The sequence below is a fragment of the Leptodactylus fuscus genome, chromosome 2 (genome assembly GCF_031893055.1).
Source record: "Leptodactylus fuscus isolate aLepFus1 chromosome 2, aLepFus1.hap2, whole genome shotgun sequence".
In the NCBI taxonomy this organism is placed as follows: domain Eukaryota; kingdom Metazoa; phylum Chordata; class Amphibia; order Anura; family Leptodactylidae; genus Leptodactylus; species Leptodactylus fuscus.
In genome coordinates this window covers 88,662,287-88,773,263 of record NC_134266.1, presented here as the reverse complement: position 1 = coordinate 88,773,263, position 110,977 = coordinate 88,662,287, and the positions used below count along the sequence as shown (strand labels likewise).

Genomic DNA, 110,977 nt, shown 5'->3' with positions numbered 1-110,977 from the left:
AAATAGGGGGTGAATGATACAACTCCTGGTCTGGAAAACCTGTAGAAATACTCGCTATCATTTCAACAAAGTTTGTGTATGTCAATAGTACAAGCAAATGTAATAAACTTTTTAATGCAAGACAGTGGCGTAACTAGGAATGGTGGGGGCCCCATGCTGAACTTTTGACATGCCCCCTCAACCAACGCCGAAGACCCCGACCAATCCCGCCCACATTCCTGCATGCACTATTATGACCCATAGTGGCCCCTGCACACAGTATTATGCCCCATAGTGGCCCCTCCACACAGTATTATGCCCCATAGTGGACCCTGCACACAGTATTATGCCCCATAGTGGCCCCTGCACACATTATTATGCCCCATAGTGGCCCCTGCACAGAATATTATATCCCCTAGTGGCCTCTGCAGACAGTATTATGTTCCATAGTAGCCCCTGCACACAGTATTATTCCCCATAGTCTATTATACCCCATAGTGGCCCCTGCACACAGTATTATACCCCATAGTGGCCCCTTCACCCAGTATTATGCTCCATTGTGGACACCCATGAACAATTATTATACTCTGGGATCAGAGTATAATAGTATTTTCACACCCCAGACCACGGTCGGGCTGTATTATTAACATCACTTCACACAGAGAACTAAATGATCCTGCAGTGTGTCTGTGTTTCTTTCTTTTTAGTTGCTATGATTCCTAGGATTTCTCTATCTGCCATGAGCTTGTATGTGTTTTTCTCTCTTGTTATATACTACTGTACCATCTATGAAACTGTATCACTGAACTTTCCCCATTGTGGGACTATTAAAGGATTATCTTATCTTAATGATCAGAGACCCAAGGGGCGGATACAAACATAAAAAAACACTGTTACTTACCTATCCCTGGCTCCGCAGCACTCCCCCTGGTGGTGGCCATCTTCAATGACTTCCAGGACGTTATGTAACCCGGGGGCCTGCGTCGCTACGTATGAGGATGCAGGCCCTGGTCATGTGATGTCAGGGACGTCACTTAAGTAGGCCTGAAGCCTTCCAGAGCCAGGAGAAGTGAGTAACACTGTTTTTTTTATGTTCCCTTACTTCTCCTGGGCCTCCGATCATTATACCCCTGAGTATAATAATAGTGCTTGTGGGGCCCGTGGCGTCACTTACCGATCCCAGCCCCTCCTTAAGTTCTGCATTAGTATAAGGCCATACTTCTCCATATATGTCTGGTAGGATCCTTTGGCTGTTACAGATTGCAGTGTGCAGATTCTTCAAAACTTACAGTGGGCAGAGTATCGCTACTAATCTCCACCAACCTGCTCAGGGAAAGTGTAAACCATAAAACTTCATGAACTGCTTTCCTCTGTGCATGACTCGTGCGGAAAACACACAGACCCCATTAAGTCTATGGGGTCCGTGTGCTTTCATTGCTTATTGCTTAGCAGTGCATTCGGTATTCTGTACGGGGGGTCCCCATGTAGACTCCCCAAACGGAATAACAAACGCAGATGTGAACCAGGCCTAAATGCAAACTATAAGTCATATAATGACCAACAATAGAGCCTATAACTTCTTTTAAATAGAAAATAGGCTGCTCTAAATTTGTAGTGATGCAGCAGGTGCCATGAGGGAATAGAATAACTTCAAATAGCTGCTCATAGCTGGCATAGATTACAGGCATCATTCCTGCCAGTTTTCTGGCATAAAAGACAATAACTCTGACAGGGAGTATGGCCCCACGCTCTATTTGGAAAGCATTGTGGGTGGTGTAAAAACGCCAGTTGTAACAATTTTGTTGCAAGTGATATTTAGAAAGTTACACGCCCATTATTTGTGACTTTTTTTAAGGCAGAAAACAATTATGTGTTGAAACAATTCTAATTCCATTCCCCCTCCCTGCAATGATTACAGGTCTGCAGGACAGACACTCCCTGGCAATGCGCAGAGCATTGCTCGAGAGAAGCTTAGAGCCTGTTTACTACTTATAGGTTAATAATGTATATTTAAAAATGGTCATGACAGCAAGAAAAAAAAGCGAAGTGGCACAAAAAAGTATAAAAATAAATGTTTGGCTGTTGTGTCAAGATTAAAAAAAAAAATCTTGACAAGCTACTTCACATCTAGCTAGCTTTTAGCAACCCCTTGTAAAAAATACTTATGAAAATAAAACACGTTATTCAAGACTTTCTAGATTTTTATAAAGAAGAATGTCCACGTAAACAAAGTTTGCATTGCAGTAATGAAATGTTGTATTGTATACTCAATTTAAACACCTTTTTGCAATTTTTTTGGGCACTAAATGCATCAAATAAACAAAACACAGTTTATAGTTCCATTGTTGATTGTGGTTTCTTGCTTGCATTTATTTTATTTTTTTTATGTAGATTGTGAGCCCCATATAGGTATCACAATGTACTTTTTTTTTCCTATTAGAAAGTCTTTGTAGAATGGGAGGAAATCGATGCAAACACAGGGGGAACATACAAACTCCTTGCGGGATTCAAACCCAGGACTCCAGCACTGCAAGGCTGTAATGATAACCACTGAGCCACTGTTGCCTCACTTGCTTGGATTTATATCTTTACCCCCCTCATAACTGTGCACTTATCCTGTCACTTTGCCCTGGGAGTCTCTCACCAGGTTGAAGCCTACTAAACTAGCAACACAGTTAGTCCTCATTCACACATTCGTACCCGACTCTTCTCATTGTCTGTGAAACACAAATGACAGACGTTAGTCATCCTTTTATTTTTTTCAACAGATCCATATACTTTTATTGATGTGATACATCCATGAAAAAAACATGCTTCTGGTCCCTAAAATACACATGAACATCTGAATAAAAACATTGAAATAAATGGGTGTGTGGCATCTGCGAAAATGTGGACAGCACACATACATGAAATGCAGACATGTGAATGTAGCCTCAGATAGATCAAGCTCGCCTAAATGTAATGCCCTCTCCCTCATGAAAATTCTCACCTCCATTACCGAGATATTAAATTATTTCACAATGTCCAAATAAGCAGTCTGAAGTATCATGGGTAGTTGTAATGGTCCAAAATGCTTATGCCCCACACTGCCCTCAAGTGCTGGCGCAAATGCAAGAACATATGGTCAGGTGAGATTTCAGCTTACCTACCTGGCCCTGTCACGCTAAGAAGGGAGGAGAAGAGGAGAGTGTATTAAAGTAGTGTGCGGTTTATCAATTTGGAGTAACAGAGTCGCACCACACAGCTCATTTGCATATATTGAAATAAATTGATCTCTCAAATGACAGGGGCACAAATTTTCATGGGAAAAAGGAAGTTCATTCAGGTGAGCCTGACCTATCTGTGTTACTGGTGACACATTCTTAAGAGGAAGCAGTAAGGAGAACATGGTACAGCAGTACTGAGGAATCTAACTAAATCATGAACTTGGGTGAGATAGAAAACTTATTAGAGCCTTCAGCAAGTCTCCTTGTGCCTCTGCCCCTTTGAACAATGTAATGTTCCTCAAACCCAAGATTATTTCTGTTTCAGTCCTCATCAGGCCTGGACTTCTTCCGGGATGCTTCTCCAAAGTAGGGCTCACACATTTCACAGTCAACCTGGATGAGTGCAAGATGGATAGAACTTATTCTGCCAATCGGTTACATAGTATCATGCTTCAGGTCGATCTTCAGTCAGGGCTAGTTTCCATTCAAATCCTCTTTGTTGATAACGCGTTCAACTTCCATGGCTGCAGTGCGAGTGAGAGCATTAAGTGCTGTATTCCACAAGTGAGCTGCACCAGGAGCTTTGCTTGCTGCTTTTGCCTCAATATTTTCATAAGCTCTGTTATGTAAAACCAATCAGCAGTTTAGGAGGGATAGTTAATGTCTGTACTCAATGCCCCATTTCCCTGCTATTAGTTAATTAGTTAGGCTCTTGAGTTCTGTGCAGACCTGTTTGTATTGCTGTTATACTGAACTTGGCTTGTTTTCTGGATACATTGATCTTGGCCTGGATACATTTAGTCTTTTGATTCTGCTCTTCTGGGTTGATCTGCTGAGTGAGTATTTCTGTGTGTTCTGGTTTGATTTCAGATTGCAAACCATTTATTTCTTGCAATAAATTTCTGGACCTCTGGTCAAGACGTTTGGGTAACCTTAATCCTATCTCCCAGCACTGTGCAAGATGTAGGTGCCTTGGTATCTGCATTTTGGGAGGATTGCTCCTAACAGAATAGCAGACCTATAATGGAACAAATGGAAAAATTCATAGACCAGATAAAAGATTTAACTCAGCTGGTTCAGGAGCTGGCTGTGAGGGTTCAACTTCAGGAGAGATCACAAGATCAGGTTGCACTTGTATCTGCTGTCCCCTAGTATCATCATTTCTCTCTTACAAGTAGAGCCTCATGCTTGGACTTTTCCATTATAACCTCATACTCCAGAACTTTTTTCTTTAGACAGATTATTTGTAGCTTTTGGATTGCTATATGATGAACCTGGCCTTATAACCGTGCCTGAAGTCAATCTGCTTTCCCTTCGCCAAGGTTGCTGTCCTGTTTAGGATTACTGTTCTGAATTTAGAAGGCGTTCAGTTCTATCTCTGTGAAACGATCCAGCCCTCTGTTGTCAGTTCTTCTTCTCTCATACATTATCCTCTGCTGAGAAGAATTATATATTTAATTGTATAGAGGGGGCATTAAGCTGTGGGGGCAGATGAAGAAGGACATTAAACTGGAGGAAACTGGAGGAGGACATTAAACTGGGGCAGTTGGAGGGGGACATTAAACTGTGTTTGCACCAGGAGAGAGACTTTATACTGTGGAGTCAATTTAAGGAGAACATTATAATGAGGGGGCATATAATATTAGGAGCATTATACAGTATGGGGAGCACAAAGAGAAATGGATGGGAATTGGTGGAGTCAATTTAGAAGTGGGTGGAGCTAAATTTGCCTTGGCGTGCCTGTCCCTCTTTCTGTCCTCTGAAAGTCGGGAGGTATGCGTGTGTGTCTGCATAAATGGATGCATATGTGTCTGTGTGAAAAGGTGCACATGTGTCTGCGTAAAAGGATGCATATGCAGTGGCGGATCCAGGCTTAGCGGGGCCCTGGGCAATTGACTGTGGCGGGGCCCTAATTACAGAAATCCGACATGTAGGTTTTTTCTGTCTGCTTGAAAAGTCGGACATCTTTAGGACAGGCACAGAGTGTAAAACAATGCACCCAATGTCCATTTAAAGGGGCTCTATCAGCAAAATTATGCTAATAGAGACCCATATATGCGTGAATAGCCTTTAAAAAAGCTATTCAGGCACCGTAAATGTTATATTAACCCTCGGTCCCGTTTTTAAATAAAAGCATAAAAACATATATGCAAATCTTGCCGAACGTGCATCGGGGGCGGTGATGCACGATGCCACGTCATCTTCGGGCACGCCTACCCCGGCCCTGGATCTGCCCCTGTGCATATGTGTCTGTGTGAAAGGGTGTATGTGGATATAGAATAATTGTGTACTTCTGACTTTACTCAGATTTTTTAGTTCCTGTGAAATTCATGGTAAAACCTTCATAAAAACAACATTTCAGCAGCAAAATGTATATAAACCCATATCATAATAGCAGGTGCAATATGCGATGTATTGGCTTATTGTCTAGTCATGGTACAGTGGTAGCTATGGATTGTAAATGGGTCTCATTCAGCTCTTTATGTGGCAGTATTATATAATTCAGGCATGGTGACCTTTTTCTTCTCATGATGATTTTTCTCTATCTAAGTGTGTACTGGTGATGAAATTGCTTTGTGGTCTGGTCTGGTTATATCAAGTTCAGCTCCTATGGCAAGTTGGCTTGTTTAAATGTGCATGCTCTGAAAGGGATCTTCTTCATTTCTTTAATCAGCCGCCCATAATCCATTCAGGGGGTACCATGACAACTGACAGTTTTTCTTGTTACGTCTTTGGCCCCAATTACCTTTAGTAATTTAAAATAGTGTAAAATTTTATGTGGCAGAAGGTCCTTTAGACCCCCCTCAAGGTCCAGAAGGGTTTCCCTCGGTTTATCCACAGATAAGCAGGTCCCTTGTTTTCGAATTCCTGGGGCTCAAACAAAATGTTTTTGTGTTCTTAAATATTTGTACAGCATGTATATAAATAACTATAGATAACTGGCCAAACAAGCCAAAAAGAACTATAATTGGGTTTTCTGTGCTCCTGAACAAATATCCACCTGACGTAACCCATACACATCAGCTGCCCCTGACCCATACAGTTAGGGCCAGAAATATTTGGACAGTGACACAATTTTCGCGAGTTGGGCTCTGCATGCCACCACATTGGTTTTGAAATGAAACCTCTACAACAGAATTCAAGTGCAGATTGTAACGTTTAATTTGAAGGGTTGAACAAAAATATCTGATAGAAAATGTAGGAATTGTACACATTTCTTTACAAACACTCCACATTTTAGGAGCTCAAAAGTAATTGGACAAATAAACATAACCCAAACAAAATATTTTTTTTTTCAATATTTTGTTGCGAATCCTTTGGAGGCAATCACTGCCTTAAGTCTGGAACCCATGGACATCACCAAACGCTGGGTTTCCTCCTTCTTAATACTTTGCCAGGCCTTTACAGCCGCAGCCTTCAGGTCTTGCTTGTTTGTGGGTCTTTCCGCCTTAAGTCTGGATTTGAGCAAGTGAAATGCATGCTCAATTGGGTTAAGATCTGGTGATTGACTTGGCCATTGCAGAATGTTCCACTTTTTTGCACTCATGAACTCCTGGGTAGCTTTGGCTGTATGCTTGGGGTCATTGTCCATCTGTACTATGAAGCGCCGTCCGATCAACTTGGCAGCATTTGGCTGAATCTGGGCTGAAAGTATATCCCGGTACAAAAATATGAAACAGCGTTTAATGATAATAACCTGATCACATCAGAATATAATGAAATTTTATAGCTCAAAACCATCCGGACCCAAGCGTTTTATACCAATAAACAAGCAGCCCAAAAATTATAGTTATCCCCAACCTAAAACCCCCAGATCACTTGTAACACTCCCTCATTATCCATTCAGACCACCATTTTTATATATCATGTCATCTCACAAGATCAATCAATCGGTCCATGGAGAAACCGGAGGTGATCACTTGACCAAAAATGGCGTAATATCGGTATACGATCAGATCACGCCTTATTATCCAAACCAAACCCTAGCCCTATTCACAGCATACAGTAATTCTAGAAGAGAAATTTCCTCTTAAATAAATGCCGCGAAGGAGATGGTCTCATTGAGACCATCCGGTTTCAAACTCCTTAGTCTATAGGTCCATTTGGCCTCTTGTTGTAACAACCTCCTATCCAGATCACCCCTTCGTATGGAGTGTCTAACCACTTCAATGCCCTGAAATGTAAGCATTTTGAGGTCACCGTTGTGTTCTTCCCACAGATGTCTACTAAGGGGTTGATCTTCTTTCCTATTCACATAGCCAATATGCTCCAGTATTCTTCGTCTAAGCTCTCTTATGGTCTTCCCTACATAGTTCTTACCACACTGACATGTCACCAGATATACCACTCCACAGGTTTTGCAATTAATGTAATCTCTTATTTCATATGAGATCCCAGTTTTTGCACTCTTAAATGAATTACCCTTTTTCACATATTGGCATGCCTTACAACCACCACATTTAAACATTCCTGTGGGGGTAGACTGTTCCAACCAAGTGTTCCTTTTGTTACTGGGCTCTAAGTGGCTATGTACCAAGTGGTCCTTCAAATTTCTACCTCTCCTAAAGGCTATAGAGGGTTTGGAGGTGATATTATTGCCAATGTCCACATCCAGCTGCAAAATTCTCCAATAGTTGTTAACAATATTCCTGACTTTTCCATGTTTATTGTCAAATGTCCCAATTAATCTGATGATTCTCCCTTCCTCTTTTTTAGCCTTAGGCACTAGGAGATCACTCCGATCACACTCAGCCGCATGTTGATAAGCAGTTTTTATGGTTTCCTCAGGATATCCCCTATGCCTGAAACGTTCACAAAGGTCCAAAGCTTTTTCATTAAAGTCAACCATATCTGAACAGTTTCTTCGCATTCTTAAAAACTGTCCTTTAGGGATCCCTTTCCTTAGCGGCAATGGGTGGAAGCTCTCCCACCTCAGAAGACTATTAGTCGAGGTGGGCGTACGATACACCGTTGAGCTTACTGTGCCTACATCATTAATTTTAATCTTGAGATCCAAAAAGTTGATCTCAGAAGGATGTATCTCCGCTGTGAACCTCAAGTTCACCTCATTGGAATTCAGCGTCTCCACAAAGGAATCAAATTGTTCTGATGTTCCACTCCAAAAAATTAAAATATCATCAATGTAACGGAGCCACATTAAAATGTACCCCGTCCATTGATCCATCTGATCTGAAAAAACAAGACGCTCCTCCCACCAGCCCAAAAACAAGTTGGCATATGTGGGTGCAGCCGGACTCCCCATAGCTGTCCCTTTGAGCTGGTGGAAGAAGCGCCCGTTAAACGTAAAATAATTCCTTTCTAGAATGAACTCCAATAAACGGAGAATAAATTCATTATGGGAAGATAGTTGGTTTCTCCTTTGTTCCAAAAAATAGCGTACTGCTCCACAACCTAAGTTGTGTATAATTGAGCCATATAGACACTCAACATCTAGACTAGCCACCATAGTACAAGGGGGTAGAACCAGACTTTCCACCTGTCGGAGGACGTCCATCGAGTCCCGGACATAGGAAGGCAACGCAGTAACAAAGGATCTTAAAACAGTATCCACATATGTACTGATATTCTGCGTCACACTCCCTATGCCCGGACGTCCCCTCAGTGGCTCCACCCCCTTGTGCACCTTCGGGAGTGCATAAAACGTGGCTATTTGTGGTTTAGTAGGGAGCATAAATTGATATTCCTGCTTGGAAATCAATTGAAGTTCTAAAGCTTCTGTTAGAATTGTTTTCAATTCTTTCACAAACAAGTCTGTGGGGTCATTTGTCAGGGTTCTATATGAATCCTCAGAAAGCAGGATATCCTCACACATCTTGATATATGCGGGTCTATCCATCAGGACCACATTCCCCCCTTTGTCAGACGATTTGATGACCAAATTTTCGGCTGACTCCAGGGTTCTAAGTGCTGTTAATTCTGCCCTAGTTAGATTGAGTCTCTCTGTTTCCCTCGGGGGCAGATTTTTAATATCCTCAATGACCAGGGCTTCAAATGCGTCAATGTGTCCAGTGTCAAAAATTGGTGGTGACTTAGTACTTTTAGGTCTCAATTCAGTACTTGGCTTGGGGTCCAATAGACCCTGACCCTCCTTAAACAGTTCTTCAAGGGTCTCAAGACCTGGTAAATCCTCCAATTCTATCCCCCAGTCATCACATTTTCTCTGCTTAACCTGGCTCATATATTTTGCCCACCTTAATTTCCTACAGAAAAGACTAACATCTTTAACCCATTCAAACTCACTAAACTTGTTTGTAGGAACAAAAGATAAGCCTCTAGACAACAACATATGTTCTTCATTGGTCAGGGTTCTTTTGGACAAATTAATGATTTGGGTAGAGTCCAAGGGGTCTTTCAAAACATGTGTTTTTTGATTACTGGATATTCCCTTATTATATGACCCTAGTCTGTACCCCTGTTTTGGGTATCTCCTCTTCCCCTCAACAGATATTGGGAGATGGGACCTTTGCCTAAAAAACCAGATCCCTCTCCTCTCGTTTGGGTTTCAGAACTTTTTGCTTTTTCTTTGTCCCCTCTTGTAACGGAGCTACCACCTCTTCCCCTGCCCCTTGTTTTAGCATTTCTATTAGGAGGTCTTCTAGGTCTCTCGCTATCGGATGTTTCATATTCAGACGACGAGATATCCTTTCTATCTTTCTCTTTATTTAGATGTTCATATGCTTTATTTTCCCTGAATTCACTCAGGTCACGCTGAAACTGAAAATGTTTCCTAGATTTAATAAGTGATACAAATTGTTCTATATTGTTTTCTAATGCTTTTTCTTTCTTATCAAACTCAGGATCCTGGGCAAATCTCTTCATCCCTTCTATCATATCTTTCAGTTCCAACGTTGATTTATCTAAATTTTTCTGCTCCTCCTCTATAAGGAACCCAATCAACCGAATAGAACTATCAGTCAATTCTTTCTCCCATTTTTTCATTAACTCAGCATTCCTAAGTCTTTTATTGGGCAGGACAGTACTCCTTAATCCCCTAGGGACAATATCATGTTCCACATATTTTTTAAGCCCCTGAACCTCCCACCATGATCTGACATGATTACGATACAGCTTAGTAAGATCTTTAAAGGCTGTTTTTATTGATGAAGTCTGAAGATTCGGTGTAAACTCATTTTCTGAAAACACTGAGTCAACATCTTCCCGCCATGTTTCTATATTTGATACTTTTGATAGAAAGCCTGCCATGGCTCAAAGATGGTTCACTACACCTTAATTAATCAAAATCCAATTGAACCAAGAATAACCTATAATCCAAAGGCAAAAAAACTAAAACTTAACTTTTATTTTCTTTTTATAAAAGAACAATCCCGAGTATAAAATATCAAAAATAGGTTCCCTAACACCCAACCAAAAGGCAAAGGAATATTAGCGTATTTCTACTTCCATTCCTATTCATTGACTAGGACCTGCATTTATTCCAAAATTACTGAAATGATCTCGCTTGGTCCTCGAAATAGTTGGTATAGGTGTATAACTTTCTCAATCCAAGTTAAAAATTGTTTCACCTCAGATCAGTAATAAATGAGTGACTGCATTGATGAGACTCCATTAACTTATCCCATTTCACTCCTAAACTCCTGTAGCGATTGTCAATGCTTTTTTATATAAATAGCAGGAAACCTAATGGTGTCTTCTAGGTCCCTGTTCACATATAAAAATATTTCCATTCATTAATTTTGGACTCTATCTCATTAAACTGCTGTAGCAATATTATCAGCACTTTAAGTGAAGCGGAAGGTATTCTGACGCCCTCTAAGTCCCTGTTCACATGTGAGCACTCAAACCCAATTGCAGATTTTAATTCTGTCTCACTCTGTCTTGTCTCTCTTGTCTTAACGCGTTTCCCTCTCTAAAAAAGAGTTCATCAGGAGACCCAATACTCAATCTGAATGTTATAGTCTGCCCCTTTAAATCAATGCTATGGCAGCGCAGCCCTTCCAAGCCTAGTTTCATCTATCATTGGCCTGTGAGCTTGTCTCAATAGATCAAAGTGTGCTTCCTCAATAGTAACGATGGGCAGTAAAAACCGCCGTTCCCCGTGCCTTGATGGTAGGCACGGGTAGAGAGATGAAAGCTGAAGGCATGACGATACTACACGTCCCTTTATACCCGGGACTACAGGTGCGACTTACCCGATCTCCCGCGCGTCCCGCTCCGGAGTGAGGGCGTGTCCCGGGAACGCCCCCTGGACACGCCCCCACCCTTCCATTGGACAGCGCGCGCGAGAGTCGGTTACCATGATGACGGTGACGCAGAGCGCACCGTACATAGCGGGGAGACATAAAAATGATCTGGAAAGCCATGGTCATATCAGACTCCTTAAGATATACCATATTTTCTACCAGTTCAGTTATCTCCAACTAGCAGAAAGTAAGCTGCTTATGACACATACAAAAATAGGGAACGCAGGATGTAAGTAAGAGTCAGCGTTCTCTAAAATGAAAAAACGCAAGATGTGAATTTGTGTCAAAGTTTTCTAAATGAAAAACGCAAAATGCAGATATGAGTCAATGTTTCTTAATGGTAACCCGATCCACCAGAAATGGATAACCGCATCATATGAATAAGGTCAGTGTTTCTTTAACGCAGAATGTAAAAAGATATCAGCGTTTTTTAGAATAAAAAACGCAAGATGTAAATATGAAACAGCGTTTAATGATAATAACCTGATCACATCAGAATATAATGAAATTTTATAGCTCAAAACCATCCGGACCCAAGCGTTTTATACCAATAAACAAGCAGCCCAAAAATTATAGTTATCCCCAACCTAAAACCCCCAGATCACTTGTAACACTCCCTCATTATCCATTCAGACCACCATTTTTATATATCATGTCATCTCACAAGATCAATCAATCGGTCCATGGAGAAACCGGAGGTGATCACTTGACCAAAAATGGCGTAATATCGGTATACGATCAGATCACGCCTTATTATCCAAACCAAACCCTAGCCCTATTCACAGCATACAGTAATTCTAGAAGAGAAATTTCCTCTTAAATAAATGCCGCGAAGGAGATGGTCTCATTGAGACCATCCGGTTTCAAACTCCTTAGTCTATAGGTCCATTTGGCCTCTTGTTGTAACAACCACCTATCCAGATCACCCCTTCGTATGGAGTGTCTAACCACTTCAATGCCCTGAAATGTAGTGGAGTGGAACATCAGAACAATTTGATTCCTTTGTGGAGACGCTGAATTCCAATGAGGTGAAGCAGCTTACTTTCTGCTAGTTGGAGATAACTGAACTGGTAGAAAATATGGTATATCTTAAGGATTCTGATATGACCATGGCTTTCCAGATCATTTTTATGTCTCCCCGCTATGTACGGTGCGCTCTGCGTCACCGTCATCATGGTAACCGACTCTCGCGCGCGCTGTCCAATGGAAGGGTGGGGGCGTGTCCAGGGGGCGTTCCCGGGACACGCCCTCACTCCGGAGCGGGACGCGCGGGAGATCGGGTAAGTCGCACCTGTAGTCCCGGGTATAAAGGGACGTGTAGTATCGTCATGCCTTCAGCTTTCATCTCTCTACCCGTGCCTACCATCAAGGCACGGGGAACGGCGGTTTTTACTGCCCATCGTTACTATTGAGGAAGATAAGATAAGATAATCCTTTAATAGTCCCACCTTGGGGAAATTTCAGAAGCACACTTGATCTATTGAGACAAGCTCACAGGCCAATGATAGATGAAACTAGGCTTGGAAGGGCTGCGCTGCCATAGCATTGATTTAAAGGGGCAGACTATAACATTCAGATTGAGTATTGGGTCTCCTGATGAACTCTTTTTTAGAGAGGGAAACGCGTTGAGACAAGAGAGACAAGACAGAGTGAGACAGAATTAAAATCTGCAATTGGGTTTGAGTGCTCACATGTGAACAGGGACTTAGAGGGCGTCAGAATACCTTCCGCTTCACTTAAAGTGCTGATAATATTGCTACAGCAGTTTAATGAGATAGAGTCCAAAATTAATGAATGGAAATATTTTTATATGTGAACAGGGACCTAGAAGACACCATTAGGTTTCCTGCTATTTATATAAAAATGCATTGACAATCGCTACAGGAGTTTAGGAGTGAAATGGGATAAGTTAATGGAGTCTCATCAATGCAGTCACTCATTTATTACTGATCTGAGGTGAAACAATTTTTAACTTGGATTGAGAAAGTTATACACCTATACCAACTATTTCGAGGACCAAGCGAGATCATTTCAGTAATTTTGGAATAAATGCAGGTCCTAGTCAATGAATAGGAATGGAAGTAGAAATACGCTAATATTCCTTTGCCTTTTGGTTGGGTGTTAGGGAACCTATTTTTGATATTTTATACTCGGGATTGTTCTTTTATAAAAAGAAAATAAAAGTTAAGTTTTAGGTTTTTTGCCTTTGGATTATAGGTTATTCTTGGTTCAATTGGATTTTGATTATATCCCGGTACACTTCAGAATTCATCCGGCTACTCTTGTCTGCTGTTATGTCATCAATAAACACAAGTGACCCAGTGCCATTGAAAGCCATGCATGCCCATGCCATCACGTTGCCTCCACCATGTTTTACAGAGGATGTGGTGTGCCTTGGATCATATGCCGTTCCCTTTTTTCTCCAAACTTTTTTCTTCCCATCATTCTGGTACAGGTTAATCTTTGTCTCATCTGTCCATAGAATACTTTTCCAGAACTGAGCTGGCTTCTTGAGGTGTTTTTCAGCAAATTTAACTCTAGCCTGTCTATTTTTGGAATTGATGAATGGTTTGCATCTAGATGTGAACCCTTTGTATTTACTTTCATGCAGTCTTCTCTTTACTGTTGACTTAGAGACAGATACACCTACTTCACTGAGAGTGTTCTGGACTTCAGTTGATGTGGTGAACGGGTTCTTCTTGACCAAAGAAAGTATGCGGCGATCATCCACCACTGTTGTCATCCGTGGACGCCCAGGCCTTTTTGAGTTCCCAAGCTCACCAGTCAATTCCTTTTTTCTTAGAATGTACCCGACTGTTGATTTTGCTATTCCAAGCATGTCTGCTATCTCTCTGATGGATGTTTTCTTTTTTTTTCAGCCTCAGGATGTTCTGCTTCACCTCAATTGAGAGTTCCTTTGAGCGCATGTTGTCTGGTCACAGCAACAGCTTCCAAATGCAAAACCACACACCTGGAATCAACCCCAGACCTTTTAACTACTTCATTGATTACAGGTTTACGAGGGAGACGCCTTCAGAGTTAATTGCAGCCCTTAGAGTCCATTGTCCAATTACTTTTGGTCCCTTGAAAAAGAGGAGGCTATGCATTACAGAGCTATGATTCCTAAACCCTTTCTCCGATTTGGATGTGGAAACTCTCATATTGCAGCTGGGAGTGTGCACTTTCAGCCCATATTATATATATAATTGTATTTCTGAACATGTTTTAGTAAACAGCTAAAATAACAAAACTTGTGTCACTGTCCAAATATTTCTGGCCCTAACTGTATATACCACTACCCCAATGGCTATAATCAACCCCACCATAATCCCCTGCCAATATAGACACAAGGCTTTTTTTGTTTTAACTGGTCACACCAGCCTCATTAACAAAAACCAAATCAGTAACAGAACTTTACCAACTGCTGTCACCATTAGCTTGGTGGCACCATGAAAACATAGTTGAACTATCTTATAACATGCCACCCTATAAGCGTTCCACCATGCGCCAGGCCAGCCAACCATTAACTGTATAATACCCTTGATACCTTACTCCCTTAAGTGAGAGACAACCACGAGCTTTATTCATATTATTAACCAAATGAGCCAAGGTTTTCCTTGTTATTGTCTCAGACCAGACAGTAACTGTGCCTAGGATTGGGCCTACACTGGAGCGTGTCTCAAGGCACAGACGTTGTGGCTGATTCAGCCACGGAGTCCGTGGCAAGATAGGGTGTGTAGCTTCTTTTTTCCGCTACTAGCTAGTACCAGTACCAATGAAGTCAAAGAAAGCCACTTTTAGCAGCGGATTTTGAGGCGGATTCTGCGTGAATTAGCCCTAAGAGTGCCTGCTTATCAATATTAGCTGTGGGTCGTTATCTGCAAGAGAAAAACAACAGATGACAACCTGATAAAACATAATGGTGAGGTTTCTAAACCCCTGATGTTGCGCCCAGAGTCACCCCCTTGTGCATTTGCAGTGGTTGCTCTTCCCTTTCCCCTCTGCAAGCAATGTGCTGACCCATGGGAGGTACCCTCACAGAAAAGGCAGGCATGCTTGAATTTATAGCTAAACCCAAATTTACACTGACCCTCATTGAATTGCTAACAGAAACCACATTGTTGTGAGGTTTGCTGACTGGCCTGACAGGATGGCCCTCCTATTTCAATTTAGCTGGTCCCTCCGACCCCCCCCCCCCCCTTCTCCTAGAAAAGGCTGTTTGTAGCATGCAATTGCCCTAACCCACCGTGAAAGCCCAATATCATACAGGGCTCACCTGATACATGGCCGTCCGTCTTCTGTTTCCGTTTTCCTTTTCTTCCACAACACTTGCCAATATGGCTTGAAGCCAATTATTAAATATCTGGGAATAAGCCTCCAGCTGCGCTGCTCCTCACCCCCTTTATGCTGTCATCTTTTTTATTCTTATCTAAATTAAATTTCGACAGCAGAAAATCTCTACATACTCATGTCACCATTTTCAAGTAGGTTCCTTTGTGGCTCTCCAAACAAACATAGACCTTAACCCTGACCCAGTCTCCCAACCTAATCTTATCTTGATTTTCCATCGGCCTATAGTCACCACTGCTTCCCTAACTATGTCAATGGACACCACTGACTAAGAACCGCTAGTTGGCAACTGCCCAACAAACCTACCTGAGATGTGCTAAACCCTTGCTCATTACAGGAGCTTGCGTACACCACCCAAAAGGGCCACCAGTAGCACTAGGACATTTATTCTTCCCACTGTCTGAACCCTGAGACATAATGATATGGGGAAACTACCAAGACAAAGACATATACTCACTAGCCAGAATTTCTGAGTTCAGACATCCAGGATGTCTTTACATCAGACTGCTACCATCGTGCTGTTGTATCTTCCCTGTGGCAGCAGCAGTAGGAATGGCTAACCTGACTACACTGTCCTGTACCCACGTGTCCAGGAGAAGGCCCAGGAATAGCCATAAGAGGAGGATGATGAGAGGGGCCAGCCACATGCTCTTGTGTACCACTTGACCAGGGATAACACTGGTCTCAAACCAAGATGCAGATCACCAGGGAGGTCCTGATACCCCCCCACCAGAATATCACATGAGGGAAATGCTGATTAATAGGCCGTGAAGCTGGAGGATGTAGACCCTGCTCCACTTCTGGTTTGGGACTTTCTATCTTCCGCTGAGCTCGACAGCTGGGAAGGATTCCTCCCAGACTGGTAACTGTGACCCAAAGTGTTGAACCGAGATACCCAGCCTGGAGTGGCCCTGGTAGGACTGTTAGGGTGCTGAACCATGGCCACAGTACCCAAGGTGCCCATGAAATGCTCTTCTAACCACTCACTTCCATGAGAGCCAGAAGCAGAACAAAGCTGCCCTAAGAAATCATAAATAAAGTCATAAATCTAAATCTCTACATCCTATAAATGCTGACTCGACAGGTTAGGATCTAGCTAGTGTCCCAGCTCTAGAAACTAGATACTGAGTTGTGGGTGCTAAAGTACTTCCACACAAGGTGACCAGGGCATACGTGCCGACCTCTGAGCAGCAAGATGCTCCTCTCTTGACAGCTGCATGAGCTCTACGTCTTTACACAGCTTAATAAAATCCAAAAGATAATCCTGAAGATTTCATAGTGTCTCAGATACAGTTGGTGTTATTACTCTAAGATGGCCAGGACTCGCCAAGACTTGTTTCATCTTTGGCACCAGGCTCTAATATTTCAGTGATGCAAGTGAAAGGCAGGAGGGGGTCCGAGTTGGATGTTTATTATGACCCCTTTACCTGTGTCTTCACCTCAACTAAAATATTAGAGTTATATAAAACAGACACATAAACTTCCCAAGACCAGTAAACTGCAGAGTATTGCACATAGCTGCCAGCATGGGGAGCTCTGTCGTATCTACTGCCAGACTCATTCTGGATTGTGTACTCTTTTACGTAGTTATTCACAGCTTGCTTTCCTCCTCCTTCAGACAGCCCTCTCATTGCACTCTGACAGGGAAGGGTGACACTGGGTGGCAAGTGCCGGCCCACTCCCCCTTCCAGTGGGTATTTCCCACCTGAGGAGGGGGCCCAGGTCTCACAGCGAGCAGGGAATGGGTGAACAGCAGTGTCACAGCCTGTCGCCGCACTCTCACAGTGACAGCCCCAGGGTGCGATCTCTCAGCATTTCTGTGGATGAAGAGAATGTCATTCCAGGAGCCCTGAGTCTCATCCGGGAGCTCAGACCTGATTGGGACCTCCGTCATGTGCAAACTAAGGTAATACACTAATAAAGCCAACACCAAATGGAGGTCATGTGTTACAATGATGTGACTGGACTACTAATCTCAGCAGGCCTATAGCATACAGTAAGAAGCGCACACGCCGGCTGCTTCCCTGTAAGAAGCCTGTAGGAAGGCTCCCATTCACAGCTCTAGAGTAACATAGTAAGTGCACTGAAGTGTCACAAGTGTCACTGCACGCATGGCCCCCTCACCCCTCCCATCTGTCAGAGCCCTGACAGGCTTCCTCAAGTACCACCCACTCATGTTTTTCCTAACTCCTGCTCGCTGCCTTTCCTTGGCAGCTGTAATGTGCTTATATGTATAGATACATATATGTAAGTCTGTAAACTATACCTGAAGAAGTTGTCTGGAACGTTATTAAAAGTATGTTGTAGTGGCAGACCAGGACAGGTGGTCTGTCACACAGGGGATGAGGTCACATGTTGTAGGTGAATGGGGGAATAACAGAAGCCAACAAGCAGATGCAGGGTATCTCAGCATTCCCAAAGATGGATGGGATGCCTTGTTTATTTATACTCTTTCTGACAAGGGTGTAACAAGATGTAACCACAAATACAATTGGTTAACATATATTTTCAAATGCTTTTAAATGAGTTATGCAATATTGTGTTTTTCACAGTGTGTCTAATAACAAGGATTACTCATACAATTGTTAGTACGTAAATGGTTTATCTTATCTGAACATAAGGCTACTGAGCCAGCGTAGATCCACAAGTTAGCTAGTTTAGCAAACAACAAGAGGCCCTTATGTATAGCAGAAATTAGAAACATATAGTCTTATTAATCCAGGGTCTTGTAAAGAGTCTTATAAAGTAGGGAGAAACTGGGGGCTCCTTCATCATATGTGAACCTGAGCTGTCCAAAATCTTACCATCAATAGTAAAACTCATGCAATGTATTCTTATGAATTCATCATCTCACCGTAACCTGATGACTAGAATGTTATATTATGTCTATGGTGTAGATGAAACATCACATCGACCTACAGCCTTTAGACAACATGCTTTGGTACACATCTGCACCATGAATCTTGTTTCACTCTTACGTAATAGGAATTCAGTACTGTGATGGCTCCATCACATGACAGACCAAACAACAGCGCTTACTGAACCCCATGCTGTGCTATTTTTTTTCCTGCAAATGAATCTGCAATGAAAGCTTCTAAGAGAACCTCCAACGCAGAAGGGAACACAGCCGTAGGCTATGCTCACATCACACCTGGCAATATGTCCATGCAGTACACATTAAAGAAACATAAGCTGAATGTATCTGTTACCGGACCCATAGATGGCCTGATGGATGTCACTTTTGGCATTTGACTTTGTTCTTATATTATTTTTGCTATCCTGGATAGTGCAGAATGATGTGGTTTTTGCATGTGAAAAAAACGGATACTTTATAATGGATGACAATCGATTTTGTTCATATGTCAGTCCTATTTGTCAAGAGTACGCCATAAATGGAATACATTCAATATTTGTTTTTGGCATATGTTTGACAGAATGGTGAATATAGCATTATGTGACATTACATTACTATGGATTCAATGTGGCAGCGGCTACAACTCCAGTTATAACAGATCAAATTTTTTAAAATCTTTTTATTTAATATTTTTGTTAAAGGACTTGTTTCATGAAGACAACGCCTCTGAAAACAGAAGTTGTCTATTTTGATTCAGAGTAGTTATCATCAGCGGAACCACCATTGGGCCCACCCTTAAGGTGTGCAGGGCGCTCTTCCAGAAGGACCGCCTTTCTCCTTCCCCGTCTCCACTGCTCCCTATATTGGGTAACCCTGCCTTCCCGGCTGGGCTTGCCTCTGGTCCGTTCAAATCCTGGAGAGAGTCGGGCATGTGGAGAGCCCTGCACTTCCGTTCCGGGGGTGCTTGGCTTTCTCACGGGGACCTCCTTGCTGCCCTGAATCTTCCCCCCTTAGGCTCCTGGCGAGTCTTGCAGCTTTCCCATTTTCTGGCCTCACTGCCTAGCTCTGGTGTTTTTGATAGGCCTCTCATGGGCTTCGAGAAGGCCTGTGTAGGCTCAGGTCTTCTCCAGCACTCTTTGTCTGAATTTTACATGTTGCTGGTCTCCCCCCTCCAGGCCATAGACCCTCCTTCTTGAGTAAGTGGGAGGTGGATCTTGACCTGTCCCTGTCAGACACGGACTGTGCTAAGGTCTTGGAGCTTGCCCATAAGAGCTCGGTGGCGTGCAAGTTCCAAGAGGCGGGGTACAAGATCCTCACTAGATGGTACCATGTTCCATCCCAGCTGCACAAGTTTTTTCCAGCCTCTTCTCCACTCTGTTGGCGCTGTGGTTCGGAGGAGAGGACACTCCTTCATGTGTTCTGGAGCTGCCCGGTTTTGGGGAATTCTGGTCCGGAGTTCACCGTCTGATCTTCCAAATCTTTCAAACTACCATACCTAACACCCTGGCCTTCTTTCTGCTGCATCTCTCGGAGACCTCCCTTCGGGCGTACCGTAAATCGGCTATAAGACACTTGGTTAACACGGCTAGAGCCTGCATCCCTGCCCTTTGGAGGTCCCCCTCTCCCCCCTCGCTTTGTCACTGGATTTGTAAAGTGGAGGATATCCAGTCGATGGAAGACCTCACGGCGTCTCTTCGAAACACCCACGAGGCTTTCCTCAGGGCCTGGACCCCCTGGATCCTCTTCCAGGGCTCCCGTCCCTACAGGGACATTATGGGTTAGGAGCGTCTCATTGACTGGTAGCTTGTTCGTGGTCTGGGCCCGGGGGTCCCCCTACTCTTCGCTTTTTTCTTTTTTCTCTTTCTCTCCTCTTTCTGCCTTTTTGCTTGTTTTTCTTTCCTTTCTCTCCTTTATGACATTGGCCCTTTGCTTAACTGCCGGGCCTTACTGGGTTTTGCTTTTTATTTTCTTTTGTGTTTCTGCTGAGTGTTCTTACACTTTGTTTGCTTTTTCCCTGTTTATTCGAAGTTTATAAATAAAGAATTTATAAAAAAAAAAAAAAAAAAAAAAAAAAAAAAGAAAGCCAGAATAGGTTTCTCTGGGGATCTTCAGCGTTCTTACATTAAAGGGGCTCTATCAGCAAAATCATGCTGATAGAGCCCCACATATGCGTGAATAGCCTTTAAAAAGGCTATTCAGGCACCGGTAAAGTTATTTTAAACTACCCCCCTCTTTTAAAATAATAACCTAAAAAAGAATGTGATCAACTTACCGAACGTGCACGCTGGGCGGACATTCAGGGTGTGTCTTCATCTTCATTCACGCCTCTTCTTCCTCTAATGTCCTCTGGTCCTGTCCTCCTCCGGCGCTCGCGAACGGACTTTGATAAAAAAAATGACCTGGCCACATGCGCAGTAGCATGCGGCTTCTACTCCAGCTACTGCGCATGCGCCCAGGTCATTTTGCTGATAGAGCCCCTTTAATCACCTTTCTGGTGCAAAGACACAAGTTTTTATACATGCCGTGTTTTGTGCCAAAAATTGTGCCATTTTCTAGTTTTCCAACTGCACTTTAAAAAGTGAGCAAACTGTGGGAAAATTGATGTAAATTATATTTAACATCTACACTAGCACCTAATTATTGTACATTTCGATTGGGTCTTACTCATCTCAAGATGGACCAACGTTATGATTAGGAAGACTTCTCAATATATAATAAGTATCCCAATGTGACCAAATAGCCCGAAAGGCTTCAACCGCGTTGTTAAAGGTGGAAGCCAAAAATTCTTTATGTGAGCCACCAACGCAACACCTGTAGGGGAAACACATTCTTCCAGTGCAGGGCAATGAGTGCTTTAGCGGCAGAGTAGAGGTATAGAAATATCTTGGACCTTTTTTGCCCAGGTGTTTAGGGGCAAATTGAGTAAGTAGATAAGGGGGTCTAAGAGGACATGCTGAATAAAAAAAAGGCATCAGTTAGGGCTTTGACCCATCCAAAAGCTGCAAATTAAGGGGCATTCCCAAAAAATATGAAACAATATATCCAGCATAGTTAGACACCAGCAAGTAAGGGAAATACTGCGGTTAAGGGTATGGAGCAGGGCCAGAGTGTTATATCAATGCATGAGGATTTTACACTGGGTTTCACAAAATGTTATACACCTAGAGAACTTACCTAGCCTTAACCAAATAATCTGCCACTGACTGGGTGAGATCTGCTTGCCCATTTAACTATGTACCTGTGAGCAAGGGGAGACTAACCCTCCTGAGATGACAGAAACCTATAAATAACAGGGCAACACAGTGGCTCAGTGGTTAGCACGGCAGCACTGGAGTCCTGGGTTCGAATACCACCAGGAACGACATCTGCAACGAGTTTGTATGTTCTCCCCGTGTTTGCATCGATTTCCTCCCATTCTACAAAGACATACTAATAGGAAATTTAAAAATAAAAGTATGCTGTAATCCCTATATGGGGCTCACAATCTACATAAAAAAACAACCTATAAATAGCAGAGATCAGGTCCTTAGTGAAAGTGCCAGAGCGACATAGTCTTTCAAAAGTGGTAGGGACAGAGTCTTGGATTATATGGGGAGTGGAAGAAGTCTGTTGATTTCACAGAGTTTTAGCTAGGAGGGTGTGGGCCTTATTGCCTCTCTCATAGTAGCATTGTCGGCTATAGAGGAGTAGGAATTGGATGGCTTGAGTGGCCATGTTGCGCAAGTCTGCCCGAGCCACTACCAGATGGTGAAGTAGGAGAGGGACCCGTTGCCAAACAGGCAGTAAGAGTCTGTATTTTAGGAAGTAGGGCAACCTCTCTAGCCTTCTTATCCCTTTTGAGGGTCATACAATGGTCATGAATAACTTCCTCATGGGCTTCTCAGAGAACAGAGCAAGAGGAGACGGAGGTTTGGTTAGTACGAAAGTAGTCAGGTAAATATGTGGAGCATATCATGGGTGTCCTGGAGTATAGCAGGGATTTGATAAAGGTGACAACATCTGATGGAGACTGATGTGGACGTCAGGGAGACAGTAACTGGGGCATGATTAGACCAGATGGTAGGCCAAATGTCTACATAATTCAGAAGCATTTGTATTATAGGGATGAGAAAAAAAGATATAGTACAATAGTAGTTTGTGGATGAGGAACCACAAAAATTTTGTGTTTAACCAAACCTCTAATTTTTTGGAAAATTATTTGCAAAGGGGCTAATGTCTAGGATATTATACTGTATGTAGGGGCCACTATAGAATATTATATATATGGCGGGACTGCTATGGGTTAATATCCTACTTAGAGAGCCACTATTAGACATTATACTGTACAGGGGTCACTAACGATCATTATACTGTGTGAAGCGGCTGCTATGGGACATTATTTTGTGTGGGGGCACCATGGGCATTTTTATATTACACAACAGCGGCATGAACAGAATGATGAAAACGTAAGGAACCTAAGACAGTGTATTGTGGCTGCAAGAATGGAAAAGATGAATAAAACATCTATAATTCAAGGAAGTGTCACTGGATGTAATAGACGTGGATTTTTTTTCTGTGATCCCTTTGATTGCATATTATTATGCTTTCATAGGGATCTTTTCCATGAAAGGGGTGGTTGGGGGGGGGGGGCAATGGTACCCTTAATCTCCCCCTGCTTGTTGTACAGGTTTGATCAGTGGCAGAAGGAGGAAAATTACAATGTTTGCTATCTTTACCTGCACTATGGATTTGTGAAAAAAAAGTTTAGTTACACTTTAAGTTCAACTGTGACTGTTGTCTGACTGTACGTGTAACCATTGGTATTGCAAAATGTTTGCAGTTGTGTTTCCTTGGCAGGTGAAACATGTGGCGGCAGAACCTTGGTTGCCCCTGGGTTTTGTACCATGGGTGGAGTTATTGGGTACATGCCATAGTTTAAGCCCATGCTAGCTGTGGTTTGAAGTTTGACTTATGTTGGGGCAACATATGATCTGCAAACAAGTATGAGCAGCTCCAACCGCTTCCTTGTCCACCATCCAGACACAGCTGGCTTCGGCTTGGACCATTTCCAGGCGCTTAGAAGGAAATTTGGTGTCAATGTGCTCATTATGTGTCCTGCCATTGACAGCCAATTCAATCCTACTTTTACTTGTGTGTATAATTAGCCAGTGTGTTTTAATTGATATGTTATATATCTTAACTATAGGCATTTGAGAGTCTGGCATATTAGCGTGTGCAGGTTTCATGTACAAGCATTGTGTGTGCTCCATTATTAGTTTTCAGGCATTGTACAGACTGGAATTTCAGTAGTACAATAAAGTTACATTTTACCTCATTGTCTTATCTCTCTGTTATAGTACAAGGTCATTGTCAAAATTTGCTTAGTTTGCTTTGCAGGATTAATCAGGTGTGTAAACTGGGTATTAAGAGAAAGCTAGACATTCTTATATTGCCCATAAGAAAAGTTTTTGTTTAACCCCTTAAGAATACAGGGTAGTTTGGATGTTATTACTTAGTCCTTCCTTCCCCGCCTTCCAAAATTCATAACATTTATATTTTCTCTGTTGACATAGTTAAGTGGGGTTTATTCTTTAAGGAGTGAGCCGTACTTTCATTTGGAACCATTTTGGGATACTTAGAAAGCTTTGATTAGTTTTTTATTAATATTAAGCCCCCACAATTTTACCATTATTGTTTGCATTTTGTTCCTACGGTGTTCACTCTACATTAAAAATGACATGGCATGGCACCATATTTGTATTTTTATTTATTTTTTACATTTTATTGCACTTTTACTAACAAAACCTCATTTTTTGACAATGAATGATTTTCCTGGAGTCACTGTATTCTGTTGCCTAACTTTTTTTTACTGTTTAGTTGACAGAGTTATGTTAGGGCTTGGAATATTGGTTTGCCAAACTTTTTTAGGCTAGATACTTATTCAGCACGCTTTACCAACATATGGTTGAGCAGCTTGAAGGGCTTTCACTCCCCACTGGGCTCATACTTGGAAATCACCTGAGGACTGCCCCTCCATTTTGTTGAGATATGAAACGCGTTGAATGAAGGAAATAAGGGAAACAGGTCTAATTTGATAGGGAGATACAGAGAGAGCTCTGGGGACTGTCCTTGTTAGGACAGGAGTCATTGTGGGACATAGGTGTATATAGATAGGGTATACTTACACATCAGCCCTTCATCTGCAATTCCCGTTGAGTCCCCAACATCTCTCAGTAGGTCCAGGTAAGACCGTTCCTCTTTTATCTAGAGCACGGTTTGTTATATGCAATTAAATTACTGATGTTCTTTGACCGTCTTAAATATTTATTCTGAGAATTTATATTAAAAGTTAAGTCTTATAGTTCTTTGGGTCCTCTGCTTGTGACACAGAACAAACCTAATAGCCATTCCCAGAATGCAGTCTACTTCCTGAGCTGCCTTTATTTTACTTATCTTTTACTTTTAATTTTATGTTCTCTGTGTTTAATGGTTGTTATCGACTATATTGTTCTTGTCAGAAATACTGATATATTTGAGATGCCTAATTTAGATATTATAGAGAATCTCTGTTAGCTTACCTATAAGACTATGTCATGTGTTAAGCAGGGGTGCCTATCCTTTTGGTGATTCTGGGCCACATCAAAAGAAGAAAATTTGTCTTGAGCCTGAAGTTAAATAGAAAAACACTAAAATAAGCTGAGGAGCTAAAAATAAAGGTCTGTGTATAGTTTTTGTGATATTTGTCGCCACATATCCTCACAAAATAATCCTATTTATGATGTGGCCCATTTGGAGACTCTTTTAAAATCATCAAGCAGGCCCCATATAAGAGAAAACAGGCTGATAAAAAACTAGTTGGGATATTTGACATTGTCTTTGAGAAACGAATGCATCAATATCTGGTTGGTGCATGGAAGTAGTTGCAGTTGTCACCACAAGCACATTTAACATTGGTGATGTTACTTCTACTTTCTGCGACTAGAAGGTAAGACACCAGAAGCCGCGCACCACAGTGTCATAGTGACACATAATCACATAAAAGACTCATAGTGTTTTAAGTAACTTTACGATTTTATGTTGGGCCGCATTTATAGCCTGCCTGGGCCGCATGCGAGCTGAGGGTTGGACATCCCTGTACTAAAACTTTTAGTAGGTCTCAATAGGAGCATCTAACCAAACAATGTAGATAATGTAGATACATTGTGCAATATGAGATGGCATTTTCATTGTAACATTTAATTCATACATCCATAGAGAAAAACCAAAGTGTGAGACACCAGAAGCAGAGTTCTAGGCAATTCTAGGATTATATTTAGTATTGATGTACAGTCCCCTTGGGAGATCTCAATATCAATAACTTTCATCTATACAGTTTTAACAGCATTGTGCCATTGACATATATGGCAAAAGTCTAAACATAATGTAAAGGTAATGAAAGACCTTGGTCTGACATGTATTTTACTATTAATAACAATCTGTTGTTTGTTCAGTGTGCTCTGTACATTAATGTCCTCCAGTAAACTCCAGCTAAACTGCACTGTAGGGTTTTACAATGGATATGTAGATCGAGAACATTGACTTATGAATATTAACTGACTTTTACTGAAAACCACTGTATAAAAACAAGTGCAGAGTCCAGATTTCTACAGCCAAACCCCAGGTCATTGCCATTACAGTATTACAGTTAGGGATTTCCTTGTTGTTTGCAGCAGTGCCTATGTGTATGAGGTGATCAGTTATAACATTAAAGGTAAAAACCCAATATCTGTATCCAGGCAAAAACAAAACCCTCCCTATTTGCAGTGGCCAATGCCTGCATAAAATTAAAACAAATCATAGAAATTGTGCAGCCTCTGGCCATCATGAGTGGGAATTTGGCCACCTGCTGCAACTGTGCCGTATGTTCTTACCCTGAAGACTCTGGCAGGTGTGAATAACATTCATTACCTTGTGACAGTGGGCCTGTGACGTGGTAAGATACATTAGGGACCAGTGAAGTCAGTTCTTGGGATTGATGTATTGGAAGCAGGAAACTAGACATGTATGAAGATCTGAGCAACTATGACAAGTGTCAAATTGTGGTGGCTAGAAGACTGGGTCACAGAATCTTCAGAATGGCAAGTGGTTTGAATTTACCAAAAGTGATTTAGCAAGTAATTCATGCTTCCATGGCTCCTATTCATTGTATGCACAGGAGGTACAGGCGGGACACGGATGAAATTCGGTTAGCACATGGTCGTGTGCAACCGGCCTAATGCTAGTCTATCTGATCTGATCCCATAAAATAGCTATGATAAAACTGTGATAGAAAGAAATAGAACACAAAGTGTTTGCAAAGTATAGAGCCATAAAGCTGCAGACCAGTCGTATCACCCATCCTGACTCTACTGTCTACCTCGTGCATATAAGCATGGAGCAATGGAAGAAAGTGGCCTTGTCTAATAAATACTGTGTGATCTGAAGATCTGTAGAAGACCAGGTTAGTATCATTGCTTACCTGGGGAAGAGATGGTACTGAGATGCACTACAGGAAAAATGCAAGCTGGCAGAGGCAGTATGATGCTCTGGGCAATATTCTACTGAGAAGCCTTAGGTTATGGCTCCCATGTGGATGTTACCTTTACACATGTCAACATCTTACGCTAGCGGTTACACAGAGTCCATTGTTTCAAAAAGGAGTCCAAGTAGGACATTTTTCCTTTGCCGATTTTCAGGCAGACAGTGCAACAGAGTCTCCAGCAGAGACTCTAGCGCAGATGTGAACATAACTTTAAATTTTGTTGCAGACCAAGCGCACCCCTTCATGGCAACAATTTCCCCTTTTGGTAGGATAATATTCCCTGCCAGACTGTAAAAATTGTTCAGCAATGGTTTTAGGAATATAATAAAGAATTCAAGGTCTTAATTCCCTCTCTGTGGGATGTGCTAAAACAACACATACAATCCAATAGCGGCTGTACCTCACTATTAACTGGACTTGAAGGATCTGATACTAAAATTTTAGTGTGTAATGGCACACTTCGAACTCTAACAGAGTCCATGCCTTCACCTGTGTAAGCAGTTTTGACAGCATGAGCAGTACTTTTAATACTATAGCTGATCATTGTATTGCATGTCATAGGAGTTGTTGCATTTTTTATATGTATCTATAAAACAGTTTTTACTTTAGCTCACTATAATGCTGTCTTCCTTGTTGTTTCTATTCTTTTTCTTTTTACAATAAATGTTTATTAGTTTTCAAATGTATCACTGTACATTAGAGTGACCACTACTGTCCACAATAAACTTGAGAAAAGCTGTTTCGTACACTTCGATTGTTTTTGTATGCTTACCATTGTATATATGGCTCAACTTTGTTGACTGATCCTTCAGCTATTTTTCATAGCATCATATTTGACACCAGTAATAAGTTTGTAATTACCTAATGTAGTGGTGCCCTTACCTACATCCTCTCTGCCCACCAAATTCACCATGAGTGCTCTACTCCAATCTTTATGTGTATGTGCTGGTCTGTAATCTTACTGTCTTTTTCCAGCCAATCTCCTGCACCTATGTGTGATTTAAAGTTCCTTCTAAAATTAAGCCCCAAGTTGCAGAAACGCAGCGTTTTTACTGCTGCAGAAACGCAGTAGAAAAAAACACTGCAATTTATAGTACCAACAAAGTGAACAAGATTCTGGATAATCCCATCCTCACATGGCAGAACAAAAAACACTGCGGAAAAGCTAGATTTTCAAAAATGCATGAGTTTTTATAAAATGCTGCATGACAATTTTTCCAGCAGAAATGCTTGCATTTTCCCTAGCGATTTAATACAAGGGAAGAAACACCGCAGAGAAAAACGCAGCAAAAACACTATGAAAACTGTTGCGGAAAAAAAAGTGATACATTCCAACCAGGGCCCCACATGGCATTTTACAGTCACAGCAAAGTGGATGGGATTTTAGAAAATCCCATCCATACTTTGCGGGAAAATGCACAGTATGGTATTGCAGCGATTTCCAAAACTGAGACGGTTTTTGAAATTGCAGCATGTCAGTTATATCTACGGAGATGCTGGTGGTTTCCATGTAGATATAATTGAAGCAGAAAGTCTACAAGACAAAACTTCTGCGAACTCTCTGTGCAAAGCACTTTTCCTGCACAATTTTTTTGCTGCGGGATGCCACGTGGGGGCCTGAGCCTTCTGCAATTTTTCTGTAGCATTTTTTAGTTGTGTTCCGCAATGTGGGGCCTTAGCATAACAAAGTTTTCACTAAAAGTTTCCTGTGTAAAGATTCTGCTAGTTTCTTTGTTGTATTCCTCTGTTACTGAGATTTCTGATGGACTGCGTTTGACCCCCTGCTTGTAATTTGACTCTAATCCTACTCTTACATCCTCTGTCTGCTTCCTGACCACATCTCTGTCTGATCCTAAGACACCTTGTGTCTTGCCCAAGCATCTTCATTTAGGATGCTTTTCTGGAGACAGGTTCCATTTATAGCATACCCTCCAGATATGCTGTAAATATGTGTTGGTGTTCTTATTTGTATAGGTCTCTCCCACCCTCTAAACACCCTATCCACACAACAATGGTGATAAGTGTAAATATATATTTGTCAATGTATTACAGATGAATTTAACTCCTAAAATAAATCAGGCCAACCATATAAAAAAAACACTAAATATGTGTTAAAAATAAAACTTGATCAAAATATTTTACTTTTCTGAAGATACATCCCCTTGAAAGCTTTGTTTATACGACCCATATACTGAACTATCCAAACTAGCAACAATAGCCGAATATATTCAGAGAGGACATATATGACCAGTTCTGTGCCCCGCAACAATAATTTACTTAATGTAAAAACAATTTTCCTTAGGAAATCGTAATTATAATATGAGCAAGCACAAAGATCACAGATTTAGAGAAAAGGCATTCTTTACTTGACCAGAGTTTGGTGAATGACTTTATAAGTTCCTGTTTATTATTAACTGCTGTATACACATCTAGTTGGTGTAAAACTCCAAGAAATGCGATTTCCAACTCTAGTGCCCTCACTTCCCAGTAAGTTTAATGTGTCAAAGTGCAGAATTGTGAATTGGCAATGACGGGCAAAGGTAATCATGAACGTCTGGGTAATGTACAATGTGAGGGCAATTGAGAGGAAGCCACACGGAGTGCTGGAGGATCACTTGTCCACTGGCTAGTGTAATGAAAGCCTCCTGTGGTATAAAGTGAACTATACTGCTGTGATGTGTATATATAAACCATATGTATCATTTTCTGCCAAGCTGCCTTTCACTGAAGGAGTAAAAAGAACCACATGGATGCAATTTCTGGGTCCTTCATACTATCTCTATGATGACATCTCCATAGCATAGTGCCAGGCACTCGATGCACTACTACAATGACTACCACTAGCACCAATGTCAGTAGCTTACCCAGTTCTCAATACCTAGGCACGGTTCACATCTGCATTTGGGTTTCCATTTGGGAAGTCCACTTGGGGACCCCCCCGAATGGAAATCTATACTCATAGAAAAGCGCAGACCCATTAGACTATAATGACCACACGGACCCCATTATAGTCTATTGTGTCCGCGTGTTTTCCCAGTCCCAAGTGGATTTGCCAAACGGAAACCTGAACGCAGATGTGAATCAGACCTTACACCTACTACTTAGCCTCACTAGCATGTAAAATGAATGTGTTTTGCCAGATCTAGGCACCTAGCATGCTCCCAGAGAACCTAAGTATCCAGCCCACACTTACAAAACCATCTTAATCGATAACTTCATTGACCCCCAACAGGAGCCCTACATCACTGTTGAAGAAACAGAATTATTTTATATGGGAGGGTTCCTTTAGAAAGAATTAATACAATGCAGAAACCCACAACACGTTATCCCCTTATGAGTATGTAGTCCCTCGTCACGCTCCATGTCAGAGTTAGGGGGCGTTCACACTAGCGCAGCTGTCTGCTCTTTGTGAGTCTGTCAAAAAGCCAGGCAAAACTGCCCGGGGACTACTTCACTTCAATGGGTTTTTAAAGTAAACCGCCAGTGTCCATATGCAGCCTCTCTGCCGTGAAACAGTTTTTTTTAGCATGGACACAAAGTAGCACATGTAGGACTTTGTGTCTGTGCAAAATAAGCGGTTTCATGGCAGAGAGGCTGCATACAGACAATGGTGATTTGCTTTAAAAACCCATTGAAATGAATGGGTTTTTAAACTGACTGCTGGCAAGCTATCCCTGAGCAGTTTTGCCTAGATTTTCGACAGACTCAAAAAGGGCAGACAGCGTTGCTTGTGTGAATGTCCTTAATATTACATTTTTTGGAGTAACTATATTGTCTGTTGGCTGTTTTCTCATTCAGTAATTGGCCTCTAGTTGCAGTGACTGCATAGAATATAGAAGTCTATTACACATGTAATACACTATAGAATAAAGTGCATAGATAGGCAACCTTCAACTGTCATGAAACTAAGTGTTCCAGCATGTCTACTTGTTCTGCTGTTCTTGCAGCTCCCATAGAAGTGAATGGAGTATGCTTGGAGACAGTTGTAGTTTCACAGCAGAAGGAGTGCTGAAGGTTCCTGATCCGTGGAATACACCTTCTGCTGACATAGTGTTTACTGTTACAGTGAAGTAAGTGCAAAGGTTTACCTAAATGAAGAAGTTATTTGGCCTTTCTCCAGAATTCTTGTACTCAGTGTCCCCAATCATAGGACACATATACAGTTCAAAGGCCACCGTGCCTGAGCTGACCTGTCTGGATCATCCTGGCTACAGTAATGAGAAGGGTGGAAATGCCAGAACCAATGAGATGATACTACTGTGGGGAGTTCTAGTATCCACCTATCATAGACGTGGATGAAAGTATCACTCAGATAGGAGAACCGATGCTACAATGTACATAATGTCATGGCTATTCAGTATACAAAGGTTGCACTTACTGTCAATATGCATATGTTTTACCACATCAGCGTATCTATATTTTACAAAATATAGCAAATTAAAATTAGCATATGCTCCTGTGGTAGTTAGGTGGGTCACAGCTGATATTAGGATATTTACAGACATGTAACAAGGGAGAACTTTTTATCTACACGGAAAAAAAAACATTAAATACACAGAAAAAGATATAAGATATCTGACTAGGGCTAGGTTCACACTAGCACTCAGTCTCAGTTTGGGAATTCCATCCCCCATTCCACTTGAAAAATGCAGAAAGAAAACTTCTGTAAGCAGAACTTTTCTCCCTGCAGAGGGCCCTTTATAGTCTATGGAGACTGCAGGTTTCCAAGAGTAACCGCTTTTTAAGTGGATTGGTTTATTGTTTTTCAGGTCCCCAAGCGGACCCTAGGACCGGAAACCCAAAATGCTAGCGTTATTTATTGACATTGTAGTTTCTTGGACTGCTTTTTATAGATGGATCTATGTCCAAGAATGATCACTAAGTTTTTTTTTCTGTTTTTTATATATCCACAGTTATTCACGGATGGCATCACAAACAAGCTGCTTGCCTGTTATGTGGATAGCGGTATGAAAGATGCAGTACTTGTGCGTATCTATGGCAAAAGGACAGAGCTGTTTCTGGATCGTGACGATGAGGTGACAAGTTTCCAGCTCTTGCAAGTTCATGGTTGTGCCCCAGAGCTGTACTGTACTTTTCAGAATGGACTCTGCTATGAGTTCATGCCTGGCTTGGCACTGGGGCGAGAGCACGTCCGCCAACCTCAAATATTACGGTAATGTTTTGCAATTAAACAAGGATTGATTAACTTGATTACATTGATTTTAATTATTTCTGATACACATAAACTCCATTATGTTCCTTAGTGAACTGAAAGCAAAACTCCACTTTTGCACAAACTATAACCTTGTTCCATAAAGTTCTGTAAACATCATGTCTGAACCTTGTGTCAAACATATACATCAGGAGTATTCCCTGACTTATACTTCAAAGGAAAGCTCCAACATATGTCACTGTATAGCCATATAGTTCTCTGTACAGTATATCGCCATGCAGTGCTTTATGTCATCTACAGCCACCAAGTGATTCAAGTGATATATGTGTTTTGTATAGAAAGTGCAGTCTGCTGCATGATACAGATCAAACAACACCAGCGTGACTGAGAATGGTATTCTGAAACCGTGCTTAATGCCAGGGCCCCACTTAGCGCAAACACCACCATTTTGCTGCAGCATTTTACGTTACCTGCAGTGAATGGGATTCTGGTTTATCCCAGAATCCCAGCATGTCCACAGCAGACATGCATTTCAAAATGCAAGCTTTTTTGTAAGTCGCAGATTGTCAATTATATCTACGGAAATGCCGGCGGTTTATACACAGGTATAATTGATGCAGAAAGTCTTCAGAGGAAAACTTTGCGGCTACATTTTTGCTGCAGTTTTTCCTGTAGTGCTTTTAAGTTGCTGCTCACTATGTGGGATTTAGAGTTCTGCTTTAATTTAAAAAGAAAAAAAAAAAACCCTTACACTTAGGATAAAGCCACATTTTGCATAAATGCAGCTTAAAAAATGCTGCAGAAAATAATGTTTTTTACTGCAGTTTTAATTTTTACCTTCACTGTCCTATATAAGTCTATGGGAAAAACATTTATGCACATAAAATTAGCATGCTGTATTTTTTTTTACGCTCACACGCACTTCCACAGCATTTTTGGATGAAACTACTCAAAATTAGAGATGAGCGAGTACTGTTCGGATCAGCCGATCCGAACAGCACGCTCGCATAGAAATGAATGGACGTAGCCGGCACGCGGGGGGTTAAGCGGCCGGCCGACGTCAAAGCGGAAGTACCAGGTGCATCCATTCATTTCTATGGAGCGTGCTGTTCGGATTGGCTGATCCAAACAGTACTCGCTCATCTCTACTCAAAATCTCAATCATTTTACTTGTACTGTAAAACCCAGTGGCGTAACAAAAGTCTTGTGGGCCCGGGTGCAAATTTTTGTTTGGGGCCCCCTACCCCCTCCCTCCAGCAAATTTTTGACAGTGACGGTTAAGGGTGCTGCAGCGATATCTCAGATACTTGAAAGGCGTACAGCTGTAGTACTCACAACTGCAGTTATCAAGAATATGAGTGAGCAGCACAGCTCCTGGCATATAAAAATAATACTGGGAGCTGTATGCTTTGGGAAACAACTGATCTGCAGTATCCTAACAGTCTAAGATATTTAAAGATCAGTGAGAGTCCAACACCTGGAGCCCCTTCTGATTATTTCTTTGAAGTTACTGTGGTGCATTTGTGAGCACTGTGACTCCTTCCCTATTCACATTGCACAGCATCAGTTTTATAATCACCAAACAATGTTATTACAGCCTGTAATAATAGTGCACGGATGCTATAAAACAGATGTCGTGTGATGTGAATAGTGAAGGACCCCACACAGTATTATATGCTCCAGAATGGCCCCCATACAATATTATATGCTCCACAGTGGCCCCACACAATATTAAATGCTCCACAATAGCCCCCACACAGTATTATATGCTCCACAGTGGCCCCCACATAGTATTATACTCTTTATAGTGGCCCCCACATAGTATTATATACTGCACAATGGCTCCCACACAGTATTATATGCCCGGCAAAGTCACCCACACAGTATTACATGCTCAGCAGCAGCCCCCACACAGTACTATATATGCTCCACAGTGGGCCCCACACAGTATTATGCGCTCCACAGTGGCCCCCATACAGCATTATATGCTCCACATTCGGCCGCTCACACACAGTATTATATGCCCAGCAAGGAACCCCACACAGTATTATGTGCCTAGCGGAGACCCCAACACAGTATTATAAGCCCAGCGGTGCCACCCCCCTCCACACAGTATTATATGCCCAGCGGTGTCCCCTACACAGTATTATATGCCCAGAGGTGGCCCCCACACAGTATTATATGCTCAGTAGTGTCGTCCCCCCCACAGTATTATATGCACAACAGTGTGTCCCCCCCCCAGACAGTATTATATGCCCAGCAGTGACCCGCACACAGCAGTCGCTCAGATCTTCAATTACCTGTTTTTACCTTTCACTATATGAACAAATTGGGGTCAGGGGATACTCGTACACATTAGGGAGAGCGTGTGCCTACATAGGCAGTACGGAGACTTACAAGTCATTCCTGCTCCGCTAGGGATTATGGGTAAAAAATATGCAAATCTATTCTCCTGGATGGAATTAGGAGAACAGAGTGCACTCTGTACACCACCCTATAGAGGGCAGCATCCTTAACATCATGAACAAATGGCATATTTCTCTTTTATTGATCTGCAGTTCAGGCTCATTGAGCTTTACGAGTGTAAATGGTCAATGGCCTGTTGTGTTTTGTGGTCTAGTCCCTGGCCATGGCTCATAACAAGCAAACTGACTCACCAATTACCTTATGTGTAATCCAGAAGCCTGTTTTCACATCTATTCCTATAAAACTGGCTTTGAGTGTGTAATACAGTAATACAACAGTAATGACACTATAATTACTAATTATAGGTATAATTAGTAATGATAGTGCCATAACTTTAGTATTGCAATACTGTTTAACTGCACAGACTCTATGGGACATACCAACCCTTCTGATTTAACTTTTCTGATTTACTTTTACTTTTCAGTGGGGGGGGGGGGAGGCTGTTTTTGGGCTAGTTCACACTGAGTCAAATGGGCCGGATTTTGATGCTGAATTCGAAATCTATGGGAGCCGGTCATTTGCTTTTTCCGCGAGCAGTGTGTTCCCACTCGCGGAAAAAAGAAGCGAGCTGCCCTTTCTTCTGGCGGATTCCGCGGCTGATTCAGCTGCAGACGTCTGCCTCGCGACACCACCCTCCGGACTAGGCCCATTCACGCTATGGGAGCGTGCTATTCAAAACAGCTGTTTCAAATAGTGTTTGCTCTATTATTTATGTCTGTGTCATTTTTTTATGAATTCTTTAAATAAACATAATATTTTATTGAATGGTAGTTCTGTCTTTGAAATAGACCCAAAGGCATTACAGTAATGTTATTCACTGTTGTGTGAATAAGGCTACATTTTTGTGAGCCAAAAGTAGCTTCAAAAGACATGATCAATGTAAAGGGAACACATATACTTCTCAATTCTGTTACATTCACTCCAGGCTTTAGCTTTAAAAATCCACAGCAAAATCTGCAGTAAAAAATACAACTGCCATGTATGGCCTCAGCTTTATATAGCGTATCTCTTCCAGATGCATTACTTCTAGAGAGGAATATGTCAATAATACAGAACTGTACTGAGCACCATTGGGCTTTGTAGTTGGAAATTCTGGGGAATGTTACAGACTTCTTTGCACAAGGGTCTCTCTGTTCTATGCTCTTCGATCTTCATAATGTTCATGTGATGGCATGCATGTTACATATAGATATGTTCAAACATATACCAGCAATGTATAACAAAATATGTTACTATTATTTGAATCTGGTACCTTTCTTTTATCTAAGATTGACTTCTCTTGCTTTTGACAGCTTGATAGCACATGAGATGGCCAGATATCATTGTATTCCAGCCCATAATGGATGCCTTCCAAAACCAGTTCTGTGGCAAAAATTGAGCAAATGCCTATCTATCCTGCATAGTGAAGAAGGAATCCAGGACAGGTATGACTGCATATGGTACAGCGCTGCGGAATATGTTGGCGCTATATAAATAAAATGTATTATTATTATTATTATTATTATTATTACAAGTGAATATCAGGAGTACTTAGCAAAATGAGTTCTGGATAGAATTCTGATAGGTCCCAATGATTCTATATCAGGTCAAGGCCCCATATTGTGGAAAAGCTGCTTCTAGTTGCATATTGTGCTGCATTCCCTTTCCTGTTGAAGCCTTTCATAGCTTTGGCTCGAAAAAAGCCACAAAATCTGCAACAAAAAAGCAGCTTTTCCACAACTTGGGTCCTTAGCCTTAGTGTTATATCAGTATTTAATATTGAGCACTCCTGATATGGACTTCCCTATAAATAATCACATTTAGATAGAATGAACATATTATTATGTATGGACCCATTCAGCTGTCATGACCAAAAACCAGCATGGGCTGGAAAACTAGGCTAAAGTTTAAAGGTCTGTGAAGAGTCTACAAAGCATTGTATGAAAAAAACAAAACATCCAGTCGCCCTAGCTCTGTGACCAAAGGTTCTATGTCAATGAGAGGTCAGAATATAGTCAGACAAGTTAAAGTTGACAGGCAGTTGACCCCACTTCTCTGAATGAAGAGGTTGCTTTGCAGAGATGTACAGCACCGATATAGCACCTGGTCCAGTGAGCTGACACCCCCACATCATTATATTGATTACAATATCCTAACTAGGTACCATAACATTAAGACTAAGGCCTTATTCACACAATTGTGCCAATTTTTAACAGATCAATCCTCCATGAAGAGTGGCTGTACTCATATATTTTTGGTGGTCATGTGAATTCGTTCCATTCCTTTTTCCCATTTTTGACCCCCATGTGTGCTCTGTTTTCCATCCATTGTTAATGAGCCGGATCAATTTTGTTGGTTTTTCTTTTTTGACAAAACCAGTTGATCCGTTTTTAATAGACATAACTCAGTCAACAATCCCCTTTAAATCTGTTAGAGATGGTTCCATTGATTTCTATTTGATTTTTTTGTCTGTGAAAACAGTTTTTTTTTTAATCTAATTAGTTTATCAGTCAAAAAAATCTGTAATGTGGACCCTCCGTACCTTTTGCCATTTAGAATACAGGTATATTTTATGTGGCAGAGGGGACCTTGGTGCGTACTGGACCTGGTAGCGCCTGCCACTGCTGCACCCCTTATAATGTTGCCCCCGGCTGCACACTGTTCCTATCTTGTTCATGAGACCAAAGCTTCAAATCTCAAAAATTTTGTGAAGAATCGTTCCGTTTTATGCCTGACAGGTTTTTATGTATAAGGGCCATTACTGGTGATCATGATTTGTGTTTCATTAGATATGGCCAGTGTCATGTAACATGGATATATGAAAGCGCTCTGAATCCATTTCTCATTTATAGTCCCTAAAGGAAAGGTCAGTAAGATTATTCTCCTAGCTTATTGGTTACCTGAGAAACTGCATTGTCTTTATCCAGATTATCCTAATGACTGTTAGAGATTGCTATGAACATGTTAGATAATTCAACAGTTAGCTAAGCTGTGCTATGAAGCATATGCAGCAAACCACAAGCATTATCCATTTACCTGGACAAACCTAAAAAAGTAAGACTATAGGCTATAGCGTCTATGGTCTGTTGGGTATTGTACAATATATAGTGAATGAATGACTTTACGTTATACAGGTATAGTAAATGTAACTGCTAGGATTGAGCCGATCTTGAAATTTCAGGATCGTTCTTAAAATCCGATCTTCGATAATTTTCCAGCCGATCCTGATCATGAAATTTTCTCAATCGTAGATCGGGATCCGATCTTTCCCGATCGCTCAACCCTAGTAACTGCCATTCCCCCCCCCCCCCCTACATAATGTTAGTGTGTATTAAGTCTGTGCTCTGTTTGTCAGATTCTGTGTCATCTTTACCTACAAATGTGAATATAAACATACTTGAGGAATTTTCTCATAATTGCACAAGGAAACTGGAGTTGGAAAGCAATCTTGTTCCACTTTTTTAATGTACAGTACAATGACCCTTTAATTTCTGTGGCCCATGCACACAACTATGATTTTTATAGGTCAGTGTGAGAATGTGAACGGGAACCACAAAACTCTGGGCAGGTCCTATTCCTGTCCATTTTGCAGTTCAGACTCATTCATTCAAGTGTATACGTCTATGGAAAGCCCGGACCTGTGTGCCATCTGTTCTGTTTTACACTGATCCATACATGACCTGTGTGCATATAGTCTTACTTACCACTTACACTAGTCTTGCTCAGTTTTGCTATCCTCTATACTAGCTGGGCTTATGTAATTTTCCTCCCACAACCAGTAGATGGCAGTAGACCATACCAGAGAAAAACATATCCCTTCTCCAGTGAAGCAATACCTTGTAATGGAGCTGTCAGAGAATTGAGGCCATTTCTTTCAACTTCTACTTACTATTATGAAGTAGTATTATGTTTGGTTGTTAAAGGGATATTTACATCTAACAATATTGTCATATCACTAGTATATACTATTAGTTATTATATTTGTGGGGATCCATCCTCCGGGTCTCCTACTAATTCTGAGAACAAAGAAGCCTAGGTCTATGGTCCATTACTTTATGAGTAGAATCAAGTGCTCTATATGTGCATATAATCATAATTATAATTCATGTATTATATCATCTGCAGGTTTCTAGTAGGGATTCCCAGTCTGAAGGTGTTGGATGAGGAATTTATCTGGCTGCAAAAGTATCTACCCTCCCTCAATTCACCTATTGTTCTTTGCCATAATGACTTACTATGTAAGAATGTCATTTACAATGAGGATGAAGGTAAGAACATTGAAGGAATCAGTGGTGTAACGATTGAACAGGGGGTGCGACCATGCTCGGAGAGGTATGGGGCAGCTGCCAGCTGGAGATGACCAGGTCCTCAGATCACCAAGACAGAGGTCACCGGGCCTCTTTCCAATAGATGCTAGCCCAGTGGAGGTGACTAAAAATAAGATATACTTATACCTGTCTTGGGCTTCAGATGATTCCAAACATCCTCTCAGAGGCTCTTCCAGCCTGTGACTGAGGTCATGCTCCCCATATGTCAATGTTAGGGCCTGTGATTGGTCCCCATTGGTCACATGGGGTGCGCTGGAGTAATGATGTCATTGCGCTAGCACGTCACCTCAGTTGCTGGCAGAAGAGTACTGAAGAAGATGCTAGAGAGTGCCAGAAGGAGTCAGGATGGTGAGGTGAGGCAAGGAGAGTATATGTGTTTGCTATTTTTAATCACTTATTATATTCTGGAGACTAAGGAGACCCTAGAGTATAATAATTGCAACATGTGGTTCACCTGAAGCGGCTCTTGGGAGGATTTCATACTGTGTGGGGACACTGTAGAACATATTATACTGTGTGGGACCACTGTGGAGTATATTATAATGTGTGGGGCCCACTATGGAACATATTATACTGTGAGGGGACCACTGTGAAGCATATAATACTGTTTGAGGGCCACTGTGGAGCATATTTTACTGTGTAGGTGCCACTGTGGAGCATATTATACTATGTGGATACCACTGTAGAGCATATAATATTGTGTAAGGGCCACTGTGGTACATATAATACTGTGTAGGGCCACTCTGGAGCATATAATACTGTGTCAGGCCAATGTGGAACATACTATAGTGTGTGTGGGCCATTGTGAAGCATATAATACTGTGTGGGACCACCGTGGGAGCATATTATACTGTGTGGTGGGGGGGCATTGTGGAGCATATTATACTGTGTGGTGGGGGGGCATTGTGGAGCATATTATACTGTGTGGGCACCTCTGTGGAGCATATAATACTGTTCGAGGGCCACTTTGGCGCATATATTGTGTGTGAGCCACTGTGGAGTATATTATACTCTGTGGGACCTCTGTGGGAGCATATTATATTGTGGGGGGGGCATTGTGGAGCATATTATACTGTGTGGGCATCTCTGTGGAGTATATAATACTGTTTGAGGGCCACTTTGGCACATATAATATTGTGTGTGAGCCACTGTGGAGTATTTTATACTGTGTGGGATCACTGTGGAGCATAATATACTTTTGTGGGAGCCACTGTGGGGCATATTATATTGTCAGTTTTATAGCGGCTGTGCACTATTATTTTAGGCTATAATAACATTGCATGCTGATTATAAAATAGATCCTGTGCAGTATAAATAGCGAAGGAGTCATGGCACTCACAAAAGCACTGCAATACCTTCAAACAATTGATCTCTTACATCTCTTAGACTGTTGGGACCCTGCAATACACGCAGCTCCCAGTATCGTTTACATGCCGGGTGCTGCGCTGCTCACTTACTTATTCTTCTGCAGCTGTGGGTACTAAAGCTGTATCACTTTCAGAAGAAGAATTCGCTATAGGGAGGAGGTAGGGGTTCCTGGACAAAAGATTGCATCGGGGCCCACAAAACTTTAGTTATACTACTGCAAGCGATACAAAAGTTTCCAAAAAATAAGATTACAAATCTTCACTATGCTTCTTTCTTATTTCCTGACAGGTCATGTACGATTTATTGATTATGAATATGCTGGATACAATTACCAGGCCTACGACATCTCTAACCATTTTAACGAATTTGCAGGTGATGTAAATATTTTGTTCATGCAAATTATGCTTTGTTATTGCATTTATTACTACAACTAAGGATGGCCATACACATTACAGAACTGTCAGCAAAGCAAATAAATCTCTCCTGACATCATAATACACATGCATGCTCAGCTAAGCATGCATATGTTGAGAATGGAGAGAGGGGAGTAAGCCACTGCCAGATATCTCTGGTGGTAGCTTAACTCCATTGACAGCAAAATAATTGGGCAGTTGACATTCAACCTTTTATTCATTGTTGGTGAGATCTTACAGGTTAACACCATCCAAAGTATTATTATTATTATTATTATTATTATTATTATTATTTCCATGGTGTCAGAGTCTGGGGTTGCTAGGTGGGGTGGCATAGACACACAAGTCCAGATTCTTTAGTCCAAAAAAAAAGTAAAGTTTTATTTTCACTCAAAAAAAGGTAGTGCAGCAACAAAAGGAGACAATACAACAATACATCCCTGCCCGTCTAGGCTCTAACTAAACATAAAATAGGTTACCTCACCTAGAATAACAGAAATCCAAAAGCCAGTAGAATCATTCAGGACACAGCTCCAAAAATATTACCTCTCTGTTTGCTCTCCAGCCAAGCTCTGCCTAAGTGTTGCTGCTGGAGCTGGCTTCTTAAGCCTCCTTGACAAGGAGACTCTCTGCAGCTGAGTCGCTGCTGGAACATCCCCAAAGTGTGGACTGGAGGGGGGTGGAATGACAGGTCTCACTACCAATCCTACCTGTCATTCCTAAAAATCCAGCCCAGTACTGAGAATTTACCAAAACAGTGGCGGATCCAGGGTTTGCGGGGCCCTGGGCAATTGACTTTGGCGGGGCCCTACTTACTGGGGGTCTCGCACTTCTAACCTGTACTTCCCAACTGTTGAAGACTAGAAAGAGGGAACAAAATGTGCCCCGCCCACTTTTATGTTGACTCCACCCATTCTCATTCAATTTTCATGTGATTCCACACAGTATAATCCTCCTACAGTCACCCGTAAATTATATCTCCCCCCCATTTTCATATACACCCTTCATCTACTCCTAGTTTCATGTCCCCCCCTCTATCTCTGTCCCCAGTTTCATGCCATTCTCCCCCTTTATCTGCCCACAGTTTCATTTCCCCCCCGTCTCTGCCCCAGTGTCATGCCGTTCTCCCCCCTTCATCTGCCCCAGTGTCATGCCGTTCTCCCCCCTTCATCTGCCCCAATGTCATGCCATTCCCCCCCCCCCCCCCCCCTCATCTGCTTCAGTGTCATGCCGTTCTTGTTAGGAGTATTTAGGTTCATTGCTTTCTATTTTTCTTACCTGGGGAGTTTTTGGCTGCGCGGTGTCTGGGGTGGCATCCTGGCGCTGCAGGGTTGTCCTGTCGTGGGTATTGGTGCACACCTTCTGACTTGCATGCGCGCACTGTTGGTAGGCAGCTTTATTTCCTGGTTGATTAGTCTGTCCTCCCATTTGCACCTGGGAGGAGTTTACTCTGTATTTAAACCCATGCCTCCCATGGTTCTGTGCTGAGTGTCTCTTTTACAGTGCTAGGCCTTAGCAGGAGGAGTAGGTGGTGATCTGGGATAGAGGAAGTTCCGTGGTTGGTTTTTGGGAGGTTTGGGTGAACTAGTTGGTGTGTGAGTTTTCCCTTCTGTGTTCACCAATCCTACCTCTGTGTGTTATTGACTGTGTGAGTGAATTGCCTTATCCTTTGATTTCTACTCAGTTTCCCTGTGTTTGTTTCCTAGTGTAAGGTACCTTCCCATATTGGTTTGGGGGAATCCTTTCCCACATTTTTCCTGTGCGCTGCTTGTGTTGTTAGTCAGCGCACACCCTTGTCAGTCCCTGTCAGTAGTAGCTTCACTTGTTCGTTAGGGGTGACCCCCTTTTAGTCTCCAGTCCCTAGAGATCTTATAGGGCATTCCTTCTCCCATTTCCCTCTAGGCCTACGGTATCAGTGAGAGAGGAGCCGTCGGGGTCAGGTTTAGCCTGAGTACAGCCGACCCACACCCGTGAGGCAGGGACCGGGATAGCTAGTGGGAGTAGTGCAGGGCGAGATTTCCTACTGCTATTCCTTAGCCCCGTTGCAGCTACCTGGACTGACATAACAGTTCTCCCCCCTCCATCTGCCCCAGTGTCATGCTGTTCTCCCCCCCCTCCATCTGCCCCAGCGTCATGCTGTTCTCCCCCCTCCATCTGCCCCATTGTCATGCTGTTCTCCCCCCTCCATCTGCCCCAGCGTCATGCTGTTCTCCCTCCTCCATCTGCCCCAGTGTCATGCTGTTCTCCCCCCTCCATCTGCCCCAGTGTCATGCTGTTCTCCCCCCTCCATCTGCCCCAGTGTCATGCCGTTCTCCCCCCTCTATCTGCCCCAGTGTCATGCTGTTCTCCCCCCTCCATCTGCCCCAGTGTCATGCCATTCTCCCCCCTTCATCTGCCCCAGTGTCATGCCGTTCTCCCCCCTCTATCTGCCCCAGTGTCATGCTGTTCTCTCCCCCTCCATCTGCCCCAGTGTCATGCCATTCTCCCCCCTCTATCTGCCCCAGTGTCATGCTGTTCTCTCCCCCTCCATCTGCCCCAGTGTCATGCCGTTCTCCCCCCTCCATCTGCCCCAGTGTCATGCCGTTCTCCCCCCTCTATCTGCCCCAGCGTCATACTGTTCTCTCCCCCTCCATCTGCCCCAGTGTCATGCCGTTCTCACACTCACACACACACTCACCATTCCTCGTTCCCCCGCAGCTCTCTCCCTCATACACATATTGTAGCCGCGATGTGATGACGTCATCACATCGCGGCTACAAATGCCGGAGCTCAGCGTTAAAGCAGGAGCTGAGCTGTGACAGCTCCTGCTTTAAACGCCTATGTTGTCAGCTCCTCAGCGTCCTACCGCCGATGAGCTGAATACATAGGCGTTTAAAGCAGGAGCTGTCAGCTCCTGCTTTAACGCTGAGCTCAGTTGGAATCGGGACATGCCGACCGGGACCATTTTGTTAGGTCCCGGCCGCGCTGCGGGGCCCCAGGCGATTGCCCGGCTCGCCCGGCCCTGGATCCGCCCCTGTACCAAAATGCTCAGCAGACGAAAGTTGTCTGCTGAGAACAAACATTCCTGGAGTTTTCTCATCTCACCCACCTCAGTAGTCTGGGTGAGATGTACACCCCCTCCATTACCTGATCAGCCTTCGGCTTACAATATATATACTAACATACAATACTAACGGTATCTAACTGGAACCGTCAGTCCTCTGTCAGGAGGAAGGGGATAGAGATAATAGGCAGAAGCTGTTCAGATGGTGATTGTGTAATGGCAGTCAGTAGTGTTATTGAAGATTGTAGGCCTTCCTGAAAAAGTGAGTCTTCAAGGTCTTTTTGAAGTTTGTGATTTTGGGGGACAGTCTAAGGGTGCATGCACACTACGTAACGCCGGGCGTGTATGAGAGCCGTACACGCCGGCGTTACAGCAGACTGCCGAACACTTCCCATTCACTTCAATGGGAGCGCTCGTAACAGCGGCGTTTACGAGCGCTCCCATTGAAGTGAATGGGAAGTGCTCGGCAGCCCTGCTGTAACGCCGGCGTGTACGGCTCTCATACACGCCCGGCGTTACGTAGTGTGAACTTACCCTTATGTGTCGTCATAGTGAGTTCCAATGTATGGGGATGCATGGGAGAAGCCTTCGATGTGGTTGTGTGCAGAGCGGCATAGGAAGTTTGGAGAGGATCAGAGGTTATGTGGGTAGGTGATGGGAGATTTGGTCAGAGATGCATGGAAGGGACAGTTTGTGGATGAGGTTGTATGTCAGCGTTAACATTTTAAATTCTATTCGCTGGGCAATGAGTAGCCAGTAAAGGAACTGGCAGAGAGTTTAGATACAAACAGAGTTGAAAGCAAACAGTCCATGCATGATGTGCAAATATAAAAGGCTTCACTTACATTTATTGATGACTCTCACGGTATAGCCTGAAGACATGTTCATATTCCCGGTAACAGGTGCACGGTAAGTTTTCCCTGGTAGAAAACAAAGTAACTGAAGAAGGATAAAATTTCCAGCACTCTAAAGATCCCGGTTGTAGTTAAAACATAGCTTTTCTTTTCTTAGTCCATAGTGTGCAGGGAGAGATTACAATAAAGCCTACACGTTTCGGGGTTCTATCCCCTTAGCCATGACTAAGATCCCGGTTTTAACTACAACTGGGATCTTCAGAGTGCAGGAACTTTTATCCTTCGTCATTGGCAGAGAGTGGTTGATAAAAAATGGGGATAGAGGTGGCGTAAGTGAGCAGCAGAGTTTAGGGTAGACTGGAGGGGGGGCAAGAGCATTTGCTGAGAGGCTATAAAGAGAAATGTTAAAATAGTCTAAGTGGGAAGTTATGATTATTTCAGGGGTGAGGAAAAAGCAGATTTAATGAATGTTCTTCAGATGGAGATAGCAGAAGTAGTTGAGAGCTTGGATGTGACGCTTGAAGGATAGGGAAGAGTTAAAGGCTACCCCCAGGAAAAGGACGTGTGGGACTGGGGAAAGTGTGGCACTATTAGCTTTGATTGTTGGGTCAGGTAGGAGTGCTGTGCAAGTTAGCAAAAGATGATAAACTATGTTTTCTCCATTTTGAGTTTGAGAAAGTGGGAGGAAAGGAAGGAGGCTATGGCTGCTAGACATTCTGGATAGTAGAAAGAGAGAGATATCTGAGTGTTGTTGGCATCACAGTGGTATTGAAAAACATGGAATTATGGCATTTAGGTTAAGGCTGAGGTTGTAGATAAAGAACAGATGGGATTCCAGGTGCTAAGTCGGAGATGCCAAGGAATGAGAGAGTTTGTAACAAAAAGTGTTGGTTGATTGTGTCGAAGGCAGAGGAAAGATCAAGGCTGAACAAAATGAAAAAAAATGTATCCAACACAAGAAAAATATGAAAAGTATAAAACATAATGTTTAATTTACATAGAATTTTTTTAAAAAAATTGGAAAAAATAAAATTGTATGTAACTTTGCTTACGAGTTTCAAGGCATAAGCCCCTTAGTCATACAGTCCTGTGAAAAAGTTTGGGCACCCCTATTAATCTTAATCATTTTTAGTTCTAAATATTTTGGTATTTGCAACAGCCATTTCAGTTTGATATATCTAATAACTGATGGACACAGTAATATTTCAGGATTGAAATGAGGTTTATTGTACTAACAGAAAATGCGCAATATGCATTAAACCAAAATTTGACCGGTGCAAAAGTATGGGCACCTCAACAGAAAAGTGACATTAATATTTAGTAGATCCTCCTTTTGCAAAGATAACAGCCTCTAGTCGCTTCCTGTAGCTTTTAATCAGTTCCTGGATCCTGGATGAAGGTATTTTGGACCATTTCTTTCTACAAAACAATTCAAGTTCAGTTAAGTTTGATGGTCGCCGAGCATGGACAGCCCGCTCTCAAATGATCTGAAAACAAAGATTGTTCAACATAGTTGTTCAGGGGAAGGATACAAAACGTTGTCTCAGAGATTTAACCTGTCAGTTTCCACTGTGAGGAACATAGTAAGGAAATGGAAGACCACAGGGACAGTTCTTGTTAAGCCCAGAAGTGGCAGGCCAAGAAAAATATCAGAAAGGCAGAGAAGAAGAATGGTGAGAACAGTCAAGGACAATCCACAGACCACCTCCAAAGAGCTGCAGCATCATCTTGCTGCAGATGGTGTCACTGTGCATCAGTCAGCAATACAGCGCACTTTGCACAAGGAGAAGCTGTATGGGAGAGTGATGAGAAAGAAGCCGTTTCTGCACGTACGCCACAAATAGAGTTGCCTGAGGTATGCAAAAGCACATTTGGAGAAGCCAACTTCATTTTGGAAACAAAGATTGAGTTGTTTGGTTATAAAAAAAAGGCATTATGCATGGCGTCCAAAAAGAAACAGCATTCCAAGAAAAACACTTGCTACCCACTGTAAAATTTGGTGGAGGTTCCATCATGCTTTGGGGCTGTGTGGCCAATTCCGGCACCGGGAATCTTGTTAAAGTTGAGGGTCGCATGGATTCCACTCAGTATCAGCAGATTCTTGAGAATAATGTTCAAGAATCAGTGACAAAGTTGAAGTTACGCCGGGGATGGAGATTTCAGCAAGACAATGATCCAAAACACTGCTCCAAATCAACTCAGGCATTCATGCAGAGGAACAATTACAATGTTCTGGAATGGCCATCCCAGTCCCCAGACCTGAATATCATTGAACATCTGTGGGATGATTTGAAGCGGGCTGTCCATGCTCGGCCACCATCTAACTTAACTGAACTTGAATTGTTTGTCCAAAATACCTTTATCCAGGATCCAGGAACTGATTAAAAGCTACAGGAAGCGACTAGAGGCTGTTATCTTTGCAAAAAGAGGATCTACTAAATATTAATGTCACTTTTCTGTTGAGGTGCCCATACTTTTGCACCGGTCAAATTTTGGTTTAATGCATATTGCACATTTTCTGTTAGTACAATAAACCTCATTTCAATCCTGAAATATTACTGTGTCCATCAGTTATTAGATATATCAAACTGAAATGGCTGTTGCAAATACCAAAATATTTAGAACTAAAAATGATTAAGATTAATAGGGGTGCCCAAACTTTTTCATAGGACTGTAGTATGACTTTCATGGTACTTCCTTTTTCACTCTAAATTTGTACTCAAACATTGTATAAAATTATAGACAATTGTGTTTAATCCTTAATGTTATTCCTTTTAAAGATCATTTCATCTTCAACTTTCTTGACTGTTCACAATAACAGTCATTTTCACCAGGGGTGTCGAAACTTTTGCATGCCACTGCCAGTTTTGCATGCTATGTGATAAAGCTACTAATAACCTATAAAAATAAAAAATGCACATAATGTAAATCCAACATAATAAATTCAAAGATTGCATCCTAATCGATCAACAGCCACACTACTGGAAATAACATGGGCCAATGTAAATATGTGTAAATCAAGAGACATATCTGTCTTGTGAACAATAAAATTCGAGGATTGCCCTTAGAACCCCCACAGTTAATACTGCCATAATATCCATACTGGAAGTCAGTTAACCCCACAAACATGGTGGCAACCCACTGCATGGACAGAGATGTGTGAGGAAAACTGGGTGTTTGTGCAGTCACTTGACCAAAGTCGTGTGATCCCTGCAAAATACGAATTCGCGTGAATGGAGATGTATAGAAAGTAGTTGGTGCAATGACCTGACAGAGGTCATGTGACTGAAGAGAACCCATTAAATTCAAATGTAGAACCCACTAGAATAATAATAATAATAATAATAATAATAATAATAATAATATAAATTACAGGATGTACAAGAAATCCTATAAACTACATATTTGGAATTGCAGTTGTAATTTTTTATGCTATACGATTTTGACCCATCATTATTCATAAAATTCGTTGAATTCTTGGCAAATTTACATGCTAGACACCTAAAGGCTCCACATTTGTAGAACCCGTGTGTGTCAAACCATGTGGTATTACCAACAGGGAGCCTTTCTACGAACAAACTAGGATAAATAATTGAGCCTAGGGTTCTGCCACGTCTTGCCACAAACCGACAACCTTCTTGTAAGATAATTATATCATATATAATCATCTGGATAAAGTAGTGGTGAATTTTTGTGAACAATGTTAATAACTAGAGATGAGCGAACAGTAAAATGTTTGAGGTTCAATATACGTTTCGAGTAGCCCCTCAATATTCGACTACTCGAATCGAATATTGAACCCTATTATAGTCTATGGGGGGAAAATGCTCGTTTCAGGGGTAGGCAACATTCAATCAAATTACACTTACCAAGTGCACGAGTGAGGGTCGGGCTGGATCCTCCGAGAAGTCTTCTCCTTGCAGCGTCCCCGCGGCATCTTCCGGCTCTGAATTCACTCTGCCAGGCATCGGGCCTGGGCAGAACCGACTGCGCATGCCCGCACTACAAGCGGACATGCGCAGTCGGCTCTGCCCAGGCCCGATGCCTGGCAAAGTGAATGAAGAGCCGGAAGACGCCGCGGGGAAGCTGCATGCAGAAGACTTCTAAAGGTAGGAGAAGAACCAGCGTTGATTGGCCGACTGTATAGCATTCGGCCAATCAATGCTGGTTCTGCATCGAACTTTTACATTCGAATAGCGAGTGGTACTCGATCGAGTACGAGTATTTCGAATACCGTAGTATTCGATCGAATACCTACTCAATCGAGTACTACTCGCTCATCTCTATTAATAACTTCAAAGTAATCTTTACTATAGGGATGGCAACTGGTGGCATGAATGATGGTATTGTCTGTCTACTTTTTATGGTATAAAGCTGTACATACCATCCCATCCATTGCATCCTCTGTTAAACTCACATCCCAAAAAATTACACTTTTCTCTATACTGAGGGGATATTTAAGGTTAAGCTTAAATTTAGGTATTGTTGCAATATCTGCTGACCTACATTGAGTAGGTCAATGATGTAATGACCATACCATTGGATGTCCTCCAAGAACAGATTCTTGGCTGAATAAATAAGCTCTCCTCCCTCCATGCAATTCTCAGATTTGTAAGAGAAGGGGAAAAGTGCGCCCCCATGAGGGCACTACATACCTGTAAATAGAAAACATTTTTAAACATACAAAATTGTGCTTCAACAGATAGTAACATCAAAGATAAATTCATATAGTATACCTGTACAAGTGATGTGGTAAAGCTACTAATGCAATTTCATGGGTATACTTCAATATAGGGCACATATGTCGCAGGTAACTCAGGTAAAATTAGAAGGCCACTGAAAAGTGTCAAAACTCTCAGAGTTTTTGACGCATTTGCTAGAGACTATAGGGTGTAAAGGGGATTGAAAAATGTTTTTATGTATTTTGGGTAACCCATGAAATATAGGTGTGACAGGGTCGTGTTCTAGAACGCTATAGGTAGACTCGTAACTAAGAATTTTCAGAGCATCATTATAATCCATTTTGTTCAAAATTACCACTTTTCCCCCTTTATCTTCCATTGTGATGATAATACTCTGGTCGACATGTAAGTGTCTACAGGCTCTTCTCTCTCTAAGTGTGAGATTGTCTTCACATCTACCCTGATATGAGATGTCAAATAATATAATTAAATCCCTCTCAACCGTGTGTTGAAGCTGATCCAAGGCAGGACCCTGGAGGCTACTGCGTAGCACACATACTAATCTTTTTTTTTTTTTTTTTTTTTTTATGTAGATTGTGAGCCCCACATAGCTCACAATGTACATTTTTCCCTATCAGTATGTCTTTGGAATATGGGATGGAAATCCATGCAAACACGGGGAGAACATACAAACTCCTTGCAGATGTTTTTTTGCCCTTGGCGGGATTTGAACACCAGGGCTCCAGCTCTGCAAGGCTGCAGTGCTAACCACTCAGCCACCGTGTGGCCCTACTAATCTTCACCTGTCACCTTGGACATATGAGTGGGCTGCATGTACACATTTTTTTTTATAGTTTAAATAAAAGTAGTTCCAGTTTCTGTAGATTGATGGGATCGGAAGACTGACTGTAGTCTATCAAAGAGATAGGAGGATAGTTCAAGGTGAACGTGTTTGTCAAGGACTTTTGAGATATACAGAAGCAGTGAAATAGGGCAACAGTTGACTGGAGAGGTGGGGTCGAGGAAAGGTTTCTTAAAGATGGGTGTGACAGTAACCTGTTTAAAAGCAGAAGGGCAGGTACCCCTGGATAGCGATAGGTTGAAGAGCTGGGAGGACAATATCAAAAAAACGAGAAATAGTAGAGCGCTACTGGTAAAATGTACTCCAGTAATGAATACTAGCAAGAGAGAATGGGATAAAATAGTTCAATCTATTGGTTCAAAAGGACATAAAAGGCTACACGTTTCGACACCGGGTGGGCGTCTTCATCAGGACACTATATAAATATACAAATACACAAGCAAACAACAAAATTACAGTCAGTAATAGAAAACAAAAAAACAAAAAGTGATAATGATAACATAAACGTGTCAGCAGTGTATTACGCTACTACTGGCTAGTAAACTTATAGTAAGTTTATACTTAGAAACTTAGTAATAAAAAAACTACAGTGCCCAGGAAGATGCATAATAGGTCAGTGCTATATAAGCATCTATGTAACCATCCTAACAGATGGAGCGCACACACTGCATAATTCATTTCTGTTAAGCAGACAGTCATAGGCTGCTCATTATAGGACTGCAGACTATGGCCACTGTAGGCTGAAAATATAATGGAGGTATGAGGGGGGTGCAGGTCTTAAAAGAGAGGTCACATAAGAGGTGGCTGAAGTTGCAGTTTCAGTGCAGATACTGTATTGGTATGGTTACTGAAGTTTAACACAAAATAATAGCATTTTGGAGAAGCATGTTAAGCCATAAACTAGTCTGAGATGTTAAGGAGTTACACTGCAATGTATAGTTGTAAAGGCAGTATTGTATTCGATGTAAAATAGATAATAGTTATACTTCTGCCTGCATTTCTAGGAGTGAGAGAGCCAGATTACCGATTGCTTCCTGACAGAGAGACTCAACTGGAATGGTTAAGGCATTACTTGGGTGCCTGCAGAAGGCTGAAGGGAGAAGAGGGAGATCCGCATGACAAAGAAGTGGAGGATCTTTACATTCAAGTTGACCAATTTGCACTGGTGAGTAAGTTCTAGCCTAGCCATGAACGTGACTGTTTGATGAGAAGAGACAAACCAGTTACGGGCCAAAAACACAGACCTAAATCATACAGCGCAGCTGCAATACTAAAGATAATACTTCACAGTACAAGCCCAATGCCAGGAATTGTATCAGCAAAAAGCAAATATTAGTGTTGTGCCATAATGTGGCAAAATGTAATAAAACAGGGGCAACATGGTGGCTCAGTGGTTAGCACTGGAGCCTTGCAGTGCTGGAGTCCTGGGTTCAAATCCTGCCAGGAACAACATCTGTAAGGAGTTTGTATGTTCTCCCTGTGTTTGCATGGATTTCCTCCCATCCTACAAAGACATGAGAGGAAATCTTTCTTTGAAAGTGTTGCGGGAAAAACCATAATGTGTTGCTGCTCTGGTTTTTCCTGCATCGCTCCTTTGCTGTGGCCCTCTACATGGATCCTTGGCCTAAAGATGAAAATAACTGGTGATCTCTACTATGCCACTATTTTCTGACATATTTAAATGGTTCTCCAGGGACAAACAAAGTTTATTTTGTATAACTATGAAAACTCCAATGTTCTCAGGATATCAGAGTGCAGGTCTACCCTACCAGTAGCCAGTAGCCAGTAGCAAAGCTTTATGGTTTTTCATGCTGCAGTTTTCACAGAAAGTTTGCAGAGGTTTCAAATGTGGACTATCTGGTTCAATTATACCTAAAGGGAAACCGCCAGCGTTTCCGTAGGTATAATTGACATGCTACGATTTTCAAAACATGGGGACCCAACCTCAAAGACCGAGAATAAAGCTAGCTTAGTTTATGAACTGAAACAGATAGACAGCTACACTCTTCATGTACATTAGTGAGCACTTACTGACACACAGAGGGGAAGCAGTTTTGGTGCGGCTTTTCTATTTACATTTATCAAATTAGGGGCCGTTCACACTACCGTCATGGTCCGACAGGGAGTGTCCGCTGCTAATGTCCGTTCAAAATCTTGCACGGACATTAGGTGCGGACACTAACTGTGTCCGTGACATTTTTCACATGTTGGGTTTTGCTGTCCACTTGAAAAGTCGGACATCTTTAGGAACGGACAGTTAAGGACAGAGACGGACTGTAAAAGAAGGCACCCGATCGCCATTTAAATGAATGAAAAATGTCACGGACACAGCTAGTGTCCGCTGCTAATGTCCATGCGAGATTTTGAACAGACATTAGCAGTGGACACTACGTGTCTGACAATGACGGTAGTCTGAACACTCCCTTAATCATATTTACAAAATATTCTTTTTGGTCCATGGACAACTTCTTTACAGTTTGTGAACACAATGTATCACCATTTGTAATCAATCCATTTTTTTTCCAGGCATCACACTACTTCTGGGGTCTATGGGCTCTCATTCAGCACAGATTTTCAGACATTGACTTTAACTTTGCACAGTAAGTGTCAATGCACTAAAAAATGCATTACAAAAAAACTTAAGATACATAGAGTTTGCACAACATAAACTTTGACTGTAATATGATGCTCAAATGTATTGTTATTCTCAATAAACAGTACTCTAAGGGTAAGTGCACACAGGGTTTTTTGGATCGGAACCTGAGGCGGAGGTCGCTGCGGTTCCGGGTAGCTGCGGCTGAAAGCCGGTGCACTGCATCGGCATCCAGCCGCGCACTCTGCTCCGGATTAGGCCCAATGAATGGGCCTAGTCTGGAGGAGGGAGTGTCTTCAGGCAGAATCGTGAGACGACTCGGCCTGAAGAATGAACATCTTGCTTCTTTTTTCCGGGAGCCGGAAGAAATGGCTCCCGGAAAAAAGACCTGAGCGGCTCCCATTGATTTCAATGGAACCCGTCTTTTTAGTCAGGGTTTTGAGATGGATAAGGCCTCAAAACCCTGACCAAAAAACTCTGTGAACTTACTCTATATTATTGCTTGGTATGTTAATGTTAACAAATGCAACTTGTCAAATATATATAGATTTAGTAAAATATTACCTATACATCCAACAATCTAAACAAGTAGGCTAAATTCCATTTTCTAAAGTGCTTGAACTGTACACAGTGTAGTAAGAAAAATTAATGGTCTCTTCACAATTGCATTACTAATTTTGGGGGGCTTTTGATATTTTTGAAAGCAAGAATATTTTATTCTGCAGTGCCATTCTTACTGACAAAAATACGGAAACTTTAATGGAAACACAACAGGCCTTATTAAAGGCATTGGGATCTGTCAGAATTTGCAAATAGCCATCTGAAAATGGATTTGCCACAGTCCTGATGCCATTCAACCAATATGTGCTTTCCTGAGAATGCTTTTTTTGGGAGCAAGTAGACATAGTCCTCAGTAATGCTACGGGGGATACCTATTCATAATAAACCATATATTTGACCTTTATCCCAATCATCTAAGGGCCCTTTCACACGGCGTAAGTGCTCGGCTCATTCCGAGCCGTACACGTGAGCGCTTCTAAACACTTCCCATTCACTTCAATGGGAGCAGAGCCGGCTTTACGCGCGCTCCCATTGAAGTGAATGGGAAGTGTTTAGAAGCGCCCGTGTGTACGGCTCGGAATGAGCCGAGCACTTTCGCCGTGTGAAGGGGCCCTAAGACTGGCACAGTTTCTTATAGAATTGACTGGCTGTAGTCTCCAATTCCAGAATATGTTCTCTACCTATACATTGTAGCAAGCGACTGCAGTTCATGACCATTATTACATTGTTGCTGTCTTATATTTTGTTCGACTTCCTTCTTTTTACTATTCTAGAGGTTTTATTAGTAGTTGAGTCATTTTCTTTTCTTTTTTATCAGGTATGCTATGTTACGGTTCCAACAATACTTTCGTGTAAAGCCACAGTGGAATGGGAAGTAAAGACCGATCACTGGAAACTAAAGCAAAAACTGGATGTCCTGGAAAGTCTACAATGCGCTCCCCACGTAAACACTAACAGTGGATCAATGACACTATATTGGCTAATAATTGGAGGGTCCACCATAGAAATGCTGCTCAGTTTTGCAAACGTAACATAAGTATAATACGATTCTTAGAACAATTACATTCACGATAGAACTGTATACATTCTATTGTAGGTTACAAGTGAAATGTAGCTTTTTTTTTTTTTTTTTTTTAGAAAGGAGTGTTCACTGAAAAGCTGGCCATGCCAAAGGCAACTTGGTCCCAATGTGATATTTCTGCTATTGTGACACTCATTCTTAGGAGAACCTACACAAAAGCATATTTCACAAAAAAATTTACAAATTTTCCATGGAATACCATTCACATGATTGGAAATGTGGTATCTTATTGCTATCCAACTTGGATTTTTCTTGAACATTAGTGAACTTGGCCTTTTAAAAGGATCTGTCTGTAACTGCGCTACCGGGCTTAAGGAAAGCATAATATAGGGACAATGAACCCAAACAGAACAGAAAAAAAATATTGTTCCATTTGGATAATAGGAACTGTCAAAGAGTATGACTGAGATGAATCCGGTGTATTCATTATGAAAGCTCTTCCACATCTTGTGACCACTGAAGGCACTTGTGAGAGTTAGGGCTAGTTCACACGGGGCAAGAAGGCGCGGATCTTGACACGGAATCCGCCTCAAAATCCGCCCCCTCACAATAGAGGTCTATGTAGACCACTAACGTTCTTTCTTCCGCTAGCGGTTTGTTCCCACTATCGGAAAAAAGAGGCGGGCTGACATTTCTTCAGGTGGATTCCGCGGCTGATTCAGCTGCGGTGTCCATCTCACAACAGCACCCTATGGACTAGGCCCATTCATTTGGGCCTAATCCGGAGTGGAAAGCCACGATGGAATGTGTTCATGCGGAACCCCGTGAGAACTAGCCCTTAGGGCAGGAGAACGCTCCTCTTATGAATACAACAAGTTTTACATTTTTTTTGTGTTGTTTGGAATAACGGGAGAATAGACTTTCACATATGGTGCTACATAGTATAGTGACAGTCCTTCTTTAAAGAATACACATAAAGATAAAATCTATTATTATTAAGCAATGATTATGTATAGAAGCCATTTACACTTAGGGCTTATTCCCGCATCCGTGATTCATGGTCACATATGTGTTCTCTATGGACAGCACAATCCTAGTATTTTTATGGATGTATTTTGTCCACGTTTGAGCCGCTTTTTTGCAAAACAGACTGAAAAAGTCTTCAGAGGAGCAAACATCCACTTAAAATCAATAGACCCGCGTGCTGTCCAAAGAAAGCACGGACAGCAGACATTTGTAAACGGCGGATGTGTGAATAGCTGTAATTTTTTAAACTATAAGCCACAACACCAAACAACCAAGTATAAAAGTAAAGAATATATTACCCTCCTTCCAATATATCCTGGAATACCAGCTCACTGTCTGCTTATTGTTCCATTGGACAATATATTGCCACCTCCTAACAAAACCTACACCATTATGCTGAAACTAACTCCTAATTTTACTCTAGACCACGATGTTACATCCCCCTAATATACTCTCTATCACATGGTATATGAATACATCTTCCTCTCTAAGGCTGGATGAACAACAGTGGCGCAGGAAAGCCTTGAAAAACATCCTTTTTTCTTGTACCTGAGGCGCACCCGTTTTCATGGATCCCCCTTACATCTCAGTGTATGGAGGGATCCGTGAAAACGGCTGAAAATAGGACATGGCCTTTATTTTGACAGGCCACAGACTGTCATGAGAATAGCTCCCATTCACTACCCATTCACTCCCATTCAAAAAAAACACATTGCAATCTAAGTTCACATGTTGCAGAAAAGCCATATTTTTCTGTTGCAGATTTTGCAGATATTTTTACCCTAAACCAAAAGCAGAACACAGAAATATAAGTGCTCCCTTTATATTTTCCATGACGAACTTAGCTCTAAAAATGCAGTTTTTCCACAGTGTCTAGCCTCAGCTGAAACCAGCAAAAAGGATCTAGTCCCCTAGACCCCCCTAAGTAGGGCTATTAACCCCTCCACTACAATACATGAAAATGGAGGCTCTGTTTACATTCAGTGAGCCTCAAATAATATTAAATGGACAAAGCTAAGTGGGCCCATTACAAGGCTCTATCTGCATTGTGATTTCTTACAATGTAGAAGTCCATTCATATACTCATCAAGCTTATATAGCTCAATGTGGAGGGTGCAGGACTGTCACAGTATATCTGTAGAATTATACTATAATACTTGAGGACATGCTTGTCAGTAATCCGAAGAGGCCTTTTCCATTTTCAAGACCTTACCTGCCTAATATATGTGTTGACTGCTGAGCAGTATTACTTGCTATCCTTGATAACTGTTAGTAAGTAGAGATGAGCGAATACTGTTCGGATCAGCCGATCCGAAGAGCACGCACCCATAGAAATGAATGGAAGCACCTGTGACGCCGGCTGGCCGCCAGCAAAGTCAGCGTCACAGGTGCTTCCATTCATTTCTATGGGAGCGTGCTGTTCGGATCGGCTGATCCGAACAGTGTTCGCTCATCTCTATTAGTAAGTAGTCACCAAATGTCTGAAGCTGGTCCTGGGACTCTGAGTGGTCTGTGCTTGAAATGATCTTTTCAGTATTAGGCTAAGGCCCCACGTTTTTTTCTGCAGCGCTTTTCACCGAACGTTCGCAGAGTTTTCCTTTCTTTCTCTATTACACCTATACGGAAAATGCCGGTGTTTTTGAAATTGCAGCATTTCCTCTGTGGATATTTTTTTTGCAATGTGTTGATAGGATTAGCCAGAATCCCATCCACTTTGCAGGTACTGTAAAATGCCACACTTTTTGTGCTGCGATCTGCTATGGCCAAACCTTGGCATTTACACTACATGGGGCCCCTGCCTTATACAGCTTCTTGTAGCAAGTTCCTTTTAGGAATGCATGTATATTAAAGATCCAAAATAATTCAGTGTTTTAATTGAAAAAAAAAAAAAAAAGTTTCCAATACATTTCAATGGTTTTGTTTGTTTTTTACTTGTTTTTTTATGTGCATGCTTATACTTTTTTTGCATGGATATAATTTTTAACCCATAGAAGCATGTTCCATTTTATATGATCTATATTTCTGCAACATTTCAAAACCAGCAATACAGATATAGATACAATACGAAAACAAAGTCTGATTAAATTGTAAAAAAGAACTATCCATATCAGGCAGCCATTTGTGAACTGTATTGTCAAATAACTCTATAATTTACTGCAATCTGTAGTGTCGTAGATTCATATCCACTGAGACAGCGCCATGCAAAATATCCTTACATGGTCAATTGTTAACTCCCTTTTAATAATAATATGAAGATTTTTTTCCCAATTTCTATAGCCTGCTTTTATATAACCAGAACCTAAAGTGTTGCCAGTTGTAAAACACAAGTGCTAAAAATGAGATCTCTAAGGGTGCACTCACACAGAGTTTTTTGGCGCTGATTTTGACTTTAATGGGTTCCTTTTTTCATTGAAGTCAATGGGAGGCTTTTTATCTATGTGGATTCTGACGCAGATTCAGCATCAAAATCAGCACCGAAAACTATGCATGAATGGACCCTAAGGCCGGGACCCCAAGGAAAAATCGCGGCGTTGTACAGTGCTGGCAAAGTGGATGGGATTCATGCGAATCCCATCCCTACTTTGCGGAAAAGATTGCAGCGCGAACACGTTGCGTTGCGGCTTTGCAAATCGCAGCATGTCAATTATATTTACGGAAACGCCGGCGGCTTTCCCGTAGATATAATGTAAAAGACAGTCTGCGGAGGAAAACTCTGTGAACTTTCTCTTCAAAGCGCTGCAGAAAGAACCGCAATGCGATCACGCAGCGGTTCTTCCCGCAGCGCTTTATCACTGTGTTTACGGCCTGTGGGGTCTTAGCCTAAGGTTGTAGCTGTACACAAGTGTAGAAGAATGAATATGTGTGTAGAACTGTAGATAACCTGCCACTAGTATTGTTCTGCACGCTCAGCTTGGGGACCACAGTTTTAGTGCTTGGATTTTGCAAACTGAGCAATTTTGGTAACAGTAGAAAACAGAAGGCCCCATGTTGCAGAAAAGCAGCTGTTTTTGCTGCAGATTTTGCTGCTTTTTTTTTTAGCCAAAATCAGGAGTGGATTGAGCAGAAGGGAGAAGTATAAGGGCTAGTTCACGCAGTGGAATACTTTTCCGCAGTATGATTTCTCCATGCGGCTAGCTGCATCAGGATACCGATGCAGTGCATCGGCATCCCGCTCCTGATTAGGCCCAACTGAATGGGCCTAATCGGGAGTGAGTCTCGCATTGCTGAGTCAGCTGCAGAATCCACAGGAAGATAGGGCATGTTGCTTCTTTTTCCTGCTAATTGAGAAAAATCACTAGTGGGAAAAAAAGCTAGTGACTCCCATTGAAATGAATGGAAGCCTTTTTTGCAGGCAGATTTTGAGGTGCTTTCCGTGTCAAAATCCACCTGCAAAAAACTCTGTGTGAACATACCCTAAGTGTTTGCTATATATTTCCCATTTCCCAGCAAAATCTGTAGCAAAAAAAGCTGCTTTTCTCCAACATGGGGCCTTCTGTTTTCTACTGTTAACAAATATGCTCATGCATTCAAGTCTATCACTTTGTAAAATTCAAGCGCAAAAATTGTGGCCCCCAAGTTGCGGGTGCAGTACAATACTAGGGGCATGTTGTTTACAATTCTTTGGTTTTTCCTGCACCTTTTCACAGAAAGTCCACAAAGTTTTCCTCTGCAGACCTTCTGCTTCTATTATACCTATACGGAAAGCGTTTTTGAAATCGCAGCATTTTTCTCTGCACTTTACAGATACTGTAACATGCTGCACATGTACACAATGTGGGTCTCTAGCCTTAGGCTGAAGCCCCACACTGCGGAAACGCAGCTTTTTTTGTTGCAGATTTTGTAGCGTTTTTTTGAGCCAAAGTCAGGAGTGGATTGGGCAGAAGAGATAAGTATAAGTAACTTCCTTATATCTCCCATTCCTCTTGTAGCCGCTCCTGGCTTTGGCTCAAAAAACCGCAGCAAAATCTGCAACAAAAAAAGCTGCGTTTCCGCATAGTCGAGCCTCAGCCTTAAGGAGTTTTCCAGGAAAAGGGAAAAAACGTAAAGGGCAGCCAGTTGATTAAAATGAAAACTGGAGTGATGCGCACCTCTTCTTTCCCCCTCCAGCAACAGGTCTCCAGTGGTCTGTTCTGGTCTCCTTTTACAGCACTTCTGAGATGATGTAAATGGCCCCTCACGTGACTGTTACATCCAGTCACTGGCCTCAGAGGTTACATGTGGCAGTCGATTATGTGAACGCTGCAAAGGTTTGGGCGCAGTAGAGATGATATGACCGACTACTGCTAGTCACCACAGAGGACAGTGATTCTCTGCAGTGGCCATACGAGGGCCCATTCACATCATCTCTTAAACTCCGGAATGGGAGACTGGAAAAGAATACCAGAGGCCCACTGCTGGAACAAATGGGAAAGAAGTGGTGAGTATCTCTTCATTAGTTTTGTACAGAAAACAGTATGTGCCTAAATGGAAGCTTATTTTGTATGATTTTGCTAAAGCAACTTACCTCCCAATTTTCAGAGGACAGAAAGATAAACAAGTTCTGCAGTGCACGCAGCTAACACAGCATAATGTCACCTAAATGCTCTTACACAGTATAATGCCCACCTTATGCTCCCACTTGTGGCCCCGACACATTATAATTCCTGCTTAGGCTTCACACAATAAAGTGCAAAAGAAGGTAATACTCACCCCACCCCATTCCCCTGGAGGTTCATAGGTGTTTGCTCTCAGCTGGTTGGAGCGTCTGTTGTGATGACGTCACTACATCACGCCAGTCTACGTCCAAGCCACCAAGAGCAGCGATAGGGGGGAATCATGGTGCAGTGAGATGACGACTTCCTGCTTGGTCATTGTATTCAAACCTATCTGTCTCTGAATTTGGGACAGTGGCACAGCGCCCAACATCTGGGACTATCCCACTGAATCTGGTAAAGTTGGGAGTTATGATTGTAATTAAACAGGAACAAAAACATTAACTAAGTCTAACAACTGCGTTGTGATAAAGGTGAAATCTAATAAATTTAATAATAAAAAATGTATCTGAGGCCTGATTTTTATTAAGGGTGGTATATAAGTGTGCTCGTACACATGGAAGTGAGTGTAAATCGAGAGAATTCAATTGTGGTGGAATGTGTGCTAATATAGAATACTAAAGAAAGTACCAGCAGTGCACGAGTATAAAGTGTGGGTCTAAAGGGTCCCGCCAAAGTCAGGGAGATAACCTGGCTCCTGCAGCGCCTCTTCAAGAGTTATGACTGAACAATTCAATGTATCTAAAGTGGTGGAAAAGTAAAATGAGGAAGTTGCTCATCCAGCTTTCAGTTGTCATCCATCCAAGGCGCTTTGGCCCTGATAGTTAATGTAAGCAACCATTGCACTTGTAGGATTATGCAGTGAAGTGCACAACCTGCTACTGGAAGAAGAAAAACAGCAAATCCTGGAGACTGTGCCACACAGTAGTCCAATTTTCCATTTGTGGAACAGAGGCCATGTTTGTGGCAATATTATAGTGGTGTGTCTGTGTGAACTGAAGTAAATAATGTTATAGATGTTTACAGATATATATGGTGGCAGTGAAGTGGCTGGTTTGCTGGATTGTAAAGTAGCGAGCAGGGTCCACTCCATATAGCAGGGCAGTCCAGGGTTTGGGCTGCTTAACCACTTAAGGACCGGGCTTCATTTATCAAAACATGTCACTTTGTATGGCAATACCTTTGAGAGCCTTTAACATAAACAAGTGATTTTGAGATTGTTTTTTCGTGACACATTGTACTTCATGTTAGTGGTAAACATTGATCAATGTTTTTGCATTTATTTATTAAAGAAAATAAGAAATTTGGGAAAAAAAATTGCAATTTTTGAAACGTGAAATGCTCTGTCTCAGAATGGAAAGAGCGCTATTTGGCTTTTGGAGGGCAGATTTTGCTGGAATAGTTTTCAGGTGCCATGATGCATTTGCAGAGCCCCTAAAGTACCAATAAAATGGAAACACTCCAAAACTGACCCTTTTTAGAAACTATACCCCTCAAGGAATTTCTCAAGGTATTATTTTGAGAATAAATGAATGTGGAAAGTGAAATTTGAAATTTTTATAGAAATCTGTCACTTCACTGCACCCACTTTATGTCATCAGAGACACGCACTTCTAAAACTATTAAGGGGTCTTTTTTGGGCAGAAAAAAGTTGTGTATATGGGTGTAAACTGTTGCTTGGGTGCACAGCAGGGCTCAAAAGTGAATGAGCACTGCACTTTTTAGCTTTTGGAGTACAGATTTAGAGGGACATTCTGGACACAATCTTGTTTTTGCAGAGCCCTCTAGGTGCCAGTAAATTGGATTTACCTAAGAAGTGACCCCAATTTGTAGTACAATATTAGGGACTCTGTAAACTTTACATGATGTCTAAAAACCAACATTTGCAATCCAAAAGCACCTAGTGCTCCTTCATATGCCCTGCTGTTTGCCCAAATAACAATTTATACCCACATGTATGACACTGGTGTACCCAGGATAATGTATTTAATACCATATGTGGGTATAAACTGCTGTTTGGGCACAGCTAGGAAGGAGCGCTATTTTGGTTTTTGGACATGCCACTTTTGCAGAGTCGCTGAATTGCCAGTAAAGTGGAATCTGTAGACATGTGACCCCATGTTACCCAATTTTGGATACTATACCCCTCAAGAGGTTTATGAAGTTGAGAGTTGCATTAATTTAATTTCCAGAAATAAATGTGCAGCTGAAAAATGAAAATTGCAATTTTTCCATAGATGCACCATTTCAGTGCTCTATATGTTGCACCCAGCTTGTCTCAGCAGAGACACAAACTCCAAAAACTGGGAAGCAGGTATCCTGGGCACAGCAGGTTTTGGAGCCCTCCATCTCTGATACAAACCGGGCACAACAAATTACGCACTGAAATTACGTATCCCTGGAAAAATTAACATTTTCTTCTATCATTATCATCTGTGTATTCATTTCTGGAAAATAAATTATAGAAACACTTTGGGGTTAAAAATGTTCACTGTACCCGAGATAAAATCCTTTAGGGGTGTAGTTTCCAAAACATGGTCACATATCAGGGGATTCCACTTTACAGGCATTTAAGGAGATCTACAAAAATGTCATGGTGTCCAAAAACCAAACGATTCACACGGGGGCAATGAGGCAGATTTTGACAGCAGATTTCGCCTCAAAATCAGAAAAATGAAGCGACATGACCTTTCTTCAGGTGGATTCCGCCTAAGGAAAGCAATAGAAGTGAATGGGAGGCGAAAAACGCCTAGCGTTTTTTTGCAAAATAACTGACTGAAAACGCCTAGCGTTTTTTTTTTTTTCTACAGTCCATTCACTTTAGGGGAGGGGAAAACGGCCTGGCGTTTTCTGAAGCAGTTTTTACCAAAAAATGCTGCAGAAAAAGCTCCAAAAAACGCCTCAAGGTCAAAAAACCGCTTCCTAATTAGGAAGCGTTTTTTTCAGGACCAAAATAAACCAGGTTTTTACGTTTGAACTAGTTTAATCTGTGAGCCAAAAACCAAATCACTCCATCACTCCTTCCCTTCTGTACCAGCTGACCCAAGCAGCAGTTTATACAGTGCCGCACCTCCCATGAGGCGACCTGAAGCGAGCGCTTCAGGCGGCACTATGCCAGGGCCTCAGGGAGGGCGGCATTTTTGCTAACCTAAGCCAGTCCAGGACAAGCTGTCCTGGACTGGCTTATCACCGAGCGGTGGTTTGGGGAGGCCACTGGAGCAGTGCTGCTCCAGCAGCCTCCCCTCACGCTAAGGCAGAGAGCAGGCAGTCTCCGGGCCTACTCTCTGCCGGCGAACAAGGCTAAGCCCCGCCCATTCACTCGGCCACACCCCCGATCCGCCCCCTCCTCCGGCAGGGGGGGGGGGGGCGGCTTTCTGCAGTTAGCTCGGGCGGCGAAAGGGGAAGGTTCACCCCTGAGTTTATACCCACAGATAACATTAAGTAGGTTATCCTGGGTACACCAGTGTCATATATGTGGGCATGAACTGCAGTTTGGGCACACAGAAGGGCGCAGATGTGAAGGAGTACTATATGACTTTTGGAGCACCGTCTTAGATGTTTGGTATCTAGACACCATGTCATATTTGCAGAGCCTCTAAAGTACCAGAAAAGTGGAATCCACTAAGGGATGACGCCATTGTGAAAACTGCACCCCTCAAAGAATTAATTAAGGGGAGTATTGAGCATTAGTATTGCAGACGTGAAGAGTGAATATGTAAGCTGTGCAGAACATACTCCCTACTATTTCCCCAGTAGCTCCTATGATTGGGGGGGGGGGGGGGGTCTCTTCCAGTGTATTTTCTCTTGTAAACTCTAAATTTGGGGTGTACCCTGATATACGCTCGCACAGCTTATTCATTCCCTTCCTGGTGAAGATTTGTTCTAATGACTTGGCGATTTTTGGAGTTTTTGTCTTCACTTTGTACAAGCTGTATTTTCATTATTTTTCTGGTGATGTAGTGTTATGAAAAGACCCCCCCCAGAGTATAATGATCGTGGAGTTTGTGGGGTTCGCGGGCCTGCGGCCTTACTTACTGATCCCAGCTCCTGCAGAGCAATGAGCAGGAGCCAGGATTGGAACAGAAGGACCCATGATCAGAGCTTCAGCCTTGTAAAGAGGGGGATGCCAGAGAAGCAGCCTCCCCAGCTCCATGTAAAGAGATGGTGACCATCTCTTTACATGGAGCTGATATGCACAGGTAGGAGCGGCAAGTTGAAGCCCCCTCCAACCCCCTGAAAAGCCCAATTAAGGAGCCTTGGCAGTCATATGGAGCCTTACAAGACATTTTTCATTCCACTGGGGGATTCTGGGGAATATGCAAATCTGTTTTACAGGATGTAATTAGGAAAGCAATGCCTCTGCTCAAAAAAAGGAACCCACTGACGTCAATGGGAGGCTTTTTTTTCAGTGCTGAAATTTCACACCAAATTCAGTGCCATTTTCCTCTGCGTGAATTCACCCTTAGAGGCAGAGCTGGAACTAACATGAATGGATGTTCTACTGCAGCATGTGGGAGCAGGGAGGTGTACAATACAACAGAAGACCGATTACTTGGAGGGACGTTCGGTGGCAAGCATTGGGAAGATGGGGCCAATGCGAGATATCGCCAAGAGTGAAGAGGGGCACATGTTAAAATATAGCACACATGCAGGACAATATTTTCTGGCTCAATGGTCTTGCATTGTCCTTTTAGAATCAAAAAGAGGAACCTATTACTGCAGAATGGAAGTTAAAAAAAAAAAAAAAAACAAATAATATAACCCACACACAAAAAGAAAACCACAGCTGGATTTCACACAAAATGTAGACGGTTTATTTTTATTTTTTATTGTACAGTAAACCGATAACTAGAGAAATTTCAGATTTAAGTTATTTTCTGTTTCTTTATCAAAATAAAAAAAAAAAAAAAAATCCATCAGCTCTATGACCTATATTTACAGAGGTATAAAAATATACATACATTTATATATAGATATATCTATTGTGTCTCTTATGAGGTATGAGAATTATGGGTTCTTAGGTTATATCCCTTCAGTACATTCAATAAGGCACTATGGAGATGTAAAATAATGATTGCACACCGCTGTCCGTGACCCCACAACCAAATAGGGCCATTGTAATATACAACAGCAACTGCTACAAACCAGATTTTAGCTAAGAGTCCCTGTTGAAGTTGTCATCACAGTTTCCAGAAATGTGTGAATTAGGCTTTGTAAGTTTGAGACTTCTGTATCTGCCATTTATAAACATCTCGCCAATGTTGCCTGCCATTTACAGAAAGCAGATTGAAGACTTTGTTGAATATCTGCATTCACTAGGTCACTGCTCTTCTACCATTAACAGCGGTGGTGGTCATTTTTTACACTACTAAAATGCTTGCTGAATTGGTCTTTTATTCATTTGCACATAATGCAAGTGTCAAAACTATGACAAAATACAGATAATATATAGAACCCCTTTCTTACTGGAGATAGATCTTGCCCTATTTGCAAGAGAAAAAGAATTGTCAGGTGCACAGCAACACAATATCACTTTACCAATGCTGCACATTTGCTTTCACAATAAGCAGAGTTGCTTTGTGACCAGAAATATTCTAAAAGTGCAAAAGCATTCCATAAAATTTTAGTCCAGCTTCATGTGATATTACTTGTATGTTAAGGTTACAGTTTGCAGTATGTGAACATATACCCTGTCTAAGCAGAACAGACAATGACAGAGAGCTGGAAAAAACAGAGTCTTTTCCATTGTCCCTCTGCAAAAGGGGTACAATACATGTCATTATGTACATAACACCAGCAAGGATGCCATGGTTTGTCTTAATCAGTTATAACTACGAGCTCCCCTTCACTCTTGATAGAGTCTTCAGAGTCACTGCAGAGATCCGGCATGCGTGGCACATGCACTATTGGATCCTCACTATGAAGGCTCCTGGTACTGAGGATTACTGGCATGTTGCTGTCCTTGCTCTGGTACATATCAGGAGTGGAAAGGTGAGACATTCCTGACAGAGACTGGGATTGAAATCCAGATGGTGATGGAGGACTTGCCAATGACCCTTGAGATCTACAAAGAAGGTAAAAAAAAAAATTAAATACCATAAAAATGTATATGTATAGCATGTAACTAACAATATACTGTTCTCATGGTGCAGTGCTACAGGGTGTCTGCCATTGCTGTGGTGCTGTAACTGTACTCGTATGGCCCAAAGCCTGGCAGCAGGAGTGTTGCTGGAGTGTAGTGGTGGATGCCGTGTGGAACTGCACCCAGTAGAGTAGGGAGCCACTATACAGGGGTACTCGTGAAATGGCTAGTGAGCCAATACACCTTGATCAACATGCACCTAGTGTTCATTTTTGTAGGTTTTGCTGAAAAGCATAGATCAATATACAATACTAGGATGTGCGGTCCATGTCTTTTCTCAAATGTTGACGTAATATAAATATATATTTATTTATTAGCGCTTTCATGGTCTTGAATTTTAAGACCATCGAAAAAACTAAAATTTTAAGCTAGTGAATGGTTACAACTTCATCCTCATTTTCTACACTACTTCATTTCACAGACTACTAAATGTGAGCAGAAAAGCTAGTTACAGCAAACGTTAACTTGTCACTTTACAGGTGGTTATCAGTGCCATGCTGCCCACTACTTATCTCCTAGAAGAGACAACTGGTGTCTTATCACTGGGATCCCCAGGGACTTGATACTTAAACTTGAGCCTGGAACACACTGTATTTGCATTGAAAGAAGCCGGCTGAATATGAGATTTTCATTCACTAGACCTATATGAAATCTTTTAATCTCATGATGTTTCATGAGTGAATGATCTTTCTAGGAAGGAATATTCTCAGATCTTCTCAATTCGTCTGTCCTATGCTGGGTGTCAGTGACATTTTCTTTATACTTTTGCTTACAGTATGTGGACTGCTTACCTAGTGGCCAAAATTTAAAGGCCCTATAAAACCTGCACTGCAGGCTCAACAAACATGCTGATAATCTATTAACAAAGTGACAGCCCAATTCAGAAACAACTGTTCCTCTATTGTGCAATGTTTGATGAAATAACATCTCCTTGGCTCTCCCTTTTGTACCCTGCAGTTATTCAATTAGAAAGGACACAAAAGATATGCCATGCAGCAATGATTTCATTAGACCAGGTACAACAGATGTGGAAAGCCTATTGTATTTATTTTAATTAAATGTCTCAATTATGGAAGACTTCCGCCTCCAAGAGCTCATGTTTATAGGGCAATGTGCCCACGCAGATACAGTATTTTTAGAAGAATGTACAATTTGTGATGTAAACTTTATAATACATAGGATAAATATGATTTAAGGGAATGTATGACCAGATATTGACATACGTTTTCTGATAGTAGAGTTATTTTATTTTCTGTACACTGGGGCTGCCATCTTGCCTCAGCTTTTCCTCAGCAATTTAGTGACCTGCTTCACAGCAGTCTTATGGCTATAGGAAGCAATGAGCTGACTCATTGAAGGGAGAGGGGGATAGATATACTGACATCCCTTTTTGTCATTAGTGGATGCAATAATGGGAGTTATGCAACATTATAAAGAGAGGTATTTCTTCTAATATAACCCTGCCTATGATGTAAATGAGGTGAATGCTGAAAAGAAAACCCATACACAACTGGCAACTATCTATTATTAAATGGTGGCCTGAGAAAGTAATAGATCTTACAGTATTTAAACAACTTCAGAGTCGGGACATTTTCTCTGGTTCAGGACCTGACACATTTTAGTTTTTGTTTTTTTTTCTTCTGTACATGCAATATTGAGGACCAACATTTTTTATTTTTTTAACTTTGGGTTATTCAAATCATTTGTGACTCTTTAGGTGATAAATAGGGCTTTATTTTTAGTTGTTTTTTTATGCATGTTCTTTATTTTAATATCCGAGAAATTGTCAACAAAAACGAAGGGGAAACAAGTCTGTTTAAGGCCGGGGCCCAACGGGCCAGAAATGCCGCGATTTGCCCACGGCGGAAAAAAAACGCGGCGTTTTACAGTATCTGCAAAGTGGATGGGATTCATGCAAATCCCATGCCCACTTTGAGGTAAATACCGCAGCGCTGACACGCTGTGAACCTTCTGTTCAAAGTGCTGAGGGAAGAACCGCTTTAGCGCTGCATTACTGGCTCATGGGGCCTTAGTCTTACACATTTCTCAGATTTTTTTTTTTCTTCAACTGAACATAGTAGTTTTTTTTTTTTAAATTTTACTTTATTCTTTTTAATTTTAAATACTGTTCCACTATGAGGTCATAATAGACCTTTAGGGGTCATTTTAACATTACATTTTTTCCTGCAGATTTTCCCTGTAACTGGGGCTGATGCAGGAATTCTTACATCTTTCACACTTACGGGAGAACATATCCATGACGTGAATCCTGTCTTCGGTTCTTCATTAGAGCTTTGTACTCTCCTACTCGAAGTCTCTTACCCTCTACAATGCAAGTACGTTTTGGTCGTGGCTTGTATTTGTAATCCGGATACTTCTCCAAGTGCTGCCGGCTCAGCCGTGCCTGTTCTTCATAGTATGGCTGCTTTTCAGAATTACTCATAGCCTTCCAACGAGATCCTGAAAAAGATGTATTAATAATTAAAAAAATAAAATAAAAATTATGACGACATGTTCTGAATTCATCACTGGGATTGTGTAGGTCTTGTCTCATATGCTTAGCCATAAGCAATAATTATGAATTCATGCCAGTTTTTAAACTATATATATATATATATATATATATATATATATATATATAGAGAGAGAGAGAGAGAGAGAGAGAGAGAGAGAGAGAGAGAGAGAGAGACACACAAAGTACAGACCAAAAGTTTGGCCACACCTTCTCATTCCAAGAGTTTTCTGTATTTTCATGACTATGAAAATTGTAGATTCACACTGAAGGCATCAAAACTATGAATTAACACATGCGGAATTATATACTTAACAAAAAAGTGTGAAACAACTGAAAATATGTCTTATATTCTAGGGTTCTTCAAAGTAGCCACCTTTTGCTTTGATTCTTGCTTTGCACACTCTTGGCATTCTCTTGATAAGCTTCAAGAGGTAGTCACCAGAAATGGTTTTCACTTCACAAGTGTGCCCTATCAGGTTTAATAAGTGGGATTTCTTGCCTTATAAATGGGGTTGGGACCATCAGTTGTGTTGTGCAGAAGTCAGGTGGATACACAGCTGATAGTCCTACTGAATAGACTGTTAGAATTTTTATGTTGGCAAGAAAAAAGCAGCTAAGTAAAGAAAACGAGTAGCCATCATTACTTTAAGAAATGAAGGTCAGTCAGTCTGAAAAAGTGGGAAAAATTTTGAAAGTGTCCCCAAGTGCAGTTGCAAAAACCATCAAGGGCTACAAAGAAACTGGCTCACATGAGGACTGCCCCAGGAAAGAAAGACCAAAGAGTCACCTCTGCTGTGGAGAATAAGTTCATCCGAGTCACCAGCCTAAGAAATCTCAGGTTAACCACAGCTCAGATTAGAGACCAGGTCAATGCCACACAGAGTTCTAGCAGCAGACACATCTCTACAACAACTGTTAAGAGGAGACTTTGTGCAGCAGGACTTCATGTTAAAATAGCTGCTAGAAAACCACTGCTAAGGACAGGCAACAAGCAGAAGAGACCTGTTTGTGCTAAAGAACACAAGGAATGGACATTAGACCAGTGGAAATCTGAGGTTTGGTCTGAGGAGTCCAAATTTGAGATCTTTGGTTCCAACCATTGTGTCTTTGTGCGACACAGAAAAGGTGAAAGGATGGACTCTACATGCCTAGTTCCCACCGTGAAGCATGGAGGTGTGATGGTGTGGGGGTGCTTTGCTGGTGACACTGGTAGGGGTTAATTCAAAATTGAAGGCATACTGAACCAGCATGGCTACCACAGCATCTTGCAGCAGCATGCTATTCCATCTGATTTGCGTTTAGTTGGACCATAATTTATTTTTCAACAGCACAATGACCCCAAACACACCTCCAGGCTGTGTAAGGGCTATTTGACTAAGAAGGAGAATGATGGGGTGCTACGCCAGATGACCTGGCCTCCACAGTCACCAGACCTGCACCCAATCGAGATGGTTTGGGGGTGAGCTGGACCGCAGAGTGAAGGCAAAAGGGCCAACAAGTGCTAAGCATCTCAGGGAACTCCTTTAAAGACTGTTGGAAGACCATTTCAGGTGACTACCTCATGAAGCTCATCAAGAGAATGCCAAGAGTGTGCAAAGCAGTAATCAAAGCAAAAGGTGGCTACTTTGAAGAACCTAGAATATAAGACAGATTTCAGTTATGTCACACTTTTTTGTAAAGTATATAATTCCACATGTGTTAATTCATAGCTTTGATGCCTTCAGTGTGAATCTACAATATTCACAGTCATGAAAATACAGAAAACTCTTTGAATGAGAAGGTGTGGCCAAACTTTTGGTCTGTACTGTATATATATTAGTGTGGGTTCTTTTTATTGTATTAGGGTCTGGAATTTACTTTCATTCCATGCTTTTAACTTTGACCCGTTAAAGGAGGTTTTTTTCCCCACTCTAAATGGTTATGATCCCCCCCCCCAACATACAGAACAGACGACAAAGTGGTTTTGATCTCTGGGGGTCCAGGGTGTACATAAAAATCATGAGACCCAACAGCAGCAGTTGGGCCTCAAGAAAAAAAAAAATTAAAAAAAAAAAAAAATCAAAAGGAGGACATTGGTTGTAAAAGTTTATTTTTATCTTGATATTTAAGTTAACAAAGAAAAGACCCTCACCAACATTTACAACAATGGTGTGCTTAGACCTCCTACAGTCAGTCACCCTTTCAGATACATTTTTTTTCTGCACATCCTCCCTCATTTCATTACGTACCAAGCTACTCCCACTTTTTAATTTAAAGGTAACTAAGTTCCTGGCATGGTAGGGTGGCATGTCTGACAGACTGCATTATACATCTCAAACAAAGCAAGAGGGAAGATTTACAATACATTAACCTCCAGACAATAAAATAGATAAAAAGTATTGTGACAGGGACCTGGGCACCCCCTCCCTCTACCAGCCACATAGAAATTGCCTTGCCAGCCTCCACGAGTAACTCATTGGATCCGTGTGCCAAAACACCTACATTCGCAAAAAATGAAGATCCAGAAGTGATCTTGAGCACTGCGCCGATGAACAGCACGGCTTGGTTCTCCCTGGGTGCTATCAGTGTATGGATTTCTATACCCTCAGGAAACCTGAGCAGAAGACGTCAGAAATGAAGGGGCACAGCACTCAGCTTCACTTTAGCAATTGGCAGGGATCCCCATGCTGATATGTAAAACACTTCGAAAAATTATAGGAACATTTGTATATGACTAATGTTTTCCAGGCACTGACTCACAGTCCTTAAAAGTCCAAAGCAAACAATTGGATACTGTGTTATACACATTTTTTTTGTGGTTTCAATCCATTTATAACATTATAGACTTCCACTTGAGGCAGCCACGTGAAACATGTATGGGGTCACAGTTTCCAGCCAACATCAATCTGTCCTGACATTTTGGTCATCTGAGGGCCAGCTTTAGACTGCCTCCTCTATTAGCTGCCACCTCATCATATAGAGAAGACAGGATGCTATATCTCTATAGGATGACATCACCATGCACGCCCTGCTAAGAATTCTGGAAAAAGAATATGCAAATAAGTCCTCCTAGAACATCTTTCACCTCTACCAACCAGTACCCGGCTTCACCTGGATCTGTCTACAGATGGTTGCCACTATTCTGGCTTGTCTATATTCCCAGATTATGCCACTAGTTTCCAGAAAAACCAGGCAATGATTTATAGGGAGATACCATAGCAAGTTTTCATTTTACACCAAGGAGGCCATATTTGCTTATTCTTTTCCCATAATTCTTAGCAGGGTTAATAAGTCCCTGCACAATGAAAGGTGAAGTCACCCTAATGAGACATAGTATGCAATCTGACGCATGGCTATGACCTCTCCCCCAGCCAGCAAGTACCCCTGCTTTGCTCACAGCTTTCTGTGGATGGGTCTCCTCTTCCTTTTGGAGGATGAATTCTGGCTTGGCTATATTCCCAGATTATGCCATTAGGTTTTAAGGAAAAAAGACAAAAACAACAGGCATTAATCTACAGGGAGCTACTTTAGAAAAGGCGAACCTAGAGCAAGTCCTCCCTTTCTAGCAAGGACTTATTTGCATATTCTTTTACCTTATAATATAGTGGTAAACCATGGAAACTAGGGGGGAATTCTTTAGTTAACAGACTTTGCTTGACCATCAAAGTACTGGAGTGACCTGACTGGGTGCTATAGCATTTACTAGAATAAAAAAAAACAAAAACAAGTATATAAATCTTACCAAGAATTTTACTGATGCTGGAATTGTGCATGTCAGGAAACGCCTGTAAGATCTTTCTCCGCTCGTCTTTTGCCCATACCATGAAAGCGTTCATTGGCCTCTTTATATGGCTGCCACGGCCGTCAGAGAAATGACGGGACCCTAGTCCAATTTTAGAGGGGGAGAAAAAAAAAAAAATAGGAGAACATATATAATCAGTATATTAACTTAATGTGGCTTTAATAATAATTCTATATCATGCATATATCTTGACCTCTGGGAAGAGGGGTTTCTGTGCCATTGCTAAACGGATATGATCAACCCCCCCCCCCCCCTTCCCCCTTCCAACAGGAATGGACCTTAGACCAGTGGAAATCTGAGCTTTGGTCTGACGAGTCCAAATTTGAGATCTTTGGTTCCAACTACCGTGTCTTTGTGCGATGCAGAAAAGGTGAACAGATGGACTCTACATGCCTGGATGCCACCGTGAAGCATGGAGGTGGAGGTGTGATGGTGTATGGGGTGCTTTCTTGGTGACATTGAAGGGTTATATTATTTGTTTGTTTTTTAACTTACAATTTGCATTAGCCCAAGAAGACAAAAAAAAAAAAAATGGTTTTGATCCCTGGGGATCTAGTTGCTGAAACTCCCACCAACTGCCAAAATGATGGGGCAGAAGTGAAATGATCAGCACTGCTTGGCTTTCGCTTTTTTTTTTTTTTTTTTTTTTTTTTTAAATCCATACACATCTCACTCTGTGCTCTGAGGAGACCTGAGCAGTGCTGATCAGAAATAAAATGTCACAGTGTTCAACTTCCCTTTAAGTCAGGGTCTGCATGATGATTTGTCAATTTGTGTTTTCATTCTTTAAAATGATCGGTACACTTGAATATAACCAATGTTTTCCAGAGACGAAATTTTTACAGTTCTCAGAAGTCCACAGTAAAGAATGAGTCACTGTCACATTGCCTGTAGCATTTGGTTTACTAGTAAATGTAATATGATCATTTAAGAGGCCAGCCTTTGAATACATTACATGCCCCTCAAAATGTAATTTTACATCATTTTCAAGGTAGTATGAACTGGAAAATTGGACATCTCATACCAAATTATAGGGACCAGATACACCATTGTGTTTTGTTGGGCCAAACATAGAAGGGGATATTATTAAAAATCAATCTTTACTTTATACTTTTCCCTTCTATAGGGACCTTTGCTTTAAAAATACAACACACACCCACAAATTCTGCATGCAACTACACACAGTAGGCCTCACCATCAAGGTCCATGCTGCATCTCAGAAGAGATTCTTCACTTTCTTGCAGAGCAGACTCATCATGATATTCCCTTTGAGGCAATGAATCAAACATTTCCTAGGAGAGACAGAAATCCTTAAGATTATAGGTCTGTCAGATTTCAGTAATTACATGTAACATGTGCCTCTACTTGTAAATGACATTGCATGAACCATCATGAATATAACTGAGAAGCAAATCCTATATGTGATCTATTAAAAGGGGTTTCCCGTAGTTAAATAGGATTTTTTTTCTGTTAGTTCTCACAAAGCAAGACATGGGTCAGCTGGTGAAAAAAAACCTCTTCTAGTACGTGGCTTATTACTAGTAGGTCTGCACAATCGTAGTAATGACTTTGCTGGGTGGAAAACCTCCGCAGCCTGAAGTTGCGACCACATGAACCTGTGACAAAATAACATCCTTTTATTAATATCACAGGACTAACTTAAGCCACTCTGAAGTATTTATTTGTTATACTGAATTTTAATGATTTTGTGTTTCTCCGTGTTTAATATTTTATCGTTTTACTTAAATGTGTCTCCTAACCATTACACAAGGTCAGAGTTGATAAAAGATTGGGGACCTTCACACTAGGTTAAAGTGGGTTTCCCATTAATGATTACATTTAGCTCTCATCTGCAAAGTCTGCGATTAGGAGAACAGTAATAACTCTTTCCTGGAGTGCTCCACGTGAAAGAAGTAGGCCGCACTTTGGGTGAACTTGTGGATCCCCGTTCTTGTGATCTCTGTAGGTTTCAGAGGTTGGAACCCAAGCGATCAAACATTTTCCCCTATTCAGTGTAAAAATGTCATTAATGAGAAGTCATTTAGATTCAGAATCTGCTATTTTTGATTCAGTCATCAAGAACCAGCATATGCAGCCATTTCTGGTTTCTGCAAAGCACTGCAGAGTTGATAGTACGAAATACCTGCCGGGACCTGGTGTGGAACTTTGATGAGTCTGAAGTTTACACTGTGACTGACATATGACTGACATATGACTTTTTAAAGACTGTGAAAGCAGATAATGGACTAAGCTATGACTTGAGGCGTAGATGCCGACAAACCACTAGTACCTGGAAGAGAAAATAAACAGCTACAAACCAGAAGACATACAAGCAGGTCATGTCTGCCTATGCTCATAGGCTAAAACTGGGTAGCATAGTGTATTAGGGGAAGGTATAGGCCAGGGGCGGAGCAGACGTCTTTTCATATTTTCTAGTATCAGTCAAGCCTATACTCCATGGTACAGTGTTCCCCAATGAATACAATGAGAAAGAATGAATTTTAACACTTTTTCTTTCAGCAACAAAAATGATATTGGGAGATATCTACAGAAATCTGTACGATTTTTAGATTTTCCCCCTCAGCAGAGAATGGAGTACAACTCTAAGACTTCCTGTTGCTTGGCAGTTGAACACCAGTGACATCATTAGCGAATAGGCGATCAATATGAATGGATTGAAGTAAAGTGTAGAGACTGCAAAGATGCATTGCTTATAAAGAGAACTGCTAAGATGGGACATATTTGGTCTAATTTAAGTATTAAATAATCTTGCATGTAAGTTTTACATAAAATCACAACTGCAGGATCAATCAAGGTATCAAGTGTCCTGTATTTACTGTCAGCCTACACATTTACGACCTGCAGGAACATCATAACATTGGCCCCTATGGTCTGATTCCGATAACAGATTGTCATAGTATACCGACAGTCTAATTCTGAAGGACTAGATGGTCCCAATGATTTCAATGTGGCCACATATACATCAGTTTTTTCACACATTCCCTTGATCTGTGTGAAGAAGCAGAGCATGTCGTATTCTAAGCAGTTTTCCCTGGATCAAAACAGAAGATTTGATTGAGCAGTTTAAGACTTCCTTAGTTTGCATTGAAGACAACAGAACGGGAATGTGGCCTGGTCCGGGAAGAAGATGAAAGCTTAATAGAATAGCTCCGTCCTCACCATCAGTGAAAAGCAACTCATAGCAACTATTGTAGTCACTGGGACAAATAATCTCTTTAGAGGCTCCAGGGATCTGAGAAGCACCTTACTCAGAAGTGGGCAGTACGTAACTACATCAAGAACAAGCGACGCGGTTAGGCGTAAGGGGACTTACTATACTCAGGCAGCCGCCATCACAGAAAACAGTCTAGACTGCACTGCATATACTTCAGTCCTTCCCTTCTCTGGACTTCTTAAATCAACCTCCAGTATAAGAGAGGGCTTTCCTTAGGCAACCAAGACTGGGACTTCTGTTGGGCAGCTGACCCATTAAATAAGTCAGCCGGATAAAAAGCAGTGCATAAAGACAAGTAGTTGCCATACTGCTGAACCAAAAGGCATACAGAGTAGCGAACAAGGAGCGGTACATAGAGGTGAGCAGCCGCCTTTTAATTAAATATTAAGAAACAAAAGTATATGCTTCAGTGCCTTCCGCAAAGCCTCAATCAACAGAGAGGTAAGGGCAGATACACTTAACACCTTAACTCTAAAGTGTTGAATATGGGAAAAGCACAACTCTGAGGCGAGATATCTATCCATATTGTGATCTGATCCCCAGAGTGAGTGAATAGTCTCAGGTCCATCTTACAGTATCCCCATTAGAGATTTTGTCAGCGATCTCTAATACCAACGCTATCCCCTCAGCCTACCCAAAATTAACTATTAATCCTTTGGCTATATATGAAAAAACATGACCAGAGGTAGAAAAACTAAGGAACCCCTAAGACAATGACTTTGTTGATGGTGGCAGACGTTATAATAAACCCCGCTTAGAATATCGGGACACTTTTAAGTACCATTCCAGCAATGTCCCGACGAGATATAGAAACCTCTGAACTATCATCTCAACCTTATTCCTCTTCTGCCAGCTCACATCAAAGTCAAGATAAGCTGAGACGCCGTCAAACAATTTACTTTCCGCTTAAATGAGAGACTCAGTTCTACCAAAAAATAAATAAAATTCTCATATATATTCCAAATACTTCTGGATTCCCCAAAAATAAGGAGCCCAGACAGACAGAAACAAAGACTAAACTCCCATGAAGAACATAACTACCTTAATAATATACAATCTCGAAAATCTCTCCAGCTTCTAGAACATTTTGATAAGATATCGCTATTTACAGACTTCTCACAGGTTACCACCCAGGAACCGAAAAAAAAAACATCCTGTCACCTTACTTCTACGAGAAAAACAAAATACCCTACAAATGGGGATTCTCAACATTACATTACTTAAAAATGGGACCTCATCCATCCTAAGGCCGGGTTCACACGGAGTATTCTGGCTCGTCATTTGGTACGTAGACGCAAAATCACGGCTGCAAAATAGCGCCGCGTGTACGGTACCGGCTCCCATTGAAAACAATGGGAGCGTATACGGCCCGCAAATCCTCCCGCGGCGTCTACGTACCAAATGACGAGCCAGAATACTCCATGTGAACCCGGCCTAACTCACCACAGCTTCCTGGGAAAACCCGGATTAAATGATATACAAAGTAAAGATGGAGACTCTGATATGCTTTTTTGAACTTTGTTGCCCAAATGTATTTAACAATTACAGTTGCATTCTGTGCTATTTGTTGTTTTTCTCTTTGTATTTTTTTGCAGTTTCCTAAAAAGATCATCAGATAAACAAACCTCTCAGCAAACCCTGAAGTAATTAACCCTACTCCGGAGGCTTCGTAGAGAATATTATATCAGTTGTGTTACTACCGTCTAATATTAGTTACCTTAGACATGTGACCATCACGTTGCTCTGGAGTTTTGTTCGGTCCATGAAGAAGCTGTCGTGCTTCTTGTATTGCTTTAGTAATGGCATCTCCTTCACCCAGGAAACCTAAGGAGGAAAACACTAATAAGTCCACTATAAAGAAGACAAACTGCAATACAACTGAGACAATTCATAAAAGGAGATAATAATGATGTGCAAGATCATTATAAAAAAAGATTATTCTTAAACAGATTACTAGTTAGTTCACCAGATTAATTGAAACCACATTATATTAGGTTATGAATGATTCTGAAAATGTATCTTCATCAGGAGGAAACCAGCAGATTCTTTAATCTATGAATACGTAACCCAACAAATATAGCTACTATGGTTATTCTAAAAAGGCACGGCGTCTCTGCAGACATACCTAGTGGGAGACCGGCTCTTGTAGGGCTGGAGGCGTTATCTCTGCTACTTCCAACCCCATTGCTTGCAGCTGGTGACATTTTCAGTGTTGGAGAGTTACTTGATAAGGGAGACTGCTCAGGAGCTTTGGGTTTGGCTGTCAGATTCAAAGGCTGAGATGGTTCCTAAGCAATAGATTAAGGAATCAATATATCCTCATTTTATAGGTGACAAGTATATATAATTTTTACCAATTATAGTCCAGGACATTACCTGTTTTCCAGTAGTAGAGGCTCTTGGTGGTGTAGGATTATGAATCAATTGCATGGGATATTCCACTGAAAAAAGAAATTAATGACATAAAACAAATAGAATAGAATCCTTAATAGTAAAACTAATCACAACCTGGCTGAGGGCCCACATTGCAGAAATGTATTTTTTGTTACAGAGTTTGCTGGGAGGGGGGTTGAGTTAAAAAAAAATTCCAAGGAATGGGAAATACATAGGAAGTGCTTATACTGCTACCTTTTGCTCAATCCACTCCTGTCTTTGGCCCAAAAAAATGCAGCAAAATCTGCAAAAAAGCAGTGTTTCTACAATGTAAGGCCTTAGCTTAAAGGGGTTCTCTGGGGAGATGTCTCTATTCTTTTTGTAGAAAAGGGGGAAAAAAAAAAAAGAATAGAAAAAGTTATATCATTACTCACCATACTAAACCCTGCCATTACCAATCCAATGATTCCTGGGTGCTCTCAATATACAGGAAAGATTTCTCAGCCAATAACAGGCTGGGGTGCGTCACTTCTGCAGCCCCCAATTATCTAAGCCACATTTCCTGTGTTGAGAGATACTAGGGACTCAGGAACTGGCAAGGGGAGTAATGCTTATTTAATCCATTCTGTCCTCTAACTAGTCTAGGTGTCTTGCACTTCTAAAAAGTTATTAAGGTTTTTGTACTTACCAGGCTTGCAAGGAATTGGTTGTATAAGAGGTGACATCTGAGGGTCTGAAGGAACCGCCTGAGCAGGAGGGAATGCTGGAATCATGACATAGGGCATATTTACTTGCTGCAAAGAACACAAAAAAGTAATGTGAAGATCAGTCGGCATTGAAGGAGAGTGAAGATGAGAAGTAAGAATCTCCAAGACTGGAAGCTGTGCTGTTACCTGGATCTGCTGCTGTAACATATTAATTTTGTGCTGCTGCTGGATGAGTTGCTGCTGCTGTTTAGCAATCTAGGCAGGGACAATCAGAGAGGTGACATCAGATTAGGACTAGCACTACTAAATATAGGACAATAGCAGCCACTGGTCAGTATACTGTTTATTTCTACCTGCTCCTGCTGTTGTCTTGCAAGCTCCATCTGCTGCTGCTGTTTCTCCAATAACATAGCCGCCATGTTTCGATGTTCAGAGTGAGCACTTAACAACTGGTCCCTCAATCCCGCTAGCTGACGGATCATCAGCAACAACTGCAGCTCCTTTTCTGCCAAGCTCTCCTGAGTGCCTGAAAACATAAGTGGTGTTAACCTAATTCTTACACACAAAATCTATCTATCTATCTATCTATCTATCTATCTATCTATCTATCTATCTATGATCTTTTGTCACCTTTGAAATGGCAATGTAAAAAACATGATTAGTTACCAAGATGATGCAGGTATACAAAGCATGTATCAAGATAGGCGCCATGATGTTTACTGAAGTTTTTATTTTTTTCATTAATTGTTGAAGAACCCCATGACCCCTTACAGACAGACAGACAGTTCTAAAGGTCACAGACCTTTTTTTTTTTTTTTTTTAATTGTCACTCTGAAAGCCAGAGTCTTTTTATTTTACCATTGATGTAGCACTTTAAGTGCTTGCTTTTTTTGAGAAGAGTTGAATTTTTTAATGGCATAATGGTGGTAAAACTATATCTTATTGACAATTGTTTTCATCCCACCCTCTTTCAGGGGTGAGATGAAAAAAGGTTACTGATTCTGGTATTGTTTAGTAATAAATTTGGCATCATTCATCATATGGTATAAATAACATTATACCTTTATTTTGAAGGTCAGTACAATTGCAGGGATACAACTTATGAAAAATTTTAGGTTTTGCCACTTTCCATTTGCTTTAGCGTCATCTTTTATAAGCCAGAACATATTTTTTCCCTGACTAAGCTAGATGAGCTCTTATTTTTGTAGCACTTTGAGTCAGTACCATTATGTGCTACAGGCAGCCTTCGGATTTAAATTTCACAAAAAAAAAAAAAAAAAAAAAAAAAAACACACCACACACCCTTTTCTGACTTTTTAAAAAGAAATTCCTTAGCGAATGATGTGTTAGATATGGGCCATTACACATAAAGAATTTTTAACTTTTAATTTTTTGCTTTTTTTTCTCCCAGAAATGGAGCTAAACTGTGCAATATTCTATTTGCACATAGAACACACTGCTAATGTACTATTGTAAAGGGTTCTGAGCATCAGGAACCAATTAAAGTTGATAGTCACTATTGCAGCTAGATCTAAAGGGTTAAAACACTACACTACACCACTAGCAATCCAAGATCCAGGTACTGCTGTCAGCTGTAGGTTACAGCTAGCACCTAAAGCTGAAGGCTCTGGCTCAGAAAATCAAGCATTTCCATGATGCACCATGGAATGCAAGCCCGCTGCTTACAGTGATATACCATTATGTCATAGTCCAGGGAGGGGTTAACGCCCTGGAAATAACAAGCTTGGTTATCTTTGTGCACAAAAGAAACTGAATTAAAGGAGTTGTCCCACCATTAAATATTACATTCACTGTATGGAAGTTAATGCTGGTTTCCCAATTTATAAGCTGTTAAAGAATCCAGCGACGAGAAATTAAATGATATTTCCTGTATTTCCACAGTATGTCCTACCTAGCATCCAAAGTGTACAGCAATGTGTATGTCCACCTAACAAGCCAATGGTGATAAACACATGCTCACTCTCCTAACAGCCTGGTCTCTGCACTTTGGTTCTCTGTTCACTGTAGAGCAGTTTCTGCCTGTATTCTCTTCAGAGATGCCAATAGAACTTGCTTTTTACTGCATAAAGCCATTTCTATTGTTTACATGATAAAAAAAAAAAAAAATCCATCTAGCATGCAAGACATAACAGACAATACCTTTAACATCTTTACTGTCAAGTATTCCATTTCCCAAAAGTCTTTCTTTCCATTCACTAGTTAGCAGTTTCTCTAGGGCTGGCATTGCTGTAAAAAAATAAATAAATAAATAAATAATATATATATATATATATATATATATATATATATATATATATATTATAAATGCAGATGTATAGTAATCACAGATATAGGCAAAAATAGTTAAAGGGGCTCCATCATTGGGAAAAGTCATTTTTAACTAATCACATCCTTGCATAGCCTTTAGAAAGGCTATTCCACACCTACCTTTAGTATGTAAATTGCCTCAGTGGTTTCTGAATAAGTCCATTTTTATTTATATGCTAATTAGACTGGTGTACAATACATCGTGCACCCCTTTACTATTGATTCCTATGGGAGACTGCTGCTGCTGATGACTCAGCTTCCTGTTTGCACACACACATAGGAGATAATAGCAGAGACAAGTGCTGCTGGGAACTTCCTGTGCTGGCTGGAAGCTCATTAGCATATGAATAAAAACGGACTTATTCAGAAGCCACTGAGCCAATCTACAGTACATACTAAAGGTAAGTGTGGAATAGCATTTCTAAAGGCTATGAAAGGATGTGATTAGTTAAAAATGACTTTTCCCAGTGATAGAGCCCCTTTATAAAAATGTATAGCCCACAGTTTTCATGATTGATGTGGATCCCAGCATTTGAAGTCCCATTGATCTAGTAGTTATTCCCCCCCCCCCCATCTACTAAAGAGGGTATAATGAAATTGCTGAATAAGTCTGAAGCCCCACATTGCAGAAACGCAGCTTTTTTTTGTTGCAGATTTTGTTGCGGTTTTTGGAGCCAAAGCCAGGAGAGGATTGAGCAAAAGGTAGAAGTTTAAGAACTTCCAATATATTTCCCCAATTCTTTTGCAGGCATTCTTGGCTTTGGCTCAAAAAAACGCAACAAAAAAAAGCTATGTTTACGCAACTTGGGGCCTAAGCCCTTAACATGAAAACAATCCAGAGAAAAGAAGAAACTGGTTGCAATGACACCCCCCCCCCCCACTGAAATATATTATTCTATTTGTAATCTCTGATGCCAGAGCACCGCTCCGTAGAATATTTAACGTTCAACCCTTTGGCACAGGCAATACTTTAACAATGAATAGCCAATTTATACAGTAGCCAGAAGTCCAAGTTGTATATACAAGTCTATGAGAGCATTACATCCAGGCTCATACAGACATGTGAATAGTCAGGTCAGTCTGTCGATCACATGTCTGTCGCAGCGGCTGAATACAATTAATAATCAGGCGGCTGAGTGAAAAGTAGAAGTGTGGGTTGGGAATCCTACCATCATTCATTGTTTTGCTCAGTTCAAGACTTTCTTGTTGTCCATTATGCCCATGTGCAGTATTTCGAGGATCAGACACGCGAGAGGCTTCCTGGGTAAAATAAAAGTGAAATCAGCAATAAGCTCAAGAATTACAAGCACTTAAATATCAGGTTTCCATCAGCAATCTTTGCTATTTTATTTAAACTTCACGTTTGCCATTGGGAAATAGCTGCCAATCTCAAAGCATTCTGAGCTGTCAAAATAGGAGGTTTTATTTCTCTTAACAAGTCAATGCTAATAAAACATTACATTTACTCCATTGTGCACACTAGATGGCATTGTAGTCTAGGGAGAACTTCATCCAAAAGTTAAAAAAAAAAAACCCATAAGTATAAACTAGACAGAGAAAACAGAAAATTAAGAAAATTGTTATTCTACCAAGAAAAAGACACTGTAGTAGAAGACGAATTACTTCCTGTGATGATTTAATAACAAAACCAACAGTACAGAATTTCCCATGTAGGTTTCCAAAATTTCTAAATAAAACATCAGCAAGCATTACATTACATAGACTAATTATTATTGTGGGTTCTAAACTCACTGAACATTTTTTTCTGTGCTATTTAAAACACCGCAAAAAACCCCAACACACACTGTGGTCCTCCCATATACACTTATTCTCAGTGAAGCACTGCTTTTAGGCCTTACTTTACAATTCAAACTTGCATATAATGGGATGCATTTGTCTAGAAGAGGTCTGCACGTAGATGCGCCACCTCCCCAGTTTTGCGCCTTATTTGCCACTTTTCACAAGTGACACTTAACTCAAGCCAGTTTTCTGGAGCGAGTTATACACAAATTCTACACCAGTTCCTGACTGGCATAGTCTTCCACTGTGGTGCATTCTGATTAAGAGGCCAGAGTTTCTGGATACTTCCAATGTGCCGTGCACCAGTCAAGACCTTTATTAAGGCTGGCGTAAAAAATGTCAGTCTTAATAAATCTACCCCAATGTCTGCAAATAGTCTACTGATTTCTAATTAGAAATGAGCGAACACTGTTCGGATCAGCCGTTCCGAACAGCACACTCCCATAGAAATGAATGGAAGCACCTGGCACGTACACTTTGCCGGCGGCCGGTCGCCGTACCAGTTGCTTCCATTCATTTCTATGGGAGTGTGCTGTTCGGAACGGCTAATCCGAACAGTGTTCGCTCATCTCTAATTAGAATCCATCAGCCTTTTGTCTGAAAGCATAATCTTAAAAGGGAGGCTGCTGTAGTGGAGTTGGAGTAGGTGCAGGTTGCTCCTATTAAAGTAATAAGAGAGGCGCTGCAGGTGGTTCTGGGCAATTGCCGTGCTGCTCCTTTAACTTGAATAGGAGTAGACTCAATGCATTCCCCTTCACTGCCCCAGCTTCTGGTATCTGGAGGCTGCCATAACAGCTGATCTGTGGGGGTTCCAGGTGTTTCAGTTTTCATACTGATGACTTATCCATAGGATCGATGATATGTGGGATAAAACACATAGTGGGCTGCAGCAAAAATGCACTGTGAGAAAAGCCACAACTGCAACGCATCACAGTTTTTCCCACAGTGCCTTTCTGCTTCCATTATACTTACGGAAACGCCAGCAGTCTCCCAATTGAAATACTGCAATGTTACACATATTATTTCACAATGTGTGAAAGATACATGAATTTCCTCTTCAGTCATGTGGCTTTAGCCTTAACTAGCAATAAGACCTGGTATAATCACTGTTTTAGTCAGTGGAGCTCCTAAAGTAACTTTTATGCACCATGTCCCTTTGAATATTCAAGACTAGCGTTTTCCACTTTGGTCTTGATAATCTGTGCTGGTGGTAAATCTACCCAATTTATGTCCATGTGTAGACACCGAAACCTAAGCCAGCTGGCATACATTTCTGTCCTTACACCAGAACTCATCATTCATTCCAGAAAACTGATGTCCAGGGTGATAAATCTGGTGCAGTCATTGGCTGAGGCAAGCACAGCATGAAAACTATTTTGTCCCCAACAGCGATTACAATGACGTACACCCAAGTATTGTGACTTGAATTGACTTAGGACAATAATAAATCTACCCCAAGGAAAGTTTAGCCAGGAAGCAAAGCTTGTGTGAATATATCTTCACAATACTAATGCCTGACTCACCTGAAGAGATGAATCCTGTAAAGTGGCTAAATTATTCACATGTTTTAAGATCTCATCTTTAGAATCTTCCTCCATCTTTGGGCAGGAACCTGCTAGAGAGACCAACACCTTCAAAGCGACACTGCAAAACAGGGATCAAAAAGGGTTATGGAGTTGGATATCTATATCTTCTGAAAACGGAGAAACGTAGTTAATTAAAGAGGTAGACATATACAATAATGCCTGTAACAGGCAGGCAAATCTTGAATTGTATAAAAATAAACCACCAGCAAAGGAACGGTAGAAATACCAACTCCATGCCCATGAGTAGAATACTGCTGAAGGATATAATTTAAATTTTAATATTACAAAAGGTAAGGCTTGAGTAACGTTACTCTCATTATACTTTGCAGTGTCCCATTCATTACATAGCCCATACTTTATTGCTTGCTGTGGTCACGCACCTTAAGTCGGTGAATGTTTCACTATTTATCATAAAGATGCAACATGGATGGTACAGATCCTTCTTGTGAAGAGTTTGTGTCTGTAGGGCAAAGCTCCTTATGATCCCTTATAGGTTACCTTCCTTCTTGATAAAAGCCGTTGTGTATATTTTCCGAAAACTGACATTTTTTGGATGGGAAACCTGTCATTTTTTAGGGAAAAAAAAACCCGCCCTCTACTTTTGTGTCTGTGGTCTTTCTCGGACTGAATGCCTATCCTTAAGTGGATGTCCAATTCCCAGTATTTCCACAATCGGTTATATAAAGGTGCTGCTCACATTCTCCTTCACAGCTTCATACACAACTCTTACATGAATGAGAAGGGAGAAAGTTCAATCAAAGGAAATAAATTCAGAGCTCAAAGTTCACAGCTATTGTCGTCTGTCACTGTGCACATTGTTTGTCCTGCCTATTGTCCTGCTTCTTGAGCTGCTGGGGAAATAAAGGAGGAACAGAGAGCTGGCTATAAGGAGGAAAACATGGTAGAGTAAAGAAAAACATATGTGGAAATATGACATGAGATAGAACTACAGATATTGAAGATATGTGGTACGGCTTACACTAGATCATAGTGTTAATACAACTAATTGGAACATTACAAGGATTTACTAAACATGTAAAATATTGATCATGAAGTTAAAAATAGCACAGTATATAACCAACTAATGTCTCCCTTGAATCATTTGCTGGCATGTGTCTACTCTTTACTCAGATCATTCCTCCTCCTTAACACCCTCACCTCTGCAAGGAGCTTTGCTGGCACAATATTGAAGGGAGTGTAAAAGCTTCCCAGTGGAGGCAAAGCAAGGAGAGGCCACACAGCAGGGGGCAGAGGAAACAGAACAATGAGCGGACAAACTAACAAAGGAAGTATGGCAAGAACACAATGGGGCATTGTGACAATGTTCCGCTGCCAGGAACCTGTACGCTCACACATCGTCATGTATCATTTAACCACATACAGTTTTACCTCCAATGCATGACTCACACACCTATAGGTCAGCGATAATGACAGACACACTAATACATCTTTCTAAGCGGCCGGATGAAATGAGTGGACTTCTGAAATGTGATAAGAACCCCTCCATACATTACCAGTGCTATCTCATCTGCTTATTCTTCTCTCCCTCTCTCTCCCTTCTCCATTCTCTCCATTTTCCACTCCCTCCCCCTACCAATCAGGCCTGTTCCTGCCCTGCAGGTTGCTGTGGGGACTCTGCCTTTGCTAAGGATGGCATTGTTAGAGTACAATGACTTCCCCCACCCTCACTCCATGTACTGAGCCTCTCCCACATTCCTCACACTCGGCCGCTGATCACCAGGGAAGAGAAAACACAAGGGACAGCTCAGAACACCCATGTTAGTGACAGCAGTCAGATACAGATATGGGTGTTCATATCATTTAGTCTTCTTTCTTTCTCTTGCTGTGCTAACATTTACTTTGCTTATTATTTATTCTTTGTGCTGTACACATTTTGCACATGAGCGTCTGCAAACCTGGTTACAGAGAAACACAAATTCGTATAAGAGTTTTCCATTTAAAATATTATATTTCTGTATTCTCCATGTGAAAGATTTTATGCTTGGAATATCTATCTATTACAACTTTTGAGATGTATAAAAGGGCATTCATGGTATGTGGCTCGATACAGGGAAAAGCATTCTAGAAGATTGGTATGATGTTATATGAAAGTCAGAAAAGCAAATGTTCCTGTGAATTTATCTAAATCTCACAAACCTGGGCATTCATCCCACACTGTATAGTACGTACGGCAGTTTTCTGTGGCTCCCGGCAACTTAGATGGTTTATCCAGGCTTTTAAAATTGAGGGGCTATCCTTCATATGTTGTATCAATAGGGGCCCGAATCTCAGTGCCTGTTTGAAGGGGCTTTAGCGTTCTGGCCTCTTTATTGTTTACACCAGTCCATTTGTATATGCTGTATACCAAGTAGCTGTTGGACAATCCATTTAACTGTGGTTGAGGGACTTTATTAGGACTTCTTTTAACTCTTATAGTACAAGTTTGCGTCATAACAGAATTCTGTATAACAACTAGTGGTGGATAATGTGCAAATAGCTCTACAGAAACTAAAGGGGTGAACTGACGTTTATGTGTCCATCTCCTGGGACTCCCTGCAGTCCAAAGCAGTATGGCCAAACATGATCCTAAGTTGCGGTATTACATGTGTTCGAGTCAAATGAGAAGTTGACTATGGAGTACATGCTGGGCTGAGTTTGCCAGAAAAGGAGCAACTCTTACCTAGAAGTTACTCACTTTGGGTCCATTCACACAGAGGAAAATGGTGAGGAATTTGGTGTAGAATTGCAGCGGAACCCATTGAAGTCAATGGGAGGCTTTTTTTTTTTTTTTTTCAGCGCTGAAATTCCACACCAAATTCTTCACCATTTTCCTCCATGTGAATGGACCCTTTATCTGCTGTGCAACACCTTCTTATTAGCCAAAGTACATGACGTCCATATGCTCTAATGTCTTTACAAGATAACCCCCTTTATAAAGGTGTAAATAAAACAACTATAAACAGGTTAATTCATTGCAACACAACATTATGCATAGTAAGTAGCTGGAGAAATGCGAACGTGGTTGTCCAGAAATTGGTGCAATCTATCAGGAAGTACAAAATAAAAAAATTAAGCATAATCATTCCATTGTCTTCTGCAGGTATCACACCAGTGCCTGAATACTGAAAATCCTCAGCCTCGGGGTTACCGCTGGCAAGAAATCGCTGATCTACGTGAGTGACATCATCAGTCCCACTCCAATTTGGTCTCAGACACGTTAGTCTGAGGACTTCTGGCATTCAGACATTGGCGCTAGACTGACCAGATATTAGCGGCAGACAACAGAGAACCGGGAACAAGAGAATATGCTTCATTTTTTTACATTTTATTTTATACCCCCTCCCCAACCTTTTGACAGGTTGCTCAAATTCCTAGTCATTAACTGCACCACAACAGCTACAGAAAAACAATGAACAAACTACAGTTTCGGGCAAATTCACACAAAAATAGTTTTTAGTACTGCTTGGTCTAATAGTATGGCAGAGGGCCCACTGTAATATGAATACCCCTATATGAAACAACATTTACATGTACAGCGACTTCAGGGAGTAAGGGAGATGTCATTCATGCTCACATGGTGTGACAAGTGGGCAGTGACTACTTAGGTTTATTTACATATGACTTTTTATGCTTTCAATGCAACAGGAAGATTACAGAGGGGCGCATGACTTCACATGACACGACCAGTATTTTAAAGGTTTCCTTTTAAATAAATAAATATATATTTTTTTACCTTTACTCTTGTAAGCTTCCAGAATATCATTTCAATGCATCCCGCTCAACTGAAGAATCCATTCAAGAAAACACTACAAGGAAAAAAAAAAAAATTAAAATATTGCTTATTAATGCATACTGAATTATTAGCCAAGACCTACGATCAATAGGTTACCAACTGCAAACTCACTCCTGTGTTGTTGTCTAATCTTCTAGTCATCTAATAGGCCCTTGACTTTGCCCATTACTAACCTTCCCCTGTGCAATACAGAGGCATCTGTGGTCAGAAAAGTTACTACTGACAGCAGAGTGACCAATCCTCATGCGGTCTTCACTGCTATTATGCAAATGGTAGAATATTTTTGTTTGGCCTAGTTCTACATATTGATCAAACACGGTACGTGTGCAATATATGGTACTGGTTTAAAGCTCCTGCAAAATAGTATGAGCAGATCAGGTGCTAAGCTATTGGAGACATAAAAGGGACCCCGAGGATGAGACGGAACTGATTAATAACCATGCCTATGCATGCTGCAGTTTATTAATAAACTATATATATGTACAAAAAAACATTATACTGCATATGTGACTTATTTCCATTACAAAAGTAAAGAAACCTGATGGAAATAGGGGTGAATACACAAGGACATTTGATTGCTGTTGAAGTCTGTTGTTCTCATCCTATGACAGGTGAGCGCATTGGACATTAATAGCAAAACAAACAACTCAGGACATTCTGGTGACAGACCCCTATAAGTATTAGGGCTGTGAAGGTGGAAAACATTACCAACCATGTTTTCAAGATATAATTGATATTGTATAATTAATGTATAGTCTGTTGCATATTTTCTTTCATAGGAATTCAATCACTAGTTTTTTCCTGAATTACAGTATTTTTGCGGCTTCTGTCTGACCATTTATGAAGGCGTTAGGGTTGGAGCAGGAGTTGGAGTCGGGCTGTGGTTGGTTTGGCCTACCAATTCCATAACACGTGTTTAATTGTTACAATATTAAAAGAGAAACAGAAAGAACACTCTTTTGATCAGCAACACTATATTTACAGTTCAGTCATAATCCACAAACACTACCAAAATTAAAGACATAGTAAAGTATTTTAGCCAAATGAAAAACGTGAACAATGTTCCAAGAGACATTGAAAAGAAACAGCAGCTGGAGAAAATCTAAACAGTATCCTTCCAAGTGAAAAAAAAAAACCCAAAACACAGCAGATACTTGTGGAAACTTTCCAAACTGTGAAAAGTCATTTTACCAGATGACAGGTGCCATCAATGCAAGGGCAAAGGTCATCACAACAATATCTGCATCGCACAGGCCAAGGCAAACAACCAAACAACTCAGAATTGACTGAATCATGGCAGACTGTAACCCCGAGGGCAAAAGAAGAACAAATTACTGCTAAGCATGGTTCTACGTTGAAAGGAAAATTTTTAAGTCAGTTTTGTTTTGAGTCTGCGATCGCACAACTTGCAAGAAATGTATCAAATGTTGCACTAGGTTTGATAATCTCCTTGCATCTATTATGATAACATGTCTTCCTAATATGTTATTCCGCTTTTTATGCCACCTAGTCACTGGAGTGACATAGCCACAATTTTTGCAACTCTTCAAAAAGTAACCTTTGATACATATGGTGTACAGCTTAAAAAAAACAAACCCCCCCCCCCCCACAAAAGACAACAAGCACTACAATGCTGGAGTGCAGAGCTTTATAAATTCTCCCATTGCGTTTCCAAAGTTGTACTTCTTAGTCTATCTTTATTTCCCACACAATGCTGCTGAATAATGAGGAATTCTGTAACTAATGTTTACATACGGCTGAAGTACTGATATAACAGTGACACGACATCTGTAGAAGAGACATATTCGTCCTACTAAGGATTTTGTCTGCTATAATACTCACTAGTTTGGGAAAAACAGAACCAAGGCAGACAGCAAGCAGAGATCTTGAAATATATAAAGTTACATACACCAATACATGTGAAAATTCAGCACGTTACCAGAAAGTTACAAAAATCACATAAAAAAAACAAACAAACAAAGCATAGTCTTTTTTCGAGCCTTGAGTTTTTTATGGCCTCTGGTTGGTAGTGACTAAACGGGACAACTGTCCATACAAGTTTATGTATAAAATATCTGATTTAGAAAACCATTTAAAAAACAAACAAACACACACACAAAAAAAAAAACTATAAACCAGTAGTATCTAATATTCTAGTGTCCAATTATGCTATAAAAGCTTTAAACGTAAAACCAGATCTGTATGATTTATATGCAACAAGTAATCCATGCTATCTCCTTATGAAAGTGTCACACGTAGGGTCCTTAATATATTCATTTTCAACTGTTTATATGCGTTAATACTGACGATGTAAAAATATTTAAGACCTTCATATTGTCCAAAGCCAAAAAAAAATAAATTGTATTATTGTTTGTTATCACTTTTGACAATAGGTTCATGGTTGGACCCTACGTATGACACTTTCATAAGGAGACCATAAACCTATTGTCAAAAGTAACGACAAACAATAATACTATTTTTTTTGGCTTTGGACAATACCAAGGTCTTAAATATTTTTACATCGTCAGTATTAACGCACATAAACAGTTGAAAATGAATAGATTAAACATCCATGATTTTGTGAGCATATACCATAACACATATATACACACACTAATAAACCATCCGTTATAGAAAGGATTGTTCTCTGAGAAGCTTCTTACACAAGAACCACAAAGTCATTCAGACATCTAATCATTACAAAAATAATAAACTATAACTTTTTATTGGCTGACTACGCACATTGAAAGCTCCTTACCTACAATACAGAGCTGGCTGGGTTACTGGCTTTGTACTGTTTGAGCCAATATATTCTTCTTTATCTGTAATTGGGGGCCCACCATCTATAACATCAATGACGACTGTACCTCCTACATCGCTAGTTATTCGTGCGCCACGCTCAGACAGGGACTAGAAGATGTTCTTCTTATCAGCGATTCCATCTATCTGCTCCTACCTAAGATGGGGCAGGAAGTGGGCTCCGAGGCGATTTCATCAGTTTCCTACCCCTATTGTAAAGCCTATAGATTTGTATCTATGATTTATTCACACTACGGATGATACTGTACAGCAAAAAACTAATAAGCTAGACAATGCTAATATTACAGCAAACCTGTCGCCATGAGAATGCAGAGTCTGCAGATAGCTTGTTATAGAGCAGAAGGAGCATAGCACATTGATATATGTGATTTATTTAATTTAATTGATTTATTTACTCTATTAGAGATGAGCAAGTAGTATTCGAGCGAATACCTCCCCTGCATAGTTATTGGTGTACTCGGACGAATACAAAGTGTTAAACGCAGTAAAAATTCGATTCCCCTCCCACTTTCCCTGGCGCTTTTTTACACCAATAACTATGCAGGGGAGGTATTCGATCGAATACTCGCTCATCTCTACTCTCTATGTTTATAGAAGAAGTCTAAGTCATGAGGGCGGTCCTATCAGTGACTGAGCATACAAGGATAACAGTACTCATATAGTCAAGGAGGAGGTCCCATCACTGACTGCCATCTACAGCTGTATTCACATTTGTGCAAGGTTTTTATTGTTTATGACTGTGTTCTCTCAGGTTATAAAGCTACATAGAGCTACATGAGGGCATATACCTTAAACAATTGTGGTTTCTAACATACAGGACTCAGCTGGAGCATTTCCTAGAAGTGTGAGTGCCGCTCTATATTACAAGAAAATACTGTTTGGGAAAGAACACAGTAAAACCACCGTTTTACAGGTTCAGATGAAAAGAACATCTGAATGTCCAAAAATCTACATGAAGTTTTGAGTTACTCAAACAAATGTATTCCTGCCAATCCCAACAGTGTGCTGTAAACACCAGGCAAATAGTGTCCGCGCTGTAACCATTCACTGCTAGTGCAGATATTTATTCTGCTTTGTTCTCCTGAAGCCGCTTGTGTATACTTTCTGAAGTTGTGCAACAATAGTAATAAATTCCAGGCAGGATTATTTTACATTTAGCCCGAGCAAAACAAGCAGAAGAAGACATTTGTATCGCAGCTGCAGCACTACACGAAGAACTCTTCATAGACTTTACCCGCATTGTGACCTGGAGAATCTAGGGCGCTTTGTATCTACATAGCAGATGAGATTGCTCCTTTGAGGGTCATCCACGCGTGAGGCTTTGGTATCAATCCAGCTACTTGTGAAGTTCCAAACTTCTTTCATCTCTCAGCACCTCAACTGCTAATTCTGCATTGCTCCGACACAGTCTGTACCTCTAACTAAAGCTCTACAACAGACTAAAACTTCTCAAAAAAAAAAAAAATAAAATAAAAACCCCAAAGAAATTAATCATTTAATTATTCCATTAGAAAGTATTTTATGTAAATATAAATATCACTATGCTTGATTACGGTTTGGATCTGGATTAACACCCATGAAAGAGAGTCAGTCACATGTAGGTGAATCTGACTATAGGGGGGGGGGGATGAGATGCACCCGCACGTTAATATTTTTTTTTTCATTTGCGCGTGTATTCTGTAGAGATTCGTCACATGGAGACTTTTTAATGCAATGGTAAAAATTTACTATTGTGGTTAGAAGTTCACACAACTTGGTGTATCTAGTATGAGCTAAAGTTTTTCAGACTTGTAACGGGCCCATGCACACAGAGTAAACGCGCGCTCATTTTTGCATAATACACGTGTAAAGAATACACGTGTAAAAATCAGACTTCAATGATATTTTTGGCACATTTTTTACGTGTAAAAAATGTCATTGAAGTTAATGGGAGTCTGAATTTTAAATGTGTAGTCTTTTTAGGAAATTTACCAAATTCAGCACCATTTTCCTCCGTGTAGATGCACCCTAACTATAATAGGGGCAGAAAGTCCGCAGAGGAAAACTTTTCCTGTTTTTTTCCACAGCGTTTTACTACATGGAGCCTAAGGGTGCATTCACACTGAGTAAACGCTAGCTTATTTTGTAGAGTAAAATTACACTTGTAAATTTTGCTATCCCATTGACTTCAATGATATTTCTTTACAAGTGTAAAAATACGCCTGTAAAAAATACGCCTGTAAAAAATACGCCTGTAAAAATACGCCTGTAAAATGTCATTGAAGTCAATGGGATAGCAAAATTTACAAGTGTAATTTTACTCTACAAAATAAGCTAGCGTTTACTCAGTGTGAATGCACCCTTAGGCTCCGTTTCCACGGAATAATGCGCTGCTCATTCTGACACATAAACATGTGTCAGAGTAAGCGCTTCACAACAGATCCCATTGACCTCAATGGTTGCCATCTTATGCGCGCTATACATTGAAATCAATGGGTTAAAAAGCCTCCCATTGATTTCAATGTGTAGCGCACATAAAAGAAAACTCATTGAAGTCAATGGGATTCTGGTTTGAAGCACTCACTCTGATATGTGTTCACGTGTCAGAATAAGCGGCGCGTTACTCCTTGGGAATGGAGCTTTAGGCTAAAGCCCCTCGTTGCGGAAACGCAGCTTTTTTTTTTTGCAGATTTTACTGCATTTTTTGGGGCCAAAACCAGGAAGAAGAGCAGAAGGAAGAAGTATAAGAACTTCCTATATATTTCCCATTCCTTTCCTGCCATTCTCGGCTTTGGCTCATAAAAACGCAGCAAAGTCTGCAACAACAAAAAAAAAAGCTGCGTTTCGGCAACGTGGGGCTTCAGCCTTAGCTTACATCTTTTTTCTTTTTTTTAACCAATTATTTGGTGGTTTCTTGCTAGCTTGTTTAGGCCGGTTTTACACTGTGCATATTTTCTAATTAAGAGTTGCATTTTTTTCTTATCATTTGCATTGGGAGAGTTTAAACATACACAGAACAGATTTGTTGCAGAAATGTCTGAGTACACTATTAGGCCGGGATTATTCGCCTCAAAATCCTGACCAAAAAGGCGGCTCCCATTGAAATCAACGGGAGTCGGTCAGGTCTTTTTCCGTAAGCTGTTTGTTCCAGCTAACGGAAAAAAGAATGGACATGCCTATTCTTCAGGCCGATTCGCCTTAGATTTAGGAGAATAAGAAGAGAAAATAATTATACAATGCCCCAAGCAGAGATGGTACAGTTTGTTGCTGCCTAAATGATGCTGTGCTGATGCCAGAGCAAAGATAAGGTTACATTTAGCACTTAATATTGAGCCTTATCAGTACAGAAAGGATCCTGAGCTGCAGAGACAGAAGTGCAGTATACATAAAAGACGTGCAGTGTGTTTGGGTTTAAAAAAGCAGTTATCTTTGGAATCCTGTCGACCCCATAGACTATAATGGGTCCACCAGGTTTCTTTCCACATTTTTAAAGCAGAATAGGGAATGGAGTCCCCAGGTGGAGACCGTGAGCAGGTGTGAACTTAGCCAGTTTTCTGGTATTGAAAAATTAAAATGGGTCATCAGTACCAGATCAGGGTGGGGTCCAGCTGTTGTACCTCCACCTATTAGCTGATTCAGCTGCCGGAAACTGTATACAATGTATATAGCCCTGCTCATAAGCCAATGGGAGCAGAGCTGCAGTTTCGACAGCTGAATCGTATAAGGGTGTTGTATTGCTTTTATTTCATTTTAAAGCCTTCTCCTGCTGCAACAAAGAAAAAAAATAAATAACCATATATTATCATCACAGACAAACCTTTACACTATTGTTACATATCACAATAAGTGCTGAAAAACAACAGAGGCTGTAGGCAAACTAAAGGGGTTTTTTGCACTTTAATGCTTCTTGTGATACTCTATAGCTGCAGGTGACAAAGGGACAATGGAGAGATGTACATCATTTCCACCCTTTACTGTCTTAGGGTGCATGCACACTACGTAACGCCGGGCGTGTATGAGAGCCGTACACGCCGGCGTTACAGCAGGGCTGCCGAGCACTTCCCATTCACTTCAATGGGAGCGCTCGTAAACGCCGCTGTTACGAGCGCTCCCATTGAAGTGAATGGGAAGTGTTCGGCAGTCTGCTGTAATGCCGGCGTGTACGGCTCTCATACACGCCCGGCGTTACTCAGTATGCATGCACCCTTAGGTGTATTCATGTGGGTCTGGTGCGATGACAAAGCTTCAATAAGATCTTTGACACAAAGTAACTACCACATAAAATATTCCAATATCCATTACAATTTCATAAACTTTAGCTAGTGAAGACAAGTTTAGTGAGAAAACTTAGTTTATCAGCATGACACCCATGTAAACCGGCATCTGCTGGTAGTCATCCTCTCATCTATATATGTCACGTCCATGCTCAATAATATTTATGTGTAAATGCATAAAGGAAAACTACAAAAATCCCTATTATTGATACATAGAAACATGTCTTACTGGGCTATATCATTGATGTGAGATTTTCCAGACCCATTTATACCTAAATGGTGTAGTCACACTGCAGAAATGATTGTATCTACAGTTCCATATCCGAATGGTGTGGTTATGGATTCAGGTGTATTGGTTTCTGAGAGCCATATTCAGATGAAACATCTGCTACATGCTAATCTACCCCAATAGTCTAAATAGGTAGAAGATACGCACACGGTCTAGTATGCCTTTATAAAAAAAGGTTTTACCAAAACTAGATTTTTAAAAATGTGTCAGCTATATCATGGTGGGTAATGTGCCAAATCTTATCCAAAATATAACAGAAGAATAGGTAGGTAAATCTGTAATGTTATAGGCCTCTCCTCAATATCACTGGTAGAACTTGCGGCAGAGGGCCTGTCACTTCTTCCTACAGGTCTCTTTCAGTAAGCATTTATTTTACTCTTTAAATAATTCTGGAACAACTTTTGTTATAAATTGTGAGGCAGGACTCATGAGGTCACCTCCAGGCTAGCTCTACGTGGCAATGTTGAACACAACTATTCTATATAACAACAAGGCTGTGTAGTTGGCGAGCCAAAGCATCAACTCATTTTTCCACTCTTTGACTACTTCATTAATGGCTGACTGTTTTTCCTAAATTCTTGTCAATAGCAAAGCAGGAAGCCTTAGAAGCAGAGATATCACCAATCTAGTCAGGCCAAAGTGGTTAAAAAAAATAAAATAAACCCCACACACACACACCACACAGTACCGGTTGACATATCAGGCAACAATCCAGAATGATTCACAATGTCCAGAAACATCAAGAAGACGTCAGAGCAAGTAAATAGGTGTGGCAGCCCCCACATCTAGAGCAAGGAAGAGTCCAGGGCTTTACCCATACAACACAGATTTTAGGTTATTCCAGGCATCAAGTAAGAGATCGGGGTAAACATTTCTAAGGCGCCATGAAAGCAGGAAATTTGGGGCAAAAAAAAAAAATCAGAACATCAATTCGCCATAAACCAGCCATGGCCAGGTGCTCTCCGCAAGATTTCAGACAGAAGCATAAAAAGAATTATCATAAGAATTGTCCATGAGCCGAGGACCACCTGCGGAGAGTCACGGAAAGACCTAGAATCAACAGGTACAATTGTTTCAAAGAAAACAATAGGTAATGCCCTCAGCCTCCACAGCTTGTATGCATGCTCATCACTTAATGACTCCATTACTGAACAAAAAGCTTGCTCAAGAATGTTTCATGTTTTCTCAACAACATTTAGACAAGCCTGAAAAATACTGGGAGAATATAGTCTGGTCAGAAGAGATCAAAATTGGACTCTTAGATGCCATGATATACAACATGTTTGGAGGCCAAAAAGCAACTGCATATCACCTCAAAAACACCCTACCAATAGTGAAATTTGGAGGTGGGAACATCATGGTATGGAGCTGTTTTTCAGCAGGCAACACTGGCAAACTTCATGGAATTGAAGGAAGGATGAATAGACGAATGTACAGAGACATGCTTGACAAAAATCTGCTGCCAACTACAAAAATTCTGAAGATGAAACGAGGATGAACATTTCAGTAAGACAAAGATCCCAAACACACAGTCAAGGAAATTGGTCTTGGAGAAAGAAAATAAAGCTGCTAGAATGGCCGAGCCAATAACCTGACCTGAGTCCAATAGAAAATCTAAAGTTCAGAGGTTATAGAAGGAGCCCACTGAACCTCAGGATTTGTAGAGTGCTTGTGTGGAAGAAGAATGGGCCAAAACAGGAGGTGCCTTGAAGCTGTCATCACAAAGAAAGATTCTTGTACAAAATATTAAATATATTTCAGTACTTTTTTGAGTGTCATTTCTCATTATTACACAATTTATGGACATCTATGGTTTCTTTGCTTGTGTGTATTGGATGGTTGTTACCGACATCTGAAAATCTGATGTTAACAGCACCTTTGACATGTTCAGTACATATTTCACCCACTGCAATACCGACAAAAGAGCTGAGAGAAGAAGGCTGGACTAGCATCATAGATCACTAGAATGAAAGAAGATCCAGTCTCCTGACTAGGTTTGGGATGGGAAAAAAAAGGCCAATGTAGGAACTGGATATTCCAGCCCAGGTTCCCCCTTGTGCTTATGACTTGCCCCTTATTAATCCACTCTCAAAACATGTAAATAAAGAACCAGAAGGTTGAGTCTGAAACCTGAGGAAAGAGCTACCATTATAAGACTTGATAATGACCAGAGGAACTTTGGAAAGTATGTGGGGTCAGTGAAGCTGGATGTGGCCTACTTGTTTCAGTCCAACCCCAGGGAATCAGAAAGACTGTAGCTGTAAGTGCACAGGTAGGAACTTGCAGCAAAGTTCGGGACAGATTCCGCCCCCAAATCTGACTCCCATTTAACACAAGGCCGGATGCTGAAAAAAAGGATTAGCGTTCTGCTCCATCTTGCTGCAGCTTGAGACTCTCTGTAGGCACATTAAACGGGGCCTAATAAGCAGCGGAAAGCCGCAAAGGAATGCTGAAGTAGAGAAATTTCTGATTTTTCCACTGTGTGAACACACCCTTAGGCTCCGTTCCCACAGAGTAACGCGCCGCTGATTCTGACACGTAAACACGTGTCAGAGTGAGGCACTTCAAAACAGATCCCAATGACTTCAATGGGTGCCGCGTTACGCACGCTACCCATTGAACTCAATGGGAGGCTTTTTTCCTATTGCTTTCAATAGTATTGTATTGTATTAAAGACTTCACTTTAGGCTAAAGCCCCAGATAACGGACCGCAGAAAAAAAGCAGTGTGATAAAATCCGTGATGGAAACCGCAATTGTTTTGGAAGCTGCAGCATTAACGCTGCACATGTTTTTCTACAGTGTGAAGCATGGCGTTTTTTTCCTGCAGAGCTTTTCAATGAAAGTCTGCAGAGGTTACCTCTGTGGACTTTTTGCTTCCATTATACAGAAACCACTGGCATTTCCGTAGGTATAATTGACATGCTAAGAATTCCAAAGCTGCCATGGTTTTGGAAATCGCAGCATATGCGCTCTGTGTATTTTTTCGCAAAGTAGGGATGGGATTCGCTAGAATCCCATTCACTTTGCCGTGAATGTAAAACACCACTGTGTTTTCCGCCAAGAGCAAGCGTTTATACAACATAGGTCCCTGGCCTTAAAATTTGTTTTGTAGTCTGACTGTAGAAGAGCCCGTGTTGGATTCCTATTGACCCTGAATGCAGTAGGCGGTGGCAGCGTGGTGTGCTGTGCGTAGACTTGTGTTGGGGTGTGATATATGCTTAATTTGCAGCCCAAGTGAAGAGTGATTAAGGGAGTGAAGTATATGGACTGCTTTGAGTAACAACCACATGAAAACATGAGTAACTTTTCTAAAGTAGTAAATATATAAACAAGCTATGTATTATAAAATAATAATAAATAATTTCGAATCTGGACTTTATATATTTAACAGTTCACCCGAAACTGACCCCCTACATCAACATCATAGCACTATAATAAAAAGCAACAGTACATGCAATACGATAAATAAACGCAAAGCACAAGAAAATTCTAAACTCTTTGGTAAGAATATGTCAACTCTGCACTGCACCTAACTATACACGCTTTGGCACAGAAAAGGTCATACAGACTCTAAGGGGCATATTTAGGAAGACTGGCATATTGAAGATCAGTCTTCATAGGCCTTGAAAAGCTTCCTCGTTTAAACATTTTAAAAGTTGCAAACCTGCTTTTTTTTTTTTTTTTTTTTTTTTTTAAATCAGATACGTGGCACAAACATAATACATATATACTTATAAATGTAATGAAACTTGGAACAAAGTTGACCACACCCACAAACAAAGACCATTGGCCATGGAAGGGGGAGAAGGGGCTTTAGTGCCTTTTTTTTGGCCAAATACTGCTTATAACAAGCTACATAAATGGAAACTGAGGAAATTTATCAGCCAAACAAAACAGTAGAATTCATTCCTTCAAGTACTAACATAAGTCTCATTGAAGTTAATAGAGAATTTGACTTTCAGTGCACACAAGACACAGGAACAGGTAAATGAATACAGTTTAGTTCTCTAAACTTAGATTAGAGAGTATTAAATGGCGTCAGATTTTCAAGTTTAACTCGGACAAATCTGACACACTTTTAGATAGTCTAGTCTAAATTGAAACCCCTTATTAGTTTTCTTAGTTTCCTACAAATTTGGCCTTTTTGGCACATTGTGTTGCATATGAAGACGCTCCCCTTTGGACATCACACTCACTAGTGAGACAAGGCACAGACACTGCTGAAGTGGTGTCTAAAGACTAAAGGTCCCATGTAGAAACATGCAAAAATAATGCAGTGTGAAAAAAACAAAAACAAGCACATAGTAAAAAGGCAGTGAAAAACACTGTGGGGAAAGAAAGCTCCTGGGGCCTCAGCCTAAAACACTTTAAAAATGTGGTCAGGCATTTGTTACAGGTTTAGGGTTTTTTGGGAGTTTTTGTTTAAAGCAAATTACGCCTGAATGATGACACATTTTCATTAGTTTATCTGCCCTGCTGTTTAAAGGGGTATTCCCACGTCACATACTCACCAGTCTTCGTTGCTGTAAATTCTTCTTTCTTCCGGCTTTGTTGTGTCATTGGTGGGTGGGGTTTACATATGTAGAGCCAGCGGCGAGATGCCGCTGGCCCTGCGTGCACGCTCATAGATAGTGAGACCAGTGTAGCCTTCACAGTGCGACTACAGACCCGGCATCCGCTGTAATAGAGAGGCGGATACCGGGGAGTGTAGACGCCGGCACAGATGCCTGCAACATCGCTATGTGCCTGCCCTGCATGACAGGAGCCCCCCAAACCCCCCCCACCCCCGGAATAGCAGCATCGCTCCTGCCGCTGCTGGCTTCATGCAGGGCAGGCACATAGCAATGTTGCAGGCATCTGTGCCGGCGTCTACACTCCCCGACATCCGCTGTAATAGAGAGGCGGATGCCGGGGAGTGTAGACGCTGGCACAGTCTGTATTGGCAGACCCTTCCCCCCAAAGGGTAAACAACCCCCCCCCTCCAGGCTCGCTCCCGTGTACTTAGCCCCTCCTCCCTCCCCCGAGAGCAGCAGATACATCACTTGACTTATGACCAGATAAGTCAAGGGATGTGTCAAAAAAAAAAAAAAAAAAAAAAAAAAAAAAATGAATAAAGTAAGATAGTGGACAAACAAAGCAGTTTTGCTGAAGCAGTGTATTTAGGAAAAGTCTTACATCCACATTATCAAGCAGTATAGATAGGATCCTTGTGATGGGAAAACCCCTTCAAGTTAGAACAGTCATATGACAGAGCAGAGGACCAAAAAAAGGGGATAACTCAGAGTCAGTGAGAAGATTAGCTTCATGACAATTTACATCATGTACCTTTTTAACGGGACTTAAAATAATTGTGGGAGTGCTTGCTTATGACGAGATATGGAAATCTTAATGTTGGCATAACCTTTCCTATCGCAACAATTCTCCATTAGGATGAACTACAGTCCAATGAGTTTTTCGTTTTTGCCTTCCCCACCTTATAAGACTAATAAAAACAACCGCTCGTTTTCTTCGCTATTACTGTAAAACACAGCGATTTACTGCTGCATTTCCGCAAACATGCCAAAAATGCTGTATTTCCACAACTTGTGACCTTGGCCTGAGGCTCCATGTAACAAAACAAAGCTTTATTTAAAAAAAAAAAGTTGCAAAAAGCCAGAGCATTAAAGCAGTTTCTTTAATTCCCCTATAAAATCTATAGGGAAAATGCTTGCGACTCTGCAGTTAAAAATCAACATGCAATTTTTTGAGAAAAAGCATATTTTCTGCAGTTCTTATTTGCATGATATGTAGATGAGATTTTGCTAAAAATCTCATTCACTTTGCTAGTTCAGTAAAATGCAGCATTTTTTTCTGCTGCATTTCTGCAGTAGCCATAATAGCAGCTTTGCTGCTGTGGGGGACTCATCAATATGATAAGAGTATGATCCCTACATTATAGCAATCAGATGTTCAGCCTGTGCATACAATAAAGGTGCTGTACCCCAGTATACTCAGTAGTACTAGTGCAGGGTATTACAGCTTTATCCCTTTAATGTAGAGGTGTACAACAGGATGAGCGCTTCCATCACTTGTCCCTCCTCTCTTATGAGCAGTGGGCCTATGGAAATCTGGGTAACAGGGATCAAGTGCTTTATTCCAAAATAGGCTGGTTCACATTTTCGTTCAGGTTTCAGTTCGGGGAGTTGACTTGGGGACCCCCGAAAGGAAACCTATACACATAGAAAAGCGGTTACCTGGGAAAACACGAGGACACCTTAGACTATAATGGGGTCCATGTGTTTTCCGCCCCGAAACATGCAGAGAGAAAAAGTCCTGAAGCAGCACTTTTCTCTTGGCAAATTTCATGCAGAATCCAAACAGAAACCACATGGACCCCATTACAGTCTGTGGGGTCTGCGGATTTTCCCAGGTAACTGCTTTTCTAAGTGTATAGGTTTCCATTTGGGGGTCCCCAAGTGGACTCCCCAAATGGAAACTCAAACGCAGATGTGAACCAGGCTTTAGCCTAGTGGTTAGATATTACACATGGAATTCATGATTAGTATCAATGCATTGACAAATCCTCCCAGTGGATGGCGCATAGAAGAGAATGTATTAAACTTGCCATACAAGTTTTTTTGGCACACAGCCATTTCCACCAAAAATATCTGTAATAAAAATGCATTGCTTTTCTAACCTGTTCACCAACTTTCGAGAAAAGGTGGCAGAGCAGGGCAGGTGCAACAGATTAATATTCGCCAGAAAACTAGCGGGAGTTATAACTGAAACCTATGCCAGTCCTATAATTGGGTTAGTAGAAGTGAATCTTGGTGCATGGCCCCGATTTGTGCCAAAGAAGATCCACTAGGTCAGAGATTGAGGAAGTGGATGCCTTAGGCCATTAGGTTTACTATAACTCATGCCAGGATTTTGGCACCCAGAACCTCCTGGGATATGCCAGATTTATTAAAAGGCTCGTAATAGTTGATGTAAACCAGTGGTGAAAATGATTATAGCAAGTAATGGCCAATCTTGAGAAATTCTCCCATTCTATATACATTATGAGGGAAGGAATCGCCATGTGTATGTTGTAGTATGTCATTTATTTATTTCATATTTTTATTATTATTTTGGTCAAGCACCATGACCACGTTTGAACAGATTATTGGTGGAAATGTCACAAATCAATCCATACCAATCTGATACTGATGACCTTTAATATTGGTAAGGGGCCTCTTGGTGTCGCCTTCCTCTAGTTATATAAGAATATCTCTTCTCTGAGTGTCAGTAAAAGTCAACCAAAAAACCCCAAAACCCACTAGCAGTGAATTTCCAGATACACTGGCTACTGGCCACCTGGAATTGTTCCATCCTGATATCTATGCAAAACTGATTGTATACATTTTATTCCAAAGGCAGTAATATTCATCCGGTATCCTGCTATCAGGAGTGAATATAGGGGTACAAATGAGAGAAGAGCACATAATCTGTTTGCAAGCATCTCTGACAGCTGCTAACAGTGCTGAAAGGTTTTATGAGACTCTCCGCAGAAGTCTTCATTCATCTCTCATATTAGGAAGAACAATATATAGTGCACAGAGAAAGCCGTGTATGCAGCTGGTTCCCACATCTGTCATGTTACATAGAGCTGAATCTCATGTGCATACTCAGTATATACAGAGAATACTATTTCACCAAGCATTTTACAAAGCTAGAGAACAGAGATTCTTTTCTATACACATTTCACTTACTGAGGTCTTTGACTAGTGGCATTTTTAAAATGTATGGCATATTCTATATTATCACCATTTACAGCTAAAGGGGAACCTTGAATGACAAGTCTATCCTGTTGTATGTGTACATCACTGTCATACTGGGATGATACATAGGTTATAATATTGCAGCCGTTTAGCGATGCCACTTTGTTTAGACGTAAATAAAGCACATGGTATATTTAGGCAAATAAATTGTGTGCATTACAAAAAACATCTGCAAGGAGTTTGTATGCTCTCCCCTTGTTTGTGTGAATTTCCTCCCATACTCCAAAGACATACTGATAGGGAAAAATGTACATTGTGGGGGCTCACAATCTACATTTTAAAAAAAATAAAAATTGTGTACCTTGCCAGTGCATATTCTTACAAACAGTGGGGGAAGTTTGGCAAATAAAATACACTTAAATTTGGTCTCAAATTGGTCCCCAGAATATTGCTGGCTAAAAATATATGGTATATATGTATATCACCGCCATTAATGATGGAGTGTTTACTGTTCCTAGCATAACATCTTGAAAACCGTAACTGTCTTCATGCACCCTTTAACACTAACACTAAAATTCTCACGAGTACGGCATACAGAAGGGGTCTCAAACTCGTGGGGTGTATGGGCCGCACAAAGAAGTTTGACAATGAGGGGCTGTATTCCTTTTCAAATTTGATACAAGACAAAAAAAAAAGTAAATTACTATAACAATACTACTTTACTATAGTAATGCCGCTAGGTTTAAAATGACCAGAAATTTCAGAAATATAGTGCTTTCATAGACCTACATAGTGGCTCTGCCCTTGTATATAGTACGCCGACGCACCACAGTAATAACATACTGTTCGGTCCCCCATTTAAAAAAATAAATAAATCCTCCTACCACCAGCAATCCAGCAGCATGGGAAAGAGATGCCTCCCTTCCAACATATTGCACGCTGACATGTCATCATTAAAGTTAGCCACCACACTCCTCCTTCAGCCTGCTCTCTGCCGTCCTGAGAATGTCTTAGGCCAGGGTCACACGGGAATTCTTTGGACCGGATTTTGAGGCGGAGGCTGCCTCAGAATCCAGTCCAAAAAACAGCTAGCTGTGACTGGATGCCAGTGCAGTGCACCGGCATCCAGTGGTGGTATTCCGCTCCGGATTAGGCCCAAATTAATGCGCCTATTCGGGTGGAAGTGTTCGAATCTGCCTGAGGAAAGGGCACGTCACTTCTTTTTTCAGCAAGCGGGAACAAACCGCTGACAGAAAAAGAAATCCACTGAATTCAATGGGAGGCAGTTTTTTGAGCCAAAATCCTGACCAAAAAAACTCTGTGAACCCAGCCTTAGAAGCTCTGGAGCACCGCAGGCCGCAGATGGCAGACTTCAGAGAATTGTGTTTGAGACTCCTTGCATACGGCATCCAAAAATATTACAGCTGAGCGGCAAGTGTTTTTGAAAGGTTTTCTCCAACAAAATAATGGAACGATTTGATAAAAATTCAATTAATCCTAAGGTGACCATAAACCTTATACATCAGTCAGCCAAACACTCCTTGGGCCAACAGCTACTCCTCCCGACTCCCTTATACACATGTATGCTCAGCTCCCTGAGGGGAATAAGCAGCTGCCAGATACCACTTATCTTCCTTTAGAACAAGAGTATTGGGCAAGTAGAAATGAAACCAGCCGGACCTTTCTTATTCTGCAGTTAGGGGCAATATGGGGCTCCACCCTATTCATATTCTAATATTAGGTCAGTCCTGCCAATCATAAGTGGATGGCCACATTAAGTGTGTATGAGATAGGAAATCTAGGTTGTGTGTCACTATGGTGACAGGGACAATTTTGATACAATGCTACAGGCCTATACGTAAGTGCTACATAAAGGAGAAGAAATAAATAAAACGAGTATTCTCATGGAGGTTTGCTTTCATTGATGTGTTCTGATGAAAAAACAAACAAACTCATCAACAGAATGCACGTGATGGAGTATAAAGTATAAGTATATTTCTCTATGATGTTACCTGTGAGGACATAAAGCAGAAATGTGGACACTGACTCCAGGATGAGCAGTGAGCAAAGTATCAACATATACAAAGCAATATATGATACAATATAAACAGATACCGCTTAGATTGGCATCTTTCTATAGCAGCTTTAATTACTAGAAGCCTATATCACATATATACAGTAAACACAAGTCACGTGTTATTAGACATAATAATACTACTGTCTCACCATACTGTAAACATTAGTCATTACTATGATTGTTGCATCATTCATGTGATTTCTGACACATCACATAAGCAGGGCCCCTAAACCGAAACATCAATGTGACCTAAGAGTCCAGGGTTAGGGGTATGGGTGTTTGCCCTGCTCCTCACTGATTTGTCAAAAATAAAGACCCTCTACCTCCCTTAGCCAGTGTACAGGGCTGCTTCAGGAGAGCTGGAGGGCCAAGTATTGGAATACGTTTCATTTATATAGAGCCAACATATTCCACAGCACTGCACAATTCATAGGGTTCAAATACAGACAAGACAAACACATTACAAAGAGTCAATTCACACAAAGGGACTGAGGGCCCTGCTTGCAAGAGCTTACAATAGTTGCCATGTAATAGTAGACGCCATGTACTAGTACGTAAATATGGAGGTGCCAACACCTCCTCCTCCTGCCACAGTGTTTCAGTGACCAAACCAAGTTCTTTCGAAAAGAAAGGGACAAACCCTTTAACTAGAACGCCACACTTTTCTACCATTATGTGTATAGGCGACAAGTGTTCTTATTGTACTACACAGATCATGATGACACTTTGACGTCTAATGTCACTTTAAATGCAATAGCTATAATTTTTCTAAAATGATTTAGTTTTTGATACAAATATTGCAAATTACAACTAAGTATTATACAGCAAGCAGTTTCCTGGAAGTAACAAGTATTTGTATGTAGGCTCAGGATAGCATATGTCTACCAGAAACGCTACTACACGTATGACATGTATGAACAGCAAGAAACACTCGGACATTAGAGAAGGGTGCAGTCAGATAGTGACATATAGTGGGGTGCACCAGGTAATGCCAGACTATACTGGGCACAAAGGGGTTATGTGGCAGACTTACAGTGCACGCTGTATACATCAATATTGATAAGTACAGCACTAGGTCACCAACTATCGCCCCTATTACCTTATGTTACTAGGGAACCCCCGAAAAAGGTTTCCAATCCTAGGGCACCCCAAATGCCAGGATGGCACAGAAGTGGGCATTCTAGTCAGTGCTATGGTCTGGCTCAGATAGCCTTACTACTTTGCCAAGCATCTCTACAGTAAAGTGAGGGGTCTTATTTTGGGGACCAAGGCTGGAGCTGTGGGGGTACTACCGGACAATACAACGTGTGAATGGAGGACGCTGTGGGCAATTCGGAGAAAAGTTGTCCCGGGCACTGGCAATCTCCCCGGGTCCCTCAGAGCAGGCGAGTCCCCCCATACTCACTGCCGGGTCCGCTGTCAGCTCGATCACGCCGTAAAGTGTCCGTCTGCTGCTGTCATAGCACCGGGTGTTACCGTGTGTGCCCGCTGCTCCTCGTCCGTGTGTCGCCGTCGCCTGTGATCCTGTGGGTGTGAGCGCCTCTCCTGGGATGTAATAGCCGCTTCCTGCCCGCCCCCTGCCGTGTATGTGCGGAGTTACCAATCAGGAGCGCATCGCCCGCACACTCAGCACAGCTCCACTCTGCGCTCCCGTGCAAACAAGCGGCGCTCACCGCTCCTGACAGGAGTCCGCACGTGTTATTTACTATGGAGGGGCAGTCACGTGAGCCGCGCTCTCTAGCATTCTGCTAATGTGCTATAGTCTATCATACATACGGTAGAGTGCCGGTGTGAGTGCGCCCGCAGCCTCTATAGCCTTGTGAGCGCTTGTGTCTGGGTGTGTGTCCAGCTAACAATTAACAAAAGCCCAGAGCAGCCTCAGGAAAACAATGAACAATGGCTCTTTGAGAGGAGGGAGGTGAATAAAAGCCCTTTGTTCCTCTGTCCATATGATGCTCACAGACCCTATTACTGGGAGCAGCAGGAAATGGCTCAGTCCCTCTACACTGGGGGAGGGGGCACATTCCTGTCCCGTGAGGGACACATCAAAGGGAAGTGGGGGAGTACTGAGGGAGAGAGGCCCCTATATGTGTGCAAGCAGCGCTTAACCCGTGCCGTGCCGGGGCCGCCCGAATAATCACCCATTGTGGCCGACTCGCCCAATAAGTCAGTGCCGCTTTTATGATCTGCTTTATTGCTGTGACCTTTGGTGCCAGGTGATTGTTGTGCAGCTCGGGAGGAAAACAAAGGTCCATGGTCCTGGAAGAAGCCCTGCTGTTTATGAGGTGGCTAGGGCCCTGGAGCGAGGATACAATAACTCACTGCTCATATGTGTGTGCCGAGGAAGGCTTCTGACAGCTGCTGCAGAACATTATTAGTCCTTGTGTTACCTTCTTCATTATGCTATTACGTTACTGTAGCTAGCCATGGGAAAGCTTTCTGTATGCTCAACATCCTTTTAAGACGAGTTGTCATCAGGACTCTGGAAATGCTGGGTGACAGGACTTATAGGAGAGCGAGACAACTGCCAAAACCTGCACCACTGCTACTAACTAAGGCTACGTTCACACCTGTTCCAGGTTGTCTGTGTAAATTCGTCAAAAATCACCAGGTGATATAGTGAAAGATTCAGGGCACATAGATTTAATGTAAGGTGACGTCACATTTGTGACTCCCTTTTAACATAAACACCAAGACACGTATATCGTCACACAGATGTCTCTGATGGATCCCATACGCTGACATTTGTTACCTATAGGATTCTATATATAACAAAAAAAACTATATATTTAACATACACGCTTTTTACTGGAAACAGCTGTATTGCATAGCATGGTTAACTAGCTTATTGAATGCTGTTTTTTGTAGTTTACTGCTGTATATCAATAGGGAAAGACCAAACAGCTCCTCTTGTGGCCTCCATCGTTGCAGTGTTTTCCTATGACCGTCATGGGAACATAGAGGGAGATTTATCGATTGCTCTATATCAGTCTTCTGCACCAGACATCTGCCACAACCCCCTGCACCTCCTGCATCACATTGAGCAAACGTGGACCGAGTAGGGCTGGGAAGCCTCGGCCCAAAATATTTATTATAACTTGCACCCACTTTCCGGAGCCACATATATCTCTCTTTCCTCGTCCTTGCTCGCTGGATTTCCTAAGTGTAGAAAGAATAAAAGATGGAAAACAATAAACATCTGAGATATACTTGAACCTTTCCTACTCAACTATATATGAATATGCTCAACCTATCCTGCTTCATTATATACTCCCTGCAGATCAGCCAGAATTTTCAATGTGACAGTTTCCAGTTTGTGTCTTAAAGTGTTTTTCCATCTATAGACATTGAATAAGACACATGAAGCATATTAGTAATTGATATGCAATTAGTGTCTGTGATAGAAAAGGCCCTTATTTCTCAGGAATGCCATGGTATTATTTGCTATACCATAAATGTCTGATTAATGGGTCTGACAACTGCAACCCCCACCAGTCTCCAAGCACCAAGATTTGATTTCCAGCAGTACATGTTGTCAGGGTCTGGGGTTTCTAGGTGGGGTGTCATAGACACACAAATCCAGTTTTTTTAGTCCAAAACAAAGGTAGAGTTTATTTTCACTCAAAAACGGTAGTGCAGCAACAAAGGAAACAATACAAAAGTGATTACCGGCCCGGCTAGGCTCTAACTAAACATAGAATAGGTTACCTCACCTAGGACAACAGAAATCAAAAGCCAGTAGAATCATTCAGGACACATCTCCAAAAATAGGACCTCTTTCTTTGGCCCTCAGCCAAGCTCTGCCAAAGTCTGCTGCAGGAGCTGGCTTCTTAAGCCTCCTTGACGAGGAGACTCTCTGCAGCTGAGTCGCTGCCAAACATCCCCAAAGTGTGGACTGGAGGGGGGTGGAATGACAGGTCCCACTACCAACCTACCTGTCATTCCTAAAAATCCAGCCCAGTAATCGGAACTCTGAAATAACCCTCAGCAGACAATAGTTATCTGCTGAGAAACGTTCTTTCTGGAGTTTTCTCATCTACCCACCTTAGTAGTCTGGATGAGATGTACACCCCCTCCATTACCTGACCAGCCATCAGCTTACAATGTTTATTTCTCATTATGGTCAATAGGAGATACAAAAACAGCTCAGCCATCTATTTGAAACACATAAAAACAAACAAACAAGAACTGTAGGGCCCCATGTAGCGGACCTCAGCGAAAAAGCGCTGCTTGAAAAAAACGCTGCAGCAATACATTGCGGGTTTTCCCACATATCGTTTCACAGAAAGTCTACAGGAATTTCCATTATACCTATACGGCAACTACCGGCATTTCCGCAGGGATAATTGACATGTTGCGATTTCCAAAACTGCTGCGTGTATTTGTCCGCAATGATTGGATGGGTTTAGTTTTTTCCTGAGGCATTTGTTTACACCACGTGGGGCCCCAGCCTAATATGCCAGGGCCTGATATAGTATAAAGGCCGTGGTTTGACCACAGTAAAAAATGCTGTCTTTTACAGTTCTTGCAAAGTGGATGGAATTCTAGAAAATACCATCCACACATTGCAGAAAAATACCCTCAGTGGAAATGCGATTTCTAAAACTGTTGCATTTTTGGAAATTGCAGCATGTTAAATATACCTACAGAAACCTGTTTTCCCTATATGTATCTCTGAAGTAAAAAGAGTACAGAAGAAAACTCTATAGACTTTCTGTTTAAAGAAATGCAGGAAAAACTGCAATGTGTTTCTACCGCGTTTTTTCCCGCATCGCTTTTTCGCTGCTGCCTGCTACATGGGGCCTTAGCCATAGCCAGGTTCTCATTCTAGATCTACCCTGTAGCCATATGTGACAAACAAAGGTCCCTGCTGCCTTATCCATTACCACATTGAGGTCATGGCACTGGTCAAGAAACCAGTCTATTTTCTTTGGATATCCAGATTTCTATCCATGGTATAAGGTCCAGTGCATCGATGAGGGGGTCTTAACCCTGTAACCCTCCCCCACTTCCATTAACCCATGGGCTCTTTTGTCCCTTTCTCATTGCATGTGCTTTATCGTCTATATTGCTATTGTCTTGTATTGTGCATTCCTAACTTTGTTTCCCTAAATGTAGATGTAGAAAGGAGATAAAACTCTGGTCAGTTAAACGTTTTTCATTTAGGCCCCACGTCACGGAAACTCAGCTTTTTTGTTGCAGATTTTTTGCATTTTTTTGAGCCAAAGCCTGGAGTGGATTTAGCAGAAGGTAGAAGTATACGTGTTTCCTATATATTTCCTTTTGTATCCAATCTTGGCTTTGGCTCAAAAATTCACAGCAAAATCTGCAACAAAAGAAGCTGCGTTTCCTCAACGTGGGGCCTCAGCCAAACTCTTTTTTATATTAATTGGGTAATGCTTTTAAAACCATTCTAGAAGCCATTTACATAATTTATTGTATCACAGCAAAACAGGATTGTGTAATAGAAACCAAAGACTGTAATAA

The 110,977-nt window shown here is 41.4% G+C and overlaps 2 protein-coding genes across 3 annotated transcripts; one reads left to right on the top strand and one right to left on the bottom strand.

The window, feature by feature from the left end:
* The first annotated feature begins 17,370 nt into the window (after window positions 1–17,370).
* Window positions 17,371–60,522, top strand: ETNK2 (ethanolamine kinase 2). The gene is made up of 8 exons (XM_075264183.1): window positions 17,371–17,663; window positions 32,064–32,323; window positions 36,082–36,213; window positions 38,894–39,036; window positions 40,753–40,836; window positions 51,323–51,483; window positions 52,845–52,918; window positions 54,290–60,522. The coding sequence occupies exons 1-8, from the start codon at window positions 17,499–17,501 to the stop codon at window positions 54,348–54,350; spliced, it is 1,080 nt and encodes a 359-aa protein (XP_075120284.1). The 5' UTR covers window positions 17,371–17,498; the 3' UTR covers window positions 54,351–60,522.
* A 4,445-nt stretch (window positions 60,523–64,967) lies between these two features.
* On the bottom strand, window positions 64,968–107,207 carry SOX13 (SRY-box transcription factor 13). 2 transcript variants are annotated; one of them, XM_075264162.1, is made up of 15 exons: window positions 106,896–107,207; window positions 88,252–88,324; window positions 84,456–84,576; window positions 82,302–82,392; window positions 80,965–81,051; window positions 79,158–79,330; window positions 78,991–79,059; window positions 78,786–78,891; window positions 78,101–78,165; window positions 77,850–78,012; window positions 77,442–77,548; window positions 73,685–73,781; window positions 72,430–72,570; window positions 68,437–68,653; window positions 64,968–66,115 (listed from the first exon to the last, which is right to left on the bottom strand). In XM_075264162.1, exons 3-15 carry the CDS (start codon window positions 84,528–84,530, stop codon window positions 65,869–65,871), a joined length of 1,638 nt encoding a protein of 545 aa, XP_075120263.1. In that variant the 5' UTR covers window positions 84,531–84,576; window positions 88,252–88,324; window positions 106,896–107,207; the 3' UTR covers window positions 64,968–65,868. The 2 variants fall into 2 exon arrangements, with proteins under 2 accessions (XP_075120263.1, XP_075120264.1); XM_075264163.1 differs by lacking the exons at window positions 88,252–88,324; window positions 106,896–107,207 and adding an exon at window positions 86,033–86,263.
* Between the last annotated feature and the right edge of the window lie 3,770 nt (window positions 107,208–110,977).

Bases quoted from the DNA above. Each gene is read 5' to 3' on its own strand.
- ETNK2 (XM_075264183.1), top strand. From the start codon at position 17,499: ATGGGTGAACAGCAGTGTCACAGCCTGTCGCCGCACTCTCACAGTGAC. The intron at 32,324-36,081 runs GTAATGTTTTGC...TGCTTTTGACAG, and splicing joins CGCCAACCTCAAATATTACG to CTTGATAGCACATGAGATGG. The intron at 39,037-40,752 runs GTAAGAACATTG...ATTTCCTGACAG, and splicing joins CATTTACAATGAGGATGAAG to GTCATGTACGATTTATTGAT.
- SOX13 (XM_075264162.1), bottom strand. From the start codon at position 84,530: ATGGAGGAAGATTCTAAAGATGAGATCTTAAAACATGTGAATAATTTA. The intron at 81,052-82,301 runs GTAGGATTCCCA...ATTTTTTTACAG, and splicing joins GAGCAAAACAATGAATGATG to CAATGCCAGCCCTAGAGAAA. The intron at 73,782-77,441 runs GTAACTAATATT...TGTCTCTCCTAG, and splicing joins GTGATGGTCACATGTCTAAG to GAAATGTTTGATTCATTGCC.